Consider the following 144,179-nt stretch of genomic DNA (forward strand, 5'->3'; position numbering starts at 1 on the left):
CAATAACCATATTACCGATAATAACGATAAGTACAATTATAATAATGACGATAATAACGAAAAAAGTAATAATAATTATAACGATAAAAACGATAATAACAATAATAATAATAACAATAATAAACATAATAAAGATATCAACGATAGTAATTGTAGTAATAACGATACTAAAGATAATAACGATATTAACGATAATAATATTATCGATAGTAAGCAAAATATCAATAATATTAATAACAACATTAACGATATTATGGTTAATATTAACAATAATAATAACTATAATATCGACAATAACGATAATAACAATAATAATAATAACTATAGTAACGATAATACCAATAATAATAATTAAAATATTATCGATAATATCGAAAATAATAATAAGAATAACAACGATAATATCGATAATAACTGTTATATTATTAATAATAACGATAATAACGATAATAAGGACAGTAACTATAATAACAATGATATTAATATCGAAAAAACAATAAAATTAATAACGCCGATTATGATAACAACGAAAATAATAATATTAATAATAAAGATAATTACGATAATAACGATAGTAATTGTATTAGTAATAAAAATAATTACGATAATAACTATAGTAACGAAAATAACGATTATATTATTAACGATTATATTAATAATATCGATAATATTAATAACAATACTAACGATAATAACGATAATAATAATAATAATAACAATAATAACGATATTAACGATACTAGCGATAACAATAAAAACAATGTTAACGTAAATAAAGATAATAAAGATAATAATGATAATAATAAGAATAATAACAGTAATAATATCTATAATTACGATAATAACGACAATAACGATCATAAGGATAATAATAATAGTAATAATAACGATGATAACGGAATTAACTTCAATAATAATATTAAGAATTATATTATTAACAAAAATAACGATATTAATGATAACAGTAGTAGAAATACTAACAATAATAGCAATACTATCGATAATGATGTTAACGATATTAATAATAACAATAATAATTATAATTATAATAACAATACTAACTATAAAAACGAAATAATAATAGTAATAGTAATAATAATAACAATAATAACGACAATAAAGGTAATTACAATAACAATAATAACGACAATAACGATAATAGCGATAACAATAATAACAAAAATAACATTAATAACGAAAATTACGATAATTCTGATAATAACAATAATAATGATAACGATAATACAGATATAGTAATAATAATAATTACGATTATAAAGATAATATCGATAACAATAATAATTATAATAATTAATATAATAACGATATAAACGAGAAGAACAATAATATTAATAAAAACAATAAAGATAAGAACGATAATAATAATAATAATAATAACAATAACAAGGATAATAACAATAATAATAATAAAACACTATAATAATGATTATAAAGATAATGATAATAAAGATAATAATTATAATAATAAAAAGAATAATAACGATAATAATGATACAAACGATAATAATAATAATAACAATTAACATAATAACGATTACAACGATAATAATAATACTAATAATAACAATAATAACAGCAAGAACGATAAAAAATATAATAACATTAATAACGATAAAAACGATAATAACGAAAATAACGATAATAATAAAAACAATAGTAACAATAATAAACTTAATGGCGATATTACAGTAATAAAAATAAAGATAATATCGTTAATAAGGACAATAATAATAGTAATAATAACGATAATAATGATAATATCGATAATAATTATAACAAAAATAACGACAATAGCAATATTAATATTAACGATAATAAGAATAATAATAATGACATCGATAATAATAATAACAATAATATCGATAATATGGGTAATTACGAAAATAACAGTAATAAAGATAATATATATAAAACGAAAATAATAATAATAATAAAAACGATAATAAGGATAATAACGATAATAACGATAATAACGATAATAATAATAATAATAATAAAAAAAGTAACGGTATTAACGGTAATAACGATAATAATAATAATAATAATGACGATAATAAAAATAATCTTGATAATTACATGAATTATAATTATAATAATAATAATAAAAACGATAATAACAGTAATAATAGTAACAATAATAACGATAATAAAGAAATGACGATAATAATAATAATTATAAAGATAATAAGAATAATATCGATATTAGCGATAACTTTAATAACAATGATTACGCTAATAACAATAGTAATAATGACCATAATGACGAAAAAAACGATAATAACGATATTAATAGTAATAAAAATGAAAATAATATCGGTAAAGTATATAGTAATAATAATAATATATACGATAATAACGATAATAACGATAATAATAATAATAATAACTATAATATCATTAATAGTAACAACTAAAAATTAGATAATAATGGTATTAATGAAAATAACTAGAATAATAATAATACATATAACAATAAAAACGATAATAACAATAGTAATATTGACATTAATAACGATAATTACGATAATAACGATAGTAATAAAGACTATAATAACGGTAAAAAAGATGATAACGATAATAATAATAATAATAATATTATCGATAATAAGTATAAATACGAAAATAACGGTAATAAAGATAATAACAATAATAACGACAAAAGTAATAATAATAATAATAACGATACTAACGATAATAACGATTATAATAACAATAATAATAAAGATAATAACGGGATTAACGATAAAAACGATAGTAATAATTACAATAATAACGATAATGATGATAATAATAATAATAACTATAATTATAAGAAAAAAAATTACTATAATAACGATATTAACAATAATATTAATAAGAATTACGACGATAATAAAGAAATAACGATAGTAATAATAACAATTACAAGGATAATAATAGTTATGTCCATAACAATAATAACGACAATTACGATAATATCGATAATTATATTAACATTATTAACGTTGATAACGATAACAGTAATAATAATAATAACATGTATAACGATAAAAACGATACTAACAATAATAACGATGATAATAAAAACGATAATAATTTTAATAACGATAATAACGATAATAACGAAAATAACGATAATTATAACAATAATTATAAAAATAATAATAAGGATTATAACGATCATAACGATAATAATACTAGTAACAGTAACAATAATAACAAATATAGTAACGATATTGAGGATAGAAACGATATTAGAGATAAAAGCGAAAATAAAATTAATAATAATAATAATGACGATATTATAGATATTAACGATAATAATAAGAACGGTAATAACGACAATAGTAATTATAACAATAACTATAATAATGATAATAACGACAATAATAATAATAATAGAAATAATAATAACGATAACATAGATAATAACGATGATAATAATAACGATATTTTCGACATTAGTGCTAATAATAATAACGCTAATAACGATAATGACAGTAATAATAATAATAATAAAAGAGATAATAACGATATTAACGATTATAAAGATAATAATGATAAAAACAATAATAATAATAATAATAATAACAACGATAATAACGTTAATAACGTTATCAATAATAACAATAATAACGATAAGAACGATAAGAGCGATTTTACTGACAATAAGGACAGTAATGAGAATAATAATAATAATAATAATAACGATAATAATAATAATATTAATAACGATAATTACATTAACAACGATAATATTAATAATGACGTTAATAGTAATAATCATAATAAAGATATTAGCGATAATATCAACAATAATAATAATAATAGTAACCATAATAACGATAATAAAAATAATTACTATAATAACGATAATAAGAGTGAAAATAATAGTAATAATAGATATATTAAAGTTAGTAAGGATAATAACGATTATAATATTAATAATAATGACGTTTAATACGGTAATAGCGACAATATTATTATTAATATTAACGTTAATAAGTATAATTACAATATAAAAGTTAATAGTAATAACAATAATAACGTTAAAAACGATATTAACGATAATAACAATAATAATATTGATAATAACGATAATAATAATAGCAATAATAACGATTTTTAATGTTAAGAATGATAATAATAATAACATTTATAACCATTATAACATTATCAACGATAATAATAATAATGACGTTAATAATAATAATCATAATAAAGATATTATTTATAATTTCAACAATAATAATTCAAAAAATAATAATAATAATAATAGTAACCATAAGAACGATAATATCGATAATAACGATTATAATAATAACGATAGTAACGATAATAAAGATAATAACGATAATAATATTAACGATAATATCGACATTATTTATAATATTAACAACGATAATTTTGATAATAACGATAATAAAATTAATAACGATAATAATAATAATAATAATAAAGAATATAACCGTATTAACGGTAATAACGATAATAATAATAACAATATTAACGATAATATAAATAATATTGATAATAAAGATAATTATAATTATAATAATAACAATAATAACGATAATAACATTAATACTAATAACAATAATAACGATAGTAACCAAATAACGATAATAATAATAATAATTATAAGGATAATAACTAGAATAACGATATTAGCGATAACTATAATAACTATAATTACGATAATAGCAATAGTAATAATGACAATAATATCGATAACAACGATAAAAATGATAGTAATAGTAATAAAAGTAAAGATAATATCGGTAAAGTGGATAATAATAATAACATTATATTCGATAATAACGATAATAAAAATAATAATAATAATAATAATGATAATATCGCTAATAGTAACAACTATAAATTCGATAATAATGATATTAATGAAAATAACTAAAATAATAATAGTATATATAACAATAATAACGAGAATAACAATAATAATAATAACATCAATAACGATAATTACGATGATAACGATAGTAATAATTACCATAATGACGATAACAAAGATGATAATGATAATAATAATAATATAAATATTATTGATAATAAGGTTAATTACGAAAATAACGGTAATAAACAGAATAACAATAATAACGACAATAATAATAATAATAATAAGGATACGAACGATAATAACGATAATAATAAATATAATAATAATGATAATAACGTTATTAACGATAATAACGACAGTAATAATTACAATAAGAACGATAACCTATAATAATTATAATAACGATAATTATATGAACAATAATTACTATAATAACGATATCAACAAAAATAATAATAATAAGAATAACAACGATAATATAGAAATAACGATAATAATAATAACAATTATAACAAATATAAACAAAAATAATAATAATAATAATAATAATAATAATATGGATTATAACGATAATTACGATAATAATAACAGTATTAATAACGATGATAAGGATAATAACGATAACATCGATAATAGTAAAATCAATAATATCGATAATAACTATAATAAAGATAAGAATGAAAATAATAATACTGATAATAGTAATAACAAATATAATAACGATAGTAATAATGTCAAATATAACGATAATAACTGTAATGATGATAACAATAATGACGACAATTACGATAATATCGATAATAATATTAACATTATTAACGTTCATAACGATAACAGTCATAATAATAACAACATGTATAACGATAATAACGATAATAATAATACTGACAGTAACAAAATAACGATAATAACTATAACAACGATGATAACAATAACGATAATATTTTTAATAACGATAATAACGATACTAACGAAAATAACGATAATGATAATAATAAGAATAAAAATAAAAACGATAATAACAATAATTATTAGAACAATAATAACGATATGAAAAATAATAACGATAATGATATTGACAATAATAACGATAACAACGATAAGAACGTTAATATTAAACTTAATAATAACGAAAATTTGGATAATGACGATAACAACTATAATAATAATAATAATAATAATAATAATAATAATAATAATAATAATAATAATAATAATAATAATAATAATAATAATAATAATAATAATAAAGACAGTAACGACATTAACGATATTAACGATAATAAAAATAATATCGATAAGAATAAAACGATAATAACGATTACAGTAATAATAATAATATCGATAGTAACAAAAGTAAGGATAATAACGATAAAAAAAATAATAATAATAACGATAAAAACGATATCAACGATAACAGCGATAACAATAATAATAACAATAATAACGATAATAACAATTATAATGAGAACATTAATATTGATAAAAACTTTCATAACTATAATAATAATAATAACAATATTATTAATGATAATAACAATAAAAACGATATCAAAACGATAATAAAAATATTTATAATAATAACGAAAATAGAGATAAGCACGATGAAAACGATAATAATAATAACAATCATAATGATAGTAATGATAATAACGATAATAACGATAATGACGATAACAAGTATAACGAGAATAACCATAACATCGATAATAATAACAATATTAACGAGAATAACGATAATAATAATAAATAATAATAATAATAATAAAAACATTAAAAACGATAATAAAGATTGTAACGATAATAATATTAACGGTATTAACGACAATATTCATAATAATAATAACGTTGATAAGGATAATAACGATAACATCGGTAATAATAATATCAAAAATATAGATAATGACGATAATAACGATAATAACGACATTTAATATAATAATAATAACGATAATAACGGCAATAATACTAATAATAATAATAAAAATAATACTAACGTTAATGACGATAATAAAGATAATAGTGATAGTAGTAATATCTATATTAACAATAATAACGATAATAACTATCATAATAATATCGATAGCAAAGACAAAATCGAAAAAAATGATGAAAATATTAACGATAATATCGATAATAACAATAATAATATTAACGTTAATGTTGAAAATAATAATTAATATAATGTTTATAATAACGATAAAAACGATAATAACGATAATGACGGTAATAATAATAGTAATAAAAAGAATAATAACAATAATAAGGTTAAAAACGATATCAACGATAATAACAATAACAATAATAACATTAATATCGTTAATTACTATAATAATGATGATAACGATAATATTTATAAAAGTGATAGCAATAATAACGATATTTACAATCATAATAAAATTAATAATGTTAGAGATAATAACGATATTAAAGATAATAATGATAATAACGATAATAACGATAGTAACGATAATAATAATAATAATAATAATTAGGATAATAAACATACTAATAATAATAATAATAACGATAATAACGATAATAACAATAATAACGATAAAAACCATTATAAAAATGAAAATAGAAGTAACTATAATAACAATAATCACGATAATAGCCATAATAATAATTTGATAATAACGATAATAATAATAAAAATAATAACGGTTATAATGACAATAACGATAATAGCTATAATAATAATAACGATAATAACAATAATAAATATAATAATAATATTGATCGTAACAATAATAACGATAATGATGATAATAATAGTAAGATTAATAACGATTGTAACGACTATAACTAAAATAACGGTAATAATAATAAAATTAATAACGATAATTACTTTAATAACGAAAATAATTATTGTAATAATAACGTTAAAAATGATAAAACCAATAATAATTATTACGATAATATAGTTAATAACAACAATAGTAATATTAATAATAACTATAATAACGATTATAACGATAATAAAAACAATAAGAATAAAGTCAATAACGATCCTAACGACAATAACCATGATAATAATGACAATTATAACGAATATAACGATAATAACGATTATAACTATTTTAAGTATATTAATAATATAAACGATAATAACAAAAATAAAGATAATAATACAAGTAATAATATCAATAATAACAATATTAAAGATAATAACGATAATACCGAAAATAATAATAATAATAATAACAATAATAATCATAATAATAATAACGACAATAAGGGGAACGACGATTATAATAATAGTAATAATAACGATAATAAGGATAATAACGATAACATCGATATCAATAATAACACTACTAACGATAATAATGATAAAAATAATAATAATAACAATAATGACGAAATTAACGATAATAACGATAATAACGATAAGAACAATAATAACAATAATAATAATATAGTTAACGAAGATAATAACGATAATAATAATAATAATAAAAGCAATAATATCTATAATTACGATAATAACGATAATAACGATCATAACGATAATAATAATAGTAATTATAACAATGAAAACGACATTAACTAAAATATTAATATTTACAATAATAATAATATCAAAAATAACGATATTAACGACAATAATAGTAGTAATAATATCAATAATGACAATAATAACGATAATGATGTTAGCGATAATAATAATAACGACAATGATTATAATAAGAATAACAATTCTAACGATAAAAGCAATAATAATAATGGTAATTGTAATAATAATAGCAATAATAACGAAGATAAAGATAATTATAATAACAATAATATCGACAATAACGATAATGACGAATAACAATAACAATAATAATAACGTTAATAGCGATAATAACGATCATAATAATAATAACAGTCACAATATTAATAATAACAATAATAACGATAATATCTATAATAAGGATAATAACGATAATAGAGACAATAAAAATAATATTAAGTACGATAATAACTGTAATAAAGAGAATAACGGTAACAACGATAATAGGAATGACAATAATAATGATAACAATTATAATAATAATAAGAATAATAAAGAAAATTACGATAAATATAATAATAATAATAACAATAATATCTATAGTATCTGTAATAACGACATTAGTAACAACAATAATAAAGATACTAACGTTAATATCGATATTAACGATAGTAATAATGACAATAATAACGAAAACAAAGATGATAACGATATATAATAATATATATCGAATACATAACTAATAATAATAATAATAATATTATTGATAATAAGGTTAATAATGAAATTAACGGTAATAAAAATATTAACAATAATAACGACAATAAAAATAATAATAATAAAACGATACTAACGATAATAAAGATAATAACGGTATTAGCGATAATAACGATAGAAATAATTACAATAATAACGATAATGACGATAATAATGAGAGTAACGATAATTATAAGAACAATAATTATTATAATAACGATACTAACAATAATAATAATAAGAATTACAACGATAATAAAGAAATATCCATAATAATAATAACAATTATAACTATAATAACGATAAAAACTATAAAAACGATAATAATCATTTTAATAATAATAATAATAATAATAATAATAATAATAATAATAATATTAAGGATTATATCGATAATTACGATAATAATAAAAGTATTAATAATGATGATAAGGATAATAGCGATAAGATCGATAAAAGTAACATCAAAAATAACGATAACAACTATAATAACATTATTGATAATAATAATGATAACGAAACTAAGCTTAATAATGGTGTAAACGATAAAAATAACAACAATAATATCGGTGATAAAGATAATAACGGTAATAATAATAATAATAATAACGAAAATAAGGATTATATTGATAATAACGTTAATAATGCTAATAATAAGAGCAATAATAACGATAAAAGGATATTAATTATAATGATAGATGTAATAATTACAATATTAACAATAATAAAGATAATAATAATAATAGTAGTAGTAATAAAGCAATAATAACAGTATTAACAATAATAACGATAATAACAATATTGCCCATAATAATAATAATAATAATACCGATAATAACGGTAATAACCACAATAATTATATTAATAAAGATTATAATAATAATAATAACGATAATAACGATAATAACGATATTAATAAAAATAATGATAAATATAAAAATAATAACGATAGTGATGAAAATAAAAATTTTAATAATAACGATAATTTCTATAATAGTGATAATAATAATAATGATAATAACGATTAAATTATAATAACAATAATATTAATAATATTATTATTAATAATAATAAAGATAGCACGAACAATAGTGATAAAAAAATTAATAATAAAATAGAAAATAATGTTAATAACGATGACAACGATAATTATAATAACAATATTAACGAAGATAACGATAATAATGATTATACGGAGTATAACAATAACGAAAATGAGAATAATAACGATAATAATGATAGTAACTATAATAACGATTACAACAATAATAACGATAATAATAATTACGATAATACCGATAATATAGATAATTACAATAATAACAATAGTAATAATAAAGATGATAACAATAATAACGATTGTAATGATTATAACGATAATAATATTAATAATTTTAACATAAATATCGTTAATAACGATAATTATTTTAATAGAAGTAATCATAACAATATTAACAATGTTTGCAATAATAATGATAGTATGGATAATAATAGTGGTAGCAATTAAAGTAATAACAGTAATAACGATAATAACAACAATAAGGATAATAATAATAACGATATTAACGACAGTAGTAATAATAATATTGATAGTAACAATAATGACGATAATAACGATAATTACGATATTAATAATGATAATAATAAGAATATTAATAACGATAATTACGTTAATAAAGATAATAATATTAACAATAATAACGAAAACAACGATAATAAGGATAATCGTAATAACGATAATAACGACAATAATAATTTTAAAAATATTGATAAAAACGATAATAACAATAATAATAATAATAGTAATAATAATGAAAACTATAAAAACGATAATTACGATATTAATAATGATAATAATAACAATAATAAAGATAATAACGGAAATAATAATAATAATAATAATAATAATAATAATAATAATAATAACAATAATAATAATTACAATAATAAAGATAATAATGACAATAATAATACGAATAATAATAATAATAATAATATCAATAATAACAAAAAGAACGCTAATAATTATAGTCATAATATCTATAATGACACTAATAACGGTAACAACAACAATAATATATACGAAAATATCGATAATTTTGATAATGATAATATCAATAATAAGAATAATAACAATAATAATGATAATAATAACATTAATATTAATAAAAATAATAACGATAATAACGATAATAACGATAATAATGATTATTGCGATAATAACGATAATAATAATAATAATAATAAATATAACAAAGATATTAACGATAATATCTATAATGGAAATTACGATGATTACGATAATAACGATGTTAACGTTAATAATAGTAAGGATAACGATAATGTCGATAATAATAACTACACAATTAACGATAATTAAGATAAAAATAATAATAATAAGGATAATAACTGTATCAAAGATATTAACAATAATAACGATATTAACGACAATAAAACTAATAATCATAATAAGGGGTAATAAAGATTATAACAATAATATTGATAATAACAATAATAATAATTGTAATAATAAAGATAATAATGATAATATAGGAAATAAGGATAATAATAATAAAAATAATAACGATAATAACGATATTAATGGTAATAATGACAATGATAATAATAGTAATAATAATTAAAACGATAATAACGATTATAATAATAATATTAACAAGAATAAAGATAATAACGACAATAATAATTATAAATTAATAATAATAATAGTATCGATAATATCGATAATAACGATAATAATAATATTATTATTAACAACAATGACAATAATAACGATAATAAGGATAATAATAAATATGATAAAGACGATAATAACGACAATAGTTTTAACAATATTAATGATATTATCGATAATAATATTAACAATATTAACGATAATATCGATAATAATAATAGCATTATTAATGATAATATATTTAAAAATTATAACAATAATAATAATAACAGTATTAACGATAATACGGATAATAACGATGATAATAATAATAACGATAATAAGGATAATAACCATAATAATAGTATAAATAATAAAGATAACAACGATTTTAACGATAATAATGACAGTAATAATAACAATAATAACGATAATAACGATAACAATTATAAAACCGATAATAGCGATAATAACAATTAAAATCCTGTAACGATATTAATATTTATAATAATAACAATAATACTGATAATAACGATAATAATGATAATAATAGCAGTAATAATAACAATTATAACCCTAATATCGTTAAAAACGATAATAACGATAATAATAGTTTAATAATAACAATAATAACAACAATAACGATAATAAGGTTATTAACGATAATATCTATAATTATAATAACCATATTAACAATAATAACAATATTATCAATCAAAACAATAACGACAATAACGATAATATCGATAATAATAATAATAATAATAACATTAACGACGATAATAATGATAATAAGTATAATAATAATAATGAAAGTAACGATAATAACCATATTAACGATAATAATAATAATAAGAAGAATAAGAATAGTAATAATAAAAACGTTAATTACGATAATATCGATAATAAATATAGTAATTATAACGCTAATGACAATAATAACGATAAAAATGATTATAATAAATACGATAATATCGATCAATTCGATAATTATAATAGTAATATTAACGATTATATCGACAAAAATAATATCAATAATAACAATAATAAAATTAATAATTGTAATAACGATAATAATAAAATTATTATTAATAACAATAATGAAGATAAAAACGATAAAAAAATAATAACTTTAATAACGACGAAAATAATGATAATAACGATTATAATAGCAACGACATTATCGATAATAGTATTAATAATAATAATCATAATAATGATGTTTACGATTATAATAATAACAATAATAATGAAAAGAACGATTAATCTTTAATAACGATATTAATAATAACGATAATAACTATAATATCGATGTAACGATAATAATAATAATTATAATAACGTTAAAAGAGATAATATCTATGTCAACGATGATAATAATTACAATAATATCAATAAAAACGATAGTAACGTTAATAATAATATTACAAAAAAAGGATAATAAGGATAATAATAATATAATAACAATAATAAAGATTATAACGACATTAATAAGAATTAAAATAATAATAATAATAATAATAATATCGATGATAACGATAATAACTATTGTAATAATATTATTCATGACAATAATACCAATAATAACGGTAATAAGTATAATAATAAATACGATAAAGTCGATAATATCCATAAGATTATTAACAATTTTAGCGATAATATCGATAATAATAATAACAATATTCACGATAATATCAATAAAATTAATAACAATATTAACGATAATATCCATTAAAATAATAATGATAATAATAATAAAAGTAATAACGATAGTAGAGATAACAACAATGATAATAATAATAAAGATAATAAGGATAATAACGTTAATAAAAATAATTATAATAAGGATAACAATAATATCGACGAAAGTAGCGATAATAATATTTACATAAAGAAAGATAATTACGATAATAATGATATTAGCGATAAAAATTATAATAATGATGACAATAATGACGATAATAACGTAAATAATAATAACATTAATAACGTTAATAATGATAATTAAGATAATATTAATAAAAATAATAACGATTGCAAAGACAATTTCTATAGTAACGATAATAATAATTATAATAACGAGAATAACGATATTAACAATATCAATAATAACGATATTAACGATAATATTGATGATAATATTAGCAATTACAACGATAACAAACAACAATAACGATAGTAAAGATAATAATATCTATAATAACGATAATTACAATAATAATAATAGTAACGATAATAATAATAATAGTAATATTGATAAAGACAATAACGATTATAACGATAATAACGTTAATAACGATATTAACCATAATAAAATTAATAACTATATTAACACTAATAACGATAATAATTTCAGCAAAAATAGCGATAATAGCTACAATAACAGTAACAAGAATAATAACATTAATGACAATATTATCGATGATATCGATAATAAAAATAACGGTAATGACAATAATAATAATAATAGTAATAAAAATATTAATTATAATAACGTTAATAATAATAACAATGATAACGGCAATAATGATAATAATATTAATAAAGATATTAGCAATAATAATAGTAGTAATTTATAACTATTATAACGAAATAAACGATAATAACGATAACAATAATAACGATTATTACCATAATAACTAAAATAATAAAAACGATAGAAACGATACTAGTAAAAATAATAATTCCGATAAAAATGATAATAAATTTAATAATAATAAAAAGAATAACGATAGTAAGATATTAACGATATAAACGATGATCAAACCATAAACTACGAAAATAACGAGAATAATTATAACAATAATAACGATAATAACTACAATAATTATAACAATAACAAACGATAATAAAAATAATAACGATAATAACGATAATAACGATAATAATAAATATAGTAATAATAACAATAATAACGACAATAACGATAATAATGATAATAATGTAAATAGTAATAAAAACGATAATAATAAAAATTATAATAATAACGATAATAACGTCAATAGTACATGTAATAATAATACTAATAACTATAATAACGAAAATAACGATAATAATTATAATAACGATTAAAATAACAACGATAATACCGATAATAAATGATATTATCAATAATAGCAATATTAATATTAACGATATTAACTATAATACCGATGAAACGATAATAATAATATCAATATTATCGATAATAATGATAATAATAATAATGATAATAGCAATAATAACGATAATAAAGATATTAACGATAATAATAATAATGATAATAATGATAATAATAATAATAATATCAAAAATAACAATAATTACCATAATGACTATAATGACGATAATAATAATAACGATAATGACGATGATAAAAATATCTTTAATAAAGTTAATAACTATAAAAATAAAAATAATAATAATTATAATAACGATAATAACGATATCAATGATAATAACGATAATAGCGATACTAATGATAATTATAATAACGATATTAACAACAATAATAATAATAATAATAGCGTTAAGAGGGATAATAAGTACGTCACAGATAATAATAATAACAATAATATTAATAAAAACGATAATAACGATAATAATAATAAAAATAAGGACGATTTTAACGATTTTACGATAATAGCAATAGCGATAATAAAGATAAAACTCTTAACAATAATAACGATATTAAAGATTTTAACGATAAACATAATAAGGATATTAACGATTTTAACGATAATAATGATAATAACAATAATAATAATAACATTAATAAAGTTAATAGCGTAAATAACGATAATAGCGATAATTATGAAATTAATAATAATAATAATATCGATAATAATGATTATAACTATAATAACTATGTTAACTATAAAAACGACAATAATATTAATAATAATAATAATGAAAATAATAATACCGTTAATGACGATAATAGCGATAATAGTAGTAGATGCAATATCAATAATAACAATAATATAGATATAAAGATAATAACGATAATAATATTACCGATTATAACGAAAATAGTAATAATAATAATAGCGATAATAACGATAATAACGACAATAACGATAATAATGGTAATAATAATAATAATTATAATAATAATAATAATAATAATAATAATAATAGTTTTAAAAATAATAACAATAATGTCTTTAATAACGATAATAATTGTGGTAATGTTAAGAATCATAACAATAATAACGATCATAACGATTATGACGATAACAATATAATTGATAATAACGTCTATAGTCATAGTAATAATAATAACGATAATAATGATAATTATAATGACGATAATAACGATAGTAACGACAATAATAATAATATTAATAACGATAAAAGGGATAATATCTATGTCAACGATAATAATATTAACAATAATATCAATAAAAACGATAATAACGATAATAATAATAATAATAATAATAATAACTATATTAACGATAAGAACGATAATAATGATAATAATTTAACAATAATAACGATATTAAAGGTTTGAAGGATAATAATAATAAGAATAATAACGATAATAACGAAAGGAATAATTATTTAATATCGATAGTAACAATAATAACGACAAAGACGATAGTAACGATAATAAAAATAACGATAATAACGATGATAATAATAACGTTCATAAAGTTAAAAATAAAAATGATATTAAAGATAATAACGGTAATAACAATACTAACGATAATAGCGATAATAATAATATCGATATTAATGATAATATCGGTAATAATTGTAACAACATTAACAATAAAAACGATAATAATAATAACATCAATAACATTATTAACGATATTAACTATAATAAAATTTATAATCATAACGACAATGATGATATAATGATAATAATAGAAGCAATAATAACAATATTAAGAATATTAAATATAACAATGATTATAATGGGAATAGTAGTAGTAATAATAGCAGTAATAACAATAATAACGATAATAACGATTATAACAATGTTAACGATAATAATATTGACGATAATAACGATAATAGCCATAATAATAAAGATAAAATAAAATAAAGATAACAACGCTATTAACGATAATAATGACAGTAATAATAATAATAATAACGAAGATAACGTTAACAATGATAATACCGATAATAACGATAATATCAATAATAATAATAGTATTAATTACGATAATGACGATATTAACGATAATAATAGTAGTAATAATAACGATAATAGTAATAATAATAACAATAATAACAATTATAGCAATAATAAAGTTATTACCGATAATAGCGATAATTATAATATTCATAGTAACTATAATAAGGATATTATCCATATTAATAGTAACAATAATAACGATAATAACGATAATAACAATTATAATAGAAGTATTAATAACAATATTAAGAATAAGAACAATAAAAACGATAATAACAATAAAAATAGTAGTAATATAAAAATTAATAATTATAATAACGATAAAAACGATTTTAACGATAATAATAATGACGATAAATAGGATAATATCTATAATAATAATAACAATGTTTTTATTTCGATAATAATAATAACATTAATAATTATAATTACGAAAATAACGATTACAACGATAATAATAATAAGAGTAATAATAACCAAAATAAAGATAATAACGACACAATAATAATAATAATAATAACGATAATAACGGCAATAACGATAGAAATAATAGAAAAATAACTATAATATCAATAATAATGTTAAAAAAGATATTAAAGATAATATCGTTAATAATAGTAACGATAATAATGATAATAGCGATAAAAAAAATAACGATATTAACGATAATATTGACAATATTGAAGATAATAAAGATAATAATGTTAAAACGATAAAAATTATTATAATTATAGTGGTAATAACGTTAATAACGATAATAAAAATAAAAATAATAATGATAATATAGATAATAATAATAAACTTCGTAACCTTAATAACGTTAATAACGAAAACGACGGTAAGAAAAGTAAAATTGATAACACTAATAACGATAATAAAGATATAATATTATTAATAATAATAACAGTAAAAACGATAATAATAATAGTAATAATACTAGTAATAATAATAATGGTAATTACGATAATAACAATAATAATAATAGTAATAATAGCATTATAACAATAATAACGAAAACAACGATAATAACGATATCTATAATAACGATAATAAAGACAATAATAACAAAAATATTAATATCATTTATAACTATAATAACGATGATAACTACAATAACGATAATAACGATAATATCGATAATAATATTAATAATAATAATAACAGTAATAAAGATAATAACGTTAATAACGACAATAATAATTATAATAATAAAAATAATAATAATAATAATAGTAATAAAAATAACGATAATAAAGATAATGACGACAATAATAATAATAATAAAAATATTAATAATAATAACGATAATGACAATAATAACGATAATAATAATAATAATAACAATTATAATAATAACTATAATAACGATAATAACCATAATAACGACAATAACGATAATAACGATAACAATAATAATAACACTAACAATATAAATAATTACAATAGTAAAGATAATAACATTATGACGATAATAATAATAATAATATTAACGATAATAGCGATAATGAAGATTATAACGATAATAAGGATAATAACATGATAGTTATTAACGATAAAAACGACAATAAAGGTAATAACAATTACAATTATAAAGATATTAATGAAAATAACGATAATAATGATAATAAATACAATTATAATAATAATAATAATAATAACGTTAATAATGATAATAACGATAATAATAATATCGAAAATAACGACAGTAATAAAAATAATAATAACGATAATAATGATAATAACGATAACATAGGTAATAATAAAAACAATAATATCGATAATAACGATATTATCGATATAATAATAATAATAATAATTTCGTTAATTAGGATAATTTTGATAATATCGGTAATAGTTACGATAACGAGGAAATCGATAATTAACAATAAAATCGATAATAACGATAATAACGATAATAAAATTAATAATAATATCGATAATAGCAATAATAGCTATAATAAAATTTTAATAGTATTAAGAATAACGATAATATCGATAATAACGGTAATAATAATAACAATATCAACGATAATATCCATAATAATAATAACAATATTAAAGATAATATCGATAATAATAATAATTATAATAAAAACAGTAATATCGACAATAAAGATAATAACCTTAACAATAATAAGGATTATAATGATAATAACGAAAATAACGATATTAACGATTATAATAATAACGCTAATAACGATAATAATGATAATAATATTATTAATAATAACGATAAAAACGATGATAATGGAAATAAAAAGAATAACAATATCGATAATAACGAAAATAACGGTAATAACGATAATAATAATATTAGTAATAGTAGTAATAATAAAAATGATAATTACGATAATAACGATATTATTAATAGATATAATAACATTATAACAATAATAACGATAGAAACGATAAATAAGATATCCATAATAACGATAATAAAGACAATAATAATAACAATAATAAAATTGATAATAACTATAATAACGATAGTAAACATGAAGACGGCAATGAAGATAATAATTATAACGATAATACCGATAATATCGATAATCATTATATTAAGAAGAGCGATAATAACGTGAATAGTAATAACTATAAATTCGATAATAATGATATTAATGAAAATAACTATAATAATAATATTAAATAATACACTAATACGTATAATAACGATAACAATAATAACAATAATACGATTATTACGACAATAACGATAATAATAAGATTAATAGTAATATCGATAATAAGGTTAATTACGAAAATAACGGTAAAAATGATAATAACTATAATAACAACCATAATAATAATAATAATAATAACGATAATAAATATGATAGCGATAATAATAATAACAACATCAAAGATAATAACGATATTAACAATAATAACGATAATAAAGATAATAATAATAATAAATGTAATGAAAATTATAATTATAACAATAATAACAATAATAAAGATAATAACGTAATAACGATAATAATAATAAGATTTATGAAGATATTAGCTATAATAACGATAATAACCATAATAATTGTAATATTAACAATAATAACAATAATAACAATAATCGCGGTAATTACAATATTAACGATAATAACGATGATAATAATAACACTAATAACAATAATATCGAAAATAACGTTAATTACGATAATAATAATAACAATCGTAGCGATAATATCGATAAGAATTATAATAATATTAATAATAATATCAATGACAACGATTATAACGTTAATTATTAAAAGATTATACCTAAAATAAGGATAATAATGATAGGAACGATAATTATAATAACAATAACAATTATAATGATAATAACGAAAAAATAATAATAATAAGACCTATAAGAACGATAATATAGATAATAATAGTAGTAATAATAACAATATTAGCAAAAATAACGATAATAACGATAACAATATTAACGATAATAACGTTAGTTATAACAATATTAATAACAATAATAACGATAATAAAGATAACAATAATAATCAATAACGATAATGACGATAATAACGTTAATAATAATAATAATAACTATAAAAACGATAATAACCATAATAACGAAAATAACAATGATAGCGATAATAATAATTATAATAATAATAATATTAACGAAAATAGCGGTAATAACGGTAAGAACGATAAAAATAGTAGTAAAAATAAACGTAATAACCATAATAAGGATAATATCATTCAAGTAAATAACGATAATAATAATCATAATAACGATAATAAGGATAAATACGATAACATCGATAATAATAATAGCAACATTAACAATAATATCAATAAAAACGATGATAATCATAGTAATAATAACAACAACAATAATAATAATAATAATAATAATAACATTAATAACGATAATAACCATAATAACGATAATAGCGATATTAATTATAATAATTATAACATAAATAACGTCAACAACGATAATTATGATAAATATAACCATAAAAATATCAATAATAATAATTAAAACGATAATAAATATAAAAACGACAATAATATTGATAATAATAATGAAAATAATAATAAAGTCGAAGACGATAATAGCGATAATAGTAGGAGTAGTAATATCAATAATAACAATAATAATAATAAAAAAGATAATAACGATAATAACGATAAGAACAATAATAATAATAATAATAATAATAATAATAATAATAATAATAATAAAAATAAAAACAATAATTTGTATAATAACGATAATAATAGTGTTAATGTTAAGAATAATAACAATAATAACGATAATATTGATTATGACGATAACAATATTATTGTAAATAACTTCAACATTAATAATAATAATAACGATAATATGGATATTAACGATGATAATAATAATAATAATAAAGATAATAACGATATTTTCGATAATAACGAAAATAACGCTAATAACTTTAATAACGATAATGACGATAGTAACGATTATAATAATAACGATAATAACGATAATAGTAGTAATATTATTAAGGTTAATAACGATATTTACAATAATAATATTAATAATAATAAAGATAACAACGATATTAACGATAATAACGAGAAAAATAATATCGATAATAACGACAAAGAATAATAATAAAATATCATTAGTAACAATAAAAACGATAATGACGATATTATCAATAATAATAATAACGATAGTGACGATGATAGTAAAAGCAATTATAAAGTTTGTAATGATATTAATAAGAATAATAATTATAGTAGTAGTTGAATTAACAACGATAATAAGGGTAATAAAAACGACAATAATAACGATATTAACGGAAATAGTTATAACAATATTAACGATAACAACGATGATAAAGATATCTATAATAGTGATAATAAAGACAACAATAATATCAATAATAATATCGATAATAACAATAATAACGATAATAACAATAATGACGATAATAACGTTAATAATAAATAAAATAATAAAGATAATATCGATAATAATAATAATAATAATAACGGTAACAACGATAATAAAGATAATAACGACAATAATAATAATAATAATAACAACTACAATAATAACTCCAATAACTATAATAATAATAGCAATAATAACAATATTACAGATATTAATAATAAAAAGCATAATAATGTTAGTAACAATAACATTAATATTAATAATAATGTTAATGACATTATTAACGATAATAACGATAATTTCGAATATAATAATTACAATACAATCGATAGTAAGCATATTAATTAAACAATAATTACATTAATTACGATAATAACGATCAAAAGTAGAAATAATAGTAACCATAATAACGATAATAACGATAATAACGATAATAATAATAATAATTTCAAAGGTTATAACGATATTAACTAAAGTATCGATAATCATGATAATAACTATACTAATAATAATAATAATAAAATTAAGAACAGTAAGAACCATTATAATGATAATATCTATATTAACGTTATTATCAATTAGAGTAATAGTAATAATAGAGATATAGTAAATATAATGTTAATAACGTTATTAACGATAATAACGATAATAATATTAACAATTATAACGATAATAACTATATTAAAAATAATAATAATATACGATAACAAAGATACCAACAACAATAATAAAAGTATACTAAGGAAAATATGGATAATAACGATAACAGCGTCAGTAAAAAAAATAATATTTTCGATAATAACTATAATGACAATAATAATATTAACGATAATATCGATAATAACGTTAATAATACTAGTAGTAATAATTATAATAACGGTGATAACTACATTTATGAAAACAATAGTAACGATAGTATCGTTAATGTCAATTATTATTGTAATAATAATATCAATAAAAACGATAATAATAATAATAATAATAATAATAATGACGATATTAAAGATAATAACGATTATAGTAATAACGATATTAACGACAATATTAAAAATAATAATTACGATAATAATGATATTAATGATAATAATAATAGTAATAATAACGATAATAACTATAATAACGATAGTAATGATAATAATTTTAACGCAAAAACGATTTTATATATTTTAACGATATTAATAATAAGAATAATAACGATAAGAACGATACTAATAATAATAATAACAATAATAATAAAAATAGAAACAATAATTTGTATAATAATGATAATAATAGTGGTAATGTTAAGAATAATAACAATAATAACGATAATAACGATTATGACGATAAAAATATTATTGATAATAATGTCAATAGTAATAATAATAATAATAACTATAAGATCGATATTAACGATAATAACTGTAATAACGATAATAACTATAATAACGATAATTACGATAATAAGGATTAAATAATAACTATGATAACAATAATAGTAGTAATATTAATTAGGACAATAACGATATTTACGATAATAATTATAATAAAAATAAAGATAACAACGATAGTAACAATAATAACGAAAACAACGATAACAACATTAATAATAATAATAATAATATCGAAAGTAATTAAAATAACGGTGATAACTATAATATTAATAACAATAATAACGATAATAACGATAATAACTATAGTAATAATACTAATAATAACGATAATAAAAGTAATAATAATAATAATAATAAAGATAATAACGATAATAACGATAATAATGACAGTAATAAAAACAACAATGACAATAATAACGTTAACAATGATAATAACAATAATAACGACAATAACAATAACAGTAATAGTAATAATTAAGATAATAACGATATTTACGATAATAAGGTTAATAACAATAAAAATAATAACGATAATAATGTTAATTATATACACAATAAAGACGATAATATCGATAATAATATTAACAATATTAACGATAATATCGATCATAATAATAATATTATAATCCTTAACGTCGATAATAATAATAATAATAATAACATTATTCACGATAATAAAGATAATTACTATAATAATAATAACGAAAATAACGTTAATAATAATATTAACGATAATAATAATAATAAAAATAATAATAAAGATAATAACGATAATAACGATAATATCGATAATATCTATAGTAACGACAATTACGATGATAACGATAATAATAACAACGATAATGTCGATGATAATAATAACGATCATAACGCTAATATCGATAATAATAATAATATTATTAACGATACAATCGATAATAATAATAATCATAATAACATTAATAACAATAATAACGATAATACAATAATAACGATATTTACGGTTAAAATAATAATAACGACAATAACAATAATAACGATATTAACGATTATAATAATAATAATAATATCGAGAATAACGATAATAATGGTAATAACCATAATAACGATTATATCGAAAAAATAATAATAATAATACCGATAATAAAGATAATAAAGACAATAATAATAATAATAATATTAATAATAATAATAATTTTAATGACGATAATATCAGTAATAATAATAAAAACAATAATAATAATAAGGATAAGAAAGATAACAGAGATTATAATAATAACGATTAAATAGATAACAACTGCAATAATGATAATGGCAATAATAACGATAACAACTGTGATAAAAATAACAATATTAACGATATTAAAGAATATAGAAATAACAATAATAACGATAACAACGATAAAAATATTAATAATAATAATAATAATAAAAACGAAAAAAATTATAATAACGGTGACATCGATAATAATAATAAAAATAATAATGATAATAACGATAATAACAATAATAGTAATACTAATTCTAACGATAATAAAGATAAAAATAATCGTATTAAAGATAATAACGATAACAACGGTAATAATGATGGTAACGATAATAACGATAATAACAATGATAATAATAGTAATAATAAAGATAATAACGATGTAAATGATTCTAATGATAATAATAATAACAACAATAACGATAATAACGAATATGATGTTAACAATGATAATAATATTAACAATAAAAAGAACAATAAAGACAATCACGATAACAAAGATAATAATAGAAGTAATAATAACAATATTAAGAATAATAAATATAATAACGATAATAACAATAATAATAGTTGTAATAAAAAAAGTAGTAACAATAATAACGATAAAAACGTTTTTAACGATAATAATAATGGTGATAATTACGATAATATCGATAATAATAATAACTATAATAACGATAATAACGATTATAGAGATAATAATAATTATAGTAATAATAACGATATTATAGATACTAACGACAAAATAATAATAATAATTATAACGATAATAACGGTAATAACGAATAAAAATAATAGAAAAATAATAATATCAATAATAACGATAACAAAGATAATTACGATAATATCGATAATAATAAATTAGATAATATCGATTTCATCGAAATTAATAATAACAATATTAACGATTATATCGATCATAATAACAACAATATCGACGATAATATCGGTAATAATAATAACAATAATATCAATATTAACGATAATAAGATAATAATGGTAATATCGATATTAAAACATAGGATAATATCGGTAGGAATGATAATAATAATAACAATATTAACGATAATATCGATAATAATAACAACAATATCAACAATAATATCGATAATAATAATAACAATAATAACAATATTACCGATTTTAACGATAATATCGTTAATAATAATAACGATAATAATGATAAAAGCGATAAAAGCAATAATGATATTAACGATAATATTGACAATATTAAAGATAATAATGACAATATTTATAAAACGATAATAATTATCATAATAATAATAGTAATAACGATAATAACGATAAAAAAATTAAAATAATAACGATAATAAAGGTAATAATAATAAAATTAAAAACGCTAATAACGATAATAAAGATAATAACAATAATAATAATAACTATTTTAACGATAATAACAATTATAGTAATAATAATAATAACGATAAATACGATAATAATAATAATAATAATAAAAATATTAAAAATTATAATCACCAGAATAATAACAATAATACCGGTTATGATAAGAATAATATTAATAATAATAACGATAATAATGATAATAATAATAATAATAATAATAATAATAATAATAATAACAATAATAATAGTATCATTAATACTCACAATAATAACAATAATAACGGTAATGAGAAGAATAATATTAATAATAATAACGATAATACTGATAATATCCATATAATCGATAATAATAATTACAATAATAACGATAATAACTCTAATAATGATAATAATACTAATAATTATAACGATAAAAACTATAATATCGATAATAATAATATTAATAAGATCGATAATAACGTTAAAAATCATAAGTATAAAATCGATAGTAATGATATTAATGAAAATATCCATAATAATAATAATAAATATAACAATAATAACGATAATAACAATAACAATAATAACAATAATAACGATTAATAATATAATAACAATAATAGTAAGAATAATAGTAATATCGAAAATAACGATAATAACTATAATAGCGATTATAATAAAAACAACAATAAAGATAACAACGATAATAACAATAATAACAATAATAACAATTATAGCGATAATAACAATAATAACGATAATTAAGATATTAATAATAACACAAATAACAATAATATCGACAATATCGATAATTACGATAATACAAATAACAATTATAACGATAATAACGATAATAACAATAATATTAATAATAATAATAATAATGATAACAATAATAAGGATAATAGCAATAATAATAATAACAAAATTATCGATTATATTGATTATAAATATAATGATAGCAACGATAATAATAATTATAATAATTACAATAATTACGATAATAATAATAGAAAAGATAATAATACTAATGATTAAAACCATAATAACGATAATAACGATAATAATAATAAAATTAATAACGATAATAACGTTTATAACGATAATAATAATAACAATAACATTGATAATAACGACAATTATCATAATAACTATATTAATAATAACAAAATAACTATTAAAACGGTAATAACAATAATAATAATAACAAAAATGACGGTAAAACTGTAATAATGATAATAATAATAATAATAATGACGATAATAATGGTAAAAACGCGTAATAATAAATACAATAGTAACAATAGTAATAATAGCAATAATAACGATGGTAACGAAATGGAAGATAATGGTAATAATATTAATTACGAAAATAAGGATAATAACAATACTAACAATATAAACTATATAAATAACAATAATAATTATAATAATAACATAAATAATTACGATAATAAATATTATAACGTTAAAAATACAAGTAATAATAACAATAATATTATTATTAAAGATAATTAAGATAAGAACGATAATAATAATCATAATAATAACAATAATAATCAGAACAATATTACCAATAATAACGGTAATGATGATAACAATAATTACGATAATTACGATAATATCGATAATAATATTAACAATATTAACGATCATAAACATAATAGTAATAATATTAACATGTATAACGATAATAACTATAATAATAATACAAAAAAAAATTAAACAATATTAACGATAATAACGATAATAATAATAACAATAATATCAAAAGTAGTAATAACGATAATATCGATAATAATGTCAATAAAAATAAAAATAATAAAAATAACTATAATAACAATAATAACGATAGTAATAATTACGAAAATAATAATAAAAGCGGTAATAATAATAACAATAATAACGATAATAGCGATAACAATGATAACGATAATAAAGATAATATCGATAATAATAACAACAATATTAACGAGAGTAACCTTAATAATAATAATAGTAAAAACTATAAAAACGATAATAACGATAATAAAGATAATAATACTAATGATATTAACGATAATAGTAATAATTATTATAACGATAAGAACGACAATAAAGATAATAATAATAATAATAATAACGAAAATAAGGATAATAACGATTATAATAATAATAATAATAACGAAAATAATGATAATAACGATAACAAAGAAAATAATAATAACAATAATAGCGATAATAACGATTTTAACGATAATAAGGATAATAATAATAATTAAAATAACTATAGAAACGGTAAAAACGATAGTAACGAAGATAAAGATGATAACGATATTAACGATAATGATAATAATCAGGATAACGATGATAACTGTAATATCGATAATAATAAAAATAATAATATTAATAATGATCGTAACGATAATAAAGATAATAATAGCAGTAATAGTAACAATAATCATAGTAATAACTATAATAACGATAATATCGATAATAATAAAATTGACAAAGTTGATAGAAATGATAATAATAGCGATAATAACCATAATTACGTTAATAATAATAACAATAATAAAGATAATACCGATATTGACATTAATAACAATAATAATAATAGCAACAATAACGATAATTAAGAAAATAAAAATTATAATTAAAACGATACTAAGTATAAGAACGATATCATCAATAATATTAATAAGACAAATAAAGATAATATCGATTATATTAATAAAAATATTAACAATTATATAGATAATTATAATAATAATATTAACAATAATAACGATAATAACAATATTAACGATAATAAGTATAATAAAAATGACGATATTTACGAATATAACGATAAAAGAAATATTAATTATACCAATAATAAGGATAATAAAGATATCGTCGATAATAATAATAACAATAATAATGATAATATTGATATTAATATTATCAATTTTAACGATATTAAGGATAATTTTAATAATAATAATACCGATAAAAACGATAATAACAATAATAATAATAGTAATAATTACGATACTGACGAAATTAACGATAATAAGTATAATAAAATAACAATAAATACGATAATAACACTTATAATCCTAATAAAGACATTAATATATATAAAAATAACATTAATACTGAAAATAACATTAATACTAATAATAATCGTATTATCCTTAATACGATTATTATTAATATCTTTATTATCGTTATTATTGTTATTAATATTATAGGTGCCACCGTTATTATACTTACATTCGCTATTATTATTATTATTATTATTAATGCTGTTATCGTTGTATCCGTTACAATTGTTATTACAATTTTCGTTAATATTGTTATTATTGTTGTTTTTATTACCGTTATTATCGTTATTATTGTTATTAGTAATAATGTTATTATTATCGTTATTATGGTTATTATTTTTATTATCATTATTACCGTTAGTATCATTATAAACGTTATTATTATTACTATTATAAACAACGTTATCATTATTATTGTTACTTACAATAATAATATTATTATTAATATCGTTATTATCGTTATTATTATAGTTGCTATTTTCGTTATGAACGTTATTACTGTTATGATTACAATTATTAATATCGAAATTATCGTAAATATTGTTATTAATATTATCGACATTATCGTTATTATTCTTATTATTATTATCGTTATTATCGTTAATAGTATTATCGCTATTATCGTTAATATCGACTCTATCGTTATTATTGCTATTACTACTATTATTTTTATTATCGTAATTATCGTTATTATCGTCAATATTGTTATTATCTTTATTGCTATTATGTTTTAGGATCATTATTATCATAATTATCGTTATCATTATTATTAATAATATCGATATTATCGTTAATATTATTATCGCTATTATCTTTATAATCAATGTTTAATTATATAGTAATAGTAGTAATAACAACGATAATAGTAGGAATAATAACAATAATAACAATTATAGCTGTAATAATGTTATTACCGATAATAACGATAATTGTAATATTCATAGTAACTATAATAAGGATATTATCCATATTAATAATAACAATAATAACGATAATAACGGTAATAACAATTATAATAAAATTATTAATAACAATATAAAGAATAATAACGATAAAAACAATAATAACAATAAAAATAGTAGTAATAAAATAAGTAATATTTATAATAACGATAAAAACGATTGTAACGATAATAATAATGACGATAATTGGGATAATATCGATAATAATAATAACAATATTAACGATAATATCGATTATAATAATAACATTAATAACTATTATTACGAAAATAACGATTATAACGATAATAATAATAATAGTAATAATAACCATAATAAAGATAATAACAACAAAATAATAATAATAATAACTATAATAACGGTAATAACGATAGAAATAATAGAAAAATAACAATAATATCAATAATAATGTTAAAAAAGATAATAAAGATAGTATCGTTAATAATAATAACGATAATAATGATAATAGCGATAAAAAAAATAACGATAATAACGATAATATTGACAATATTAAAGATAATAATGATAATAACGTTAAAACGATAATAATTATCATAATTATAGTAGCAGTAACGTTAATAACGACATTAAAAATAAAATAATAATGATAATATAGATAATAATAATATAATTCATAACAATAATAACGTTAATAATGATAATAACGGTAAAAATAGTAAAATTGATAACTCTAATAACGATAATAAAGATATAATATTATTAATAATAACGATAATAACGATTACAATGGAAATAATAATAATATCAAAATAGAAAGTAACGATAATAACGGTAAAAACGATAATAATAATAGTAATAATACTAGTAATAATAATAACAGTAATTACGATAATAACAATAATAATAATAGTTACAATAGCATTATAACAATAATAACGACAACAACGATAATAACGATATTTATTATAACGATAATAAAGACAATAATAAAAACAATAATAATATCGTTTATAACTTTAATAACGATGATAACCATAATGACGGTAATAACGATTATATCGATAATAATAATAATAATAATAACAGTAATATCGAAAATAACGATAATAACGAAAGTAATAATAATAATAATAATAACAATAATAATAATAATATCCGTAATTCAGATAATGACGCCAATAATAATAATTATAATAATATTAGTAATTATAACGATAATGACGATAATAATAATAGTATTAATAACTATATTAAAAATAATAACGATAATAACGATAATAACGATATTAATAATAATAATAACGACATTATAACTATAATAAATATAATAACGTTATGTTATTAACGTTAAAGACGACAATCGTGGTAATGGAAATAAGGATAATAACGATAATAGCGACAATAAAAATTATAATAATAAAGATAAGAACGATATTATCGAAAATAAATATAAAAGCTATAAATATAATAATAATAAGAACAATAACAATGATAGTAACGATAATAAACATAATAACAGTAACGATAACACGACAATAATAATAACAATATTAAAGATAATAACGATAATAGTAATAATAATAACGACATTAATAACTATAATTAATATATGAAAGATATGGTATTAACGATAAAAACGACAATAGTAGAAACAATAATAACGATAATATCGAAAATAACGATAATAGCAATAATAATAATAACAGTAAAAACGATAATAACGATATTGCGATTAATAATAATAATAATAGTAATATTATTATAAGATAAAATAATAATAAGATAAAATAATAATAATATTAACGATTACAACGAAAATAATGATAATAATAGTAGTAATAATAACAGTAATAACAATAATAACGATAATAAAGAAAATAACGGTAATTACGATAATAATTATAAGAATAATCTATTTAACATTGATTCTAACGTTAATAACGATAATATTAATAACATTAATAACGATAATAACGATTATAATAATAAGAACGATAATAGTATTAATAATAATAACAATATTGACTATTATAACGATAATAACGATAATAATAGATGTAATAATAACAATATTAAAAATAATATGTATAATAACGATAATAATGACAAGAATAGTAGTAATAATGACAGTAATAACAATAATAGTAATAAAAACGATTTTAACGAAAATAATAATAACGATAATAACGATAATATCGATAATATTAATAACAATATTTACGATAATTTCGATATAAATAATTGTAATAATAACAATATTAACGATCATAACGATAATAGCGACTATAATAATAACGATAATGACGACTTTAAAAATAATAATAATATTATGTTTAGTAACAATAATAATAATAACGATATTTACAATAGTAATAATAATAACGATTATAACGATACTAACGATAATATTGATTATAACGATAATACCGATAATAACGACAATAAAGATAATCATTATAACGATAGTAACGATATTAATAATAATAATAATGACGTTAATAAAGTTAATAACTACAATAATAAAAATAATAATAATAATAATAATAACGATAATAAGGATAAAACCAATAATAATTTCAGTAATAATAACAATAATTTCAATAATGACGATAATAACGATAATAATAATAACAATAAAATCGATAATATCGTTAATAATAGGAGTAACAACAACAAAATTAGGAATAATATATATAGTAACGATAATAACGGTAATTATGATAATAGCAATAATAATTATAATAGTGATAGCATTAATAACGATATTTACGATAATAAGTAATAACAATAAGAACGATAAAAACGAATTTAACGATAATAATAATTGTGGTAATTACGATAATATAGATAATAATAATAACTATATTAACGATAATAACGATTATAGAGATAATAATAATTACAGTAATAATAACGATATTATAGATACTATCGTGAATATACTAATAATAATTATATCGATAATAACGGTAATAACGATAAAAATAATAGAAAAATAACAATAATATCAATAATAACGATAACAAAGATAATAACGATAAAATCGATAATAATAAATGAGATAATATCGATTTCATAGGATAATAATAATAACAATACTAACGATAATATCGATCATAAAAACAACAAGATCGACGATAATATCGGTAATAATAATAACAATAACGACAATAATATCGATAATAATAATAACAAAAATAACAATAATACCGATATTAACGATAATATCGTTAATAATAATAACGATAATAATGATAATAGCGATAAAAACAATAACGATATTAACGATAATATTGACAATATTAAAGATAATAATGATAATAATTTTAATAGGATAATAATTATCATAATAATAATAGTAATAACGATAATAACGATAGAAAAATTAAAATAATAACGATAATATAGATAATAATAATGAAATTAATAACGTTAATAAAGATAATTACGATAATAACGGTAATAATAATAAAATTAATAACGCTCATAACGATAATAAAGTTAATAATATTATTAATAATACCGATAATATCGATTATAATGGAAATAATAATAATAACAATATTGATAATAACGATAATAACGGTATTAACGATAATAATAATAGTAATAATAATAGTAATAATAATAATGATTATTACGATAATAACGATAATAATAATAGTCATAATAACATTATTACAATATTAACGATAAAAACAATAATATCGATATCCATAATAACGATAAAAAAGACAACAATAATAACAATAATAATATTGATAATAACTATAATAACGAAAATAAACATGATGACGACAATAACGATAATAATAATTACGATAATAACGATAATATCGATAATAGCGATAATAATAATAATAATGACGGCATTAATAAATATAATAAATATAATAACAAAATGGTATTAACGATAAAATCGACAATAGTAGTAATTGTAATAACGATAATAACGATAATAACGGCAATAAAAATATTAATAATAAAGAAAATATCAATATTATAGCAAACAACGATTATAACGATAATAATAATAACAATATTAACAATAATAACGATAATAGCGATAATAATAATATTAATAAGAGGGATAATAACGTTAATAGTAATAAGTATAAAATCGATAGTATTGATATTAATGAAAATATCCATAATAATAATAAATAGAACACTACTAACGATAATAGTAAGAATAATAATAATATCGATAATATGATTAATTACAAAAATAACGGTATTAATGATAATAACTATAATAACGTCAATAATAATAATAATAATAAAGATAATAGCGATAATAACGATAATAGCGATTATAATTGAAACAAAATAAAGATAACAACGATATTAACAATAATAACAATAATAATAATTATAGCGATAATAACAATAACAACGATAATAACGATAATACTAATAACATTAATAACAATAATATCGACATTAACGATAAATACGATAATACTAATAACAATTATAACGATAATAACGATAATAATAATAATATTAATAATAATAATAATAATGATAACAATAATAAGGATAATAGCAATAATAATAATAACAAAATTAACGATTATATTGATTATAAAGATAATGATAGTAACGATAATAATAATTACAATAATAACTAATTACGATAATAATAATAGAAAAGATAATAATACTAATGATTATAACCATAAAAGCAATAATAACGATAATAATAATAAAATTAATAACGATAATAACGATTATAACGATAATAATAATAACAATAACATTGATAATAACGACAATAATCATAATAACTATAATAATAATAACAAAAATAACTATTAAAACGGTAATAACAATAATAATAATAACAATAATGACGATAATAACGGTAATAATTATAATAATAATTATAATAATGACAATAATAACAGTAATAACGCGTAATAATAAATACAATTGTAACAAAAGTAATAATAGCAATAATAACGATGATAACGAAGTGGAAGATAATGGTAATAATATTAATTACGAAATTAAGCTTAATAACGATAATAATGATATAAATAATATAAATAATAATAATAATTATAATAATAATAAAAATAATAACGATAATAAATATAATAACGTTAATAATACAGGTAATAGTAACAATAATATCACTATTAAAGAAAATAAAGATAATATCGATAATAATAACAACAATATTAACGAAAGTAACCTTAATAATAACAATAGTAATAACGATAAAAACGATAAAAACGATATTAAAGATAATAATACTAATGATATTAACGTTAATGGTAATAATTATTATAACGATAAGAACGACAATAAAGATAATAATAATAATAATAATAATAATAATAACGAAAATAAGGATAATAACGATCATAATAATAATAATAATAACGAAAATAATGATAATAACGATAATAACGAAAATAATAATAACAATAATAGCGATAATAACGATTTTAACGATAATAAGGATAATAATAATAATTAAAATAACGATAGAAACGGTAAAAACTATAATAACGAAAATAACGATGATAACGATATTAACGATAATAATAATAATCAGAATAACGATGATAACGATATTATCGGCAATAATAGAAATAATAATAATAATAATGATAGTAACGATAATAAAGATAATAATAGCAGAAATAGTAACAATAATCATAGTAATAACTATAATAACGGTAATATCGATAATAATAACAATGACAAAGTTAATAGAAATGATAATAATAGCGATAAAAACGATAATTACTTTAATAATATTAACAATAATAAAGATAATACTAATATCGATAATAATAATGACAATATTAACGATAATAACGATAATAGTCATAATAAAAGTGATAATATCGATAATAATGATAATAACGATAATAATAATACGATGATAAAGACAATACAAATAATAATAACAACGATAACAACGATAATAATAATATTAACAATAATATCGATAACTACTATCATTCCTATAATTATAATAATAGTAATATCGATAATAAGGATAATTACGAAAAAAACGGTAATAACGATATTAACTATAATAACGGAAATAATTAAGGCAATAATGACTATAATAACGATAATTTCGATAATAATTATAATAACGATAAATATAACAATAATAACGATGGGAAAGATTATGAAGATAATAATAATAACAATTATTACGACAATAATAATAAGAATATAACGATAATAACGATATTAGCGATAATAATAATAATAATAATAAAGATAATAACAAATTGACCATAATAACAATAATTGTGATATTTACAATAATAATAAGAACAGCAATAACCATATTACCGATAATAACGATAATTACAATAACAATGACAACGATAAAAACGATAAGTATATTATAATAATGACGATAATATCGAAAAAAGTAATAATAAATATAACGATAAAAACGATAATAAGAATAATAATAATAACAGTAATAAACATAATTAAGATATCAAAAATAGTAATTGTAGTAATAAAAACAGTAATAAAAATACTAAAGATAATAACGATATTAACGATAATAATAATATCGATAGTAAGCAATATATCAATAATAACAATAACAACATTAACGATATTATCGTTAATATTAACAATAATAATAACTATAATAACGACAATAACGATAATAACAATATTAATAATAACTATAGTAACGATAATACAAATAATAATATTAATTAAAATATTATCGATAATATCGATAATAATAATGAAAATATCAACGATAATATCGATAATAACTGTTATATTATTAATAATAACGATAATAACGATAATAAGGATAGTAATTATAATAACAATGATATTAATATCGATAAAAACAATAAAATTAATAAATCCGATTATGATAACAACGAAAATAATAATATTAATAATAAAGATAATTACGATAATAACGATAATAATTGTAGTAATAATAAAAACAATAACGATAATAACGATAATAACGAAAATAACGATTATATTATTAACGATTATATTAACAATATCGAAAATATTAAGAACAATACTAACGATAATAACGATAATAATAATAATAATAACAATAATAACGAAATTAACGATAATAGCGATAATAATAATAACAATAATAACGGTAATAGAAATTATAATAATAACGATAATAACGATAAGAATGCTAATAACAATAATAATAATATTGATAACAAAGATAATAACGTTATTAACGCTAATAGCGATAATAATAAAAACAATATTAACGAAAATAAAGATAATGAAGATAATAACGATAATAATAAGAATAATAACAGCAATAATATCTATAATAGAGATAATAACAACAATAACGATCATAACAATAATAATAATAGTAATAATAACGATGATAACGTAATTAACTATAATAATAATATTAATAATAATAATAATAATAACACAAATAACGATATTAACGATAAAAGTAGTAGTAATACTAACAATAATAACAATACTATCGATAATGATGTTAACGGTATTAATAATAACGATAATAATTAAAATAATAATAACAATTCTAACTATAAAAACGATAATAATAATCGTAATAGTAATAATAATAGCAATAATAACGATAATAAAGATAATTATAAAAACAATAATAACGACAATAAAGATAATAGCGATAACAATAATAACAATAATAACGTTAATAAAGAAAATTACGATAATTCTGATCATAAAAATAATAATGATAATGATAATAACGAAATAGTAATCATAATAATTACGATTATAAAGATAATATCGATAATAATAATATTTATAATAATTAATATAGTAACGATATAAACGTTAAGAATAATAATATTAATAAAAACAATAAAGATAATAATGATAATAATAATAATTATAATAACAATAACAAGGATAATAACAATAATAATAATAAAAGACTATAATAATGATTATAAAGATATTGTTAATAAAGATAATAATTATAATAATAAAAAAAATAATAACGATAATAATGATAGAAACGATAATAATAATAATAACAATTAACATAATAACGTTTATAACGATAATAATAATAGCATATATAACGTTAATAACGATTATAACGATAATAACGATAATAATAATAACAATAATAACTACAATAACCATAATTACGATATTTTAGTAATAAAAATGATGATAAAATCGATAATAAGGCCAATAATAATAGTAATAATAACGATAATAACGATAATATCGATAATAATTACAACGAAAATAACGACAATAATAATATTAATAATAACGATAATAACAATAATAATATTAACAATAATAACGATAATAACAATATTAAAAATAACAATAATCCACGATAACATAGATAAAAATAACAACAATAATAGGAAAAATAACGAAAATAAGGATAATAACGATAATAGCGTCAATAATAAAAATAATAACGATAATAACGATAATAACAATAATAATAATAACGATAATATCTTTAATAACGTTAATAATACTAGTAGTAATAAGTATATTAACGGTAATAACTATATTTAAGAAATCAGTAGTAGCGATAGTACCGTTAATATTGATAATAATAACGATTATTCCGAAAATGACGAGAATAACGATAATAATAATAAAATTAATAACGATAATTACGTTAATAACGAAAATAATAACAACACTAAAACCGAAATTACGATAATAATAATAATAATAATAATTACAAAATTAAGGATAATAACGATAATAACGATTATACAGATTATAACATTAACGATAATAGAAATAATAATTTGAACGGTAATGAAGATAAAACGATAAAAATGAAAATAACTATAATAACAAATATAATAACGATAATAATAATAACAATAATAACGATAATAATAATAATAACATTAACGTGAATAATGATAATTACTATTTAAAAGATAATAATAAGAACAATAATAACGATAAAAACGACATAAACGATAACAACAATAATAATAATGATAATAACTATACTAATAGTAATATCAATAATAATAATAACGATTTTAACAATAATTATAAAAAGAATAATAACGATAATAATGATAATAACATTAATAATAATAGCAATAATAACGATTTAAACGTTAATAACGATAGTAATAATAATATTAATAACGATAATATCATTAAAAACGATAACAATAATATTGACGTTAATAATAATAATAATATTAGAGATATTAACGATAATAAAAACAATAATAATTATAACAAATATTAATAATAATAATAGTAAGCATAATATCGATTATAACGATAGTAATAATAACGATAATGACGATAATAATATTAATAATAAAGATAATAACGATAATTAGGAGAATGACGATAATATTAATAACGATAATAACGTTAATAACGTAAATAACGGTAAAATAATAGTAATAATAACAATAATAACGATAAAATTATTAACGATAATATCGACATTATTAACAGTAATAACAACGATGATTACGTTAATAACGATAATACAATTAATAATAATAAAGATAATAACAATAATAACGATACTATCGATAATAACGATAATAAAAATAATAATAGTAATAGCAATAATAACAGTAATGACGATAATAAAGTCAACAAAGATAATACCGATAATAACGATAATAACAATAATAATAATAGTAATAATTAAGTTAATAATGATTTTTACGATAATCAGTAAAGTAACAGTATCAATAATAACGATAATAACAATTATAATCCTAATAACGATATCAATAATTATAAAAATAACAATAATACTGATAATAACGAGAATAACAAAAATAATAGTAGTAATAATAACAATAATAACACTAATAACGATAATAACGATATTAACGATAATAATAGTTGGAATAATTACAATGATAACAATAATAGAGATAAAAAGTTTATTGCTGATAATAAGGATAATTATAATATTCATAAAAAATATAATACGGATATTACCGATAATAATCATAACTATAATAACGATAATAATAATAATATTATTAACGATATAATGGAAAATAATAATAATAAAAATAACATTAATAACAATAATAACGATAATAACAACAATAACGATAATTACGATTAAAATAATAATACCGAAAATAACGATAATAACGATATTAACGATTATAATAATAATAATAATATCGATAATAACGATAAAAATGATAATAACCATAATAATGATTATAAAGAAAAAAAAAATAATAATAACGATAATAAAGATAATAAAGACAATAATAATAATGATAATATTAATAATAATAATAATTATAATGACGATAATAACGGTAACTGTAGTAGATATAATATCAGTATTATAAATAAAAACACTAACAATAATAATAATAATAACGGTTATTACGATAATAATGCTAATAATAAAAATAAAGATTATAAAGTTAACAACTATAGTAACGATAATAACGATAATAATTATAATCATATTAATGATAGTAACGATAATTACGACAAAAAAAGAATAATATTAATAACGAAAATAACAATAATAACGATAAACCAATAATATTAATATCGATATTAACGATAATAAAAATAATAATAATAATAATAACGATAATATCGCTAATAGTAACAACTATAAATACGATAATAATGATATTTATGAAAATAACTAAAATAATAATAGTATATATAACAATAATAACGATAATAACAATAATAATAATAACGTCAATAACGATAATTACGATGATAACGATAGTAATAATTACAATAATGACGATAACAAAGATGATAATGATAATAATAATAATAATATTATCGATAATAAGGTTAATTACGAAAATAACGGTAATAAAGATAATAACAATAATAACGACAATAATAATAATAATAATAATAACGATACGAACGAAAATAACGATAACAATAAATATAATAATAATGATAATATCGTTATTAACGATAATAACGACAGTAATGATTACAATAAAAACGATAACCTATAATAATTATAATAACGATAATTATAAGAACAATAATTACTATAATAACGATATTAACAAAAATAATAATAATAGTAATATCAACGATAATATAGGAATAACGATAATAATAAAAACAATTATAACAATAATAACGATAATAATAATAATAACAATAATAATAACAATAATAATAATAATAATATTATGGATAATAACGATAATTACGATAATAATAACAGTATTAATAACGTTGATAAGGATATTAACAATAACACCGATAATAGTAATATCAATAATACCAATAATAATTATAATTACCATAAGAAGGAAAATAATAATAATGATAATAGTGATAACAAATATAATAACGATAGTAATAATGACAAATATAACCATAATAACTGTAATGATGATAACAATAATAACGATAATTACGATAATATCGATAATAATATTAACATTATTAACGTTCATAACGATAACAGTAATAATAATAATAACATGTATAACGATAAAAACGATAATAATAATACTAACAGTAACAATAATAACGATAATAACTATAACAACGATGATAATAATAACGATAATAATTTTAATAACGATAATAACGATATTAACGAAAATAACGATAATAATAATAATATGAAAAAAAATAAAAACAAAATAACAATAATTATTAGAACAATAATAACGATATTAAGGATAATATCAATAATGATAATAACAATAATGACGATAACAGATAATACAGATAATAATAATGAAGATAAATGTTAATAAAAATAATAATAACAATAATAGCGATAATAACAATTATAATGAGAACATTAATATTGATAATAACGGTAATAACTATAATAATAATAATAACATTATTAATGATAATAACAATAAAAACGATATCAAATCGATAATAAAAATATTTATAATAATAACGAAAATAGAGATAATAACGATGAAAACGATAATAATAATAATAATCATAATGATAATAACAATAATAACGAGAATAACCATAATATCGATAATAATAACAATAATAACGATAATAACGATAATAACAATTATAATAGAAGTATTAACAAATATATTAAAAATAATAACAATAAAAACGATAATAACAATAAAAATAGTAGTAATATAAAAATTAAGAAATATAATAACGATAAAAACGATTTCAACGATAATAATAATGACGATAAATAGGATAATATTGATAATAATAATAACATTAATAACTATACTTACGAAAATGACGATTATAACGATAATAATAATAAGAGTATTAATAACCATAATAAAGATATTAACGCCACAATAATAATAATAATAATAACGATAATAACGGTAATAACGATAGAAATAATAGAAGAATAACTATAATATCAATAATAATGTTAAAAAATATAATAAAGATAATATCGTTAATAATAATAACGATATTAACGATAATATTGAGAATATTAAAGATAATAATGATAATAATGATAAAACAATAATAATTATCATAATAATAGTAGTAATAACGTTAATAACGATATTAAAAATAAAAATAATAATGATAATATAGATAATAATAAGAAAATTCATAACATTAATAACGTTAATAACGATAATAGCGGTAAAAATAGTAAAATTGATAACAGTAATATCGATTAAAATGGAAATAATAATAATGACAATATCGAAAGTAACGATAATAACGGTAAAAACGATAATAAGTAATGATAATAATGGTAATTACGATGATAACAATAATCATAATAGTTATAATAGCATTATGACAATAATAACGATATATAAAATAACGATAATAAAGACAATAATAATAACAATATTAATATCATTTATAACAATAATAACGATGATAACCACAATGACGATAATAACGATAATATCGATAATAATAATAATAATAATAACATTAATAACGATAATACGTTAATAACGTCAATAATAATAATAATAATAATAATAATAATAATATTAATAATAGTAATAATAATTCCGATAATAAAGATAATGACCACAATAATAATTATAATAATAATATCAATAATAATAAAGATAATGACAATAATAACGATAATAATAATAATAATAACAATAATATTCACCACAATAATAACAATAATAACGGTTATGTTAAGAATAATATTAATAATATTAACGATAATAATGATAATAACGATATAATCGATAATAATAATTACAATAATAACGATAATAACTACAGTAATGATAATAATAATAATAATTATAACGATAACAACGATAATATCGATAATAACAATATTAATAAGAGCGATAGTAACGTTAATAGTAATAACTATAAATTCGATATTAATGATATTAATGAAAATAACTATAATAATAATAATAAATATAACAATAATAACGATAATAACGATAAAAATATTAACGATAATAAAGTTAGTTATAGCAATAATAATAACAATAATAACGTTAATAAAAATATCTTTAATAATATAATTAACGATTATGCCGATAATAACGTTAATAATAAAAATAAAAAAATTATAATAATAACTTTAATAACGATAATAACTATAATAACGATAATAACGATAATAACGATAATAACAATAATAGTAATAATAACCACGAAAATAAGGATAATAACGATAACAATAATAATAACATTGACAATATAAATAATTACAATAGTAACGATAATAACATTATGACGATAATAATAATAATAATATTAACGATAATAGCGATAATGAAGATAATAACGATAATAAGGATAATAACATTATAGTTATTAACGATAAAAAAGACAATAAAGATAATATCAATTAAAATTATAAAGATATTAATGAAAATAATGATAATAATGATAATAAAGGTAATAATAATATCGAAAATAACGACAATAGTAATAATAATAATAACGATAATGATTATAATAACGATAACATCGGTAATAATAAAAACAATAACGATATTAACGATATAATAATAATAATAATTTCGCTATTTAGGTTAATTACGAAAATATCGGTAATAACCACGATAACGGGGAAATCGATAATTAACAATATAATCGATAATAGCGATAATAACGATAATAAAATATTAATAGTAATAAAAATAAAGATAATATCGATATTAACGATGAATTCGATAATAATTATAACGAAAATAACGACGATAATAATAATCATAATCAGTAATAAGGATAAATACGATAATAATTATAACAATTATATCGATAATAACGATTAGAAATATAATACTATTAACAATAATATTAATAAGCAATTATAATAATAATAATAGCGATAATGACGATAATGACGATAATAACCATAATGATGATAATAAGGATTATAATAATATCGATAGTAACGATAATGGTAATAATAATAATAATGATAATAACGATTATAAAAATAATAATAATAACGATAAAAGCTATAAAAGCGATAATAATAATAATAACGATAATAAGGGTACTAACGATAGCAGCGATAATAAATATATCAATAAAAACGATAATAACGATACTAACGATAATAGTGATAATAACAATAAGACCGATAGTAATGATACGATAATAACGAATACTGTAATGATAATATTACCGATAGTTTCAATAATAACGATAATGGCGTTTATAATAAAAATAATAATAAGGTAATATCGATATTAATGACAAATACGATGATAATGATAATAACAATAATAATAAAAATAACAATTACAATAATAACGATAATAACTATAAGAATCAGAACAATAATAACGATCATAGCGTTAATAACGATAATGATAATAGCAATAATAGCGATAACATCGTTAATAAAAATAATCGTAATAATAACGATAATAGTGGTAATAACGATGACAACAATAATAATACTAATAGTAATAACGATAATAACGATATTAACGAAAATAAGGACAATAATAATAGCAATAATAACAATAATAGCGATATTAAGGATAATAAGAATAATAAAGATAGTAACAATAATAATATTAGTAATAATAATGTTAATAACTTTACTAACGATAATATCGATAATAATAATAACAGTAATAAAGATAATAACGATAATATCGATTATAATAATAACATTAAAATCGATAGTAATGATGTTAGTGGTAACAATAATAACATTAATTTTGATAATAACGACAATAGTAATAATAATAATACCCATAATAATAATAACAATAATAACGATAATGAAGATTCTACGATAATAATAATAACGATAATAACGATAATAATAATAATGATAATAACATAGGATATAACGATATTCACGAAAATAACGATAATAATGATAATAAAGATACTAATAAAAATAATAATAACAATAATAACTATAATAACGATTATAATGATAATAACTATAATAATGATATTAACAATAAGAATACAAGTAATAATAAAGACATTAACGTTATGAACGATAATAACGATAATAACGATACTAATAGAAATAATAATAACAATAATAAAGATAATAACGATTATAATCATAATAACTATAATAATGATATTAACAATAAGAATAAAAGTAATAATAAAGACATTAACGTTATGAACGATAATAACGATAATAATATTAACAATAATAACGAAAATAACTATATTAAACATAACAATAATATACGATGACAAAGATAAAAACAACAATAATAATAGTGTAACATAAGAAAATAAGAATAATAACGATAACAGCGACAATAATAATAATAATAATAACGATAATATCGATAATAACGTTAATAATTCTAGTAATAATAACTATAATAACGGTAATAACTATTTTTATGAAAACAATAGTAACGATAAAATCGATAATGTCGATTATAATAATTATAATAACAGCGGTAATAACGATATTAACGATAATAACTATAATAATAATAGCAATAATTACGACAATAACGATATAAATGATAATAACGATAACAACGGACACAAAATAATAATAATAGAAATAATAAAGGTCATAACGACATTAAACATAATATCGTTAGTAATAATACTAATAATAGCGATATTAACGATTATAATGATAATAACGATAATAACATTAATAAAAATAACAATAATAACGACAATGACGATATAAACGATAATAATAATAACGATAAAATCGAAAATAGTAATAATAATAATAATTATAACGATTATAATGATAATTACAATAATAACGATAATAATAATAAAATTAATATCGATAAATACGTAAATAACTATAGTAATAATAGCATTAATAACGACATAAACGATAATAATAATAATAATAATAGTAATAACAATATTAAGGATAATAACGATAATAACGATAATACTAATAACGAAGACAACGAAAGAAACAATAATATTAATATTAATAATAACGAAAATAAGGATAATATCGATAACAACGATACTATTAATAATAACTATCAAGATAATAACATAATTAACGACTACATCGATAAAATGATAATAACATTACTAATAATAATAATAATAGCAATAAAAACGATAAGAACACTAATAATGAGATGAATATGAACGATAATAACAATAATAAGGATAATAATAATTACAATAATAACGATAACAACGACAATAACAATAAAAATAATAACAATAATAACGATAATAACAATGAAAATAGTAGTAATAATAAAGATATTAAAGATAGTAACGCTAAGAACGAAAATAATAATAACAATAATTACGACAAAACCATATTAACGATAATAACAATAATAATAAATATAATAACGACATTAATAATAATAATAATAACAATAATAACGATAATAACAAAAATAATATAAAGAATAATAACGATTATAATGATAATAACGATAATAATAATAGCAATAATGATGATGTTAACGTTAAGAACGAAAAAAATAAAACCTTAAATGACCATTATAACATTATCAATGATGATAATAATAATGACATTAATAATAATCATCATAAAAAAGATATTAACGATAATAACTACAATAAAAATTATAACAAAATAATAATAATAATAGTATCCACAAGATCGTTAATATCGATAATAACAATTATAATAATAACGATAGTAACGATAAAATCGATCATATTAATAACAATATTATTGATAGGATCGATAATAATAATATTAATAATAACGATAATATCGATAGTAAAAATAATAATGATAATAACGTAAGTAAAGATAATAACTATAATATCGTCTATAACAATAATAATAATTACAATAATCACTATATTTACGATAATGACGATAATATTAATAACGATAATAACGTTAATAACGTAAATAACGACAATAATAATAGAAAAAATAACAATAACAACGATAATAGAGATAATAACGATAATATCGACATTATTAATAATAATGACAAGGATAATTATGATAATAATGTTCGTAAAACTAATAAAAATAAAGATAATAACAATATTAACGATAATAACGATAATAAAAAAATAATATTAATAAGGACAATAATAATAATTACGATAAAACAATAATATTAGTATCGAAATTATTGATAATATTGTTAATAGTAATAAAAATTTTAACGATAATATCGACAAAATTAAAAATTACAATAATAATAATAAGAATAATAAAGATAACAGAGATTAAAATAATAACGATTAAAAAGATAACAACGGCAATAATGATAATAGCAATAATAACGATAACATCTGTAATAAAAATAACAATATTAACGATATTAAAGAAAATTGTAATAACAATAATAACGATAACAACGATAATAACATTAATAATATTAATAAAAAAACGAAAGTAAGTATAATAACGGTGACATCGATAATAATAATAAAAATAATAATGATAATAACGATAATATCGATAATAATAACAATGACAAAGATAATAGAAATGATAATAATAGTGATAATATCGATAATAACTTTAATAATAATAACAATAGTAAAGATAATACCGATATTGACATTAATAACAATAATAATAATAGCAACAATAACGATAATTAGGAAAATAAAAATTATAATTAAAACGATACTAATGATAGGAAAGATATCATCAATAATATTAATAAGAAAAATAAAGATAATATCGATTATATTAATAAAAATATTAACAATTATATAGATAATTATAAAAATAATATTAACAATAATAACGAGAATAAAAATATTAACGATAATAAGGATTAAAAAATGACGATATTTACGAATATAAAGATAAAAGAAATATTAATAATACCAATAATAAGGTTAATAAAGATATCGTCGATAATAATAATAACAAAAATAATGATAATATAGATACTAATATTATCAATATTAACGATAATAAGGAAAATTTTAATAATAATAATAACGATAATAACGGTTTTAACGATAAATATAATAACGATAATAACGATTATAACGATAATGACTATAATATCAATAATAATAATAATAAAAATAAAGACAATAACGAAATTAATGGAAATAACGATATTATTAATAAAATAATAACGATAATAACGATAATAATATAAATATTACACAATAATAACGATAATAGCGATAACAACGTTAATAATTTTAGTAATTATAACAATAATAATATTACTAACGATAATAACGATATTAAAGATTCTAATAATAACGATAATAAGGTTGATATCGATAATAATAACAGCAATATTAACGATAATATCGATAATAATAATAATGACAATAACAACAACAAAAATGGTAATAACGATAATAATATAAACGATAATAACAATAATACTAATAATAATACTATCTATAATAACAATAATAATGATAATAATAATAATAATAATAACAATAATTACGATAAAAAAGAAATTAACGATAATAAAATTGATGATAATAACGATAATAGTAATAATAATAATATCGATTATAAGGATAATAAAGATAAGAAAGATTATATTAATAACAATAATAACTATAATAACGATAGCAATAATAATATATATATTGATATATATAGAAATATAGGATAAATATATAGATAGTGTTTATAAGGACGATATTAAATAAAAACTATAATAAAGAAAATAACGATAATAACGATAATAACACAATAGTTATAAAATAATAACGATAATAACGATAATATCGATTAAAGAAATAACAATAAAATCGATAATAAAGATAATAATAAAAATAATAACAAAAATAACGAAAATAACGTCAATAAAAATTATATTGTGTACGGTAATGACGATAAGAAAGATGTTAAAGGTAATAACGATAATATCGACAATAATAATAATGATAAGAATAATAACGATAACTACAAAAAGACGATAATAGTAATATTAATAATAATGCAAACAAGGATAATAACGATAACAACTATTATAATAATAATAATAATAACATTAATAAAAATAGCAATAATAACGATAATAAAGATAATTACAATAACAATAATAACGACAATATCGATAATAGCGATAACAATAATAACAATAGTAACTATAATAACCATAATAACTATATTACAGTAATAAAAATAAAGGTAATATCGATAATAAGGACAATAATAATAGTAATAATAATGATAATAATGATAATATCGATAATAATTATAACGAAAATAACGACAATAACATTATTAATATTAACGATAATAAGAAAAATAATAATGACATCGATAATAATAATAACAATAATATCGATAATAAGGGCAATTATGAAAATAACAGTTATAACGATAACACATATAAAACTACAATAATAAAAATAATAAAAACGATAATAACGATATTAACGATAATAATAATAATAACGATAATAACGATAATAATAATAATAATAATAAAGTAACTGTATTAACGGTAATAACGATAATAATATTAACAATAATAACGATAATAAAGAATTAGCGATAATAATAATAAAAATTATAAAGATAATACTAATAATATCGGTAATAGCGATTACTATAATAACTATGATTACGATAATAACAATAGTAATAATGACCAAAATATCGAAAACAACGGTAATAGCGATATTAATAATAACAAAAATGAAGATAATATCGGTAAAGTGGATAGTTAAAAAATAATATATACGATAAAAACGATAATAACGATAATAATAATAATAATAATAACTTTAATATCGTTAATAGTAACAACAAAAATTCGATAATAATGGTATTAATGAAAATAACTAGATTAATAAAAATACATATAACAATAAAAACGATAATAACAATAATAATATTGACATTAATAACGCTAATTACGATAATAACGATAGTAATAAAGACTATAATAACGGTAAAAAAGATGATAACGATAATAATAATAATATTATCGATAATAAGTATAATTACAAAAATAACGGTAATAAAGATAATAACAATAATAACGACAAAAATAATAATAATAATAATAACGATACTAACGATAATAACGATAATAATAATAATAATAATAAAGATAGTAACGGGATTAACGATAATAACGATAGTAATAATTACAATAATAACGATAATGAAGATAATAACAATAATTACGATAATTATAAGAACAAAAATTACTATAATAACGATATTAACACTAATATTAATAAGAATTGCGACGATAATAGAGAAATAACGATAGTAATAATAACAATTATAACGATAATAATAGTAATGACCATAACAATAATAACGACAATTAGGATAATATCGATAATAATATTAACATTAGTAACCTTCATAACGATAACAGTAATAATAATAATAACATGTATAACAATAAAAACGATAATAACGATAATAACGATAATAATAATAACAATAATAATTTTAATAACGATAATAACGATAATAACGAAAATAACGATAATAATAACAATAATTATAAAAATAATAATAAGGATTATAACAATCATAATGATAATAACACTAGTAACAGTATCAATAATAATAAATATAATAACGATATTGAGGATACAAACGATATTAGACATAATAGCGGTAATAAAATTAATAATAATAACTATAATAACGATAATAAAAATAATAATAAGAACATTAATAGCGATAATAACGATAATAAAATTAATAATAATAATAATGGCGATATTATAGATATTAACGATTATAATAAGAACGATAATGACGACAATAGTAATTATAACAATAACAATAATAATGATAATAACGACAATAATAATAAAAATGTTAAATATGATAACGATATTAACGATAATAACGCTAATATTAATAATAACGTTTACAATACTAATAATAACAACAATATTAACGAAAATAACGATAATATCGCTATAATTATAATAATATATTCGATAATTGTGTTATTAGAAATATTAATAATAACAATAAAAACGATAAAGACGATAATAACGAAAATACTAATAACCATAATAACGGTAATAATAATAATAAGAATAACGATAATAAAGATAATAACGTTAACAATAATAGTAGTAATATCAATAATAACGATAATAGCTAATATAACGGTAATAATAGTAACGATAATATAGTTTATCATCGAAAAAAGTAATAACAATATTAACGATAATCGCAATAATAATAATAATGAAAAAAATAATAACGATAACGTAGATAATAACAATGATAATAATAACGATATTTTCGACAATAGTGCTAATAATAATAACGATAATAACGATAATAACGATAATAATAATAATAATAATGGAAATAATAACGATATAAACGATTATAAAGGTAATAATGATAAAAACGATAATAATAATAATAATAATTATAATAACGATAATAACGATATCAATAATAATAATAATGACGATAAGAACGATAAAAGTGATTTTAATGACAATAAAGATAGTAATAAGAGTAATAATAATAATAATAACGATATATAATAATAATATTAATAACGATAATTACATTATCAACGATAATATTAATAATAACGTTAATAGTAGTAATCATAATAATGATATTAGCGATAATATCAACAATAATAATAATAATAGTAACCATAATAACGATAATAAAAATAAAAACTATAATAACAATAATAATAGTGAAAATAATAGTAATAATAGATGTATTAAAGTTAGTAAGGATAAAAACGATTATAATATTAATAATAATAATGTTAAATACGATATTAGCGACAATATTATTATTAATATTAACGTTAATAGGTATAATTACTATATAAAAGTTAATAGTAATAACAATAATAACGATAAAAACGATAATAACAATGATAATATTGATAATAACGATGATAATAATAGCAATAATTTCGATTTATAATGTTAAGAATGTAAATAATAATAACATTTATAAACATTATAACATTATCAACAATAATAATAATATTGACGTTAATAATAATAATCAAAATAAAGATATTAACTATAATTTCAACAATAATAATTCTAAAAATAATAATAATAATAATAGTAACCCTAAGAACGTTAATATCTATAATAACGATTATAACAATAACGATAGTAACGATAATAAAAATAATAACGATAATAATATTAACGATAATATCGACATTAATGATAATATTAACAACGATAATTTTGATAATAACGATAATAGAATTAATAACAAAATAACGATAATATCGATAATAACGATAATAACAACAAAAATAGTATTAATAATTACATTAATAACAATAATAGGCATAAAAACGATGTAAACGATAATAATAATAACGATAATAACAATATTATCGATAATATTAATATCAATATTTACGATAATTTCGATATTAATAATTGTAATAATAGCAATAATAACAATATAAAGATGATAGCGACTATAAAAATAACGATAACACCGATATTAAGGATAATAATATTATTGTTAGTAACAATAATAATGTTAACGATGTTTATAATAGTTTTAATAATAACGATTATAACGTTACTAACGATATTAATGATAATAACGATATTAATGATAATAAAAGGAACAATAACAACGATATTAACGAATATATTAATAACAATTGTAACGTTATCAACAATACTAAAAATAATAATAATAATAATAATAACGAAAGTAAAAATAATAACGATAACAATAATAACAATAATAGTGATAATATCAGTCATAATATTAATAGTAATAAAATTTGAAACGATAATATCGATAATAAAGATAATAACAATAAAAATAATAATAATATTAATATCAATAATAACAATAATAACGTTAGTAACGATAATAACGATAATAAAAATAATAACCATAATAACGATAATAATGACATTATTACTAATTACAATAATAACGATAATAAAGGTAATAAAAACAACAATAATAATGGTATTAACGAAAATAGTGTTAACAATTGTAACGAAAACGACGATAACAACATTAATAATAATAATAATAGCGAAGGTAAGTATGATAACGGTGACAACTATAATATTAATAATAATAATAACGATAATAACGATAATAATGATAATAATAATTCTAAAAATAAAGATAATAACGATATTAATGGCAATAACGATAATAACGATAATAATTAAAATCATGTTAAAGATAGTAACGATAGTAGCGACAATAAAATAATAATATTAATAACAATAATAACAATAATAACGATAATAGCAATAATAATTATATCGATATAAACGATAATGTCGTTAAAAATAAGAACAATATTACCGATAATATCGATAATAATAATAATAATACTAATAATAATAATGATAATAAAGATAATAGCGATTTTAATAACAACGATTAAAAAGATAACAACGACAATAATGATAATTGCAACAATAACGATAATAAGGGTAAAAAAAATAACAATAATGACGATATTAAAGAAAATAGTAATAACAGTAATAACGAAAACAACGATAATAACATTAATCATGTTAATAGTAATATCGAAAGTAGGTATAATAACGATGCCATCGATAAAAAAAATAAAAATAAGAACGATAATAAAGATAATAACGATAATAATAATAATCGTATTAAGGATAATAACGATAATAACGATTATGACATTAAAATTATTATTGATAATAACGTCAATAGTAATAATAATAATAATGATAATATCGATATTAACGTTAATAATAATAATAATAATAATAATAATAATAATAATAATAATAATAAAGATAATAACATTATTAAGGATTATAACGATAATAACACTAATAACTATAATAACGACAAGAATAATAATAAAATATCTATAGTAACAGTAATAACGATAATGACGATAACAACGATAATAACATTAATAATATTAATAATAATAACGAAAGTAATTATAATAACGATGCCATCGATAATAATAATAAAAATAAGAATGATAATAAAGATATTAACGATAATAATAATACTACTAATAACGATAATAACGATAATAACAATAATCGTATTAAAAATAATAACGATAATAACGATACTAAAGATAATAGCGATAATAATAATTAGAACAAAAACAATATTAACGATAATAATTATAATAACAATTATAATAATGACGGTAATAACGATCACAATCCTAATAATGATAATAACGATAATAACGATAATAAAAATGATAATAATAGTAGTAATAATGATAATAACGATGTAAAAGATTCTAACGACAATAATAATAACAACAATAACGTTAATAACTATAATGATGAGAGGAGCGATAATAATATTAATAATAATAAAAATAATAACGACAATAAGGACAATAACGATAATAATAGTAGTAATATTAACAATATTAAGAATAATAACTATAAAAACGATAATAACAGCAATATTAGTAGTAATAAAAAAAGTAATAATGATAACTACGATAATATCGATAATAATAATAACAATATTAACGATAATATCGAATATAATTATAACATTAATAACTATAATAACGATAATAACGATTATAAAGATACTAATAATAATAATAATAATAATAACAATAATAAAGATAATAATGACCAAATAATAATAATAATAATAATAATAACAATAATAATAACGATATTAACAGTAATAACGATAAAAATAATAGAAAAATAACAATAATATCAATAATAACTATAAAAAAGATAATAACGATAATATCGAGAATAATAAATACGATAATAACCATATCATCGATAATGATAATAACAATATTTACAATAATATCGATTATAATAAGAACAATATTGAAGATAATACCGATAATAATAAAAAACAATAATTACAGTAATAAAGATAATAGCGATAATATCGTTAATAATAATAACGATAATAATGATAATAGCGATAAAAACAATAACGATATTAACGATAATATTGACACTATTAAAGATGATAATAATAATAATTTAAAAACGATAATAATTATCATAATTATAGTAGTAATAACGATAATAACGATATTAGAAGTAAAAATGATAACGAAAATATAGATAATAATAATAAAATTCATAACGTTAATAATGATAATAACGATAATAACGGAAATTATAAAAAAAATTGATAACGCTAATAACGATCATAAAGATATAATATTATTAATGAAATCGATAATAACGATTATAATGGAAATAATAATAATAATAATATCGAAAATAACTATAATAACGGTAAAATAAATAATAATAATAGTAAGAATACTAGTAATAGTAATAATGACAATTACGATAGTAACGTTAATAATAATGGTTATAATAACATTATAAAAATAATAACGATAACAACTACAATAACGATATCTATAACGATAATAAAGACAATAATAATAATAATAATAATATCGATATTAACTTAAATAACGATAATAACCATAATGGCGATAATAAAGGAAATATCGATAATAATAATAATAATAATAACAGTAATAACGATAATAACCATAATAACGACAATAATAATAATAATAATAATAAAAATAATAATAATATCGATAATAAAGATAATGACGACAATCATAATAATAATAATAATATTAATAATAATAACGATAATAACGATAATAATAATAGTATTAATAATAATATTAAAAATAATAACGATAATAACTATAATAACGAAAATAATAATAATAATAACGACATTAATAACTATAATAAATATAATGAAGATATGGTATTAAAGATAACAGTAACAGTAATAGTAATAACGATAATAACAAAAATAGCTGCAATAAATTAAAAATAATAAAGATAATAACGATATTATCTAAAATAACGTTAAAAGCTATAAGATTAATAATAATAAGAACAATGACAACGATAATAAAGACAATAAACATAAAAACAGTAACGACAATACGACAATAATAATAATAATAATAATAATAATAATAATAATAATTATTATTATTATTATTATAAAAATAATATTAATGATTACAACGAAAAGAATGATAATAATGGTAGTAATAATACCAATAATTACAATAATAACGATAATAAAGATAATAATGATAATAAAGATAATAACGATAATAATAGAGACAATAATAATAATATTAAAAATAATAACAAAAAAATAACGATTTATCTATAATAACGATATTAATAATAACGATATTATCGATAATAATAATAATATTAATTGCAATAATGACCTTAATAAAGATAATAACGGAAGTAATTATACGATAATAGTAATAATAATTACAATAATGACGATAATAAGGATTATAATAATGACGATAATGAGGATGATAATAATATCTATAATAGCGCTAATAACGATAATAATTATAGTAATAATAGCAATAATAACGATAACAAATATAATACCATTATTCATAATAATAATGATAACGAAACTAAGAATAATAATGGTGTAAACGATAAAAATAATAACAATAATATCGGTGATAAAGATAATAACGGTAATAATAATAATAATAATAACGAAAACAACGATTATAATGATAATAACGTTAATAACGTAAATAATGATAGCAATAAAAACGATAATAAGGATAGTAATAATAATAATAATAATAAAAATAATATCGAAAATAACGGTAATAACGATTACGAAGATAATAATAATAATAATAAGATAATAGCGTATAATTGATAATATCGATGACAACGATTAAATAATAACAATATTACCAATAATAACAGTAATAACGACAATAATTATATTAATAATAATTATAATAATAATAATAACGATAATAGCGATAATAACGATATTATTAAAAATAATGATAAATATAAAAATAATAACGATAGTGATGAAAATAAAAATTTTAATAATAACGATATTTTCTATAATAGTGATAATAATAATACCGATAATAACGAATAAATTATAATAACAATAATAATAATATTATTATTAACATTAATAACGATAACAAGGACAATAGTGATAATAATATTAATAATTTTAACATAATTATCGTTAATAACGATAATTATTTTAATAGAAGTAATAATAACAATATTAACAATGATTGCAATAATAATGATAGTAAGGATAATAATAGTAGTAACAATTAAAGTAATAACAGTAATAACGATAATAACAATAATAAGGATAATAATAATATTATTAATAACAACAATGACAATAATAACGATAATAAGGATAATAATAAATACGATAAAGCCGATAATATCGACAATAATATTAACAATATTAATGATACTATCGATAATAATATTAACAATATTAACGATAATATCAATAATAATAATAACATTATTAACGATAATATATATAAAAATTAATACAATAATAATAATAACAGTAATAATGATAATACCGATAATAACGATGATAATAATAATAACGATAATAAGGATAATAACCACAATAATAGTATTAATAATAAAGATAGCAACGATTTTAACGATAATAATGACAGTAATAATAACAATAAAAACGATAATAACGAAAACAATTATAATACCGATGATAGCGATAATATCGATAATAATAATAGCGACAATGACGATAAAAGTAATAATAATATTAATGGTATTAACGATAATAACGATAATAGTAATTATAATAATAACGATAATAACGATAATAACGCATAATAATAATTACAACAATAAAAATAGTAATAATAAAAATAATAACGATGATAATGATATTGACGATAATAATAATAATATTAACAACGATATTATGTATAATAATGATATCATCAAGAATAATAAAAATAATATCGCTAATAACGATAATAACGATAATAAATTTAATAATAATATCGATAATAGCAATAATAACGATAATAAAATATTAATAGTAATAAGAATAAAGATAATATCGATAATAAAGATAATATCGATAATAATTATAACGAAAATAACGACGATAATAATAATCATAATCAGTAATAAATATAAATACGATAATAATTATAACAATTATATCGATAATAACGATTAGAAATATAATACTATTAACAATAATATTAATAAGCAATTATAATAATAATAATAGCGATAATGACGATAATGACGATAATAACCATAATGATGATAATAAGGATTATAATAATATCGATAGTAACGATAATGGTAATAATAATAATAATAATAATAACGATTATAATAATAATAATAGTAACGATAAAAGCTATAAAATCGATAAGAATAATAATAACGATAATAAGGGTACTAACGATAGCAACGATCATAAATATATCAATAAAAACGATAATAACGATATTAACGATAATAATGATAATAACAATAAAACCGATAATAATGATACGATAATGACGATTACTGTAATGATAATACTACCGATAGTTTCAATAATAACGATAATGACGTTAATAATAAAAATAATAATAAGGTAATAACGATATTAACGACATTAACGATAAAAATAATAATAACAATAATAATAAAAATAACAATTACAATAATAACGATAATAACTATAAGAAAGAGAACAATAATTACGATCATTGCGTTAATAACGATAATAATAATATCAATAATAGCGATAACATCGTTAATAACAATAATCGTAATAATAACGATAATAAGGATAATAACGGTAATAACTATTATAATAATAATAATAATAATAACGATAATAACGATATTACGAAAATAAGGATAACAATAATAACAATATTAATAATAATATCGATATTAATAATAATAAGAATAATAAAGACATTAACAATAATAAAAATAGTAATACTAATGTTAATAACGTTATAAACGAAAATAACGATAATATGGATTATAATACTAACAATATAATAGATCGTAATTATGGTTATTAAAGGTAACAATGATTATATTAAATACGATAATAACGACAATAGTAATAATAATAACAACCATAATAATGATAATAAAGATATTAATAATAATAATAATAATAATAATAATAATAACGATAATATCGATTATAACGAAAATAATAATTACGATAATGACGGTAATAATAATAATAATAAAGTTAATAACGATAATTACGATAATGACGATAATATTAATAAAGATAATAAAGTTAATAACGTAAATAGCGATAATAATAATAATAATAATAATAATAATAAAAATTATAATAATAATTATATATAAATAACAATAATAACGATAATAATAATATTAATAATAACAATAATAACAATAAGAACGATAATAAGCATAATAATAAATACGATAAATAAGATAATATCGATAATAATATTAACAATATTAATGGTAATATGGATAATAATTATAACAATATTAACGATAATATCGATAATAATAATAACATATTAACGATAATATCTATAAAAATAATAATAATAATAATAACGATAATAATGATAATAACGATAATAATAATAAGAATACTAACGATAATAACGATAATCACGATAATAATAATTACAATTATAACGATACTAACGACAATAATAATAGTTATATTAACAATAATAACAATAATAACGATAATAACGTTAACAACGATAATAACGATGATAACGATAATAACAATAATAATAATAGTAATAATTAAGATAATAACGACATTTACGATAATAAGGATAATAACAATAGAAATAATAACGATAATAATGATAATAATATACACGATAATGTCGATAATATCGATAATAATATTAACAATATTAACGATAATATCGATTAATAATTATATTATAAACCAAAACGTCGATAATAATAATAATAATAATAACATTATTAACGACAATAACGATAATAACTATAATAATAATAACGAAAATAAAGATAATAATTACGATATTAATTAATAACGATATTATTAATAATATTAATAACGATAACAACGATATTTACGATAATAATTACAAGAATAATAAAAGATAATAACGATAGCCACATTAATACGGATAATAATAATAACAATATTAATGATAATATCGAAAATTATAATAATACTAATAGCTATAATAACGATAATATCGATAATATCGATAATAATAAAAACGACAATAACGATAAGAATAAAAATAAAATTTCGGTAGTAACAATAATAACGACAATTACGATAATAACGATAATAATAACAACTATAATGTCGATGATAATGATAACGATCATAAAACTAGTAACGATAATAATAATAATAGCAATAATAACGATATTAACGCAAATATTAATAACATTAATAACGAAAACAACGGTAATATCTTTAATAATAATAATAATAATAAAGAAAGTAAGTATAATAACGGTGACAACTATAATATTAATAATAAATATAACGATAATAACGATAATAACGATAATAATAATACTAATAATGAAGATAATAAGGATATCAATGGCAATAACGATAATAATGTTTATAATTATAATATTATTAAAGATAATAACGGTAATAACGATGCTAACAATAATAGCGATAATAATAACTTACAACAGAAGCAATAATAACGATAATAACCATAGTTTACTTATAATAATAACGATGATAACGATTATAATTATGATTACAATATTAACGGTAATAACAATGATAAAGATTATAATAATAAAGGTAATGACGATAAAAAATTATCTAACGTTAATAATAATAAAAGCAATAATAATGATAATAATAGAAGTAATACTAAATAAATTAAGAATAATAACTATAATAACGATTATAACAATAACAGTAGTAGTAAGAATAACATTAATAACAATAATAACGATAATAACGATTATAAAAATGTTAACGATAATAATATTAACGATAATAACGATAATAAGCATAATAATAATTATAATTATAATAAAGAAAACAACGATATTAACGATAATAATGACAATAACAGAAAACAATAATGACGATAATAACGTTAACAAAGATAATATCGATAATAACGATAATGACAATAATAATAATAGTAATAATTAAGTTAATAACGATATTTACGATAATAATAGTTGTAATAATTACAATCATAATAATAATAGCGATAATAAGGTTATTACCGATAATAAGGATAATTATAATATTCATAATAACTATAATACGGATATTACCGATATTAATAATAACCAAAATAACGATTATAACGAAGAAATAATAATAATAATATCGATAATAAAGATAATAAAGACAATAATAATAATGATAATATTAATAATAATAAAAATTTTAATGACGATAATAACGGTAATAGTAGTAGATATAATATCAGTATTAACAATAAAAACGATAACAATAATAATAATAACGGTTATTACGATAATGATGCTAATAATAAAAATAAAGATTATAAAGATAACAACTATATAAACGATAATAACGATAATAAAAGAATGCTATTAATAAGGACAATAATAATAATTACGATAAAGCAATAATATTATTATCGAAATTAATGATAGTATTGTTAATAGTAATAAAAATTTTAACGATAATATCGACAATATTAAAAATAACACTAATAATAATAAGCATAATAAAGATAACAGAGATTACAATAATAACGATTCAAAAGATAACAACGGCAATTAAGATAATAGCAATAATAACGATAACATCTGTAATAAAAATAACAATATTAACGATATTAAAGAAAATAGTAAAAACAATAATAAAGATAACAACGATAATAACATTAATAATAATAATAATAATAAAAACGAAAGTAAGTATAATAAAGGTGACATCGATAATAATAATAAACATAATAACGATAATAACGGTAAGAACGATAATAACATTAATAAAATTAATAATAATATCGATAATCGCGATAATAACGATAATAACAATATTAATAGTAATAAAAATAAAGATAATATCAATAATAACGATATTATCGATAATAATTATAACAAAAATAATGAAGATAATAATAATAATAATAACGATAATAATGATAATAACGATAATAATAATAATAATAACATTAAAAACAATGATAACGATAATAATAATAATAATAATGTCATTGCAAGCAATAATATCGATAATAACGATAATCACGATAATAATTATAACAATAATATCAAAAATAACGATAATAAATATAATACTAATAACAATAATATCGTTGACAACGAAAATAACGATAATTATAATAATAATATATAGATAATAAGGATTATAACGAAAAGAACGAACATAAATATAAAAATGTAAATAAGGGCAAATATAATAATAATAATAATGATAATGAAAATGACGATAATGACGATAATAACGAAAATGACGATAATAACGATTATAATAATAAAGATAGTAACGATAATAGTAATAATAATATAACGATAATAAAGATAATAATTGCAATATAGATAATAACGTTATTATCGACAAAAATAATAATGATATTAACGATAAAATAGATAATAATAATAACAAAATAAACGATAATATCGATAATAATAGTAAATTGAGTGACAATAAAAACAAAAATATCAAACATGACGTAAATAAAATTAACGATAAAAACGATAATAATAACAGCAATAATAACGATTTTAAAATTAAGAGCGATAATAATAATAATATTAATAACAATAATAACATTATCAACGATAATAATAATAAAGACGTTAATAATAATAACCATAATAGAGATATTAACGATAATAACGACAATAATAATTATAGCAATAATAATAATAGTAACTAAGAGAATGATAATATCGATTATAACGACAATAATAATAACGAAAGTAACGATAATATCGATAATACCAATAACAATATTATTGATAATATCGATAATAATATTAATAATCATAACGATAATAGCGATAATAACGATAATTACGATAATGTCGATAATATTAATAACCATAATAACGTTAATAACTTAAATAAAGGTAATAATAATAGTAATAATAACAATAAGAACGATAATAAAGATATTAACGATAATAATATTAACGAAAATACCGACATTATTAATAATAACAACGATAATTATGATAATAACGATAATAAATGTAATAATAATAAGGATAATAACAATATTAACGATAATATTGATAATAAGGATAATAACAATAATAACGATAATAACGTTAATAATAATAACGATAATAACCATAAATGCAATAATAATAATTACGATAAAAACGTAAATAACGATAATAATAAAAATAATAATAATAATAGTAGCGATAATAACGATATTAACGACAATAACGGTAATAATTATAACAATAATAACGATAATATCGATAATATTGATAATATCGATAATAATTATATTAATAATAGCTATAATAACGATAATAAGGGCAATAAAATAAAGAATAATAACTGTATTAACAAAAATATTAAGGACAATTATAACGATAATAACGATAATAATATTAATAATAATAATAATAACGAAAGTAAAGATAATAACGATGACAACGATAATAATAATAGCAATAATAATGATAATAATGAAAAAAATAATAATAGTAATAACAATGATATCGCTAATAACGCTAATGAAGATAATAATAATAATGATAACGACAATGAAAATAATATTAATAATAACGATAATATCGATAATAATAATAACGTAAATAACGATAATAAAGGTAATAATAGTAAATATAATAACGTTTATAACGATAATAACGATAATAACGATATTAACTATAATAACGATAATAGAGATATTAACGATAAAAATAATAACAATAAAAACGATAATAACAATTATAATGATACTAACGAAAATAATATTAATAATACTAGCAATAATAACAATAATAACGATAAAAAATAACAATATTAACGACATTAAAGCTAATATTAATAACAATAGTAACGATAACAACGATAGTAACCCTAATAATAATAATAATATTAACGAAAATAAAGATAATAACGAAGACAACGATAAAAATAATAACAATAATAACGATAGTAACGATAATAACGAAAATAATAATAACAATAATAACGATAAAAACGATATCAATGATTATAACGGAAATAACGATAATAATAGCAATAATAATAAAAATAATATCGATATTAACATATAATAATAATAATAACGTTAATAATAATAATAATAATGACGATAATATCGATAGTGGTAACAATAATATCAATAGTAAAAATATTAACGATAATGACGATAATAATAATAACAATATTATTGATAAACTCGATAATAATAATAATAATAATAATAACGATAATATTGATTATAAAGATAATAATGATAATAACGATAATAAAGATAATAACAATAATATCGATTATAACGATAATAATAATAATAACGCTAATGACGATAATAATAATAATAATAACGATAATAATGTTAATTACGAGAATGACAATAATATTAATTATAAATAATAAAATAATAAAATAATAAAATTAAATATAATAAGTTAATAACTTATATAACGATAAAAATAATAGTAATAATAACAATAATAACAATAATAATATTAAGGATAATATAGACATTATTATCAATTATAACTACGATAAATACGATAATAACGATAATAAAATTAATATTAATTAAGATAATAACAATATTAAAAATAATATCGATAATAACAATAATAAAAATAATAATAGAAATAGCAATAATAACGATAATAACGATAATAACGATAATAGAGATAAGACTAATATCGATAAAACGATAATAAATATAATAATTCTAAGAATAATATATATAACATTGATACTAACGTTAATAACTATAATACTAGTAACAATAATAACGATAATAACGTCAATAATGATCAGAACGATAATAATATTAATAATAATAACAATAATAACAATTAATACGACATTACGATAATAATAAAAGTAATAATATCTATATTAAAAATAATAATTATAATAATCATAATAACAAAAATAATAGTAGCAGTAATGAAAGTAATAACAATAATAGCCATAAAAACAATTTTAACGATAATAATAATAACGATAATAACGATAATATCGATTATAATAATAACAATATACGATAATATCGATATTAATAATTCTAATGATAACAATAATAACGATCATATCAATAATAGCGATTATAATAATAATGATAATAATAATAATAATATTATCGTTAGTAAAAATAATAATGATAACGATGTTTATAAAAGTAATAATAATAACGATTATAACGATAATAACGATAAAAATGACAATAACGATAATAATTATCTTAGTAATTGCATTAATAACGATAATAACGATAATAGAAGAAACAAGAATAACGATATTAACGAAAATATTAATAACAATTGTAACGTTATCAACGATAATAAAAAAAAAAATAATAATAATATTAACGAAAGTAAAGATAATAACGATAACAATAATAACATTAATAGCGATAATATCGATTATAATAATACCGATAATATCGATAATAACGATAATAATAATAGAAATAATAACAATAATAACGATAATATAGATAGCGATAATATTATTAACAATAATAATGACAATATTAATATTATTAATAACGATAATAACGATAATAAAGATAATAATATTAATATTAATAAAGATAATAACGGTATTAACGATAATACCGATAATAACGATAATAACGGTAATAATGATAGTAATTATAACAATAATAGCAGTAATAACGATAATAATGATAATAATATATACGATTATAACGACAATAGTAATAAAAATAAGAACGATAACAAAAATAATTACTATAATAGTAATAATAATAATTATAATAAAATTAAAAACATAATCATTAATCATTTGTATAATAACGATAATAATAGTGGTAATGTTAAGAATAAAAACGATATTAGTAGTAATATTAATAAGGATAATAACAATATTAACAATAATATCGATAATAATAATAATAAAATTTATAATAATAACGATAATAACGATTATAACGTTAATAATAATAATAACAAAATTAACGATAATAGCAATGAAATTCTAACGATAATACTGGATATGATGATAAGAAAGATAATAACACTAATAATAATAAAAATAATAACGACAATAACGATAACAATGATAATAATAGATGTAATAATAACAATATTAAGATTAATAACTATAATAACGATTATAACGATGATAGTATTAGTAATAAAAAAAGAAATAACAATTATAACGATAATAATGCTTGCAACATTGTTAACGATAATAATATTAAAGATTATAACGATAATAACCATAATAATAATAATAATAATAAAGATAACAACGATAATAACGATAATAATGACAGTAATAAAAACAACAATGACGTTAATAAAGTTAACAATGAAAATAACGATAATAACGTTAATAACAATAATAGTAATAGTAATAGTAATAATTAAGATAATAACGATATTTACGATAATAAGGATAATAACAATAAAAATAATAACGATAATGATGTTAATAATATAAACGATAAAGTCGATAATATCGATAATAAAATTAACAAATTTAACGATAATATCGATAATAATATTAACAATATTAACGATAATATCGATCATAATAATAATATCATAAACCTTAACGTCGATAATAATAATATTAATAATAACATTATTAACGATAATAATCATAATTACTATAATAATAATAACGAAAATAACGATAATAATATTAGCGATAATAATAATAATAATAATAAAGATAATAACGATAATAACTATAATAACGATAATAACGATAATAACTATTAAACGACAATTGGGATAGTACCGAATATAATAATAACAATAATAACAATATTAGTAGTAAAATTAATAACGATAATAATGATATTTACGATAATAACTATGATAATCATAATAATAATAAAGGTAATAACGATGTAGATGATTCTAACGATAATAATGATAACAACAATAACGACAATAACGAATATGATGTTCAGAATGATAATAATATTAACTATAATAGAAACAATAATTACAATCTCGATAATAAAGATAATAATAGAAGTAATAATAACAATATTAAGAATAATAAATATAATAACGATAATAACAATAATAATATTAGTAATAAAAAAAGTAATAACAATAATAACAATAGAAACGAATTTAAAGATAATAATGGTGATAATTACGATAATATCGATAATAATAATAACAATAATAACGATAATAAAGATTATAGAGATAATAATAATTATAGTAATAATAACGATATTATAGATACTAACGACAAAATAATAATAATAATTATAACGATTATAACGGTAATAACGATAAAAAAATAACAATAATATCAATAAAAACAATAACAAAGATAATAAAGATAATATCGATATTAATAAATAGGATAATATCGGTATCATCGATAATAATAGTAACAATAATAACAATAATACCGATGCTATCGATTATATCGTTAATAATAATAACGATAATAATGATAATAGCGATAAAAACAATAACGATATTAACGATAATATTGACAATATTAAAGATGATAATGATAATAATTTAAATACGATAATAATTATCATAATTATAGTAGTAATAACGATAATAACGATATTAAAATTTAAAATGATAACGATAATATAGATAATAATAATAAAATTAATAATGCTAATAACGAAAATAAAGATAATAATATTATTAATAATCCCGATAATATCGATAATAACGATGATAACGGTATTAACGATAATAATAATAGTACTAAAAATAGTAATAATAATAATGATAATTACAATAATAACGATAATAATAATTACGATAATAACAATAGAATCGATAATAATAATAATAATAATAATAATAACAGTAATAACGGTAATAACGATAATAATGTTAATAATAAGAATTATAATAATAACAATAATTTTCATAATAATCATAATGACGACAATAATAATAATAATAATAATATTAATAATACAGACGATAATGACGATAATAATAATAATAATAATAACAATAATAACAACAATAACGACAATAACGTTAATAACGATAATAATAATAATAATAACGACATTAATAAATATAAGAAATATAATAACGAAATGGTATTAACGATAAAATCGACAATATTAGTAATAGTAATAACGATAATAACGATAATAACGGAAATAAAAATATTAATAATAAAGAAAATATCAATATTATAGGAAATAACGATTATAACGATAATAATAATAACAATATTAACGATAATAACGATAATAGCGATTATAACGATATTAAAGACAGTAATAATTATAATAATAATAAAAATAATATTAACGATAACAATGAAAATAATGATAATAATAGTAGTAATAATAACAATAATAACAATAATAACGATAGTAAAGTTAATAACGATAATTATGATAATAGCAATTATAATAATTACGATAATAACGATAATAGTAGAATTAATAATAACGTTAATAATATAAATAATAATAATAATAAAGATAATAACAATAATATCAATAATAATAATAACTATATTAACGATAATAACAATTATAGTAATAATAATAATAACGATAATTACGATAATAATAATAAGAATAATAAAAATATTAAAATTTTTAATCACCAGAATACTAACAATAATACCGGTTATGATAAGAATAATATTAATAATAATAACGATAATAATGATAATAACGATATAATCGATAATAATGATAATAATACTAATAATTATAACGATAATAACAATAATATCGAAAATGATAATATTAATAAGAGCGTTAATAACGTTAACAGTAATAAGTATAAAATCGATAGTAGTGATATTAATGAAAATATCCATAATAATAAAAATAAATATAACAATACTAACGTTAATAACAATAACAATAATAACAATAATAACGATTATTAATGTAATAACGATAATAGTAAGAATAATTATAATATCTAAAATATGGTTGATTACGAAAATAACGTTAATAATGATAATAACTATAATAACGACAATAATAATAATAATAATAATAAAGATAATAACGATAATAACGATAATAGCGAATATAATAAAAACAACAATAAAGATAACAATGATATTAATAATAATAACAATAATAACAATTATAGCTATAATAACAATAATAACGATAATCGCGTTAATAATAATAACACTAATAACTATAATATCGACAATAACGATAATTACGATATACTAATAACAATTATAACGATAATAACGATAATAACAATAATATTAATAATAATAATAATAATGACAACAATAATAAGGATAATAGCAATAATAATAATAACAAAATTATCGATTACATTGTTTATAAAGGTAATGAAAGTATCGATAATATTAATTATAATAACAACTATAATTACGGTAATAATAATAGAAAAGATAATAATACTAATGTTTATAACTATAATAAAGATAATAACGATAATAATAATAAAATTAATAACGATAATAACGTTTATATCGATAATAATAAGAACAATAACATTGATAATAACGAAAATAATCATAATATCTGTAATAATAATAATAAAAATAACTATTGAAACGGTAATAACAAAAAGAATAATAACAATAATGACGATAATAACGGTAATAACGATAATAATAATAATAATAATGACGATAATAACGGTATTAACGCGTAATAATAAATACAACAGTAACAAAAGTAATTATAGCAATAATAACGATGGTAAAGAAATGGAAGATGATGGTAAAACATTAATTACAAAATTAAGGATAATAACGATAATAACGATATAAATAATATAAATAATATAATAATTATAATAATAATAAAAATAATAACTATAATAAATATGATAACGTTAATAATACAAGTAATAATAACAATAATATCATTATTAAAGATAATAAAGATAAGAACGATAATAATAATCATAATAATAACAATAATATTCATAACAATATTAACGATAATAACGGTAATGACGATAACAATAATATCGATAATTACGATAATATCGATAATAATATTAACAATATTATCAATCATAAACATAATAGTAATAATAATAAAATGTATACCTATAATAATAATAACAATACAAGAAAAATAATAACAATATTACCGATAATATCGATAATAATAACAACAATAATATCAAAAGTAGTAATAACGATAATATCGATAATAATGTCAATAAAGATAAAAATAATAACAATAACAATAATAACGTTAGTAATAATAACGAAAATAATAATAGAAGCGGTAATAATAATAATAATAATAACGATAATAGCAATAACAATGATAATGATAATAAAGATAATATCGATAATAATTACAACAATATAAACGAAAGTAACCTTAATGATAATAATAGTAATAACGATAAAAACGATAATAACGATAATAAAGATAATAACACTAATGATATTAACGATAATAGTAATAAATATAATAACGATAAAAACGACAATAAAGATAATAATAATAATAATAACAATAATGAATATAAGGATAATAACGATTATAATAATAATAATAATAACGAAAATAAGGATAATAACGATAACAACGAAAATAATAATAACAAAAACAGCGATAATAACGATTTTAACGATAATAAGGATAATAATAATTATAATAACAATAGATACAGTAAAATCGATAATAACGAAAAAACGATGATAACGATATTGACGATAATAATAATAATCAGAATAACGATGATAACGACAATATCGATAATAAAAAAAATAATAATAATAATGATCGTAACGATAATAAAGACAATAATAGCATTTCTAGTAACAATAATCATAGTAATAACTATAACAACGATAATATCGAAAATAATAACAATGACAAAGTTAATAGAAATGATAATAATAGCGATAATAACGATAATTACTTTAATAATAATAACAATAATAAAGATAATACTGATATTGACATTAATAACAATAATAATAATAGCAACAATAACGATAATTAGGAAAATAAAAATTATTATTAAAACGATATTAAGGATAAGAACGATATCATCAATAATATAAATTAGAAAAATAAAGATAATATCGATTATATTAATAAAAATATTAACAATTATATAGATAATTATAATAATAATATTAACAATAATAACGATAATAACAATATTAACGATAAAAAGGATAATAAAAATGACGATATTTATGAATATAACGATAAATAAATATTAATAATTCCAATAATAAGGATAATAAAGATATCGTCGATAATAATAATAACAATAATAATGATAATATAGATATTAATATTATCAATATTAACGAAAATAAGGATAATTTTAATAATAATAATAACGATAATAACTGTTTTAACGATAAATATAATAACGATAATAACGATTTTAACGATAATGACGATAATATCAATAATAATAATAATAAAAATAAAGATAATAACTTAAGTAATGGAAATAACGATAATAATAAAAAAATAATAACGATAATAACGATAATAATAAAAATATTAACAATAATAACGATAATAGCGATAACAAAGTTAATAATTTTAGTAATGATAACAATAATAATATTACTAACGATAATAACGATTTTAAAGATTCTAATAATAACGATTATAACGTTGATATCGATAATAACAATAATACTAATAATAATATAATCTATAATAACAATAATTACGATAATAAAGAAATTAACGATAATAATAATGATGATAATGACGATAATAAAAAAAAAATAATATTAATAATAAGAATAACGATGATACCGATAATAACGGTAATAATAATAATAAATATAAATATAATATCGTTAATAATGATAGTAATAATAATAATAATAATAATGACTATAATAATAATAACAATAATAACGATAAGGAGAAAAATAGCGATAAAATTTATAACCATAAAATCGATAACAACGATATTAATGGTAATATTAATAATAATAATATCGACTATAAGGATAATAAAGATAAGAACGATTATAATAATAACAATAATAACTATAATAACGATAGTAATAATAGTATATATATTGATATCTATAGTAATATAGGATAAATATATAGATAGTGTTTATAAGGACGATATTAAATAAAAACGATAATAAAGAAAATAACGATAATAACCATAATAACGACAATAATAATAATAATAAAACTATAATAAAGACAATTTCAATTATAATAATAACGATAATAACGATAATATCGATTAAAGTAATAACAATAAAATCGATAATAAAGATAATCATAAAGATAATAACAAAAATAACGAGAATAACGTCAATAAAAATTATATTATGTACGGTAATGACGATAAGAAAGAGGTTAACGGTAATAACGATAATATCGACAATAATAATAAAAATAAGAATAATAACGATAACTACAAAAAGACGATAATAGTAATATTAATAATAATGAAAACAAGGATAATAACGATAACAACTATTATAATAATAATAATAGTAATAGTAATAATAATAGCAATAATAACGATAATAAAGATAATTACAATAACAATAATAACGACAATATCGATAATAGCGATAACAATAATAACAATAGTAACTATAATAACCATAATAACGATATTACAGTAATAAAAATAAAGGTAATATCGATAATAAGGACAATAATAATAGTAATAATAACGATAATAACGATAATATCGATAATAATTATAACGAAAATACCGACAATTACATTATTAATATTAACGATAATAAGAATAATAATAATGACATCGATAATAGTAATAACAATAATATCGATAATAAGGGTAATTATGAAAATAACAGTAATAATGATAATATATATAAAACGACAATAATAATAATAATAAAAGCGATAATAGGGATAATAACGATAATAAAGATAATAACGTTAATAATAATAATAATAATAAAGTAACGGTATTAACGGTAATAACGATAATAATAATAACAATAATGACGATATTAAAAATAATATTGATAATAACAATAATTATAATTATATTAATAATAATAAAAACGATAATAACAATAATAATAGTAACAATAATAACCATAATAAAGAATTAACGATAATAATAAAAACAATTATAAAGGTAATACTAATAATAACGATAATAGCGATAACTATAATAACTATGATTACGATAATAACAATAGTAATAATGACCAAAATATCGAAAACAACGATAATAGCGATATTAATAATAACAAAAATGAAGATAATATCGTTAAAGTGAATAGTAATAAAATAATATATACGATAATAACGATAATAACGATAATAATAATAATAATAATAACTTTAATATCGTTAATAGTAACAACTAAAAAATCGATAATAATGGTATTAATGAAAATAACTAGAATAATAATAATACATATAACAATAAAAACGATAATAACAAAAATAATATTGGCATTAATAACGATAATTACGATAATAACGATAGTAATAAAGACTATAATAACGGTAAAAAAGATGATAACGATAATAATAATAATAATAATAATATTATCGATAATAAGTATAATTTCGAAAATAACGGTAATAAAGATATTAACAAATAATAACGACAAAAATAATAATAATAATAATAACGATACTAACGATAATAACGATAATAATAATAATAATAAGAAAGATAATAACGGGATTAACGATAATAACGATAGTAATAATTACAATAATAACGATAATGTCGATAATAATAATAATTACGATAATTATAAGAACAAAAATTACTATAATAACGATATTAACAATAATATTAATAAGAATTACGACGATAATAAAGAAATAACGATAGTAATAATAACAATTATAACGATAATAATAGTACTGACCATAACAATAATAACGACAATTACGATAATATCGATAATAATATTAACATTAGTAACGTTCATAACGATAACAGTAATAATAATAATAACATGTATAACGATAAAAACGATAATAACGATAATAACGATGATAATAATAACGATAATAATTTTAATAACGATAATAACGATAATAACGAAAATAACGATAATAATAACAATAATTATAAAAATAAAAATAAGGATTATAACAATCATAACGATAATAATACTAGTAACAGTAACAATAATAATAAATATAATAAAGATATTGAGGATACAAACGATATTAGACATAATAGCGGTAATAAAATTAATAATAATAACTATAATAACGATAATAACAATAATAATAAGAACATTAATAGCGATAATAACGAAAATAAAATTAATAATAATAATAATGGCAATATTATAGATATTAACGATAATAATAAGAACGATAATAACGACAATAGTAATTATAACAATAACGATAATGATGTTAATAACGACAATAATAATAATAATATTAAATATGATAACGATATTAACGATAATAACGCTAATAATAATAACAACGATTATAATAATAATAATAATAACAAAATTAACGAAAATATCGATAATATCGGTATAATTATAATAATATAATCGATAATTGTGTTATTAGAAATATTAATAATGACAATAATAACGATAATGACGATAATAACGAAAATATTAATAACCATAATAACGATAATAATAATAATAAGAATAACGATAATAACGATAATAACGTTAACAATAATAGTAATAATAACAATAATAACGATAATAACTAAAATAACGATAATAATAATAACCATAATAAAGTTAACATCAAAAAATGTAATAACAATATTAACGATAATCACAATAATAATAATAATAATGAAAATAATAATAACGATAATAATAATAATATTAATAACGATAATTACATTAACAACGATAATAGTAATAATGACGTTAATAGTAATAATCATAATGAAGGTATTAGCGATAATATCAACAATAATAATAATAATAAAAACCATAATAACAATAATAAAAATAATAACTATAATAACGATAATAATAGTGAAAATAATAGTAATAATAGATGTATTATTATTAAGGATAATATTGATTATTATATTAATAATAATAACGTTAAATACGATAACAGCGACAATATTATTATTAATATTAACGTTAATAGGTAGAATTACTATATAAACTTAATAGTAATAACAATAATAACGATAAAAACGATATTAACGATAATAACAATAATAATATTGATAGTAACGATAATAATAATAGCAATAATAACGATTTTTAATGTTAAGAATGATAATAATAGTAACATTAATAACCATTATAACATTATCAACGATAATAATAATAATGACGTAGATAATAATAATCATAATGAAGATATTAACTATAATTTCAACAATAATAAATCTAAAAATGATAATAATAATAATAGTAACCATAAGAACGATAATATCAATAATAACGATTATAATAATAACGATAGTAACGATAATAGAGATAATAACAATAATAATATTAACGATAATATCGACATTATTGATAATATTAACAACGATAATTTTGATAATAACGATAATAAAATTAATAACAATAATAACGATAATATCGATAAAAACGATAATAACAACAAAAATAATATTTATAATTACATTAATAACAATAATAGGCATAAAAACGATGTAACGATAATAATAATAACGATAATAACAATAATATCGATAATATTAATATCAATATTTACGATAATTTCGATATTAATAATTGTAATAATAACAATAACAACAATCATAAGGATGATAGCGATTATAAAAATAACGATAATACCGATATTAAGAATAATAATATTATTGTTAGTAACAATAATAATGATAACGATGTTTATAATAATAATAATAATAACGATTATAACGTTACTAACGATATTAATGATAATAACGATATTAACGATAATAAAAGGAACAATAACAACGATATTAACGAAAATACTAGCAATAATAACAATTGTAACGTTATCAACAACACTAAAAATAATAATAATATTAATAATAACGAAAGTAAAAATAATAACGATAACAATAATAACAATAATAGTGATAATATCAGTCATAATATTAATAGTAATAACATTAAAAACGATAATAACGATAATAATAACATTATTAGTAATTACAATAATAACGATAATAAAGGTAATAAAAACAACAATAATAACGATATTAACGAAAATAGTGTTAACAATTGTAACGAAAACGACAATAACAACATTAATAATAAAAATAATAATAGCGAAGGTAAGTATGATAACGGTGACAACTATAATATTAATAATAATAATAAGGATAATAACGATAATAATGATAATAATAATAATAACGAAAATAACGATTAGAATGATAATAACGTTAATAATGCTAATAATAAGAGCAATAATAACAATAAAAGGATAATAATTATAATAATAGATGTAATAATTACAACATCAACTATAATAAAGATAATAATAATAATAATAGTAGTAATCATATCAATAATAACAGTATAAACAATAAAAACTATAATAAAAATTTTATCCATAATAATAATAATAATATTAACGATTATAACGGTAAAAACGATAATGACATTAATAATAATAGAATTAATTACGATAATTACGTTTATAACGTTAATAGTGATAGCAAGAATAACGATAATAAGGATAGTAATAATAATAATAGTAATAAAAATAATATCGAAAATAACGGTAATAACGATTACGAAGATAATAATAATAATAATAAGATAATAGCGATATAAATGATAATGTCGATGACAACGATTAAAATAATAACAATAATACCAATGATAACAGTAATAACGACAATAATTATATTAATAATAATTATAATAATAATAATAACGATAATAGCGATAATAACGATATAATTAAAAATAATGATAAATATAAAAATAATAACGATAGTGATGAAAATAAAAATTTTAATAATAACGATATTTTCTATAATAGTGATAATACTAATACCGATAATAACGATTAAATTATAATAACAATAATAATAATAATATTATTATTAACGTTAATAACGATATCAAGGACAATATTGATAATAATATTAATAATTTTAACATAAATGACGTTAATAACGATAATTATTTTAATAGAAGTAATAATAACAATATTAACAATGTCTGCAATAATAATGATAGTAAGGATATTAATAGTGGTAACAATTAAAGTAATAACAGTAATAACGATAATAACAATAATAAGGATAATAATAATAAAGATAATAACGATAGTAGTAATAATAATATCGATAGAAACAATAATGACGTTAATAACGAAAATAACGATAATAACGATAATAATAATAAAATTAATAACGATAAATACGTTAATAAAAAAAATAATATTAACAATAATAACGATAACAACGATAATAAGGATAATAGTAATAACGATAATAACGACAATAGTAATTTTAAAAATATTGATGAAAACGATAATAACAATAATAATAATAATAGTAATAATAATGAAAACGATAAAAACAATAATTACGATATTAATAATGATAATAATAACAATAATAAAGATAATAACTGAAATAATAATAATAATAATAATAATAATAATAATAATAATAATAATAGTAATAATAACTATAATAATGATAATAATAAATAAGATAATATCGATCAATTCGATTATAATAATAACAATATTAACGATAATATCTAGAAAAAAAAATAATAATAATAATAAAAGTAAGAACGATAGTAGAGATAACAACAATGATAATAATAATAACGATAATAAGGATAATAACGTTAATAAAAATAATTATAATAAAGATAACAACGATAATGACGAAAGTAGCGATAATAATATTTTCAATAAGAAAGATAATTACGATAATAATGATATTAGCGATAAAATTTATAATAATGATAACAATAATGACGATAATAATGTAAATAATAATAACAATAATAACGATAATAACGACATTCACGATAATAATAATTACAATAATAACGATAATAACGACATTCTCGATAATGATAATTACAATAATAAAGATAATAACGACAATAATGATAACAAGGAAGATAATTATAATAATAATATCAATAGAAACGATAAATTGGTAATACTTACGATTATAACGATAATAACGTTAATAACGATATTAACCATAATAAGATTAATAACTATATTTACGTTAATAACGATAATAATATCAGCAATAATAGCGGTAATAGCGACAATAAGGGTAACAATAATAATAACATTACTGACAATATTATCGATGATAACGATAATAAAAATAACGGTAATGACAATAATAATAGTAATAGTAATAAAAATAATAATTATAATAACGTTAATAATAATAACAATGATAACGGCAATAATGATAATAATATTAATAATGATATTAGCAATAATAATAGTAGTAATTAATAACATTTATAACGAAATTAACGATAATAACGACAACAATAATAACGATTATTACTATAATAACTAAAATAATAAAAACGATAGAAACGATATTAGTAAAAATAATAATACCGATAAAAACGATAATAAATTTAATAATAATAAAATGAATAACGATAGTAAAAAATTAACGATATAAACGATGATAAAACCAAAAACTACGAATATAACGATAATAATTATAACAATAATAACGATAATAACTACAATAATTATAACAATAACAACGATAATAAAAATAATAACAATAATAACGACAATAACGATAATAATAATAATACTAATAATAGTAATAAAAACGATAATAATAAAAATAATAATAATAACGATAATAACGATAATAGTACATGTTATAATAATACTAATAACTATAATAACGATAATAACGATAATAATGATAATAACGACTATAATTACAACGATAATACCGATAATGTTATTATTAATAATAAAGATAATAAGGATATTTACGATAATAATAATAACAATAATATAGAAAAGAACGATATGATCTAGAATAACGATATTAATAATAGCGAAATTAACAATAATAACGATGAATCGATAATAATAACATCAATATTACCGTTAATATTGATAATAATAATAATGATAATAGCAATAATAACTATAATAAAGATATTAACGATAATAATGGTAATGATAATAAAAATAGTAATAATAATAATATCGATAATAACAATAATAACGATAATAATAATATTAATAATAACAATAATAACAATAAGAACGATAATAAGGATAATAATAAGTACGATAAATAAGATAATATCGATAATAATAATCGATAATGTATATAAAAATACACAAAATAATAATAACGATAATAATTATAATAACGATATTAGTAATATTAATAATAAGGATAATTACAATAATAACGATAATAATAATAACAATAATAATGATAATAACGATAATCACGATAATAATAATTACAATTATAACGATAATAACGACAATAATGATAATATGGAAAATTATTATAATAATAAAAATAATAAAAACGATAAAGATGATAATAATACTTAGAATAATAATGATAATAACAATAATAACGATATTAACTATAATAAAATTAATAACTATATTTACGTTAACAACGATAAGGATATTAGGAATAATAGCGATAATAACTATAATTACGTAAATAATAATAACATTAATTACGATATAAACCATGATAACAATATTAATAATATCGGTAATGACAATAATAATAATAATAGTAATAACAATAATAATTATAATAACGTTAATATTAATAACAATATTATCTGCAATATTAATAATAATAATAATACAGATAAGAGCAATAATAATAACTGCAATAACATTAGTAAACATTATAACGAAAATAACAATAATGACGATGACAATAATAACGATTATTACAATATTAACAAAAATAATAAAACGATAGTATCGTTAATAGTAATAATCATAATACCGTAAAAACGATAATAAATTTAATAATAAAAAAAATAATAACGATAATAACGATATTATGGGTATAATTATAACAATAATAACGATAATACTAATAACCATAATAAAGATAATTATAATAATAATAATAACAATAAAAACGATAATAACGATAATAACGATAAGAACAAAATTAACGATAACAACAAGATTTATCAAAATAATAAAATCTATAATAATGATAAGAACGATTAGAAATATAATATTAATAACAATAATAACAATAATAACGTAAATAATTAAAAAAAATGATTTAAATAAGATATTAACGATAATAAATAGAATGACAGTAATAACGATGAAAACGACAATAATAATATAAATAAAAACGATAATGACGCTAATAACAATAATAATAATAATAATAATAATAATAATAATAATAATAATAATAATAATAATAATAATAATAATAATATTAATATCGATAATAACAATAATAAGGAAAATTATAATATTAATAACAGCAATAATAACAATAATAACGATAATACTGATAATAATAAGTACGATAAAGTCGATAATATCGATAATAATATTAATAATATTAATGATAATATCGATAATAAAAATAACATTATTAACGATAATATCAATAAGCATAAAAATAATAATAATAATAGTAATAACGATAATAACGATAATAATAGTAGTATTAATAACATTAATAACAAGAATAGCGGTAATAAGGAAATAAACGGTAATAACGATAATTATAATAACCATATTAACAATAATAACGATATTATCGATGATAACAATAACAATAATAACGATAATATCTATAATAATAATAATATTATTAACGTTAACATCGATGATAATAATAATTATAATAACATTAATAACGATAATATCGATAATAATTATAATAATAATAAAGAAAATAACGATAATAATTATATTAACGATAATAACAATAGTAATAATATCGATAATAACGATAATAACGATAATAACGAAAAAATAATAATAATAATGAGGATAATAGCGCCTATAACGGTAGTAATAATAATACCAATATCTCCAATAACGATAATAACGATAAAGCGAAAATAATAATAATAATAATAATAATAATAATAATAATAATAATAATATCGATATTAAAGATAATGACGACAATAATAATAATAAAAATAATATTAATAATAATAACGTTAATGACAATAATAATAATAGTTATATTAACAAAAATAACAATAATAAGGATAATAACGATAATAACTATAAAAATAATAATAACGACAATAATAACTATAATAAATATAATAACGATATGGTATTAACAATAATGACGACAATATTACTAATAGTAATAACGATAATAACCATAATAACAGCAATAAAATTAATAATAATAACAAGATAATAAAGATATTATCGAAAATAAAGACAAAATCTATATTAATAATACTAATAAGATCAATAACAAAGATAATAACGATAATAAGAATAATATCAGTAACTATAATACGACAATAATAATAACAACAATAAAAATGATAATAAAGATGACAACAATAATAAGGTTAATAACTATATTAACTATATCAATAATAAAGGAAATAACATTAATTTCGATATTAATAATAGCAACATTAAAGATAATAACGATAATAATAATAATAATAATAATAACCTTACTAACTATAATAAATATAATAACGATATGGTATTAACGATAAAAACGGCAATAGTAGTAATAGTAGTAACAATAATAACGATAATATCTATTTAATAATCTATAAAAATAATAATAATAATAATAATAAAAGTAATAACGGTAATACCGATAATAACAATGATACTAATAATAACTATAATAAGGACAAAAACTATAATAATATTAATCATAGTAAAAATAACAACGATAATAACGATAACAATTATAAAACAGATAATAACGATAATAACAATTATAATCCTAATAACGATAATAATATTTATAATAATAACAATACTACTGATAATAACGATAATAACGATAATAATAGTAGTAAGAATAACAATAATACTGATAATAACGATAATAACGATAATAATAGTAGTAATAATAACAATAATAACACTAATAACGTTAAGAGCGATAATAAGATGATTAACGATAATAACGATAATTATAATAACCATATTAATAATAATAACGATGTTATCAATGATAACAATAACAATAATAACGATAATATTGATAATAATGATAATATAATTAACTTTAAAATCGATAATATTAATAATAATAATAACATTAATAACGTTAATAACAATAATAGCAATAATAACAATAATAACGATAATAATAAAAAAGTTTATATCGATAATTACAATAATAATAATAACAATATTAACGATTATATCGACAAAAATAATAACAATAATAACAATATTAAAAATAATAATCATAATAACGATAATAGTATCATTATTATTAATACCAATAATACCGATTATAACGATAATAATAATAATATCGATTATAATAACAACGATAATACCGATAATAGTAGTAATAATATTAACGATAATGAATATATTTAGGATAATAATAATAACAATAATAGAGATAAGAACGATTTTATCTATAATAACAATATTAATAATAACGATAATAACTAAAATAACGATGTAACGATAATAATAACAATAATATTAACAATAATGTTGATAATAATTATAATAATAATAGCAATAATAACGATAATAAAGATAATAACGATAATAGTAATAATAATAATATCAAAAATAACAATAATTAAGATAATAACAATATTAACGATAATGAGTATAATAAAAATGATATTTACGAATATAACGATAAAAGAAATATTAATAATATCAATAATAAGGATAATAAGGATATCGTCGATAATAATAATAACATTAATAATGATAATATAGATATTAATATTATCAATATTAACGATAATAAGGATAATTTTAATAATAATAATATATATAGAATATTAACAATAATAATAATAATATACAATATTAACAATAATAACGATAATAGCAATATTAAAGTTTCTAATAATAACGAAAATAACGTTGATATCGATAACAATAATAACAATATTAACGATAATATCGATAATAATAATAATGACAATTACAACAATAAAAAAGGTAATAATGATAATAATATAAACGATAATAACAATAATAATGATAATAATAATAATAATAATAACAATAATTACGATAATAAAGAAATTAACGATAATAATAATGATGATAATGACGATAATAGTAATAATAATAATAACGATTATAACGATATTATCGAATATAATAAGATTTAAAATAAAGATAATAAAGATAAAAACAATATTAATAATAACAACAAAAACGATAATAACGATAATAATGATAATAACGATAATAAAAAAATAATAATATTAATGAGAAGAATAACGATGATACCAATAATAACGGTAATAATAATAATAAATATAAATATAATATCGTTAGTAAGAATAGTAATAATAATAATATTAATAATGACTATAATAATGATAACATTAATAACTATAAGGAGAAAAATAACGATAAAAATTATAACTATAAAATCGATAACAACGATAATAACGGCAATATTAATAATAATAATATCGATTATAATGATAATAAAGATAAGAACGATTTTAATAATAACAATAATAACTATAATAACGATAGTAATAATAATATATATATTGATATATATAGTAATACAGGATAAATATATAGATAGTGTTTATAAGGACGATATTCAATAAAAACGATAATAAAGAAAATAACGATAATAACGATAATAACGACAATAATATTAATAATAAAACGATAATAAAGACAATTTCGATTATAATAATAACGATAATAACACAATAGTTATAATAATAATAACGATTATAACGATAATATCAATTAAAGTAATAACAATAAAATTGATAATAAAGATAATAATAAAAATAATAACAAAAATAACGAGAATAACGTCAATAAAAATTATATTATGTACGGTAATGACGATAAGAAAGAGGTTAACGGTAATAACGATAATATCGACAACAATAATAATAATAAGAATAATAACGATAACTACAAAAAGACGATAATAATAATATTAATAATAATGAAAACAAGGATATTAACGATAACAACTATAATAATAATAATAAAGATAGTAATGATATGAACGATATTAACCATAATAATAATAATAAAGATTATTATAATACGATAATAACGATTACAGTAATAATAATAATATTGATTGTAACAAAAATTACGATAATGGTGAAAATAATAATAATAATTTAAAAAAATAATAAAGATATTAACGATAACAACGATATTAATGCAAATAACAATAATATTTACAATAATAATAAAAATAATAACGTTAATATCAATAATAAAGAGAACTATAATAATGATAATAAAGTTAATACCTTTAATATTAATAACAATAATAATGATAACATCGATAATAACATTATTAATAATAATAATAATTAATAATAAAAATATTATTATTAACAATAATAAAGATAACAACGACAATAGTGAAAAAATATTAATAATAAAATAGATAATAAGATTAATAACGATGACAACGATAATTATAATAACAATATTAACGATAATAAAGATAATTACAATAATAAAAATAGTAATAATAAAGATGATGACAATAATAACGATAGTAACGATTATAACGATAATAATATTAATAATTTTAACATAAATAACATTAATAACGATAATTATTTTAATAGAAGTAATAATAACAATATTAACAATGTTTGCAATAATAATAGTGGTAGCAAATAAAGACAGTAAGGATAATAATAGTGGTAACAATTAAAGTAATAACAGTAATAACGATAATATCAATAATAAGGATAATAATAATAACGATAATAACGATAGTAGTAATAATAATATCGATAGTAACAATGATGACGATAATAACGAAAATGACGATAATAACAATAATAATAATAAAATTAATAACGATAATTACGTTAATAAAGATAATAATATTAACAATATTAACGATAAGAACGACAATAAGGATAATAGTAATAACGATAATAACGACAATAATAATATTAAAAATATTGATAAAAACTATAATAACAATAATAATAATAATAGTAATAATAATGAAAACGATAAAAACGATAATTGCGATATTAATAATGATAATAATAACAATAATAAAGATAATAACGGAAATAATAATAATAATAATAATAATAATATCAATAATAACGAAAAGAACGCTAAAAATAATAGTCATAGTATCTATAATGACAATAATGACGGTAACAACAACAATAATATATACGAAAATTTCGAAAATATTGATAATGATATTAACATTAATAAGAATAATAACAATAATAATGATAATAATAACAATAATATTAATAAAAATAATAATGATAATAACGATAATAACGACAATAACGATAATTGCGATAATAAAGATTATAATAAAAATTAACGATAAAAACGATAATATTAGTAATATTAATGACGATAATAACGATATTTACGATAATAATAATAATAATAATAAATATAACAACGATATTAACGATAATAACTATAATTGAAATAACGATAATTACGATAATAACGATGTTAACGTTAATAATAGTAAATATAACGATAATGTCGATAATAATAACTACACTATTAACGAAAATTTAGATAATAATAATAATAATAAGAATAATAACTGTATCAACGATAATAACGATAATAACGATATTAACGACAATAAAACTAATAATAATTAAAAGGGGTAATAAAGATTATAACGGTATTAATGATTATGACAATAATAATAATTGTATTAATAAAGATAATAATGATAATATAGGAAATAAGGATAATAATAATAACAATTATATCGATAATAACGATAATAATAATATTATTAATTACAACAATGACAATAATAACGATAATAAGGATAATAATAAATACGATAAAGTCGATAAAATCGACAACAGTATTAACAATATTACTGATATCGATAATAATATTAACAATATTAACGATAATATCGATAATAATAATAACATTATTAACGATAATATATATAAAAATTATAACAATAATAGTAATAACAGTAATAACGATAATACCGATAATAACGATGATAATAATAATAACGATAATAAGGATAATAACCACAATAATAGTATTAATAATAAAGATAACATCGATTTTAACGATAATAATGACAGTAATAATAACAATAATAACGATAATAACCATAACAATTATAATACCGTTAATAGCGATAATAACAATTAAAATCCTATTAACGATATTAATATTTCTAATAATAGCAATAATAATGATAATAACGATAATAACAATAATAATAGTAGTAATAATAACAATTATTACACTAATAACGTTAAAAACGATAATAACGATAATAAAAGTTTAATAATAACAATAATAACAATAATAACGATAATAAGGTTACTAACGATAATATATATAATTATAATAACCGTATTAACAATATTAACGATATTATCAACCATAACAATAACGACAATATCGATAATAGTAGTAATAATAATGATGATAATTATGATATTTACTATTATTATAATAACAATAATAAAGAAAAGAACGATTAATCTTTAATAACCATATTAATAATTACGATAATAACTATAATTACGATGTAACGATAATAATAACGATAATATTGATAATAATAATAATAATATTAATGGCAATAATATCGATAATGTAGATAATAACGATAATAACGATATTTACGATAATAATTATCAGAATAATAAAAGATAATAACGATAGCAACAATAACAACGATAATAATAATAACGATATCAATGATAATAACGATAATGACGATAATAATAATGGTAATAATAGCGATAACATCGTTAATAACAATAATCGTAAAAATAACGATAATAGTGGTAATAGCGATGAAAACGATAATAATAATAATAGTAATAACGATAATAACGAAATTGACGAAAATAAGGATAATAATAATAGCAATAATAACAATAATAGCGATATTGATGATAATAAGAATAATAAAGATAGTAACAATAATAATAGTAGTAATAATAATGTTAATAATGTTATTAAAGATAATAACGATAATAATAAAAATAATAATAACAATAATAACGATAATAACGATTACAATCATAATAACTACAATAATGATATAAACAATAAGAATAAAAGTAATAATAAAGACATTAACGTTATGAACGATAATAATGATAATAACGATACAAAAAAAAATAATAATAACATTAATAACGAAAATAACGATTATAATCATAATAACTATAATAATGATTTTAACAATAAGAATAAAAGCAATTATAAAGACATTAACGTTATGAACGATAATAACGATAATAATATTAACAATAATAACGATAATAACTATATTAAAAATAACAATAATATATGATAACAAAGATAAAAACTACAATAATAATAGAAAAACATACGAAAATAAGGATAATAACGATAATATCGACAATAACGTTAATAATTCTAGTAGTAATAACTATAATAACGATAATAACTATTTTTATGAAAACAATAGTAACGATAAAATCGATAATTTCGATTATAATAATAATAACAATAATGATAATAACGATAATAACGGTAATAACGATAATCATAATAGTAATAATATTAGTAATAATACTAATGATATTAAAATAATAACGATAATAATAATAATAATAATAAAAATATTAAAATTATAATCACCAGAATAATAACAATAATACCGGTTATGATAAGAATAATATTAATAATAATAACGAAACAATAATAATAATTATAATTATAATAATAGTAATAATAAAAATAATAATAATAACAATATCATTAATACTCACAATAATAACAATAATAACGGTTATGAGAAGAATAATATTAATAATAATAAAGATAATAATGATAATAACGATATATTCGATCAGAATAATTACAATAATAACGATAATATCTCTAATAATGATAATAATACTAATAATTATAACGTTAATAACAATAATATCGATAATAATATTATTAATAATAGCGATAATAACGTTAATAATAATAAGTATAAAATCGATAGTAATGATATTAATCAAAATATCCATAATAATAATAATAAATATAACAATACTAACGATAATAACAATAACAATAATAACAATAAAAACGATTATTAATATAATAAAGATAATAGTAAGAATAATAATAATATCGAAAATGTGATTAATTACGAAAATAACGGTAAAAATGATAATAACTATAATAATGACAATAATAATAATAATAATAAAGATAATAACGATAATGACGATAATAGCGATTATAATAAAAACAAAATAAAGATAACAACGATATTAACAATAATAACATTAGTAACAATTATAGCGATAATAAAAAAATAACGATAATAACGATAAAAATAATAACACTAATAACAATAATATCGACAATAACGATAATTACGATAATACTAATAACAATTATAACGATAATAAAGATAATAACAATAATATTAGATAATAACAATAATAATAATATTGATAACAATAATAAGGATAATAGCATTAATAATAATAACAAAATTAACGATTATATTGATTATAAAGATAATGATAGTAACGATAATAATAATTACAATAATATCTAATTACGATAATAATAATAGAAAGGATAATAATACTAATGATTATAACCATAATGACGATAATAACGATAATAGTAAAATTAATAACGATAATAACGATTATAACGATAATAATAACAACAATATCATTGATAATAACGACAATAATAGTAATAACTGTTATAATAATAACAAAAATAACTATTAAAACGGTAATAACAATAATAATAATAACAATAGTGACGATAATAACTGTAATAATGATAAAAATAATTATAATAATGACGATAATAACGGTAATAACGCGTAATAATAAATACAACAGTAACAATAGTAATAATAGAAATAATAACGAAGGTAACGAAATGGAAGATAATGGTAATAACGAAATTAAGGATAATAACGGTAATAACGATTTAATAATATAAATAATAATAATAATTATATTAATAATAAAAATAATAACGATAATAAATATAATAACGTTAATAATACAAGTAATAATAATAATAATATCATTATTAAGGTTAATAAAGATAAGAATGATAATAATAATCATAATAATAACAATAATATTCATAACAATAATAACGATAATAACGGTAATGACGATAACAATAATAACGATAATTACGATAATATCGATAATAATGTCAATAAAAATAAAAATAATAATAATAACAATAATAACAATAATAACGATAGTAATAATAGCGACAACAATAATAAAAGCGGTAATATTAATAACAATAATAACGATAATAGCGATAACAATGATAACGGTAATAAAGATAATATCGATAATAATAACAACAATATTAACGAAAGTAACCTTAATAATAATAATAGTAATAACGATAAAAACGATAATAACGATAATCAAGATAATAATACTAATGATATTAACGATAAGAGTAATAATTATAATAACGATAAGAACGACAACAAAGATAATAATAATAATAATAACAATAACGAAAATAAGGATAATAACGATTATAATAATAATAATAATAACGAAAATAAGGATAATAACGATGACAACGAAAATAATAATAACAAAAATAGCGATAATAACGATGAAACGATAATAAGGATAATAATAATAATTAAAATAACGATAAAAACGGTAAAAACGATAATAACGTAAATAACGATGATAACGATATTAACGATAATAATAATTATCAGAATAACGATGATAACGATAATATCGATAATAATAAAAATAATAATAATAATAATGATCGTAACGATAATAAAGATAATAATAGCAGAAATGATAATAATAGCGATAAAACGATAATTACTTTAATAATAGTAACAATAATAAAGATAATACCGATATTGACATTAATAACAATAATAATAATAGCAACAATAACGATAATTAAGAAAATAAAAATTATAATTTAAACGATACTAAGGATAAGAACGATATCATCAATAATATTAATAAGAAAAATAAAGATAATATCGATTATATTAATAAAATTATTAACAATTATATAGATAATTATAATAATCATATTAACAATAATAACGATAATAACTATATTAACGATAATAAGGATAATAAAAATGACGATAATTACGAATATAATGATTAAAGAAATATTAATAATACCAATAATAAGGATAATAAAAATATCGTCGATAATAATAATAACAATAACAATGATAATATAGATATTAATATTATCAATATTAACGATAATAAGGATAATTTTAATAATAATAATAACGATAATAACGGTTTTAACGATATATATAATAACGATAATAACGATATTAACGATAATGACGATAATAACAGTAATAATAATAATAAAAATAAAGATAATAACGAAATTAATGGAAATAACGATAATAATAATAAAATAATAACGATAATAACGATAATAATAACAATATTAACAATAATAACGATAATAGCGATAACAACTTTAATAATTTTAGTAATTAGAACAATAATAATATTACTAACGTTAATAACGATATCAAAGATTCTAATAATAACGATAATAACGTTGATATCGTTAATAATAATAACAATATTAACGATAATATCGCTAATAATAATAATGACAATAACAATAACAAAAAGGTAATAACGACAATAATATACACGATAATAACAATAATACTAATAATGATACTATCTATAATAACAATAAAAATGATAAAAATAATAATTATAATAATAATAATAATAATTACGATATTAAAGAAATTAACGATAATAATAATGATGATAATGACGATAACAGTAATAATAATAATAACTATTATAACGATATTATCTATTATAATAAGATTTATATTAGTGATAATATAGAAAAAGCGATATTAATAATACAAATAAAAACGTTAATAACGATAATAATGATAATAACGATAATAAAAAATTAATAATATTAATGAGAAGAATAACGATCATACCGATAATAACGGTAATAATAATAATAAATATAAATATAATATCGTTAGTAGGGATAGTAATAATAATAATATTAATAATGACTATAATAATGATAACATTAATAACTATAAGGAGAAAAATAACGATAAAAATTATAACTATAAAATCGATAACAACGATAATAACGGCAATATTAATAATAATAATATCGATTATAATGATAATAAAGATAAGAACGATTTTAATAATAACAATAATAACAATAATAACTATAATAACGATAGTAATAATAATATATATATTGATATATATAGTAATATATGATAAATATATAGATAGTGTTTATAAGGACGATATTAAATAACGATAATAACGATAATAACGACAATAATATTAATAATAAAACGATAATAAAGACAATTTCGATTATAATAATAACGATAATAACACAATAGTTATAATAATAATAACGATAATACCGATAATATCGAATAAAGTAATAACAATAAAATCGATAATAAACATAATAATAACAATAATAACAAAAATAACGAAAATTACGTGAACAAAAATTATATTATGTACGGTAATAACGATAAGAAAGAGATTAACGGTAATAATGATAATAACGACAATAATAATAATAATAAGAATAATAAGGATAACTACATAAAGAACATAATAGTAATATTAATAATAATGAAAACAAGGATAATAACGATAAAAACTATAATAATAATAATAATAATATTAAGATAGTAACTATATGAACAATATTAACAATAATAACAATAATAAAGATAATTATAATACGATAATAACGATTACAGTAATAATAATAAATTTGATAGTAACAAAATTACGATAATGGTGAAAATAATAATAATAATAAAAATAATAAAGATATTAACGTTAACAACGATACTAATGCTAATAACAATAATAATTACAATAATATTAACAATAATAACGTTAATATCAATAATAATGAGAACTATAATAATGATAATAAAGTTAATAACATTAATATTAATAACAATAATAATGATAATAACGATAATAACAATATTAATAATAATAACAAAAATAAGGATAATCACGATGTCAACGATAATAATAATAACAATAATAATGATACTACGTTAATAATCGTAATAGTAATAACAATAATATCGATAAGAACTATATTTACGGTAAAAATAGTATCGATAATAACGTTAATATCGATAATAATAATAACAATTTTAACGATAATAACGATAAGAGTAATAATAGAAAGTGATAATAACGATAATATTGATAATAACGATAATAACAATTCGATAATAACGACAAGACCAATAATAATAACAACGATAACAACGATAATAATAATATTAACAATAATATCGATAACTACTATCATTCCAAAAATACAGTACTAACGATAATAACAATAATAACAGTAATAATTATAACAATAATGACGATAATAACGATAATTACGATAATAATTATAATAACGATAATTATAACAATAATAACGATGGGAAAGATTATGAAGATAATAATAATAACAATTATTACGGCAATAATAATAAGAATAATAACGATAATAACGATATTTGCGATAATAATAACAATAAAAATAAAGATAATAACGATATTGACCATAATAACAATAATTGTGATAATTACAATAATAATAAAAACAGCAATAACCATATTACCTATAATAACGATAATTACAATAACAATGATAAAGATAAAAACGATAAGTACAATTATAATAATGACGATAATAACGAAAAAAGTAATAATAATTATAACGATAAAAACGATAATAATAATTAAAATATTATCGATAATATCGATAATAATAATAAAAATAACAACGATAATATCGATAATAAATGTTATATTATTAATAATAACGATAATAACGATAATAAGGATAGTAACTATAATAACAATGACATTAATATCGATAAAAACTATAAAATTAAAAACGCCTATTTTGATAACAACGAAAATAATAATAATAATAATAAAGATAATTAGGATAATAACGATAATAATTGTAGTAATAATAAAAATAATAACGATAATAACGTTAATAAGCAAAATAACGATTATATTATTAACGATTATATTAATAATATCGATAATTGTATAACAATACTAATGATAATAACGATAATAATAATAATAATAACAATTATAACGAAATTAAGGATAATAGCAATAATAATAATAACGATAATAACGGTAATAAAAATTATAATAATAACGATAAGAACGATAATAACAATAACAATAATATTGATAACAAAGGTAATAACGATATTAACGCTAATAGCGATAATAATAAAACCATTATTGACGAAAATAAAGATAATAAAAATAATTACGATAATAATAAGAATAATAACAGTAAAATTAACTATAATAACGGTAATAACGACAATAACGATCATAACAATAATAATAATAGTAATAATAACGATGATAACGGAATTAACTATACAATAATGTTAATAATAATAATAATAATCACAAAAATAACGATATTAACGATAACAGTAGTAGTAATACTAAAAATAATAACAATACTATCGATAATGAGGTTAACGGTATTAATAATAACGATAATAATTACAATAATAATAACAATACTAACTATAAAAACGATAATAATAATAGTAATAGTAATAATAATAGCAATAATAACGATAATAAAGATAATTATAACAACAATAATAACAATAATAACGATAATAGCGATTACAATAATAACAATAATAACGTTAATAACGAAAATTACGATAATTTTGATAATAACAATAATAATGATAACGATAATAACGAAATAGTAATCATAATAATTACGATTATAAAGATAATATCGATATTAATAATAATTATAATAATTAATATAGTAACGATATAAACGATAAGAACAATAATATTAATAAAAACAATAAAGACAATAATGATAATAATAATAATAATAATAACAATAACAAGGATAATAACAATAGTAATAATAAAAGACTATAATAATGATTATAAAGATAATGATAATAAAGATAATAAATATAATAATAAAAAAAATAATAACGATAATAATGATACAAACGATAATAATAATAGTATCAATTAACATAATAACGATTATAACGATAAAAACGATAATAACGAAATTAACGATAATAATAATAACAATAATAACAATAATAACCATAATAACGATTTTATAGTAATAAAAATAAATATAAAATCGATAATAAGGGCAATAATAATAATATTACTAACGATAATAACGATAATATCGATAATAATTATAACGAAAATAACGACAATAATAATAATAATATTAACGATAATAAGAATAATAATAATTACATCGATAATAATAATAATAATTATATCGATAATAAGGTAATTATGAATATAGCAGTAATAACGATAAATTATATAAAACGACAATAATAATAATAATAAAAACGATAATAACGATAATAATAATAATAATAGTAAAGATAGTATCGGTATTAACGGTTATGACGATAATAATAATAACAATAATGACGATAAAAAAAATAATATTGATAATAACAATAATTATAATTATAATTATAATAATAATAAGAACGATAATAACAGTAATAATAATAACGATAATAACGAAAATAATGATATAACGATAATAATAATAATAATTATAAAGATAGTACCAATAATATCGATATTAGCGATAACTATAATTACTATGATTACGATAATAACAATGGTAATAATGACCAAAATATCGAAAACAACGATAATAACGATATTAATAGTAATAAAAATGAAGTAATATCGGTAAAGTGGATAGTAATCATAATAATATATACGATAATAACGATAATAACGATAATAATAATAATAATGATAACTATAACATCGTTAATAGTATAAACTATAAATTCGATAATAATGGTATTAATGAAAATAACTAGAATTATAATAATACATATAACAATAAAAACGATAATAACAATAATAATATTGACATTATTAACGATAATTACGATAATAACGATAGTAATAAAGACTATAATAACGGTAAAAAAGATGATGACGATAATAATAATAATAATAATAATATTATCGATAATAAGTATAATTACGGAAATAACGGTAATAAAGATAATAACAATAATAACGACATAAATAATAATAATAATAATAACGATACTAACGATAATAACGATAATAATAATAATAATAATAAAGATAATAATGGGATTAACGATAATAACGATAGTAATAATTACAATAATAACGATAATGATGATAATAATAATAATAACGATAATTATAAGAACAAAAATTACTATAATAACGATATTAACAATAATAATAATAAGAATTAAAACGATAATAAAGAATTATCGATGGTAAATATAACAATTATAGCGATAATAATAGTTATGACCATAACAATAATAACGACAATTACGATAATATCGATAATAATATTAACATTATTAACGTTCATAACGATAACAGTAATAATAATAATAACATGTATAACGATAAAAACTATAATAATTTTAATAACGATAATAAGAATAACAACGAAAATAACGATAATAATAATAATTATTATAAAAATAATAATAAGGATTATAACGATCATAACGATAATAATACTAGTAACAGTAACAATAATAATAAATATAATAACGATATTGAGGATACAAACGATATTAGAGACAATAGCGATAATAAAATCAATAATAATAACTATAATAACGATAATAACAATAATAATAAGAACATTAATAGCGATAATAACGATAATAAAATTAATAATAATAATAAATATGATAACGATATTAACGATAATAACGCTAAAAATGATAATAATGGTTATAATAATAACAATAATAACAATATTAACGATAATAACGATAATATCGGTATAATTATAATAATATAATAGATAATTGCGTTATTAGAAATAATAATAATAACAATAATAACGATAATGACGATAATAACGAAAATACTATTAGCCATAATAACGATAATAATAATAATAAGAATAACGATAATAACGATAATGACTTTAATAATAATAGTAGTAATAACAATAATAACGATAATAACAAAAATAACGATAATAATAGTAACGATAATAACGTTAAAATCGAAAAAAGTAATAACAAACTTAACGATTATCACAATAATAATAATAATAAAAATAATAATAACGATAACATAGATAATAACGATATTAGTAATAACGATATTTTCGGTAATAGTGCTAATAATAATAACGTTAATAACGATATTAACGATATCAATAATAACAATAATAACGATAACAATAATAATATTAATAACGATAATTACATTAACAACGATAATAGTAAAAATGACGTTAATAGTAATAATCATAATAAAGATATTAGCGATAATATCAACAATAATAATAATAATAGTAACCATAATAAAGATAATAAAAATAATAACTATAATATTGGAAATAACAATGAAAATAATAGTTATAATGGATATATTAAAGTTAGTAAGGATAATGACGATTATAATATTAATAATAATAACGATAAATACGATAGTAGCGACAATATTATTAATAATATTAACGTGATAGGTATAATTACTATATTAAATTTAATAGTAATAACAATAATAACGATAAAAACGATATTAACGATAATAACAATAATAATAATGATAATAAGGATAATAATAATAGCAATAATAACGATTTTTAATGTTAAGAATGGTAATAATGATAACATTTATAACCATTATAACATTATCAACGATAATAATAATAATGACGATAATAATAATAATCATAATAAAGATATTAACAATAACTTCAACAATAATAATTCTAAAAATAATAATAATAATAATAATAGTAACCATAAGCACGATAATATCGATATTAACGATTATAATAACAACGATAGTAACGATAATAAAGATAATGACGATAATAATATTAACGATAATATCGAAATTATTGATAATATTAACAACGATAATTTTGATAACAACTAAAATAAAATTAATAAAAATAACGATAATAACAATATTAACGATAATATTGATAATAACGATAATAACAAAAAAAATAGTATGAATAATTACATTAATAACAATAATAGGCATAAAAACGATTTTAACGAAAATAATAATAACGATAATAACAATAATATCGATAATATTAATATCAATATTTACGATAACTTCAATATTATTAATTGTAATAATAACAATAGTAACGATCATAAAGATATTAGCGACTATAATAATAACGATAATACCGATAATAATAATATTAATATTAATGTTACTAACAATAATAATGATAAGGATGTTTTTTATAGTAATAATAATAACGAATATAAAGTTACTGACGATATTAAAGATAATAACGATAATAACGATAATAAATGGAACAGTAACAACGATATTAACGAAAATATTAATAACAATTGTAACGTTAACAACGATAATAAAAATAATAATAATAATAATAACGATAGTAGAGAAATAACAATAACAATAATTACAATAATAGTGATAATAACGATTATAATAATAATATTAACGATAATATCAGTCATAATATTAATAGTAATTACATTAAAAACGATAATAACGATAATAAAGATAATAACAATAATAATAATAATAATATTAATATCAATAATGACAATAATAACGTTAGTAACGATAATAACGATAATAGAAATAATTACCATAATAACGATAATAATAACATTATTACTAATTACAATAATAACGATAATAACGATAATAATTATAATAATAATAAAGATAACATCTATATTAACAATAATAACGATAATAACGATAATAGCAATAATAATTATAACGATATTAAAAATAATGTCGTTAAAAATAATAACTATATTACAGATAATATCGATAATAATAATAATAACAATAATAATAATCAGGATAATAAAGATAATAGCGATTATAATAATAACGATTAAATAGATAACAACGACAATAATGATAATTGCAATAATTACGAAAATAATGGTAATAAAAATTACAAAAATGACGATAATAAAGAAAATATTAATAACAATACTAACGATAACAACGATAATAACCTTAATAATATTAATAATAATATCGAAAGTAGGTATAATATCGATGCCATCGATAATAATAATAAAAATAACGATAATAAGGGCATTAACGATAATAATAATACTAATAATAACGATAATAACGATAATAATAATAATCGTATTAAAGATAATAACGATAATAACGATTATGACATTAAAATTATTATTGATAATAACGTCAATAGTAATAAAAATAATAACTGTAATATCGATATTAACGATAATAACGATAATACCACTAATAACTATAATAACGACAAGAATAATAATAAAATATCTATAGTAACAATAATAATGATAATGACGATAACAACGATAATAACATTAATAATATTAATAATATTAACGAAAGTAAATATAATAACGATTCCATCGATAATAATAATAAAAATAAGAATGAAAATAAAGATAATAACGATAATAATAATACAAATAATAACAATAATAACGACAATAACCATAATAACGATAATAACAAAAGTACAACACTAGTAACGATAACTACGATAATAATGGTATTAATAATAGTAATAATATCATTAATAAAAATAATGAAGATAATAACCGTATTATTGATAATAACGATAATAAAAATAATAATATCAACAATAATAAAGGTAATAACCTAAATGAAAACAACGGTAATAACGTTCATAACAAAAAAACCGTAATAACGAGAGTAATAATATCAATAATAACTTTAATAATAATAATAACGATAATAACAATAATAATAAAAGTAATAATAATAATAACAATAATAACGATAATGACAATAATAGCAATAATACTGATAATAAAGATATAAATAAAAATAATAATAATAATAACAATAATAACGCTAATGAAGATAATAATAAAAATAATAATGATAATATCCATAATATCGGTATTAATAATTACAATATCAACGATAAAATCAATAATAATATCAATAATAATAACGATAATAGCGGTAATAATAATAATATCAATCGAAACGCTAATGACGATAATAACGATAATGACGAAAATATTATCGATAATAAAGATAATAATAATTATAATAATAATAATATTGATAATAACAATAATAGCGATAATAATGATAATAATTACAATAATAATAACTATAATAACGATAATAATAAAAACAATATGAATGATAATACTGATAAATCGATAATATCGATATTGATAATTACAATAATAACAATAATAACGATAATAATATAATAACGAAAACAATAATAAGGATAATAACGGAAATAAAGTTAATAATCATAAATATAATAACGATAACAACGATAATAACTATATTAACTATTATAACATTAACAATAATATGGATTATACCGAAAATAAAGATAATAATAATAAATATAATAACTATAACAATGATAATAACTATTATATCGATAACAATAATAATAATATTAAGAATAATAATAATAATAAAAGGAAAAAAGATAATAACGAAAATATTAATAACAATAGTAACGTTAATAAAGATAATAATAGTAATAATAAAAACAAAATTTACTATAATAACGATTTGAATGATTATAATAATAATAATAATAGCTATAAACAGGATAAAATCGATAATAATAATAATAAAAGTATAGTATAATAACGATAATAATAAAATAAACATAATCGCGATATTAACGATAACATCGGTAATAACGATAATATTAATACAAATATAACGATAATAATGATATTAATAATAATAACAATAATAACGATAAAGACGAAAATAACGATAATAACGATAATAATGATGATAATATAGATAGTAACGATATCAAAGATAACGATAATAATAATAATGATAATAACGATAGTAGTAATAATAATACTAACAATTATATCGATAATATCGATAATAATAATAATAATAATAACAAAATTAATAATAATAACGATAATAAATGAAACAGTAATAGTAATAATAACATTAATAACACCAATAACGATAATGTAATAATTACAATAATTTCTATGATAATAATAATAATAACGATAATATCGATAATAACGGTAATAATCATAATAATAATATTAATATAAAAGATAATAACTATAATAATGATAGGAATAATTATAATAACGATAATAAATTTAATAGCAATAATAATCCTGATAAGCATAAAATAACGATAATAACGATAATAACGAAAGTAATAGTTGTAATAATTACTCTAATCAGGATAAAAAAAATTAACAACATTATTAATAATAAGAAAAAAATAATAACGATAATAAAGATAATAGCTATCATAATAACGATAATAACGATCATAATGGTAGCAGCAATAACAATAATTATAATAATAACGATTATAACGATATGGAGTATTACAAATATCATGATAATAATGTTAAAATCAATAATTTTAATGATAATTATAAATATGATATCAATATTAACAGTATAATATACTAATAATAATAATAACTATAGTAATGATAATATCGATTATAATAGTAATAATAATAATAATAATAATAACGATAATAACAATAATAACGATATTAATGATGATAATTATAATAAAGTTAATAATAAAAATAGTTATAAAAATAACAATAATAATGATAATAACGATAATAACTATAATAAGGATACCAACAATAATAACAATAATAATAATAATAATAAAAAAGGTATTAATAATATTAATGATAATAGCAATAATAATAACACAATAATAACGATAATATCGATATTAATGATAATAAAGATAATATTAATAATATTAATAACGATAATAACGATATTAAAGATAATAATAATAAAAATAATAACGATAATATAGATAATAATACTAACGATAAAAACGAGAATAGTAATAATAATAATAAGGATAATGACGATATTGTCGATAATAATTATAATTAAAAATATAATAACAATATTAATGATAATAACGATAATAGTGATAATATCGATAATAATAATAATAATTACAATAATAAAGATAATTACAATAATAATAAAAACAGTAATAACGGTGAGAACGATAATGAGGATAATAATAAAAACAATATAACTATATTACGATAACAACGTATAATAATAATAACGATATTAACGGAAAAAACCATAATAATAACAATTATAAAGATACTAACGATTATAATGATAGTAACGATAATAATAATATTAATAACAATAATAACGATAATAACGTTATGATCAATAATAATATTAACAAAAGTATCTATAACAAAGATAATAACGATAATTATAATAGTTATATTTCTATAATAAGGATTATAACGAAAGAACGTAAATTATAGTAACAATAAAAACAAATAATAATGATAATAATGATAGTAATAATATTAATAAGACCGATAATAATAATAATATCGATAATAATAGAAGTAATAAAGACAAAAATAACAAAAATAACGATATTGACGATAACAATAATAACGATAATAACGATAATATCGATAATTATAATAACGATAATGAAGAAATTTCTAATAATAATTATAACGATAATAACGGTAATTACGCATAATGATAATTATGATAATAACAATAGTAATAATTACAATAATAACGATGATATCGATTAAGACTATAATAGAAATAATATAATTAAATATATTGAGGATAATAACGATAACATCGATCATAATAACAATAATATCGTTAATAACTTCAATAACGATAATAACAATAATTATATAACAATAATAAAGATAATAACGATAATAACAGTAAACATATTAATAATAATAACAATATTAACAATAATATCGATAAAAACGATTTCAATGATAATAATTCAACGATAATAATAATAACAACGTTAACGATAATGTCGGTAATAATAATAATAATAATAACGATAACAACGATAATAACGATAATAATAATTATAATAATAAAAAAAAATACTAATAATTAAAATAATTGCGATTATAATTATAATAACGATAATAAAAAGAATATTAATGAAAATAATAATGATAATAACAATGGTAACGATAATAATAATAATAATAATAAGGATAACAACGCTATTACCGATAATATAGATAATAATAATAATAATAGAAACAATAATAACGACAAAACGATAATAACTATAAACTAATATCGAAAATAGCGATAATAGTAATAATAATAATATCGATAGTATCAATAATAACGAAAATAATTATATTAATATTAATAATAATAATTATAATTATAATAACGAAAATAACTGTAGTAATGATAATAACGTTAATAACGTTAAAGACGATAAAAATTATAAAAATAATAACGTTAATAACGATAATAACGACAATAGTAATAATAATAATAACAACGATTATAACGATAATAACGTTATAAACAGTAGGAATAATAACAATAAAAACAATAATAACAATAATAACGATAATAACGATACTGCTAATAAAAATAATAATATTGCTTATAACGCTATAATCGATAATTATGATAATAATAATAAAATCAATAAAGATAATAACGATAATAATTATTATAATAATAAGTATAATAACGAAAATAGTAATACAAACGATAATAAAACTAATGATTATAACCATAAAAACGATAAAAACGATAATAATAAAAACATTAATAACGATAATAAGGTTTATAACGATAATAATAATAATAATAAAATTGATATTAACGACAATAATTATAATGATTATAATAATAATAACAAAAATAACTATTAAAACGGTTACAATAATAATAATAGTAATAATGACGATAATAACGTTAATAACGATTAGTAATAATTATTATAACAATAGTTATAATAGCAATAAAAACGATTGTAACCATATGGAAGAAAATAATAATAATATTAATAACAATATTAAGGATAATAGCGATAACATCAATAATAATAAAAACATAAATATTGATAATAACGATAATTTTAATTACAATAATAACAATAATAAAGATAATAACAGTAAAAGTAATAACAATAATAACGATAGTAACCAAATGACGATAATAATAATAACAATTATAAAGATTATAACTAGAATAACGATATTAACGATAACTACAATAACTATAATTAGCATAATGACAATAGTAATAATGACAATAATATCGAAAACAACGATAAAGACGATATTAATAGTAATAAAAGTAAAGATAATATCGGTAAAGTGGACAATAATAATAATATTATATTCGATAATAACCATAATAAAAATAATAATAATAATAATAACGATAATGTCGCTAATAGTAACAACTATAAATTGGATAATAATGATATTAATGAAAATAACAAAAATAATAATAGTACATATAACAATAATAACGATAAAAACAATAATAATAATAACATCAATAACGATAATTACGATTATAACGATAGCAATAATTACAATAATGACGATAACAAACATGATAATGATAATAATAATAATAAAAATATTATCGATAATAAGGTTAATTACGAAAATAACGGTAATAAAGATAATAACAATAATAACGACAATAATAATAATAATAATAACGATACGAACGATAATAACGATAATAATAAATATAATAATAATGATAATAACGTTATTAACGATAATATCAACAGTAATAATTACAATAAAAACGATAACCTATAATAATTATAATAACGATAATTATAAGAGCAATAATTACTATAATAACGATATTACTATAATATTGCGGATAATAACGATAATTATTATAAAAATTAACAGTATTAATAAAGATGATAAGAATAATAACGATAACATCGTTAATAGTAATATCAATAATATCGATAATAACTATAATAACGATAAGAATGAAAAGAATAATAATGATATTAGAGATAACAAATATAATAATGATAGTAATAATGACAAATATAACGATAATAACTGTAATGATGATAACAATAATAACGACAATAACGATAATATCGATAATAATATTAACATTATTAACGTTCATATCGATAACAGTAATAATAATACTAACATGAATAACGATAATAACAATAATAATAATACTAACAGTAACAATAATAACGATAATAACGATAAGAACAAAATTAACGATAAAAATAAGATTTATAAAAATAATAATATCTATAATAATGATATGAACGATTAGAACTATAATATTAATAACAATAATAACATTAATAACGTAAATTACTAAAAAAAATGATTTAAATAAGATATTAACGATAATAAATAGAATAACAGTAATAACGATAATAACGACAATAATAATATAAATAAAAACGATAATGACGCTAATAATAATAATAATAACGATAATAATGGTAATAATAAATACGATAAAGTCGATATTATCCATAATAATATTAACAATATTAACGATAATATCTATAAGCATAAAAATAATAACAATAGTTATTATAACGATAATAAGGATAATAATGATAACATCGATAATAATAATTACAATAATGATGATAATAACTATAATAATCATAATAATAATAATGATGTCAACGATAATGAAGATGAAAACGATTAAAATAAAAATCATAATAACGATGATAACGATAATAGTAATAATAACTGTAACGATAATAACGATAATAACGATAATATTGATAACAACGATAATAACGATATTGACAATAATAATACAAATAAAAATAAAGATAAGAACATTATTAACGTAAATGACGATATTAATAATAATAATAATAACGATAATAACCATTACAATAGTAATAACGATAATAACGGTAATAACGATTATAATAATAACGTTAATAACGATTATAGTAAAATAATATTAACGATAATAACGATAATAACGATAATAACGATAATAATAATAGTAATAATAATATAGATAACAAGGATATTAACCTTAATATCGATAATAATAATAACAATAACAACGATTATGACGATAAAGTTAAAATAACGATAATAAACATAATAACAAGAATAATAATAGTTATAATAAAGAGAATAATGATACTAAAAATTTTAACGATAATCATAATAACTATAATAACGATAATAACGATAATAAATTTAGTAGTAATAACAGTTATAATAGTAATAACAATAAAAACGATTTTAACGGTAATAATAATAACGATAATAACGATAATATCGATAATAAAAAAAACAATATTAACGATAATATCGATATAAATAATAATAACAATAACGATTATGACGATAATAACGATAATAACGATAATAACGATTATAATAATAACGATAGTAACGATAATTGTATTATTAATAATAACAACAATAACGATAATATCGATAATAATAATAATAATAATAAAGATAATAACGATATTAACAACAATAACGATAATAATGATAACAACAATAAATACAAAAATAATAATAATAATAACATTAATAACGATAATAATGATAATAACGATAATAGCGATTTTAATTAAAATAATAATAGCGAAAATGACGTCAACAACCATAATTATGATAATAACAATAATAATAAAAATATCTATAATAATGATTATAACGATAATAACTATAAAAACGACAATAATATTGATAATAATAATGAAAAAAATAATAAAGTCGATAACGATAATAGCGATAATAGTAGGAGTAGTAATATCAATATTAACAATAATAATGACAATAAAGATAATAACGATAATTATAATTACGATTATAATGAAAATAGTAATAATAATAATAACGATAATAATAATAAAATTTATAACGCCAATTATGATTACAACGAAAATAATAACATTAATAATAACTATAATTACGATAATAACGATAATAATTGTAGCAGTAATAATAATAATAACGCTAATAACGTTAATAAAGAAAATAACGATTTTAATATTAACGATAATATCAATAATATCGATTATTATAATAACACAACTAACGATAATAACGATAAAAATAATAATAATAAATATAGTAACGAAATTAACGATAATAACGATATTAACGATATTAACGATAATAATAATAGTAATAATAAATATGATAACGACATTAAAAATAATAATAATATTAATAATAATAATAATAACAAAATAACGATATTAAATACAAAAATAATAGTAATAATAACAATAATAACAATAATAACGGTAATGTTGTTAGCGATAATAATAATAATAACGACAATGATTATAATAATATCAACAATTCTAACGATAAAAACGATAATAATAATAGTAATTGTAATAATAATAGCAATAATAACGATAATATAATTAATTATAATAACAATAATAATGGTAACGATAATAACGTAATAGTAATAATAGTAATTACGATTATTAAGATAATATCGATAATAATAATAATTATTATAAATAATATAATATCGATATAAACGATAAACACAATAATATTAATAAAAACAATAAAGATAATAACGAAAATACTAATAAAAATAATAACAATAAAATGGGTAATAACAATAATAATAATGACATTATTAACGATATTAATGATTATAAAGATAATGATAAAAACGAAAATAATAATACATACGATAATAATAATAATAATATTAACCAGAATAATAATAATAACGATAAAAAATATAATAACGTTAATAACGAGAATAAAGGTATTAACGAAAATAAAGATAATAATAATAACAATAATATCGATAATAACGCTAGGAACAATAATAACGAAAATAATAATAATAAAAATAAAAATGATAACTATGTTAACGATTATAAATATAATAATAATAACAATAATAACTATAATAACGAAAATAATATTTATAATAATAACATTAATATTGATAATAAAAATAAGAATGATAATTATAATAACACTAATAACGATAATAGCGATAATAACGATCATAATAATAATAACAGTAATAATATTAATAATAATAATAATGACGATAATATCGATAATAATGATAATAACAATAATAAACACAATAAAAATAATATTAAGTACGATAATAACGGTAATAAAGTGAATAATGGTAATAACGATAATAGCGATGATAATAATAACGATAACTATTATAATAATAATAAGAATAATAAAGAAAATTACGATAAATATAATAGTAATAATAACAATAATAACTATAATATCTATATTATCGATATTAGTAATACGAATAATAAAGATGCTAACGTTAAAAACGATATTAAAGATAATAATAATAATATTAATAATAATAATAATAATAAAAATAATAATAATAATAATAATAATAATAATAATAATAACAATATTAAGGATAATAGAGATAATTACGATAATAATAAAAGTATTAATAATGACAATAAGGATAATAACGATAACATCGATAATAGTAATATCAAAAATATCGATAATAACTATAATAACGATAAGAATAAAATAATAGTAACGATAATAACGATAACAAATATTATAACGATAGTAATAATAACAATTATAACTATAATAACTTTAATGACGATAACAATAATATCGACAATTACAATATTATCGATAATAATATTAACAATATTAACGTTCATAACAATAATAACGATAATAATAAATATAATAATAACGATAATAAAGATATCAATGATAATAATGATAATAACGATAATGATAATAACGACATTACCGATAATTTCGATAATAATAATAATAATATTAACGATAATTTCGATAATACCATTAACAATATTACAGTTATTATCGATAATAATTGTAATAATAATAAAGTTAACAACGATATTAACGATAATAACGATAAAAAAAATAACATTAATAACGATAATAAAGATAATAACGATAACAATAGAGATACTAATAATAATATTAAAAATAATAACAAGAAAATAACGATTTATCTATAATAAAGATATTAATAACAACGATAATATCGATAATAATAATAATAATAATAGAAATAATGACCATAATAAAGATAATAACGATAATACTGAAACGATAATAACGATAATAGTAATAATAATATCGATAGAAATAATAATTACAATAAAGAAGATAATAACGATTATAATAATAACGATAATGAGGGTGATAATAATAACTATATTAGCACTAATAACAATAGTAATTTTAATAATAATAGCAATAATAACGATAACAACTTTAATAACATTATTGATAATAATAATGTTAGCGAAACTAAGAATAATAACGGTGTAAACGATAATAATAATAAAAATAATATCGATGATAAAGATAATAACGATAAAAATGATAATAATAGGTGTAATAATTACAATATTAACAATAACAAAGGTAATAATAACAATAATAATAGTAGTAATAATAACAATAATTACAGTATTAACAATGATAACGATAATAGCAATATTATCCATAATAGTAATAATAATATCATCGATTATAACGGTAATAACGATAATAAGGTTAATAATAATAAAATTAATAACGATAATAACGTTTATAACGAAAATAATAATAGCAATAATAACGATAATAAGGATAGTAATAATAATAATAATAATAAATATAATATCGAAAATAACTGTAATAACGATTACGAAGATAATAATAATAATAATAACGATAATAGCGATATCAATGACAATAACGAAGAAAACAATTAAAATAATAACAATAATACCGATAATAACGGTAATAACGAAAATAATATATTAATAATAATATTAATAATAATAATAACGATAATAGCGATAATAAAATTATAATAATAATGATAAAAACGATAATATCGTTAATAACAGTAGCAATAATAACGATAGTGAAGAAAATAAAAATCATAATAATAACGATAATTTCTATAATAGTGATAATAATAAAAACGATAATAACGATGAAACTATAATAACAACAATAATAATAATATTATTATTAACAATAATAACGATAACAACGACAATAGTGATAAAAATATTAATAAAAAAATAGAAAATAAAGATAATAACGATGACAACAATAATTATAATAACAAAATAACCGATAATAACGATAATAACGATTATACGGATTATGACAATAACGATAATGACAATAACAACGATAATTACAGTAATAATAATAGTAATAATATAGATGATAACAATAATAACGATTGTAATGATTATAACGATAATAATATTAATAATTTTAACATAAATAACGTTAATAACGATAATAATATTAACGATAATAACGATAACAACGATAATAAGGATAATAGTAATAACGATAATAACGACAATAATCATTATAAAAAAATTGATAAAAACGATAATAACAATAATAATAATAATTGTAATAATAATAAAATCGATAATATCGATAATTACGATATTAATAATGATAATAATAACAATAATAAAGATAATAACGGAAATAAAAATAATAATAATAATAATAATAATAACAATAATAAAGATAATAATGACAATAGTAATACGAATAATAATAATAATAATAATATAAATAATAACGAAAAGAACGATAATAATAATAGTCATAATATCTATAATGACACTAATAACGGAAACATCAACAATAATATATACGAAAATATCGATAATATTGATAATGATAAAAACACTAATAAAAATAATAACAATAATAATGATAATAATAACAATAATATTAATAAAAATAATAACTATATAGACGATAATAACGATAATAACGATAATAACGATAATTGCGATTATAATAAAATGATTCTAATAAAAATTAGCGATAAAATCGATAATATTAGTAATAATAATAACGATAATAACGATAATAACGATATTAACAACAATAAAACTAATAATAATAAGGGGTAATAAAGATTATAACGATAATAATGATAATAACAATAATAATAATTGTCATAATAAAGATAATAATGATAATATGAAAAATAAGCATAATAAAAATAACAATAATAACGATAGTAACGATATCAATGATAACAACGACGATAATAATAATATTAATAATAATAATAATAATAATAATAATAATAATAATAATAATAATAATATTGATAATAACGAAATTAACAATAGTAATAATATTATTAATAACAACAATAACTATAATAACGATAATAAGGATAATAATAAATACGATAAAGTCGATAATATCGACAATAGTATCAGCAATATTAATGATATTATCGATAATAATATTAATAATATTAAGGATAATATCGATAATAATAGTAACATTATTAACGATAATATATATTAAAATTATATCAATAATAATTATAACAGTAATAAAGATAATACCGATAATAACAGTGATAATAATAATAACGATAATAAGGTTAATAACCATAATAATAGTATAAATAATAAAGATAACAACGATTTTAAAGATAATAATGACAGTAATAATAACAATAATAGCGAAAATAACGATAACAATTATAATAGCGATACTAGCGATAATAACAATTGTAATCCTAATAACGATATTAATATTTATAAAAATAACAATAATACTGATAATAACGATAATAACGATAATAATAGTAGTAATAATATCAATTATAACACTAATAGCGATAATAAGGTTATTAATGGTAATATCGATAATTATAATAACCATATTAACAATAATAACGATATTATCAATGATAACAATGACGACAATAGTGATAATATCGATGTAATAATAACGTTAACCTCGATAATAATAATAATAATAATAACATTAACAACGATTACAACGATATTAACGATAATAATAATAATAATAAGAACAGTAATAAGAATAACGTTAATTACGATAATAACGATAATTATAATAGTAATTATAACGCTAACAGCATTAATAACGATAATAATGTTAATAATAAATACGATAATATCGATCATTTCGATAATAATAACAATATTTACGATTATAACGACAAAAATAATATCAATAATAACAATAATAAAATTAATAATATTAATAACGATAATAATAGCATTATTATTCATAACAATAATAACGATAAAAACGATAATAAAAATAAGAAACATAATAACGATAATAGTATCATTATTACTAACAATAATAATAACGATAATAGTAATAATAATAATATCAAAAATAACAATAATTACGATAACGACTATAATAACGATAAAAATAATAACGTTAATGAAGATGATAATAATAATTATAATAACGTTAATAACGATAATAATAATGGTAATAATACCAATAGTAACGCTATCAATAATAATAACGATAATAACGATAATAATGATAATTATAATAACAATAATAACGATAGTGTCGACAATAATAATAATTATAATAACGTTAAAGGAGATAATAATTATGTCAACGATAATAATAATAACAATAATATCAATAAAGCCGATAGTAACGTTAATAATAATATTAAAAAAAACGATAATAAGGATAATAATAATAATAATAACAATAATAAAGATTATAACGACATTAATAAGAATGAAAATAATAATAATAATATAATCGATGATAACGATAATAACTATAATAATAATATTATGCATGACAATAATACCAATAGTAACGGTAATAAGAATAATATTATATAAGATAGAGTCGATAATATCCATAAGATTATTAACAATTTTAGCGATAATATCAGTAATAATAATAACAATATTGACGATAATATCGATAAAATTAATAACAATATTAATAATAAAATCTTAAAATAATAATAATAATAATAATAAAAGTAATAACGATAGTAGAGATAACAACAATTATAATAATAATAATGATAATTATGATAATAACGTTAATAAAAATAATTCTAATAAAGATAACAACGATATTGACGAAAGTAGCGATAATAATATTTACAATAAGAAAGATAATTACGATAATAATGTTATTAGCGATAAAAATTATAATAATGATTACAATAATAACGATAATAACGTAAATAATAATAACAATAATAACGATAATAATGATAATTACGATAAAAATAATAACGATTACAAAGACAATTTCGAAAGTAACGATAATAATAATTATAATAACGAGAATAACGATACTAACAATAACAATAATAGCGATATTAACGCTAATATTGATAATAATATTAGCAATTATTACGATAAAACACGACAAAAACGATAGTAAAGATAATAATATCTATAATAACGATAATTACAATAATAATAATAGTAACGATAATAATAATAATAATAATAATATCGATAAAGACAATAACGATAATAACGGTAATTATAATAATAATAAAGATAATTACGATAATAACGATAATAATAATAGCAATTATAACGATAATAACGACATTCACGATAATAATAATTACTATAATAACGATAATAATATCAGCAATAATAGCGATAATAACGACAATAAAGTTAACAAATAATATTAACATTATTGACGATATTATGGATGATAACGATAATAAAAATAACGGTAATGACAACAATAATAATAATAGTAATAACGATAATACTTATAATAACGTTAATAATGACAACAATGATAAGGGCAATAATGATAATAATAATAATAAAGATAATAGCAATGATAATAGTAGTAATTAATAACTATTATAACGGAAATAACGATAATAACGATAACAATACTAACGATTATTACTATAATAACTAAAATAATAAAAACGGTAGAAACGATAATAGTAATAATAAAATTACCGATAAAAACAATAATAAATTTGATAATAATAAAAATAATAACGATAGTATGATATTAACGATATAAACGATGATAAAACCTAAAACTACGAAAATAACGATAATAACTATAACAATAAAAACAATAATAACTACAATAATTATAACAATAACAACGATAATAAAAATAATAACGATAATAACGATAATAACGATAAAACGATAATAACGATAATAATAAAAATAGTAATAATAACAATAATAACGATAATAACGATAAAATCGATAATAACGTAATAACAACGATAACAACAATAATAACGACAATAACGATAATAATAATAATAACGATAATAATAATAATAACGATAATTATAAAAATAATAATAATAACGATATTAACGATAATAGCACGTGTAATAATAATACTAATAACTATAATAACGATAATATCGATTATAATAATAACTATAATAAAGATAATAACGATATTAATAATAATATAATAACAAAAATAACGACAATGACGATAACAATGGGATTAGTAATAATAATAATGAAGATAATTACGATAATAACGATATTCACGATGATAATAATAACAATAATAACGATAATAACGATATTAACTATAGTAACGATAATAATGATAATAACGATAAGAACTAAAATGACAATATTAATAATAGTCGTAATAAAAACAATAATTATTAATGATATAGTTATTAATGATAATATCAATAATAATAACGATAACATAGATAATAACGATAATAAAGATAATAACGGTAATAATAATAATAATAATAATAATAGAGATAGTAACGATATTAAAGATAATAAGGATAATAATGATAATAACAATAATAATAATAATAATAATAATGAGGATAATAACGTTTATAACGATAATAATAATAAAAATATTAACGATAATAACAATTATAATAATAATAATAATAACGATAATAATAATCATAATAATAATAATAACTATAATAATAAAATAATAATAACAATAATAATCACCACAATAATAACAATAATAGTAGTAATAATAATAACAAATGTAACGATTATAACACTAATAACGAGAAGAATAGGAACGATAAAAACGAAAATAAGAATAATAATATATTACAATAATAAAGTTAACAACGACAATGCCGATAATAATAATAATAATAATTACGAAAAAATGAATAATATTGACTTCAACGATAATAATAATAACAATAATAATAATGACGTAAATAATGATAATAACTATAATAAAGATAATAACAATAATAACTGTAATAATAATATCAATAATAACGTTAATGATGATAATAAAGGTAATAACTATAATAACGATAATAACAATGAAAATAATAGTAATAATAGAGATGTTAACGTTATTAAATATAAATAAAAATAACGATAATAATAACAACAAAAATAATGATATATTCGATATTAACTACAATAATAATAATAATATTAACGTAAATACAGACAATTACTACTTCAAAGCTAATAATAGTAACAATAATAACCATAAAAACAATATAAACGATAATAACAATAATTATAATGATAGTAAAAATAATAATAATAATAATAATAACAATAATAACGATAATAACAATAATAAAAAAGAGAATAATAACGATAATAATCATAATACCGATAATAATAATAATAATAATAAAGATTTCAACGTTATTAACGATTATAATAATAACATTAATAACGATAATAACATTATCAACGGTAATAACAATAATGACCTTAATAATAATATTCATAATAAAGATATTATCGATGAGGACAACAATAATAATTATAACAATAGTAATAATAATAATGATCATAGTAACGATAATAACTATAATAACGAGAATATTAATAACGATTGTAACAATAGTATCGAAAATTCTAATAAGAATATTATTGGTAACTTCGATAATAATAATAATAATAATAACGATAATATCGATGATAACAATAATAATGATAATAACGATAATAAAGATAATAAAGATAATATCGATTATAACGATAATAATAATAACGATATTGAAGGTACTAATAACAATAATAACAATAATAACGATAATAAGAATAATAATAAATACGATAAAGTCGATAATATCGATAATAATATTAACAATATTAACTATAATATCGATAATAATATTATCAATATTAACGATAATATCGGTAAATCTAATAATAATATTAAAGATAATATCTATAAACATAATAATAATAATAATGAAAATAACGATAATAATGATATTAACGATAATAATAATAATAATAATATCGATAGTAACAAAAATTTCGATAATGGTGATAATAATAATAATAATAATAAAAATAATAAATATATTAAAGATAACAACGATATTAATGGTAATAACAATAATAATTACAATAATAATAACAATAATAACGTAATAACAATAATAATGATATCAACGATAATAACAATATTAATAATAATAACGAAAATAAGAATAATCACGGTGACAACTATAATAATAATAACAGTAATAGTAATAATAAAAATAATAACAACGATAATATTGGTAATAAAGATAATATTAATACGATAATAACTACAATACTAATAATAGTAACAACGATAATAGCGATAATAACGAATATAATAATAATAATAATAAAGATAATAACGATATTGACGATAATAAGTGTAATGATGATAATTACAATAATGATAATAATAATAATAATAATAATAAAGATAATAACGATATTAACGACAAAAACGATAATAATGATAACAACAATAAATATAAAAAGAATAATAACAATAACAATGATAACAACATTAATAATGAGAACTATAATAAAGATAATAACGATAATAACGATAATTATCATAATAATAATAACTGTATTAATGATAATAACGATAGAAATAAATACAATAATAACGTTAATGACGAAAATAATGAGAATAACGATAATTATAATAAGAATAATTACTATAATAACAATACTAACAATAATAATAAGATGAATTACAACGATAATAAAGAAATAACGATAATAATAATAACAATTATAACTATAATAATGATAATAACTATTATAACGATAATAATAATAATAATAATAATAATAATAATAATAATAATATTAATATTAAGAATAATAGCGATAATTACGAACATAATAAAAGGATTAATAATGATGATAAGGATAATAACGATAACATCGATAATAGTAATATCAAAAATATCGATAATAACTATAATAACGATAAGAATAAAATAATAGTAACGATAATAACGATAATAATAACACAATAATAACGATAATATCGATTATAATGATTATAAAGATAATATTAATAACATTAATAACGGTAATAACGATAATAACGATAATAATAATAACAATAATAACGATAATATAGATAATACTCATAACAATATCAAAGATAATATCGATAATAATAGTAATATTGGTAACAATAATAACTATAATATCGACAATATCGATAATAATACTAACGATAAAAACGAGAATAGTAATAATAATAATAATAATTACGATATTATCGTTAAAAATAATAATAATAATAACAATAATTACGATAATAAGGAAATACCGATAGTAACAATGACGATAATAACGATAATAGTAATTGCAATAATATATATAGTAACAATAATAATGATAATTACGACAATAGTAATAATAATAATACCGATAATAACAATAATAACGATATTATTGATAATAATGATAATAAAGATAATAATAAAAGTAGTAATAATAACAACAAATAGATAATATAATAATAAAGAGATTAACGGAAAAAACAATAATAATAATAACAATTATAAAGATACTAACGATTATAATGATAGTAACGATAATAATAATAATATTAATAACAATAATAACGACAATAACGATATGAACAATAATAATATTAACAATAATATCGATAAAAACGATAATAACGATAATTATAATAGATATATTTCTATAACAAAGATTATAACGAAAGGACGACAATTAGAGTAACAATAAAAACAATAATAATGATAATAATGATAGTAATAATATTAATAAGACCGATAATAATAATAATATCGATAATAATGGAAGTAATAATAACAAAGATAACAATAATAACGATATTGACGATAACAATAATCACGATAATAACGATATTAACGATACTAATAAAAACGATAATAACTATAATATCGATAATAGTAATAACAATGTTAACGATAATGTCGGTAATAATAATAATAATAATAATAACGACAATAACTATAATAAAGATAATATAAATAACATTAACGATAATAACGATAATATCGAATATAATAATTACAATAAAAACGATAACAGCAAAATTAATAATAACCATAATAACAATAATGAAGATAATAACGTCAATTAAAAGAATATCAAGCACAGTAATAACGATAATAAGGGAAATAACTGTAATAGCGATATTAAAGACAATAATAATAATAACAATAATAACGATAATAACAATAATAATAATAATAAGGATAATAACGATAATAGTAATAATAAAAATAATAATAACGATAATATAGATATCATCGATAATAGTAATATAGATAATAACGACAATAATAATAATTATAATAACGATAATAACGATAAGGACGATAATGAAGATAATTGTACTAATACTAATAACGTAAATATGGGTAATAAATATGTAAACGATAATAATAATTATAAAAAAATAAAAATAATAATTATAAAAATAATTGCGATTATAATTATAATAACGATAATAAAAAGAATATTAATAAAAATAATAATAATAACAATGATTCCTATAATATTAATAAGAATAATAATGATAACAACGTTATTACCGATAATATAGAAAATAATAATAATAATAGAAACAATAATAACGATAAAAAAGATAATAACTATAAACTAAAATCGATAATAACGATAATAGATATAAAAATAATATCGAGAGTATCAATAATAACGAAAATAACTATATTAATAATAATAATAATAATAATAATAATAATGAAAATAATAATAATAATAATAATAATAACGAAAATAACTATAGTAATGATAATAACGTTAATAACGTTAAAGACGAAAAAAAAAATAAAAATAATTTCGTTAATAACGATAATAACGGCAATAGTAATAATAATAATAAAAACGATTATAACAATAATAACGATATTAACAGTAGGAATAATAACAATAAAAACTATAATAAATATAATAACGATAATAACGATAATAATAATAATAATAATAATTATAATAATACTAATAATAATAAGGATAATAAATATAATAACGTTAATAGCAGAAGTAATAATAACATTAATATCATTATTAAAGATAATAAAGATAATAACAATAATAATAATAATAATAATATAAATAGTAATTATAACAAAAATAACGATAATAACGATAATAAATATAATAATAATAAAAATAATAACGATTATAATGATACAAACGATAATAGTAATAATAACAAATTACATAATAACGTTAATAATGATAATAATAATAACATTAATAACGATAATAACCATATTAACGAAAAAAACGATACTAATAATAACAATAATAACTATAATAATCATAATAACGATATTATAGTAATATAAATAAAGATAATATCGATAATAAGGACAATAATAATAGTAATATTAAAGATAATAACGATAACGTCGATAATAATTATAAAGAAAATAACGACAATAATAATATTAATATTAAAGATAATAAGAATAATAATAATAACATCGATAATAATAATAACAAAAATATCGTTAATAAGGGTAATTACGAAAATAACAGTAATAACGATAATATAAATAAAATGACAATAATAATAATAAAAAAATCGATAATAACGATATTAACGATAATAACGGTAATAACGATAATAAGGATAATAATAATAATAATAATAAAGAAAATAACGGTATTAACGGTAATATCGATAATAATAATAACAATAATAACGATAATAAAAATAATATTGATAATAACCATAATTTTAATTACAATAATAATAATAATATTGACGATAATAACGATATTAATAAAGACAATAATAACAGTAACAAAGATGATAACGATATTAATATTAATAATAATATTATCGATCATAAGGTTAATTACGAAAATAACGGTAATAAAGATTATAACAATAACAACAACAATAATATTAGAAATAATAACGATACAAACGATAATAACGATAATAATAATAATAATAATAATAATAATAATAATAATAATAAAGATAATAACGCTATTAACTATAAAAAAGATGGTAATAAATACAATAAGAGCGATAATGACGATATTAATGAAAATAACGATAATTATAATAACAATAATAACTATAAAAACGATAAAAACTACAATAACGATAATAATAATATTAATAATAATATCATTATGGATAATAACGATAATTAAGATAATAATAACAATATTAATAACGATGAAGAAGATAATAACGATAACATCGATAATAGTAATATCAATAATATCGATAATAACTATAATAATGATAAGAATAAAAATAATAATAACGATAATAGCGATAACAAATATAACGATAGTAATAATAACAATTACAACGATTAATAACAGTAATGACGAAAACAATAAGAACGACAACTACTATTTTATCGTTAATAATATTAACAATATTAACGTTCATAACAAAAACAGTAATATTAATAATGACATGTATAACGATAATAACGATAACAATAATACTAAAAGTAACAATAATAACGATAATAACGATAACAACGATGATAATAATAACGATAATCATTTTAATAACGATTATAACGATAGCAAAATAAATATCGATTATAATAATAACATTAATAAAAATAATAATAAGGATAATAACGATTATAACGATAATAATAATAGTAATAGTGACAATAATAATAAAGATAATAACGATATTGATGATCCAAACGATATAGAGATAATGGCGATAATAAAATTAATAATAATAACTATGATAATTATAATAACAATAGTAATAAGAACAATAATAGCGGTAAAAAAGATAATAAGGATAGTAATAATAATAATAATAATAATAATGACAACAACGATAAAAACGATATTAATGATAAATTCAATAATAATAAAAATATAATAACTATAATAACGATAATAACAATAATATTGAGAACAATAATGAGGATAATATTGTTAAAAACGATAATAATAATAACAATCATAATGATAATAATGATAATAACGATAATATCGAAAACAATAATAATAATAATAACGATAATAACGACAATGACGATAACAATAATAACGAGAATAACCATAATATCGATAATAATAACAATATTAACGAGAATAACGATAATAATAATAATAATAAAAACAATAAAAACGATAATAAAGATTGCAACGATAATAATATTAAGGTTATTAACGACAAAATTCATAATAATAATAACGATAATAACGATAATAAGGATAATTACGATAATAATAATAACGATAATGACGGTAATAATAATAATGATAATAAGGATAATAACGATAATTACGATAATATCGATAATAATGATAACGATAGTGGCGATAATTACGATAATAACGATAATAATAATAATAATATCTATAATAACGATAAAAGCAATAATAACGAAAAATAATAATAATAATAACAATAATAACGATAATAACGACAATAATACTAATAATAATAATAATAGTACTAACGTTAATGACGATAATAAAGATAATAGTAGTAGTAGTAATATCTATATTAACAATAATAACGATAATAACGATCATAATAATATCGATAATAAGGAAATAATCGAAAACAATAACAAAAATATTAACGATAATATCGATAATAACAATAATAATATTAACGTTAATGTCGATAATAATAATTAATATAATATTTATAATAACGATAATAACGGTAATACCAATAATGATAATAATAATAACAATAATAATCATAACAATAATAACGATAATAACGATAATAATATTAACTAAGATAATGATAATAACAATAATAATTTTAAAACGATAATAATTATAATAATAACGAAACTAAGAATAATAACGGTGTAAACGATAATAATAATAATAATATTATCGATTATAACGATAATGACGTTAATAACGTAAATATTAATAAAATTAATAGCGATAATAACGTTTATAAAGTAAATATTAATAGTAATAATAACGATATTAAGGATAGTAATAATAATAATATTAATAAAAATAATATCGAAAATAACGGTAATAAAGTTTTCGAAGATAATAATAACAATAGTAACGACAATAACGATATTAAAAATAATAATAATAATAACAACGATAATAAGAATAATAAAGTAATAATAATAATAATATTACCGATATTACCGATAATAATAGTAGCAATATTAGCGATAATTACCAATATTAATAATAATAATAATAGATATAACAATAAAAACAATAGTGATGACAACAAAAATTATAATAATAACGATAGTTTCTATAGTAGTGATAATAATAATATCAATATTAACGATAATAACGATAATAACGATTATACGGATTATAATAATAACGAAAATAACGACAATGGAAATAATAATAATAACGATAATGACAATAATAACGATAAGAATGACAGTAACTATCATAACAATAATAACAATAGTAATAATAAAGATAATAACAATAATAACGATTATAATGACAATAACGTTAATAATGCTAATAATAATAACATTAACAACGATAATAACGATAATAAGTATTATAATAATAATGAACATAATGATAATGACGATATTAACGATAATAATAATAATAATAATAATAAGAATGATAATAATAATAACGTTAATTACGATAATAACAATAATAATAATAGTAATTATAACTCTAATAGCAATAATAACGATAAAAATGATAATAATAAATACGATAATATCGATAATTTCGATAATAATAATAACAATATTAACGGTTATATCGACAAAAATAATATCAATAATAACAATAATAAAATTAATAATTTTAATAACGATAATAATAACATTATTATTAATAACAATAATTAAGATAAAAACGATAAAAAAATAATAACCATAATAACGATAATAGTAACATTATTACTAATAGTAATAATAACGATAATAACTATAATAACAATGTAATGATAATAATAACAACAATAATAACGATAATATTGATAATAATAATAATAATATTAATAGCAATAATATCGATGATGAAGAAAATAATGATAATAATGAGAATGATAATAACGATAATAGTAATAATAATATTATCAACATAACAAAAATTACGATAACAACTATAATAACGATTAAAATAATAACGATAATAACATTGATAATAATAACTATAATAACGTTAAAAACGATAATAATAATAGTAATAATACAATTATACATAATAAACATAATGATAATAACGATAATAACGATAATAATGATAATAAGGATAAGAACTACAATGACAATATAATTAATAGTCGTAATAAAATCAATAACGTTATTAATGATAATATGGATAATAATAATAACAATAATAACGATAATAACGATAACATCGGTATAATTACAACAATAAAATCGATAATTACATTATTAGAAATAATAATAATAAAAATAATAATGATAATATCTTAAATAACGATAATAATAGTAACGATAATAACAAGAACAACGATAAAAGTAATAAAAATATTAACGATAATCACAATAATAGTAATAATATCAATAATAATAACGATAAAATAGATAATAACGATAAGAATAATAATAATAATAATAGAGATAATAACGATATTAACGATAATAAAGATAATAATGATAATAACAATAATAATAATAATAATAATAATAACGATAATAACGATAATGACGATAATAATAATAAGAATAATAACGAAATAACAATTATAGTAATAATAATAATAACGATAATAACGATAATAACGATAATAATAATAATATTAATAATAATAATAATAAAATAATAATAATAATAATTGTAACGATAATAACACTAATAACGAGAAGAACAGGAACGATAATAACAATCATAAGGATAATGATATATTACAATAATAAAGATAACAACGACAATACCGATAAAAATAATAATAATAATAACGAAAATATGAATAATAACGATGTCAACGTTTATAATTATAACTATAATAAAAACGACGTAAATACTGATAATAACGATGACAACGATCATAATAATAACAATAATAAGGATAAAAACGATTATACGGATTATAATAATAACTATAATAACGATAATAGTAATAATAATAAGAACGATCATGAAGATAAAACGGAAAAGATGATAATAACTATAATAACGATAATAACAATAATAACTGTAATAATAATATCAATAATAACGATAATGATTATAATAAATGTAATAACTTTAATAACGATAATAACAATGAAAATAATAGTAATAATAGAGATGTTGACGTTATTAAGGATAATAACTATAATAATAACAACAAAAATAACGATAAATTCGATAAGAACTACAATAATAATAATAATATTAACGTAAATATAGATAATTACTACTTCAAAGATAATAATAATAACAATAATAACGATGAAAACGATATATACAATAATAACAATAATAATAATAATAATAATAATAACAATAATAACGATAATAACAATAATAATAAAGAGAATAATAAAGATAATAATGATAATATTGAAGATAATAATAACAATAATAACGATTTCAACATTACTAATGATTATAAGAATAACATTAATAACGATAATAACATTATCAACGATAATAACAATAATGACCTTAATAATATTATTCATAATAATGATTTTAACGACAATGACTACAATAATAATTATAACAATAATAATAATAATAATAATAACGATAATATCGATAATAACGATAATAAAGATAATAACGATAATATCGATTGTAACGATAATAATAATAACGATAATGACGGTAATAATAATAATAATAACGATAATAACGATAATAATAGAAGTAATAATAACAATATTAAAAATAATAAGTATAATAACTAACATAACGATAATGAAAATAATAATAATAGTTATAATAATAACAGTATTACGACATTACCGTTAGTAATAATAGTAATAATAACAAAAATAACAATAATATCGTTAATAACGATAATAACTATATCAATAAAAACGATAATAACGAAAATAAAAATAATAATATCTACAATAAAGATAATAACGACAATAATAGTAATAATAATAACAATAATAACAATAAAAACGATAATAAGGATAATAATAAATACGATAAAGTCGATAATATCGATAATAATATTAACTATATTAAAGATAATATCAATAAACATAATAATAATAATAATAATAATAACGATAATAACGATAATAACAATGTTAACGATAATAATAATAACGAAAATAACTATAATAATGATATTAACGATAATAATAATAATAATAATATCGATAATAACGGTAATAACAATAATAACGATAATACCGATAATAACGAAAAAAAATTAATTATAAGGACGATAATAACGCTTATAACGGTAATAATAATAATATCAATATCGACAATAACGATAATAGGGATAATAACGATAATAATAATAATAATTATAACAATAATAGTAATAATAACGATAATAATAACATTACTACTAATAACAATAATAACGATAATAACAATAATAATGATAATAACAATTATAATAACAATGATAATACAGATAATGGAATTATTAATAATAACGATAATAACGATATTTACGATAATAATAATAACAATAATATAGAAAAGATCGATATTATCTATAATAACGATATTTATAATTACGATAATAACTATAATAACAATGAAACGATAATAATAACATCAATATTACCGATTATATTGATATTAATAATTATAATATCAAAAATAACAATAATTACGATAATGACTATAATAACGATAATAATAATAATAATAATGACGATATTAACGATAATAACGATAATAATGATAATAAAAATAATAATAATAACATTAATAAAGTTAATAGCGTAAATAACGATAATAGCGATAATAATTATAATAATTATAACGAAAATAAGGATAATAACGATAATTATGAAATTAATAATAATAATAATATCGATAATAATGATTATAACGATAATAACTATATTAACTATAAAAACGACAATAATATTAATAATAATAATGAAAATAATAATACCGTTAATGATGATAATAGCGATAATAGTAGTAGAAGTAATATCAATAATAACAATAATATCGATATAAAGATAATAACGATAATAATATTAACGATTATACCGAAAATACTAATAATAATAATAGCGATAATAACGATAATAATTGTGTTAATGTTAAGAATAATAACAATAATAACGATAATAATGATAATTATAATAACGATAATATCGATAGTAACTACAATAATAATAATAATAATAACGTTAAAAGGGATAATAACTATGTCAACGATAATAATAATAACAATAATATCAATAATAACGATAATAATGGTAATAATAATGATAATAATAATAATAACGATATTAACGAAAAGAGCGATAATAATGATAATATTCTTATCAATAATAATGATATTAAAGATTTTATGGATAATAATAATAAGGATAATATCGATAATAACGATAGGAATAATAATTTAATATAAATAGTAACAATAATAACGACAAAGACGATAATAACGATAATAATAATAACGATCATGACGATGATTATAATAACGATCATAAAGTTAATAATAAAAATCATATTAAAGATAATAACGATAATAACGATACTAGCGATATTAATAATAACGATATTAAGGATAATATCGTTAATAATTGTAACAATATTCACAATAATAACGATAATAATAATATTAACATAACGTTTTTATATTTATTATCGTCATTATGATTACCGTTATTATTGTTTTTATCGGTAATATCGTTAATATCGTTATTATCTTAATTATTATAAAAATAATTATCGTTATTATCGTTATTATCCTAATTATCGTCAAAATCGTTATTATCTTTATTATTATTAGTTTTATTATTACTATGATTAACATCGATATTTTCGTTATTATTAGTAATACTATTGTCGTAAATATCATTAATAATGTTATCGTCATAATATTTATTATCGTTATTATTGTTATTAATGTTATTATTACCACTTTTATTATTAATTTTATACAAAGTATCGTTATTATCATTATCATTATTATTACTATTATTATCGTTGTATTCTTTAATATCGTTATTATTACTATTACTATTGCCGTTATTATCGTTATTGTTATTACCGTTATTATCGTAAATATCGTTATAAATATTATTAATATTTTCGTTATTATTCGTATATTAATAAGAGCGATAGTAACGTTAATAGTAATAACTATAAATTCAATAATAATGATATTAATGAAAATAACTATAATAATAATAATAATGATGAAAATGATAATAACGATAACTTCGGTAATAATAATAACAATAATATCGATAATAAAGACTATAACGATAATAACTATATTAATAATAATAAAAATTTCGATAATTAAGTTAATTACGAAAATAACGGTAATAACCACAATAACGGGAAAATCGATAATTAACGATATAGTCGATAATAACGAAATTAACGATAATAACGATAATAACGACATTAAATGTAATAATAATAACTATAATAACGATAATATCGATAATAATAACGATAATGACAACAAAAGTAATACTAATATTACTGGTAATAACGATAATGATGATAATGATAATAATAATAATCATAACAATACTAACTATAATAATCACCACAATAATAACAATAATAATCACCAAAATAATAAGAATAAAAACGATTATGACAAGAATAATATTAATAATAATAACGATAATAATGATAATAACAATATAATCGATAATAACAATTACAATAATAACGATAATTACTATAATAATGGTAATTATAATAATAATTATACCGATTATAACGATAATATCGATAATAATAATATTAATAAGAGCGATAATAACGTTAATAGTAATATCTATAAATTCGATAATAAGGATATTAATGAAAATAACTATAATAATAATAATAAATATATCAATAATAACGATATTAACAATAACAATAATAACAATAATAACAATAATACGATTATTACGGTAATAACAAAAATAATAAGATTAATAAAAATATCTATAATAAGTTTAATTACGAAAATAACGGTAAAAACGATAATAACTACAATAACGATAATAATAATAATAATAATAATGATAATAACGATAATAGCGATTTTAATAATAACAACAATAAAGATAATAACGACATTAACAATAATAACGATAATAATGATAATAATAATTATAACGATAATGATAAGAATATTAATAACAATAATAAAAATAATAAAGATAATAACGTAATAACGAAATAATAATAAGAATCATGAAGATAATAACAATAATATCGAAAACAACGATAATAATGGTAATATTATCAACAATAACAATTATAGCGGTAATAACAATAATAACGATAATAACGATAATAACAATAACACCAATAACAATAATATCGACAATAACGATAATTACGATAATAATAATAACAATTATGGCGATAATAACGATATTAACGATAATAATAATAATAATAATAATATCAATGACAAAGATTTATAACGCTAATTATGATATGTTTATACCTATAAATAGGATAATAATGGTAAGAACAATAATATAATAACAATTATAAAAATTTTAATGGTAATAACGAAAAAATAATAATAATAAGGCCTAATAGAACAATAATATAAACAATAATAGTAGTAATAATATCAATATTAGCAAAAATATCGATAATTTCGATATTAACGATAACAATAGTAGCGATAATAACGTTAGTTATAAAAAAATTAATAACAATTATAACGAAATTAAAGATAGTATTAATAATCAATAATATAATAATGCCGATAATAACGTTAATAATAAAAATAATAACAATAATAATATTACCTAAAATAACGCTAATAACCATAATAACGATAATAACAATAATAGCGATAATAATAATAATAATAATGATAATAATAATATTAACGATAATAGCGATAACAACAGTAATAACGATATTAATAGTAGTAAAAATAAAGGTAATAACGTTAATAAGGATAATAACATTAAAGTTAATATAGATAATAAAGACAACAATAATAATAATAATAACGATAATAATGATAATAACGATAATTATTATATCGAAAGTAACGACAATAATAATAATAATAACATCAATAATAACTATAATTACGATAATAAAGATAATAATGATATTAACGAAAATAATAGTAGTAATAATAACAATAATAACAATACTAACGACAATGTTCATTACGATAATAATAATAACGATAATAATTATAAAAATAATAACAATACTAACGATAAGAATGATAATAATAATAGTAATAGTAATAATAATAGCAATAACGACGATAATAAAGATAAATTTATTAACGATTATAAGGACAATAACGATAAAAGCGATAATATTATTATCAATATTAATGTTCATAACATTAACAGTAATAATAAAAATAACATGTTTAACGGTAATAACAATAATAACGAAAATACTGATAATAATAATAATAATAATAAGAATAATAAAAATGAAAATAACAATCATAACGATAATCTTCCTAGTAATAGTAACAATATTAATAAAGCTAATAACGATATTGAGGAAGCAAACGATATTAGAGATAATAGCGATAATATTAATAATAATAACTATAATAACGATAATAACAATAATAATGAGAACAATAATAACGATAATAATGTTAAAAACAATAATAATAATGATTAGGGAAATAAGGATAATAACGATGACAACGATAATAAAAATAACAATAATAACGGTAATATCGATAATAATATCAATAATAATAACATTAATAACGATAATAATATTAATAATATTAATAATTACGATAATAACGATAATAACGATAATAGTAATAATAATTATAAATGTGATAACGATATTAACGATATTAACGCTGATGAAGATAATAACGATTATAATAACAATAATAATAAAAATATTAACGATAATAACAATAATAACAATAAGGATAATAAAGACAATAACTCCATAAAAATTAATAATAATAATAATAATAATAATAATAATAATAATAATAATTACAATAATAACGATAATAACGATAATAATAGTAGTAATAGTAATAATAATAATGATAATGACGATAATAAAATTAATATTAATAACGATAATAACGTTAATAACAATAATTAAAATAATAATAATAAAGATAATAACGATAATAACGATACAAACGAAAATTGTGATAATAGAGATAATAATAATAATAAGAATAGCAATAGTAACGATAATAACAATAATTATAAGAACATTAATAACGATATTAAGGATATTAACGACAATGATAATAACAATCATAACGATAACAACGATAAAAACGATAATAGTAATCATAATAATAACGAAAATAAGGATTAAAACGATAAAAATTATAATAATAATAATAATAATGAAGACAGTAACGATAATATCGATATTATCGATAATAACAATAATATCGATAAGAATAATACGTTAATAACTTTTACAGTAATAATAAAAATATCGATAGTAACAAAAATAACGATAATGACGATAAAAATAATAACAATAATAACGATAATAACAATTGTAATGAGAACATTAATAATGATAATAACGTTAATAAATTTAAGAATAATAAAAACATTAATAATTATTATAACTGTAATAATTATAATAATAACAATAAAAACGACATCAAAACGATAACAAAAATATTTATAATAATAACGAAAAGAAGGATAATCACGATGAAAGCGATAATAATAATGACAATAATAATGATAATAACGATAATAACGATAATATTATTAACAAGATTAAGGACAATATTCATAGTAATAATAAAGATAATAACGATAATAATAAATAATTAGATATAATAATAATAACGATAATAACGATAATAATTATAATAATAATATCGATAGTAACAATAATCACGAAAATTATGATAATAATAGTAATAGTAATAACGATTATTACGATAATAACCATAATAACGAAAATAGTAATAAAATTAAAAACGATACTTACGATAATAACGAGAATAATTATTGCAATAATAAACATAAATACGATAATAATAATAATAATAATAACATTCATATCGAAAAAAGCAATAATTATAATTACGATAATAACGTTAATAACGATAATAGTAATATGAATAATAACGACAATAAAGATTATAACGATAAAAAAAATAATAAGTATAAATTCAATAACGATACTAACGACAATAACGAAGATAATAATAACAATTATAACGAAAATAACGATAATAATAAAAGTAATATTATAAATAATAACAATATTAAAGATAATAACGATGCAAACGATAATAATAATAATAGTAACAATAACAATAATAATCATAAAAATAATAACGATTATAACGGGAATGACTATAATAATAATAGTAATAATAACTATAATAAAGATAATTACGATAACATTGATAATAATAATTACAATAATGACAATGATAACTATAATAATCATTATAATAAAAATTATATTATCGATAATGAAGACAAAAACGATTGTAATAATAATCATAATAGCAATAATAACGATAATAACGGAAATAAAATTATCAATAATAACGATATTGACGAAAATAATAATAACAATAATATCGATGATAGCAGTAATAAAGATAATAATAATAATAATAATAACGATAATAACGATAATAACAATAATAATAAAAATAATCATAACTATAATAACGATATCAATGATAATAATGATAATAACGATATTGATAATAACGATGTAACCGAAAATATCGATATTAAAAATAACAATATTAACGATAACATCGGTAATACCATTAACAATATTAATGTTATTATCGATAATAATAGTAGTAATAATAAAGATATCAAAGATATTAACGATAATAACGATAAAAAAAATTGCAATTATATCGATAATAAAGGTAATAAATATAATAACAATAATAATGTTAATGACAATAATTATAATTGTAATAATAAAGATATTAACAAAAAAATATAGAAAATGGCATTAATAATAGCGATAATAACGATAATAATAGAAGTAATAATTACAATATTAACAATAATGAAGATAATAATGTTAATAATAGTAGTAATAATAACAAGAGTATTAACAAAAATAACTATAATAACGATAATGACGGTAATAATAATAACGGTAATAAGGATAATATCAATAATAATGATAACCATAATGACAATTATAACGACAATAACGATAATATCTATAATTATAATAACGATAATAACGATAATAACGTTAATACCGATATAAACGATAATAACGATAATCATAATAACGATAATAGCGATAATACCGATATTAACGATAATAAAGAAAATCATAATAACAATAATATCGATAATAACGATAATGAAAATAACGATAATATCGATAATAAAGATTATAACGACAATAATAATAATAATAAGAATTATAACGATAATAACGATAATAAGGATAAATAAATCATTTATAATAACAATAATATCATTAATAACTATAATAACTATAATAACGGTAATAATAATAACGATAATAACGATAATAACGGTAATAAAAATAATAAAGATAATAATAATAATAAGATTAATAACAATAATATCGATTATAATGGTAATAACGATAATAACGATAAATACGATAATAACGATCATAATATCGATAATAATAATAACAATAATAACGATAATATCAATAATAATAATAATAATAACAATAATAATGATAATAACGATAAGAATGAGAATAATAATAACGATAATAACGACAATAATTATAAAATTAATAATGATAATAACGATATTAACGGAAATAACGATAATAATAAAATCAATAATAACGATAATAACTATAATAATAATAATAATGATAAAATTATAATAATTATAGCATTAATAACGATTTTGACTGTAATAAAAATAACGATAATTACGATATTAGCGAAGATAATAATAACAATAATAACGATAACAACGATAATAAGATTTATATAAATAATTATAATAACGAAAGAAAGGATAATAACGGTGATAATGATAATAATAATAACATTAAGGATAATAACATTAATAACGATAATAACAATAATATTAGTAACGATAACATCGACAAAACGATATTAATAACAATCATAATAAAGAAAATAACGATATTAACGAAAATAAAAATTATAATTATTATAACAATAATAGCTATAATAACGATAACAGCGTTAATATTAATAACAATATTAACGATAATATCGATAATAATAATAACAAAATTAACGATAATATCGATAATAAGAATATTAACAATAACAATAATTACGATAATATTGATAATAACGATCATTTTAATATCGATATTAACGATAATAGTAATTATAATGTGAAATATAATAACGGTAATAACGATAATAATAATAAGGACAATATATATAACATTGATATTAAAGTTAATAACGACAATAATAATAAGAATAATAACAATAATACCGATAATAACGATAATGACCATATTGTCGATAATAATAACAAATTTTAACGATAATGATAATAACAAATAATAATAACAATAGTAAATATAAGAAAGATAATAAAAATAATAATATTAAAGAAAATAACGTCAATAGTAATAATAAAAATAACAATAATAACGATAATAACGATAATAATGATAATAATAATAATAATAATAATATTGTTAATAACAATAATTAGAATATTACCGATAATAATAGAGGTAATGATAACAATAAAAAAAAATAACGATAATAACGATTCAACGCTAGGAACGATAATAACTATACTAACGATAATGACGATAATATCGATAATAATAATAATATTAGCAATAAAGACAATAATAACGATAATAACGACTATTATAATAAGGATAATAACGTTAATAATGATAATAATAATAAAGAAAACAATGATAATAACAAAATTAGCGATACTAAAAATAAAGACAATAACGATATTATCGATAATAATAATTATAATAATATTAATAACATTAATACAGATTATAACGATAATAACGATAATAATAATAATGATAATGACGAGAATATTAATAACGATAATAACGATTTTATCGATAATAATAATAACAATATTTACGATAATGTCGATAATAATAATAATAATAATAAAAATAAAAAAGATAATGACGATCATAAATATAATAACGATAATAATAATAATAATAATAATAGCAATATCAATAATAACAACAATAACGATAATAGAAGTAATGTTAATAACGATAAAAACGATATGTCTGATAATAATAATAATAATAAAGGTAACAGCGATATTAACGTTAATAATGATAATAATAATAATGATAATAACCATAATAACAATTTTAACGATAATAATAATAAGTATAATTATGATAATATCGGTACTACTAGTAATAGTAATAACGATAATAACGATAATAATAGTAGTAAAAATAATTATAATAGCTATAATAAAGATAGTAACGATAATAATATTAACGGTAGTAACAGCAATATTATTAATAATAACAACGATAATTACGATAATAACAATAATAATATTAATAATAATAAAGATAATAACGATATAAGGGATAATACCTCTAATAACGATAATAACGATTATAACGTTAATAATAATAATAATAATAACGATAATAATGTTAATAATGACAATAATAAAAATAATAATAATAATAATAATAATAATAACGCTAATATTCATAATAACGAGAATAAGGATAATAATAATGCCGGTAATAACGATAATGAAGATAATAATAACAATAATAATAATAATAATGATGATAATAACAATAATAATAATAATAATAATAACGATAAGAACGATGATAACGTTTATAACAACAACGATAATAACGATAACAACGAAAATAATGATAATAACGACAAAAGCGATAATAACAATAATAATAATAGAAATAATAAAGATAATAAGGATATTACAGTTTCTAACGATAATAATATTAACTAAGTTAACGATAATAACAGTTGTGATGATAGGAACGATAATAAAATAAATAATATTAAAAATAAAAACCTCAATAACGATAATAACGATAAAAATAGCAGAAATAATAGCAATGTTAGGAATAAAAATTATTATGACGGTAATAACGATAATAATAGAAGTAATAATAACAGTAATAACAATAATAGCGATGAAAACGTATTTAATATCAATAATAATAACTATAATGATAAGATGGATAAAAATAATATCAATATTAACGATAATATCGATAATAATAATAATAATAATAACTATAATAACTATAATGACGAAAATAACAATTATAATAATAACGATAATAAAGATAGTAACGCTAATAATAATAATAAAAATAATAATTATAATAACGATATTAAGTACAATAACGATAATAATGTTGGTAATGTTGTCAATAATAACAATAATAACGATAATAAAGATTATGACGATAACAATATTAATGATAATATCGACAGTAGTAATAATAATGATAATGATAATATCGATAGTAACGATAATAATAATAATAATAGTATCTATTGTAACAATAATAACGATAATAATGATAATAATAGTAATTATATTAACGATTCTGACGATAATAACGAAATTAACGTTAATAATAGTAAAATTAATAACGATAATTTCGTAAATAACGACAATAATAAACGTAATAATAGCGATAATAACGATAACAATAATATGAATAATATGCCTAATAACGACATTAACGAGTATAACGTTAATAATAATAACGATAATAACGATAATATCGAAAATATTATTAACAATATTAACGAAAATATCATTAAGTATAATAATAATAAAAAAAGTAATAAAAATAATAACGATAATAACGATAATAATGATGATAATAGTAATTATATTAACGATTCTGACGATAATAACGAAATTAACGTTAATAATAGTAAAATTAATAACGATAATTTCGTAAATAACGACAATAATAAACGTAATAATAGAGATAATAACGATAACAATAATATGAATAATATGCCTAATAACGACATTAACGAGTATAACGTTAATAATAATAACGATAATAACGATAATATCGAGAATATTATTAACAATATTAACGAAAATATCATTAAGTATAATAATAATAAAAAAAGTAATAAAAATAATAACGATAATAACGATAATAATGATGATAACCATAATAATGATAAGAATGATCATCATATTAACGATAATAAGGAAAATAATCATTACGATAATAACGATAATATCGATAAAAGTAATAGAAATAATGACGATTATATCGATAATAATAATAATAATAATAATAACGATAATAACAATAATAACGGTTATAATATTAATAATAATAACGAAAATGACTATAGTAATGATTATAACTATAATAAGCTTAATAACGGTAATAAAAATAAAAATAAAAACTTCAATAACGATAATAACAAAATTAGAATATTAATAATAAAGCTAAAAACGATAATAACGATAATAACGAATCATAATAATATCGATAAACACGATAAAATCGAAAATAATAATAAAAACTTTAACGATAAAATCGATAAAAATAATAATAATTTTAACGTTAATAACCATAATAAAAATAATAATAATAGCAATAATAACCATAATAAGGAAAATAACGATGATGATATTAACGAAAATTACGATAATAGTAATAAATATAATATCGATAGTAACAATAATAACTATAATGACGATAATAACGATAATGAAGATGGTTATAATAAAGATAATATCTTTAATAACGATATTAATATTAATAATAATAATAAGAACGATAATAACGATAATAGCAACAATAATAACGATAATGAAAAGAGTAATAATAATATTTATAACAATAATAATGATAATTATGATTATCATAATAACGATAATAACAATACTAATGATAATAACGGTAATGACGATAGTAATAAGAGTCATAATAAGATAATAACGATAATAATAGTAATAAAAATATTGATAATTAGAATATATCGTTAAAAACGACATAAATAATAACAATATTAACAATTATAACGATAAAAACGATAAGAAATATAATTATAATAAAATTATAAACGATAATTACTTTTATTACGATAATAACGATAATAATAATAAGAGTAATAACGATAATTATAATAATAACGATAATAATAATAATAATAATAATAATTTTACCATTATAAACGATAATAGCGATATTAATGATAATTACAATAATATTATTAATATTAATAAAAATAATAACGATAATATAGATAATAATAATTATTATAATTAAGATAAAACCGAAAGTAGCAATAATATCAATAGTAATAATAACGATAATAAGGATATCTTACGACAATAATGATAATAATAAACACATCAATAACGGTAATAACGATAATGTTATTGAAGATAATAACAATAATAACCATAATAAAAATAATAATAAAATTCATAAAATCAATAATAACGATAATAACGATAATAATAGTATTAATTACGATAAGAACGATAATAACAATAAAAACGATAACAAGAATAATGATAATAACGATAATAACGGAAATAGCGGTAACATTAATTACGATAATAACGCTAATAACGATAACAACGATAATTACGTTAATAATACTATCAATATTAACCATAATAACGAAACTAATAAATACGAAAATAATATTAATGATGATAATGATAATAAAGATAAAAACAATAATAACGACAACAATAATATCGATAATAACGATAATTATTATAATGATTATAATAAAACTAATAGTAATAATGACCATGATGACATTATTAACGATAATCATAATAGGGATAATAACAACATTGACAATAATAACGATAATTAAGAAAAAAATAATATATAATAATAACAACAATAACGATAAAAACGGTAATAACGTTACTAATAATAATAGTAATATTGATAATAACGATAATAACGATAATAACAATAATAAAAAATATTATATTAATATTCTTAACGGTAATAACGATAATAACGATATAAATAATAATAACAATAACAATAATAATAACGATATAAACGGTAATAACAAAAATGACGATAATAATAATAATAACAACATTGATAATAACGATAATAACGATAATAATGATAATACTATTAAGGATAATAACGAAAATAACGATAATAATAGTAGTAATAAAATTGATAATTACAATATAACGTTAAAAAAGATATTAATAATAACAATATTAACAATAATAACGATAAGAACGATAATAACTAAAATTATAATAAAATTAATAACAATAGTTACTATAATGTCGACAATAACGATAACAATAACAACAATAATAACGATAATTATTGTAATATCGATAATAACTCAAATAATAAAATCAATATTAATTTTAACAATAATAACGATAATAAAGATAATAATAATAACAATATTATCGATAATATGGATAATGGCGATATTATTATTATTAGTAATAACAATAATGACGATAATAACGATACATCCGATTATAACGATGATAATAATAATAATGATGAAGATACTAAAGATATAACATTAATAATGAAAATAATAATAATTATAATAGCGATTATAACAATAAAACCATAATAACGATAAAAATTATAATGTCGAAAATATTAATAATATTAACAGTAATATCGTATGTAGCGATAATAATAATAATCATAATAACGATAATAACGATAGTAAAGGTAATAAAATTAATAATAATATCGATAATAACGGTAATAAGAGGTAATAAATATAATAATAATAACATAATAATAATACTAACTATACTAGCGATAAAAACGACAATGACGATCATTATTCTAATACTAACAATAATAACGATCATAGCGATAATATTAATTACAATAATACCGATAATAACGATAATAGAAATAATAATATTAATATAAATAATGATAATAAAGTTATTAAGGATAATATTAATAATAAGAATAACATGAACAACGATAATAACCATAATAACGTTAATAACAATATTATCGGTAATAATAATACACAATAATATATATAATATCGATAATAATAATAATAATAATAACGATACTATCGATAATAACGATAATAATCATAATAATAATAATAACAATAATAACAATATGAACGATATAATCGTTAATACCGATATTATCGATAATAATAATATCAATAGTAAAGATAAAAATAGTAATATTAATAATAATAATAACAATAATAACGATAATAACGATTATATAGATGGTAATAAAAATAATAATAACAGTAATAAAAGTAATAACAGTAAAAACGGTAATAACGATAATCATGATGGCAATAATAAAGTTAGTAACGATAATTATTATAATGCCGTTAATAATAATAATAATAATAATAACAATTATTACGGTAATAAAGTTAATAATTATTACAATAATATCGATGATAACGGTAATAACGACATTAATAACCATAATAATAATACCCATAATAAATATAATAACGATGATAACAATAATAGTAATTATAAAAATAACAACAATAACGATAATAACTTTAATAATAATAAAATTAATAATAATAATTACGATCATAAAGTTAAAAATAATTTCAAATAATATGGATGACAAAATTAATATTAATAATAATAATAACAATAACAATGATACTAAAAATAATAAAAATAATAACGACAATAACGATAATAATAATAAAATTAATAACGATAATTACGATAATAACGATAATAATTATAGCAATAGTAACGATAATAACGATAATAATGGTAATAATAATAATTACAATACTAACAATATTAACGATTATAATAATATCGATAATGACGATAATAATAATAATTATAATAGCGATATTAACGATATAACGATAATAATAGTAGCGAAAATAACAATAATAATTATGTTAATAATAACGATAAAAGCGATAGTAACGATTATAATAATAATAATAACGATAATATCTATAATAACTGTATTAATGATATTTATAATATTAATAATAAAGATAATAAAGTTATTAATAGTAGTAATAAAAACACTCATAACAACAATAACGATCACAGCGATAATAATGATAATAAAGATAATTTTTTTTTATTTTTTATTTTTTTTGACGGTCTGTGAATGCCAATTTTTACGCACTTACCTAGGGTCCCTGACCGCTAGAGGAACCCTTTACCATTTGGGTCCCCCGTTATAGTCCCTGGAGTGTCGGGCTCATTGTTGGAATAGACACTACCGACTAAACGCATTTCCATCCTAGTGGCATAGTGAAACCATCCCTACACCGCTTTGTAGCATTACTTCGGAATGACACCACTGCCTCATGTCCCTAAACTGGTCTCTCTCATTCGGTTCTAAGTGGCAGGAACCTGAAACAACGTTGGTGGCACGTCTATGGGCCATCCATAACCATCTTCTTGTTGCGTAAGATTTCCCTTACGTAACAGACCACCCTGTTCCACTTCTTCTGCCCTCGCAGCATTTTCTCGACATTGTTGTCCAGCAAGATGTCCCCAAGCTCCTGCTCTACGGCAAGTCATTCGGCGCTCCACCGGGTACATATGAAGAACATGTGGTTTGCATCTTCTTTGATCGAATCCCCATAGGGGCAGTTGCCGTTTGCTAATTACCCCATCTTTGCGAGGAAGGAGAAGAACAGGCCATGCCATGTTAAGAATTGGGTGAGGTAGAAATTTACCTCACCCGCTTTTCGGGTTATCCAGTTGTCAAGTCGACCATTGAGTCGGGCAGTCCATCTGCCCCTAGGTTCCTGCTCCCATCTGCTTTGTCAGGTCTCGATGCTGTTAGACCCGGCTTACTATGATGCCTCCTCCTTCCCCAGAACGGGCTTCTGCTGATGGACGAATTGTCTCTCCTTGGCTAGTAGGTCGATCGGGATTACTCCGATGACAATTAGCACTGCGGGCTCTGAGACCGTGCTGTAGGAGCACGCGATTCGGAGAGTACTCCTCTTGTGTACCGCGACTATGCGCTTGCGATATTTCTCTTATCGCAACGCCTCGGCCCATACTTCCGCGACGTATAGCATCACTTCATCGGCGGCACGCATCCGTATTCGCCTAATGCAAGGTCGGGGGCCGTTGACATTGGCCATGAGTGTGCCAGAGTAGATACTACATTTGCCGCCTTGTCGGATGCCATTATTATATGCAATCCGTAATTGAATTTGTAATCGAGCATTACTTCTAGGTACCTGACGGACGGCTTATTCTGGACCGTCGCGTCTCCTACGGAGAAGCTGCGCAAGGTGTTGATACGCTTCTTCGTTAGTATCACGATCTCTGTTTTCTGGGCTAAAAAGGATAGCCCGTGCTCTTCCCTCCGTGTCGTTTGGGGTGAGATATACACTGATATAAGTCGTCGAGTTTTGTCTCACCCAAACGTATACACATCCGGATCCTTGATCGGACACATGTATTTGTCAGCGACCTGGGATCCAAATGGCCGCGGTGACCAATTCGTCTGCGTACAATCCTATTCCTGCTGTGTCCTGGTATTGTTCGCTGATTAAAACGATATCAGCTTTATCTCAGAGCGGAGCTGGTTTAGAAGGAGGTGCAAGGTCCTGCTCCTATTGAGATTACCCTGATTATAATGATAATAACAATAATATTAATATCAATAATAACGATAATGGCGATAATAATATATATAACAATTATAATGATAATGACGAAAATAACGATAATAATAATAACGATAATAGCGATAATAGAAATAATAATAAAAATGATAAAAACGATAATAACAATGGTAACGTTAATAATAATAGAATTAATACAGATAATAACTATAATAACGATAATAATAATAGGCATAATAACGATATTAACGATAATAATAATAATAATAAAAAAATAACGATAATAACGATAATAACGATAATAATAATAACAACAGTAACGCTAATTACGATAATAATTATCAAAACATAGTTAATAATATTTATAATAACAATACTTACGATAATAAAAATAATAGTATTAACCATAATGTCGATAATGACGATAATAACGATAATAACGATCATTACGGTAAAAATATTATTAATAATAACAATAATAATAATAATAACGATAACGTCAATAATAATAATAAAAATAATAACGATAATAGCGATAATAAAGATAATATCGATAATAATACCAACACTATTAAAGTAAGAAACGATAATAATAATAATAGTAATAACAATAAAAACATTAATGATACTAATGATATTATCGATAATGGTAATAATAATAATAATAACGATAATAACGGTTATAATGATAATAATTATAATAATAACAATATTAAAAATAATAACTGTAATAACGATAACAACGATAATAATTGTAGTAATAATAACAATAATAACATTACTAACGATAATAACGATAATATTCATAATAATAATAACAATATCAACGAAAATTCCGATAATAATAATAATGACAATAATAACAACAAGAGAGGTGATAACGATAATATCGATAATAATAATATGGATTGTAACAATAAGAGCGATTATAATAATAAAAATATTTACGATAATTACGATATTAGCGATAATAATAATAACAATAATAAACATAATATGGGTAATATCTAAAATATCGATAATAACGATAATAACGGTAATAGTAACAATAATAATAACGATGCTAACGATAATAAAACCAATAATAATGATTGATTACGACAGTATTAATAATAATAAAAACGGTAATAACGATATAAACGATAATAATAATAATAATAAATATAATAACGATATTAATCATAATAACGATAATAGTTATAATAACTATAACAAAAAAAATAATAATCACAATAATAAAAATAATTACAATAATAATGACAATAATAATATCAATAATAACGATATAACGATAATAATAAAGATAATAACGATATTAACGGACATAAAGATAATAATAATAATAACGATAATAATGATAACGATAATAACGATAATATCGGTAATAAGATTTAAAATATTAACGATAAAATCGATAATAATAATAATAATAATAATAATAACAATAATTACGATAAGAACGATAATATCGGTAATAACGATAATAATAATTACGATAATGCCGGTAATAATAATAACGATAATAACGTTACTAATGATAATAACGAAAAGAACGATAATGACGATAATAACGATAATAATAATAATATAACCATAATAACGATATTAATGATAGTATCGATAATAACGATAATAATAAAAAAGATAAAGACGGTAATAATAATAATAATAACAATAATAACGAAAATAACAATAAATATAATTACAATATTATCGATAATGAAGATAATGTCAATAATAATGATAACAATAATAGGGTTTATAACTATAGTATCGATATAATTATCATCAATAATACCATTTATAGCGATAATAATAATTATTATAATAAAAATAATAATGAACATAAATATATAATAATGATAATAATTATAACAATATGAACGATAAAAACGAAATTATTAGGAATAATAATAAGAATAATAACGATAATATCAAATATAACGATAATTATAATATCATTAATAGCGATAATAAAGATAATAACTATATTGACAATAAGAACAATAATAATAATAACGATAAGAAAGGTAATAATAATAACAACAATATAGATAATAACTGTAATAAGGATAATAATAATAACAATCATAACGAGAAAATCGATAATAATAATTATAACGATAATAATAATAATACTAAAAATAACAAAAAACGATAATAATAATAAAAATATCAATAATAACGTTAATATCGATAAGAAGGATAAGAGTAATAATAATAATATCGATAACATCAATAATAGACATATTAACGAAAATAATAATTATAATTGCTACGATAAACTTCATAATAACGATATTAACGATAATAATAATAATAATTATAACGATAAACAACATAATAACGGTAATAATGATAATACTAATAATAATTATTATGATAAACACGATAAGAATGATAGTAACGATAATAATAATAAGTAAAACTTTAATAACTATAATTACGATAGTATCAACATTAATAATAGTAATAATATCAATGGTAACGATAATAATGGTTATAACGATAATAATATTAGAAAAATAATATTAATAACGATAATAGTAATAATAATAATAATAATAATAATAATAATTTTGACGGCACTAATGATATTTATGATAATAACGGTAAAAATAATAATAATAATAATATCGATAATAACGGTAATAACGGTTACAACGATAATAATAATAAAGAAATTACAATAATTACAATAATAACGATAACAATTATAAAACGATAATAATAATAAAGGTAATAAAAATAATAACATTCATAATAAAAACAATATAATTATATTAACAGTTATGAGGACAATAACGATTATTATAACAATAACAACGATGATATTAATAATAATAAAAACAATAATAACTATAATAACGGTAATAACGAAAATAATAATATAATCAATAACGATAATTAAGTCAATAACGATAAAATAATAGCAATAATAACGATAATATCGATAATAATAATAACAATATTAACGATAACGTCGAAAAGGATAATAATAATAATAAAAATACTACCGATAATATTGATAATAACAATAATAATAATAACAATGACAACGATAATATTATTAAAAATAATAACGATAATAACGTTAATAAAGATAAAAATGATAATAATAATAAAAATTATAACGATAATAACGACAAGAATATTAATAATAATATTGATAAAAACAATAATAAATGTAATAATAATAATATTCATAATAATATTAATAACGATATGGACCAAAATATCCATAATAATAGTAATAAAAGTAACAAGAGAAACATTAATAACTTTAAGAACGATATTGACGATAATATGAATAACAATAATAACGATAATAACGAAAATAACGTTAACATCGATAATAATAATAACAATAATATCGATAATTACGATAATAACTATAATAATAGTAATAATGATAACACTAAT

Source organism: Vespa crabro, unplaced genomic scaffold, assembly GCF_910589235.1.
Source record: "Vespa crabro unplaced genomic scaffold, iyVesCrab1.2, whole genome shotgun sequence".
NCBI classification, from domain to species: Eukaryota; Metazoa; Arthropoda; class Insecta; order Hymenoptera; family Vespidae; genus Vespa; species Vespa crabro.